We start from the raw sequence: 139,927 nt of genomic DNA, 5'->3' as shown, positions 1-139,927 counted from the left end.
TTAAATGAACCATCCTGTAGTCTCCAAAAATATTCCACAAAGCGTAGGAACCACCAACAAAAGATATTTTAGAGAGCGAAACGCACATATCGGACTTTTGAACGTTGGATATTCACGAACGGGGATAAGAATCGTGGTTGAGAAAGTGACTGACAGATTGTCTGAAGAGAAAAGTGGCAAATGTTACGTTAGATGCGGAAGAGGCACGTGCAAAGGCGAGATTAAACGACACGTTTCCAAATAACGAGGACATGTGATGGTCGGTAATTGAAGCAAACCATCATCTTCTACCGTAGAAACGTCCGATCAATTACACGGTTCGTTCTACTCGCGAGTGATTGCAGGTTCTACCTTCTCTCCTAATGCACCACCAATTACGCGCTCTCTCTCTCTCTCTCTCTCTCTGTCCGTCTCTCGTCTTACACCCCGTTGCCGCGGCACTGGAACGCGATCGAATTAACGATCGTGTAACATTTCCAACACGACGACCGCGGTTCTGCGTAGACACCGTGTAGAGGAATATCACCGCGTCGTTGGCTGCCCGAACAGATAAATGACGTCGATGGATTCGTAATTACCACATTCTGCAATCGTCTTTTAATTAAACCTCGTTTCGAAAGAGTGCTTGGCTAAATGGAAGAGTAATTAAGTAGCTCAAGCAGTACGCTACAAAGGAACACGCAGCCGCGAATAATTATGACACTGGCGACTTTGACACGTCGTTCAGCCAATCGTCGTCGTTCGTCTCTGCTTGATGCTTTATCTTAAAGATATTAATTTTTTACATTACCTTGCCTTACTTATTTTTTTTTTACTTTATCTTTACCTTAAAATCATACGATATATCGGAATATGTATCGTTTCGGTGTAGTTTACCCGCAGCAAGCGTCCAGTGTTTAACCACGTTGCGCTGGCAACTGGTTTGCGGACCATAACGAGTGACCGAATCGTACAGTAATTCGCCGCTTTCTTTTTCAACTCGTCGGCGTGGTATCACTGGATAGAAGTTATCGAGATGTAATAAATTTATTATTTGTTTTGCCCGAGTTATACTTATATATAATAATACTACATTTACATATAATTGTATATATTATATAATCATATATATTATAATATTATATACTAATATACTACACTTTAATATACTATATTACAATATAATATATTATATTATAATAATTACTGTATTATAATATTATATATTATATTATATTATAATATTATGTATCATATTGTAATATTATATATTATATTATATATTATGTATTATATTGTAATAATTACTATATTATAATATTATATATTATATTATATTATAATATTATGTATTATATTGTAATATTATATATTATATTATAATATTATATACTAATATATCATACTTTAATATACATAAAACTGAGAAAATGTTGCAAAAATTCTAGACGTGCGTGATACGTAATTCCAGCGCAAGAGCAAAGTTTGAACGTCGTTCAGCCAATCATTGCCCGCCTCTGATTTATTTAACAAAAGACGACGCCGTGCATTAACGTGAATTTCGTTATTCCCCGTTCACCTGGCAATGTGCAATACGAGTTGAAATATATCGTATCGGTGTAGTTCGATAGTTGTCGCTTTACGCGCAGTAAGCGTCTGACCAAACACCGTCGTCCTCTACTTGCCACTTAACCGCAGCCATCGAACGGCGGCCGTTCGTAATCGTCTTTTCCTTTTCCCCTTTCTTCCGTGCGTGGTCTGTCTCGAAACTTTCCGCCGGAACGTGTTCTAGCCAGACAAAGTCTATTTATTTGGAAAATTCAATGGGTGGCTCAACACGTGGTTCTCGACACTTGTTTCTCAAACCGACACGTTTGAAAATCCTCGTGCCTTTCTTCAGTTTTTTTTTCTTCGTTTGTCACTTTCCCGCCGGTTTATTTTATTTCCACAGCAATCGTCGATTCTATACTACGATTTAATCGTAAATCTCGTTATCGGTATCGAGTCCGAATCACCAACGAGCTTCGAAAGCTTTAAACGAGCATCGCCGGCGAATAAAAATGCGGGGAGCACAGGGTCGTGTATTCTGATTTCGGTAAAGTGGTAAAGGTTTGATGGGCCAGGCATATATACCGGATGGTATTCAATACACTTTTGGGAGGGGATTTAAGCAGTGATCGATGAAATCGTTGTGTTTCGCAGCGATACGCGTGCAGGCTTGCCCCAGCGGTTACGAACGGCCGCACGCGTCGCTCGTTCGAACACGCACGGGGCCGGAGCGAGACGCGAGCGAGAGCGTAGCCCCAATTAATTCGCGATCGATTATACGGCCGGCGTTTTAACGTCGCGTAACGAGCAATTCGTGCAAACCTGCCCCCGAGCCGATCCGTGTTTTGCGCGTTACGAATACACACCGGCGAGACGTTAAAGAAGGATATGAATTTAAACCGCGAATTGGCGAAACCAATCGCGAGGAAATCGCGTTGATACCGATAAATTCCAGCGTGTGTGTGTGTGTGTGTGTGTATTTCATATATAAAGCTTTCGAAGTGAATTAAACGCGACGGATGGTGAGGAAAAGATGGCGATTTTCGCTAGGTAAGCGGCGAGAAAAGAGTGGAATTGACCTCTTCAAGCTTTTGGCCACACACGTGGATAGTTAATTTACGTGCTGTGAAGAAGCTACTTTCACTCGTTACAGATTACTCCTAAATTTGCTAACCAAAAAATAACCAGTCAACTAGCGGAATTTAATTTTAAAAATCCCTCCACGGGATGCGTAATTAAAATCAAGCAACGACGAGTACACACGTCTTGTTATAAATTTAAAGGGAGTGATCAAACTTTTTTTTTTTTATAAAATACATAGCAGTTTTATTGGTAGTATAAAGGGAAACATACCGTCACTTGTCATTGAAATTTGGAATTTTTAAAGTAAATGCCAACCGAAACGAAGTTTCTACCACAGTTAACCGGATAAATCCCAATTGTTGTCACGACGCGAGTGAAAACAATGAAATGAAATTAAATTAAATTTCTTTGTCGTAACTGAAATTAAAAGTTTGTCCCTGAGAGGATGGATTAATTAGAATCCCATTAGCTGTAAAAACAGGAGTAGTGAAACGATCTCTGCTCATTGTTTACGTAGGAAACGTACGATCGTAAACGTGAGAATGAAGGTTAACGCAGGACGTGATGATTTCAGATGTCCTGACAGCGGGCCCCGGGCCACCAGGATGCCGACAGACGACGACTATGGCCGAAGAGAACGTCTCCTACTGCACCAGCATCCGATCCCTCAGTACGGGTCCTCGTCATCTCCAGTTCCAGGATCGAACGGCGGCGGGACGTCCGGAAGCGTCGGCTCCCAGTCGATCGGTTCGACCAGCACTGCTCCGGATTGTTACAAGCCGTCGGCGCAACAGCAGCAGCAAGCCGATCTACGAACGAACGGATCGAGCCACACCGTCGGCCAAGATCGTTACCAATCGTCGGATCAGTCGTCCCAAGGGAACGAGCACGCCGATTATGGAGGCCGTGAACGAATGTCAGGCATCGTCGAGAGGCACGACAAGTCGACGGACAAGCCAACGATCGACGATTTCCCAAAGTCGTCCTGCGGCGCGGAAACGCGCTCGATACAGTCGAGTTGCGAGCGATTCGGCCATTACCAGAACCAGGAGAGGTTCGGTCAGTCTTCGTTGCAGAGCCACCACCACCACCAGTTCACACCAGGCGGCAGAAGCAGCAGCAGCAGCAACAGCGGTGTCTCAACGTCTGGGCAAACGTTGTCCGGCACGGTTATTCTGGCCGATCGTTTTCCACGGTTCGCGGAGCTCACCGGCCTCCACGGCGAGCAGAGGCTGTCGCTGGCACCGAGCGAACGCTACCACCAGCCGGCCGGCAGCGCCGAGCTTCGATTCCATCATCCGCCTCCGAGCGAGCTGGTGTCAACCGGAAACGAGTACGCGAACGCGAACATATTGGTGTCGGGGTGCTCGGCGACCAGTCCATTCTCGTCGGAGACGTTCCCCTCGCCGCCGTCACCGGCACCAGCGAACGATCGTTTCGTACCACCACCGCCCCTGTCGCCCAGCCCGAGCGAGAAGTATGCCTCGACCCAGAGTCTGGCTGGTTATCCTGCTGCTGATAGGATTCTGGCCCCAGGTTCTCCAAGCGCCAGATACGGCGGTGGTACGGCACCAGCCTCACCGATGCCAGCTAAGGAACGATTCTCGTCGGCCGAGCGACTATTGGCCAATCAACAGCCGTCGGGTTCTGTGCACGAGCCCAGCAAGGATCAGCAACGATACGCTGGCGCCAGCGATCGCCTCCTGTCCGGATCGTCGCCGGTGCTTGGAAGCCTACAAGCTAGTCTACAGGGGGACAGGAGCGGTATATACGCCACGAGCAGCAAGGATTCCACCGGATCGAGATACGGCGCAATTTCCACCGACCGATTGCTCTCGTCCTCGTCGCCTATACACGCCCCGGTGCCGGAGAGGTTCGCCAGCAAGTCGACCGATCGGTATCTCGGCGAGTCGCCGGTACACGAACGATACCATCGGCAGGAAGCGACGTCATCGGCCATCCACCATCACGATCGTTACTCCACGATATCGTCCAGCGCCGAGAGATTCCTCTCCAACTCGCCTAATCCCGAGGCCTCTCATCAGCGTTACTCAGCGTCGGCGGAGCGGTCGGTGTCGCTGCAGGTGGCGTCCGGCGGCAACGACGGACAGAGACGTCTGTACACGACCGACCGAGGCGTCGAGACCGTTTGTCAGAAGTACACGGACAGATCCAGCGGATCGCCCGCGCCCACCGACTTCAACAGATACTCCTCCAGCTTTCAGGAGGTTGGAAACACACCGCAGTCCAGATACGTCAGCACCGCCGATCGTTTCAACGATCTGGCGATACAACGTTGCGGCCAGTCGCGAGCGAACGATCGATTCTGCGTGTCGACCGATCGTTACCTCGCTGGCTCGTCGCCGGGACACGACGGAAGAGGCCTGGCCAACACCGAGGCGGCGACCAGGTACGTCGGCTCCGGATCCTCCACCGAGCGACTACTCTCCGCGACCTCGTCTTCGTCCTCCTCCTCCACGGACACGGTCGCTCGATATCACTCGTCCTACACGAACGCGGCAGCCACGCAACAGCAGTCAACAGCGTCCAACGATCGTTTCACCTCCGTCTCTCCGACGCCTGAAACAGCCAGCGGCGATCGCAATCCACGCTCGGTGGGATCGGGAACTGGAACGAGCGGCGGCGTCGGCGGCGGTGGCAGCGGTGGTGTCGCGGCCAGTAATTCCGGCTATCAGGGTACGACGAAAAGCAGCGTCGACAAGTATCTTCAGGTGTCAAAGTCGGTGCAAAGCTACGTTGGGAACGATCGTTACGGGAGCAATCCGGCCGATCAGTTCGACAGGCTCAGCCAGGATCGTTACGACAGATTCGCCACCGGTTCAGTCGTCACCGGTGCCACCGATCGTTTCACACCTTCGTCCGGTACTCCTGATCGTTTTCATTCTGCCACTGATCGGTACTCGCCGGTGCGCGCCGCCGACAAGTATCTCTCCCTGCCGAAGCCCAAGGATCGTTACACCGGTCGCATAACGCCGATCTCGTCATGCGGCAACACGGTGGCGGTGGCAGCCGCGGCCACCGTCACCGATCGAACTTACGGATCGACCAGCGCCACCGGAAGCTACGTTCCGCCAACCGCGCACACGCCCGTCGAACGATACGTGCCTCAACCGCCTCCGGAGGTCCTCTACCCGGACAGATACGTCGACAGATACGTACCGCCATCCGCGCACACGCCTACCGATCGTTACGTGCCCACCAACGATCCCGCCGATCCGTACATGAGGCGAGACCTTGGATTCCATCATCATTATCGGCTACCGCCGCCTGCCGGCTACCCGTATCATCAGTCCCACTTTCGGCTACGCGGTTTCGCGTACGCGTCGCCGGGACGACTCGGCGGTAGCCCCGGTTCCAGCAGCTCGAGCAGCTCCGCGTCCAACCAGAGGGACGGCTTCTCCATGTCACCGTTGCTCAGGCCCAAGGTACGCGCTTCCGCGGTCGAGTTCCCGACAACGTCTGCCGGGGTTGTCGCGCGCCACGTCTGCAACAATCCGCCGTCTTGTTGCAACGAGGTGTCTGGCAACGGCAGGTCCTGCTGTCAGGCGATCCGCAGGTCTCTGCCACCGGGGGCGCTGCCATCCATACCCACGCAGTCTTCCTGGTGAGTCGTCATTTCTACTCTTTCGTCATTTTTTTTTTTTTTATTATACGATGAATTATTATTATTATTAATATTATTATTATTAATCCATTTGCATCCGTAAGCGGAATATTGCGCGATCGGCGATCTTCATTTGTATGTCAGTCGAATGCCGCTGACGTCTCAACGTAGTAGCATAGGTAGAGTCGTAATGCAAATGGGTTGAGTAGTGATTGTTTTTTTTATTATATTGATTAATAATTGTATATGACAATCGTGTTGTCAAGTTAATAGAGAAATGTTCTTCTTTTTTTTTAACGCGTAATTACGCACGTTTGGTGTAATTGTTATGTCAGACCAGTGATTGTTTTTATTATATTAATTAATCTTGTCAAATAATCGTCATACGATACAATTGTCTTCAAATTAACGAAGAGATGCTCTTCTTTTTACGCAAGTCAGGTGTAATTATTACGTAGTGATCGTTTTTTATTATAATAATTAATTTTGTTCAACAATTGTTACACGACAATTGCGTTGAAGCTGACAGAGGGATGATTTTTTTTTCTTCACGTAGGTGTAATTATCACGTGGCTAGGTGTAATTATTGCTTGTGCCAATTAATTTCGTCGAATAATTGTTACACGACAATCGTTGAGGTTAGCATCTTACAGCACGATGTTAGAATTTGACGATGCTTAATAAAAGTTAAACATCAAACATCAATTTCGAAAGGTGAAACTTGCAAATGAAAACATTCGTTTTTCACGGTTTAGAAATTACGTTTGTTGTGCTACGAGTGAATATTCCTGATCCTAGATGTTCTTTTCGAATTTCCATCGTCACGAGTTTGGAAAGGACAGAGAAAGAGAGAGTGAGAGAGAGAGAGAGAGAGAGAGAAGCGGCAGGGGTAGATAAATCTTCGTTAACGACGGAAGTTTTTGTATTAAATCTGAATAGATTTTTTCCAACGAGCAGTCCGAGCTACGGGAGGAGATCCCGCGTTTAATTCTCGTGGGCGAAGTTTGCCGCTGGAAAAAATTAATTGCCGCACAAATGGAAGTCAGCGCGCGGATAAAAGGAATTGCAAGCGGAGGCAAGCGGAGTTCGGAGCCGTGTAGCCAGGGGATTAAGGAATACAACGATCCGGATAATATACGTGTCCACTTCGTAATCATACGCCTTTATAATAAAGCTCACGAATTAGAATGGGCGAGCTTTAATTGCGAGATGAGTGTTATTTATAGCGGGAAGCGAATGGACCGAGCTCACGTTTGCGCGAGTATATATTTCGGAAATATTTCCGGGTACCTGGAGATACGAAATCGTCAGGCCAGATCAATACCTAATTGTCACATTTAGTACGTACCTGAGTGTCAATCATTCTGATGTGATTTTGCACAAGTGATGAATTCACACTTGGCGAAACTGTCGGAAAAATATAAAAAAATACCATCTTTTTGAAATACTGTTTGAACAAAATGGTGCTTTCGAAAAATCTATGCTGTTGAATTCGTCGTTGAGAAACGCTAATTACATCAATTTACGCAAAAACTGTTCATTCATTTAATCGTCCGAGGAAAAAAAGAGATACGTGTCAAATAGTTTTTCAGGAACTACATTTATACCAAACTTCATCAAAATCGATGACACTTGGGTATATTCTCTCGTAAGATCAAAAGATCTAACTCGTAATTTCAAACTTCCAAATTCAGGTGTTCTTCGAGTAACAAAACTTTTCTGCAAAATTCGACTAGTTTGCCATTGCTTTTCTTTTAATCGTGAAAAGTTTAACCATGATCAACAAAGAATAAAATTCGTCGTAGCGTGTGCAGTTCTGAACGGCAGTGTATAATCATCCCACTCTCTCTCTCTCTCTCTCTCTCTCTCTCTCTCTCTCTCTCTCTCTCTCGTGCACCCGTGACTTAGTTTCCAGTTTCTCCCCGATATTAAAGTTCCAGGCGAGATTGCGTTCGGTAACACACGGTTTAACTTCCAGTCAGCGCAGGCAAGTACGTTGTGCGTGAATTTATAGTGCTTCTAATATCCCGATACTGACCACGTGCTAAATGTTTGATCGTTAGCGTGGAAAGTTTGCGGCGTATTAGACGATAGACAGAATTGATTAAACCCGTTAGCTGGTTTTCCAATTGAAACGCACTGGCTTCAAACGTCTCAAGCGTTTTTCTATCCACGACAGAAAATAGGATGTATTGTTTTAGAAAAAGAATCCATTGGAGAACTTTTGGCAGCGTTCACCTCTTGCGAACGTCGAGAATATTTCGCCCAAAATCGCAATATCTTCTCAGTTTTAAGTATATCGAAATCTAATCCTAACAGGCGAAACAGATAATAAATTTATTACTTCTTAGTAATTTCTATCCAGTGATATGCCGTGATGTATTCGAAAAGAAGACGAAGAATTATTGTATACGGTTTGGTCACTCGTTATGGTCCGTGAACCAAGTTACCAACGCAAGAGGATTAAAGAGCATCTTCGAGGGAACTTTCAGCAATTTTTTAACCGTTTAACAATCATCCGTACAACGTCTATTCTCAATAACGTTTGGAACAAACAGTCTCGTCGTGTTTGGAATGATTTTCAAGAGCTTTTCTCAGCCGTGTCAACGCGCGGTCGAACTTTCAGTTTCTGTGCAACGTCGTGTCCGATCGGCGACTAAAGTTCTCGAGCCGGAAATGGAAACTGGGTTAGAAACACAGAATCGGCTTTTATCAAACCGGGACGATGATCCGCGAGGCGAGCGTGACTGGATATTAAAGGGCAAGGGGTTTAATGTCGTAGAAATAGGCAACGATCGATACCTCGCGCGCCGGTACAGGGACGACAAATCACGCTGTACATAGATCAGATCAGATCGGATCGGATCGTAGATCGGATCAGCCTGGCAACAAGAGTGGCGAAAACTCTGGCGAGACTTTGTTTCACGGTTGATAATCACTGTGTTTAAAACGTTATCTAAAAATGAACTGGAATGTAGGCCGTGTCCACATTTAGCAGTCGCGCGGAAGCCGCGAGCATAGAAAGGGTCGTTACTTTCGTGGCAGTAATCAGGTTAATGGAGTATCGTGGCCCATTTTATTTTTCTTTTTTCTTCTCCTTTCTTTCTTCCCCCCCTCCTTTTTTTTTTCATCGGCTCCAGCGCGTCTCTCCAACTTTCCCGTCTCCCTCTTCCTTTCTTTCTTCGTCATCTCAAAGTCAATGACGCATTACCGTCCGAAGATCTCGCCCCAACCCTCGGAAGATTCTTGGAGATTCTTTCTTTTTCTATTCTTTCTTCGGGAGCGTGCATTGTCTTCCACCATGCTTGGTCGCGTTTCGATAAAGAAATATATATATATATATTCAACCCTCCCCCTCCCTTAAAAAAAAAAAGAAGAGAAGAAAGAAATTAACGATGTAAAGAATTCTACGTATTCGAAACCAGATTACTTTCGCAGCTCTCGGTGCTTCAGAATTTAACTTCTCGAAATAAAATTCCCCTTTTCGAAGAACCAAAAAAAAAAAAAAAAAAAAAGAATTCACACTCGTCGCTTTGAAGCATTCGGAGCTGCCGCGTTATCGACTCTGTTCTTAAAGACGCAAGTGGAGGGGATCGTTAACGACGATTTCCTATTAAGCGGCAGCTGTTTAATTCGAGTTGGGAAAACGTCAGCGAATTTTCGCGCCCCTGCGCTATAGTCTTTGGCGGGGGAGGAAAGATGGCGAGACGCAGCGAGGGTTGGTCAGTCTCTGGCAGAGTGTACCGAAAGTCGAGAGGGTACAATGGTCAGACAGGGGCAGTTCCCTGAAAACTGAGCCAGAGGAGGAGGGGGGGCTGATTCCTTTCGGTTTGAAAGGGTAGGAAGAGATTACGTCGGCAGGCTCGTTCCGCTGAGTGTTCAGTTTGCTTTGGGATATCGGCTTTACCCCTCGCGAATTCTCCGCGCGAGTTTGCCGAAAGCTTTGTGCTGGTCAAGCCGATTGTGACATGCCTCCCTCCACCCAAACCCCCGCGGACCGACCAGGAAAACTCACCAGTTCGATGGAAATAGAGAGAAGTCTCGGCGATTCTCTCCCGACATTTGTGAAAGAATTTACGTCCGTTCTCTTTGCTTCTCTCTCTCTTCTCGCCGCTCACAGTGCTTACAGCATCGTTCTACATGTGTACTTAAAGAGACGCCACTGTCTTCGGGGCCTTTGAATCTCTTTCTCTTCCGTCTTCGATCGAATCTTATCGATAAGATGGACCGTCGAATTTATGCGATCTTAGCGCTCTCGCGAAATTTGTTTCGTCGTCGTTGATTTCTCAATTCGTATTCGGTCGTTTGACCAGACAGTTTCAAGTTTTCTTCTGTTCCCGTGTAATTTTCCTGTATAGCAGAGTCTTGTTACACGCGGACTTTTCTGCAAACTTATATTTTAAAACTATGTAAACAGGACTTGGGTAGAAGTTTGTCTCGTTAAGTTTGCAATATTGTTGATACTGTTTCGCAAAGTATTAGTTAATAAAACATACAAATACCTTGGATATTTTTTATAGGTCAAGTTTATAAGTTAGGTTTCGGTATCTGGAGTTTGTAGGTTAGGTTCGACATCTTAAATACTTTGTACAGGTTAGGTTTGGATCAGGTTTGGGTTGGATATTTTGTATAGGTCAAGTTTATAAGTTAGGTTTCGGTATCTGGAGTTTACAGGTTAGGTTCGATATCTTAAATACTTTGTACAGGTTAAGTTTACGTTAGATTTGTAGGTTAGGTTCGATTTTAGATCTTCTAACTAATTAATTGGGTTAGATTTGTAGGTTTAGATATCTGGAGTTTGTAGGTTAGGTTCGACATCTTAAATACTTTGTACAGGTTAAGTTTACGTTAGATTTGTAGATTAGGTTCGATTTTAGATCTCCTAACTAATTAATTCGGTTAGATTTGTAGGTTTCGATATCTGGAGTTTGTAGGTTAGGTTCGACATCTTAAATACTTTGTACAGGTTAGGTTTACGTTAGATTTGTAGATTAGGTTCAATTTCAGATCTTCTATCGTATCGTAAACTTGTTTCACCTATTAAGTACCTTGAATGTTTCGAATAGGTACACCTTTTTTACACTTATACTTTAATATTTTCTACAAATGCACTGTTATTACCATCCTATTGAGTTCCAACTAGGATCCACGTGATGACAAACTGATAGAAACAAGAGTTTGAAATATGTTAGAATCAAGAATATACGAACCGAAGAAGCAACGAAAAGAATTTCTGTTTCAAAGTTTCGATATATGAAAATCTCGTCGTATCATGAACTTGTTTCACTTATTAGATACCTTGGATATACACATTTCCAAGTGCGTTTAGATGCATTTCCTTACACTTAAACTTTTTTATATCTCCTGCAAATACACCATTATCACGATCTGAATTATTATTACAACCGTGTTCCAAGTAGAATTCGCATGATGCGGAGTGAAGCAAGAGAGAAAGAGGAGTTTGAAAAATGTTGGAGAGTAATTCAACAATACCGAAGAAACATCGGAAGAATTTTTGTTTCAAAGGTAGGATTCTTGGTTTTCGATGTCTGCAGGGTTTCACGGATCTCGCGTCGCGTCGTGAACTTTGTCTCCAATGCTCTGTTTGGCATGCCGCTTTCGCGGAAAACACGTCAACTTATTCCCGTGAATTATTTCTTGTTTACTTCGGCATCTGCTCGCGTTTCCTTAACGCCAGGCCTCGAGTGTTTCCGCGAGGAACGAGAAGCTGTTCCTTCGCGGTTTGCCGGGGCCAGTTTCCGCCTCCGCGAATCTTAAAACTCCGCGAACGGAATTTCAAACACACGCCCCGGCTGTGACGCGCACACTGGATTCTCGATTAACCGCCTGGATTTCTTACGGTCCCTCGGTTTCCCGAGTGTACGAAATAAAGTAAACCCGTGCCGACGTTTTCAACGTTGTTGTCGTTGTGCGCCTCGGGTATATCGTTTTACAAATTTTTGTGCAAGCGAAAAAGTCGAAGCAACTGCTCGCGCGGTGTCTCATTGAACGAAATATCTCGTCCACCATCCAGAAAATTTATAACAATCACGGCAGTTTGAACTCGATGTTTCTGGGTGTTCCGTGAATTGTTTGTTTGTAATCGAGGAAACGAAAGTATCTTAAGTATTTCTTCGTCAGCTCCTCGAGTACTTGAAGTAATCGGTACTCGAGGAGCTGATAGATGACGTTTGAATCAGAACTCGATCAGTTTCTGTTTTACATGCTGCAAAGCAGGAAAATCTCTCGAGGTACAAGCTGGGAAAACGAAGTTTTTACGATCATATTTCACGTCTACGATTTTCCATCGTCGTTTGTGAAACAAAAACGAAAAAAGAAAATCGAAGAGGAACGTTAAGGCCGGTGCGCTTTAAGCGGGCGATCGATCATGCAATAGGCTTGAATAAACTCCAAGGGACTTCATTATTATGTTTCATCTTTCATGCATGAGAATTTTCGTTCAGGCTTCAGCCTAGTTTCGTGGCAAATTTTGCCCTCTCTCCCTCTCTCTCTCTCTCTCTCTCTCTCTTTGTTAACAGCGTGAAAAACCAACACGTTGAAAGTTCGATCCGCGGGATTAACGAGTTGATTAAAACGATCTACGTGTTCGCGAAATTAGTAGAGTTAAACCTTATCATAAAGTGTGGCCGTGAAAAATTGCCGCTTATCGCCATCGATCTTTAATTTGTCGAATATCGTTCTGACGTGTTTCAAACTCGAAAGTAGAAAATACTTTTCGCAACGCGATCAACTGAATTTACAAGAGGAAAAAGATAACAAGGATGGAAAAATTTCTAGAGGATAGTCAGCTTCATTGGATTATAATAACTCAAGTCGAATTATCGACGCGTAAATCCAGAGGAAAAGAAAAGGAACTTTTTGTCTGGCGACGCTCTCTCTCTCTCTTTGAAAAATCTAAACTCTGATGCATGCAAGTTTCTATTCGGTGCAACGAAAATGAGAAAGAGAGAGAGAGAGAGAGAGAGAGAGACAGAAAAGGAAAGTACGAAAGCGGCGTGAAATGAAAAGTAAATTAAAAATTCTACGAATTAGAGCGAGCATTGTTTACGCGGAGTGTTTCGCACGGTTGCGGGAAAAAGGAAGTCAAAGGGGTTAATTTTCCAATGGGGAGCCACTTGGCAACTTTCAACCCGATGAGAACTTCTCTTTTTCTCTCTCTCTCTCATTCGAGGATTATTGAGTCGTTCAAACACTGGAATTCCAAATCAAATATTTATACGCTTCTTTCGGGCCCTCTGTTCGTTCCACGTGTAACCGTCATTTTAATACGTACGTCACTCTTCCCGCGTTCTGTCGCGTGTTGATTTCAACTTTGAAAACCTCTTCTTCCTTTCGCCTTTCGTTCAAATAAAAACCATCGATCCCAGTTTAGTATTTGACGGTTTCTCAAAGTTGATGGCGGTTCGTCGAAACGTTCTTTTTGACGGGACGCAAGCGAATTGTAAATCACGCGTTCGAAACCGTGCTTGGAAACTCCTTGAATTTTGTGGATGATTTATCAACGTCTGAAATGCAATTTCGTATCTCCATCTGTATACCTGTTCACCGTAATTTGAGGACGTACATTTATTATTCGAAAAAGAACCAAAGCTCCTTTGGTCGTCGATTTTCTGTATCCGCATGAAAGATCGTACTTCTTTACACGAACGATGAATTTATAAACTCGTGCTCGATTCTTGAAGCTTCCTTTCTCCTAATCTCAGCATTAAAGAAGAAGAATTATACGCACTAGAAAATTTTCAAAGTCTCTACCTAGAAAATTTTCAAAGTCTCTACCTATTCGAAGTTTTACTTGCCGTTGTCTGTAATCTGTCAATTAATTGGCGATAATTGTTAATTACACGTGTCGCCAATTAATTTAGTCATCGATCATAAACGGGTGATTAATAATTAACGGCAAGCGGCGGCGGCTAGATTCGGGGCGTTCGTATTTCATTTGGAATTACGCGAAGCACGCTAAACGCGCGTGTTGCGCGCTCTGTATTCGAACCAGGGAGTTTCATCAACGAATCAATTTTCCACCAAGGCACCGATGAAAGAAGACCAATCGATCGGTCCAAGATACAACGAGCACGGCAAACAGGGCTCTGTTTAATTAAACACCTCGTTGCCTTGCCGCGCGTTCAAAGCACCCGCACGACCACGCGAGCGCAAACATTCTCGAAACACACACACACATGCACACACAAAGAGAGAGAGAGAGAGAGAGAGAGAGGCTGTTACGTTTTCGCATCGATTTGTGGGAACCACACGCAAGAACCCTTTTACCAAATTATTCCGCAAGATTCTATCAGTTGGTGTGTTCGATCGCTAATAGATTTTATTAGAGAGCGTGTTAATGAAACGATATATTAATAGACCGGAATAGACGAGAAAGCGTAAGAAATAATATCAATTAATTGACATCGATTTCAAAAGTCACACTTGTTGCCCAGTCGAAACTTTCGTCGAATTTATTCACGATTCTCTCGTGATCGTCGAGCAACTCGATCTCGGCGTGACCAGATAATATTATCAATTGATATTTATTCATATTCGCTTTGAGCGTGTGTCATATTTGTTGCCCTCTTGTGATTCTCAACTTGTGGTTTTCAACTTTCAACCTCTCAGAATCGGCGCTTCCCCTCCGCTCGAATTCAATTGAAAAATGGTCAGAAGCAAGCCCTTCCCGTCATTGAATTTACAAAGCACGATCAACAGAATCGCTCTTAGCGAAGAATTCTACTCTCCTCAGGTAACAAATCAATTTTAACGGTTCGATTCGCAGACGTTAATTCCGAAATGCCTCTAGCTTCTAGAGATAACGATCATTTGCCGAGAGATCGGCAGACAGCTCGCTCGATAAATTCCAAAAATTAATCTAGACGATTGTGGGCCGTATTGTCTCTCGAAGGGGCAGTGAAAGCTGGCGGAAGTCATAAAAGGAACGAAGGACTGGCATTGTCTTCCCTGGGCCAAGACAGGGCAAGAAGGTTCCGCGTGCTGTTGGCAACTTGGGTAATTATGTCGTGTCCGCGACTCTAACCAGCCCCGTCACACCGAAATTGCAACCTGACACCGGTCGTTCTCTCGCTCCACTCCTGACAAACTCCAGTCTACACACACACATAGACTCATTGCTTTCAATTAAACCTTTTATTCTGCACCCTCGAAAATTGCTTGCTCGTGAGCCGCCTACGAATGCTCGATGTTTTCGAAAAACAGAACGATTATGGTTGTCATGACCCCCTGTTTTCACCCGGATGTTATTAAAAGAGGGTACATTTTTTTTTATTAATATTTTTATTATTATTTTAATAATATTTCTAGGTTTCATTTTATGCGAAACGATTTGTCGATTATTAAATTAGAACGAACGTCTCGACGAGGCAGATTATTGCTAACGACGAGTTACTTTGGTAAAAAACGCTCGTTTCGGTTTCCGTTCTTTGAAGTAATGCTGACATACTAGAAATTCTTATTATTTTTATTCTATATAGAGAATAAAAATATTCTCTGGAGTGATACCCGACTTAATCTAGATTTCCTACAAATTCGTTGCAATAAATATAAAAGCCGACGCAATAAAATTTTAATGCACGCTTAAACAAAAACTAAAATGAGATAATAAGAAATAATAATAAGAATAATAATAAGAAATAATAATAAATAAGATTAACATAAAAAATAATAATAAGACTATCATATACTACTATATAATTAGTATATTAGTATTATATAATACTAATATAGAAAATAATAATAAATAAGATTAACATAAAATACTTATTTAACACTGAAGGTATTTATTATTATTATTATTACTATTATTATTTTATTTATAATAAAGTTTAATTTTTGAGATCTTTTAAAATGTGGTACCTTTTCTAGCATGACACACGAGTTCCGTCAACAAATTTGTAATTGTATTGTCATCTCCTTAGCATGGCGTAGGGCGTTAAAAGCAAAGGGTTGAAATTAATTTTTCGAATCGTCCGGGAGAGGAATCACGCTCGAGACACGCGTGAGCGAGAAGGGCAGGAAGTAGGTCAAAGTGTAAATCGCGTTTTTGTACGTTTCTGCCTGCTTTTCTTTTTCCCCTCCCACTCTCTCTTCCCCTTTCTTTCTCGTCGCTCGAGTGAGTCTCGGGGCACATTCGATTCGTCGGGAAGGAGCAATCGAGTTAATCGCCGCTGGAATCCCGGACGTTCTAATTATGCGTTCCAGATGGCAGTCCGGACGGTGAGTTTAATTACTTCGGATAATCGAGTAGATCCTTCCTAACTTGCTTCTCAAAGGACCCGCCGAACAGATTGCCGTGACTCGAGGTGCCCGATTCCGGACACCGTGCCGGAAATCAGGGAATATAAATGAGAGAGACATCTTCGACGCGAGGGGATCGCTTGTTGGCGCCTTGCTTCCTGTTTCGGTGGATCCCGGCTTCCACCTTTCCAGCGTTTCGAGGGGTGAAGAATTATACGCTCGAATTAATCGGAACGACATTTGGCCGAGGCAAACTGTTTGTTTTTAACACTGTCCTCTCGACGGATCCTCTTGCTTTAGAAAATCTATGTTTCTTAATGTATTAGACCAGGTTCCGCGTTAATTGGAACATTTTCAAGTCCAACGTCACACCGTAAACTGTGTCTGAATGTATTTTCTTCGCGAGCTGCGTGATGGAATAGAGGAGAACTATGTACATGTTTCCTGTACGAAAAACTGCCAATAACATTGACACTGAGAAACATTGAAAAGTAGTTCTTTCGTCTCTTCATTACAAGTAACGTAAGATTTTCCGTACCGTCGCTAATAGAGAAGACATTTCAGGTGGCCTGGTCTTCGCGAAACACCCTGTATATTACCAACCATTCTTAGAAATCGTGTCGGGTACATTCTCGTGCTCGTTTATTTCTCCGAGAGGTCGAGTTCTGTGAACAACGAGGAAACAAGAAGATGAAAATATATCGAAGTCGCGACGATTAAGAGGGTGAATAATATATATATATATATAACATAAAACGGTGAAGGAGACTTGTGGCGCATGGCTGTTACGCAACGTGAGAAATTACACGCAACATCAAGCGATCGTCATGGCAACGTGGTGCTGGGCTTCTCTGTGGTCACTACATAAACTAAAGCGGGTGGTTTCTGGGGGAGTAAACTCTGACCAGGAAGGGAGGGGAGGTTGCTTTACTACTCCATAAATCGCAAGACATCGGGCCGGCCGTGTTTGTGACATTACCGAATTCACCGGTGTGTACGACCAGATATTTATTACGCGCGCAATAATTTACCACAGTCTCATGCACCGTAAATTTCTTATTAGAAAAAGTTCTTTTGTCCAGCGACGTCTCGGTTCCGGTGTGTGTGTAACTTGTCGCGCGCGCGCGCGCGCATACAGAGAAACAGAAATTTTCGTCCCTTTCCGGAAATTGAAGGTTGCAAAATTTATTAAGGAAGTCGAAACACACACCGCAGCGCCGTGTCATATTTCAGGGATTCACTTCAGAAACAGAAGGAGGTTGAAATGTATTTTGGAGCCGAGCGAACTGAATTTGTGAAATTTTCGATCAACGGAAGCACATTATTGTGCGACAATTTCATTGTCAGAATTTTAACTCTATTAAACTCTATTAAAATATTTAGCCGACGATTTCGATTCCAACGATGACTGAATCTTTATTTTTGAAGATTATTCTTCGTTGATAGAATGCAGTATCGTTCATATTTCAGAACGGGGGGGAATTTATTTCGGAACGGAAAGAGATTAAATATTTTTCAGGCGGAACAATATTTTGAATTCTTGATTGAATTCTCGGTTAAATATTATCGAGAACATTCTTTGTAGTACGAACGAAGATATTTTAGTTTGCTCGGATTAATTTCGTCGGGAAAATCTTATTGTCTGATCATTTTACTTGTTACAGTAAGAACAGTATGACAGTCTCATCTTATAGACTTAACTCTGTTAAACTTAAAACTCTTATTAGACGATTATTCTTCATTAACAAGACTGTTGGATTATTACAAATTACCACCAGGGGCCATTTAAAAGAAATTTTGTTTAATTTTTACGTATATTTTCAAACTTGTGCGCGCGCTGCGTCTCGTTTATTGCAAGAGAAACATGTCGCGAAATATTCGAATGGTTATACATACGGTTCATAAATTTAAATCAGCGAATGATCAAGTTAAATATTCTCCGGAATCATCCCTTATTGAATAACAACGTGGAAGGGATTGTTTAGAAATTCAAGGCATTCCCAAGGGATTTCGCGTGTCCTGTTTCCCGCAGTTCAGAGTCAACCATTCGCTCGTATAATGAATACTAATACGTCTCTTGCTATCGAGCTAAGTCTAGATAAAGGAGACTGACAATCCCTTGTTAGTTTGTCGTTGATTGAGCGGGGCACGCCGGAAGAGGCGAAACTTTTAATTAGTTACTGATCCTACGGACGATATAATTCCTTCCTGCGGGACGCCTGGCATGACGGGAATAAATTGAAATTGCCCGAGCCGATGGTTTAACATACTTCCGGCTTACCCCTTGGCTTAGGTCATTGAGAAAAATCGCTCTAATCGAAACTCGCCCGAAATCGCCCTCCTAAACGAATTACCCGGTTAAATCGATCTCGTGAGAGACCATTGAGGGCAACGCTCTATTTACCTCCCTTTCTGGGTAAATCTGGGTAAATCTCGCACGAAAAATTGCCAAGAAAATTGTCTCGATCTTCCATAAAATTTTCACGTTCCGCAGTTGTTAATATTTTTGGGGTGAGAAAATGCTCGTGTTGCCTCGTTTGTCTAGCCTAATCTCGATCTGAATGACGTGCCACGCACGTCGAGAATCTTTCGTCCCGAATTGCAACATTTTCTCAGTTTTCGGTATATTTAAATGTAACCCGGACGAAACAAATGATAAGTATCCAGTGATGTCACAGCGACGAGTCCAAAAGGAGAAGAAACCGACGATTTATTGTATACTCGTTCGGTCACTCGTTACGGTCCGCGCAACCAGCTGCCAGCGCCAAGTGGCTTTCAAGACGTAAAACAGAGGTGGCTAACTGGCGCTCCCCACTTTCCTGGCCGTTGACGCTACCCTCTCCACTGCATCGATCTCCCCACTCCCCAGCAGAATTCGCGGAAGTTAATACTCTCGCATTTCATTTATGTTAATTTATAAATATTTATTGTGATATAAAATTTTAGTATTATTTTAAATTAGGAGGAGGAAAGGAATAATTACTTGTTTAACTAATTACTTAATTTATTAATAAAAATATTTTTATATATACTATATATATATAATATTATAAATGAAATTTAATATTTCATACTTATAATAATATAATATATATATTTATAATCTATATATATATAATATTACAAATGAAATTTAATATTTCATAATTATAATAATATAATATATATATATATATTTATAATATATATAATATTATATTAATTTATTATATTTAATTTATTTCAAACAACTTTTGGCAGCCAGCTTCGTGGTGCACGCGAGACGACGAAGTATTCTTCGCGGAGAGAGCCAAGCGCGTCGTGCTTTCTGCCTTTATGCAGATGATGTGAACATTTATTAAATTTCCAGCCGTATCTTTCGTATCCTTCAATCTCAGCCTCTCCCCTCTCCCTACCTGAACCATTCGCGTAGGATTAGGTTAATTTCTACTCGCGGTAGCGTTTTCATCGGTGACTCTTATATAAGTTTTGTGAAATTTTGACCAGACTTGTGCATTGACAGCGAGTGAATTTAGTATTGATTTAGTCGTAACCGCGGAGTCTCGCCGGCGATATCAACTCAATTAACAATCGCCAACGATGGTCAATAGAATTATTAACGCCAGTTTGGTTACGCAGCAATTATTAATCGGGCATCAACTGAAATTCCGTTCAAACGGCAGAGACTGAGATTTAAAAATGTTACTGTTAACGATATTAAACTCGCGACTTGCGTCGATGATCGTGTGAACTTAAAAAATCATCGTGTTGTAAGCGTGAAATTGTTATTTATCTTATTAAACACAGACAGAGGAAGTTTGTGTGTGTGTGTGTGAGAGAGAGGTATCTACCTCTTGTTGCAAAGTTATTAACCGAAACCGGCGATTACAGTTAGGTGACAACGCGATCGTTAGAGTTCCTACGGACGGAAGTAACCAGGCGTCGCCAGTTCCTCGGCGAATTCCGACTGGCAACGACCGTTCCGGACACGTTTATGGACAGGTTAATGGCAGGATCGTCAAAGGGAAACGCCACGGAATAGGGATTCGCGTCCCGGCGAACGCGGATATTCCGTTATAACTGCGAGGAAACCCGCAGGATCCGGTTGCGGTGATCCTTGTATTATCACCGATGCATCTCCATCTCGATGCAAGACCTCGAGAGAGACAGCCCAGATCCTAGGATCGTTCCGTGTCCCGTAATCGTGAAACCGCGTATCAGATAGGCGTCGTGAACTGGTGATTTGCCGTTTCGCGAATCGTCTCGACGTTGGAGCCTTTACGTCGAGGCTTTCGAAACGATCGCCTCGGCAAGAGGTTTGCCGATTTCGCATTTCGGATCTTGGCTCTCTCTCTCTCTCTCTCTCTCTCTCTCTCTCGTCCGGGAGATTCGACGAACGGTGAATTTAATATTCAGACATTGATTATTGAAATCAGGGCTTGAATTTGACTGTCAACTTTTATAAATATAAGTTAATTAGTAAACTTTTAACTTGTAAATTATTTCTTTCTCTGTTTTAAATTAATTTTCACGTTAAAATTGTAATTCTGTCACAAAAGTTCAATGTTAACAACTGTAACAGTTGTTTTGTATTTGATTATGTAGGAAATGTAGTGAAAATATAACACAAACTTCTGTGTGGAAAAGAAACGAATGTCTTTATGTAATGAAATGTTAATAATCAAATAGTGTATGCGATACAAATGAGGTCACGCGGCAAGGACTGGCAAAAAACTAAACCTTCTGTCCGGCATGGTTCTGTCCGTAACTGTAGAAAATGCTGTGAGGAGGATAGAAAACAGATGTTAACCTTTGCCCCTCATAAAGCCATTTTCCAGCCTTACACTGCTGGTCGAGTCGTTGTATTCCAACAGATTGATAAAGGTTTTAATGGAACATTTATTTCTTAACAGATATTTTAAAGTGAAATACTAAAAGATTATACACTTTTTCACTTTATAATTAGCATTATTTTGAAAACAGGATAAATATAGATGAGTAAATAAGTTGGGATTTTTATGCAATTATATGATTCAAGGTTTCAATCTCAAACCTATGTAACACTTGGCAGAATAACTGTTTCAACTAGAACTTTTTCTCACTTGCGAGAAAAATAAAAATTTTCTATCTGCGTATGTATTATGTAATGTATTATTATTTTACTATATAAAACTGTTTCTCTACAACAGGAAACTTAAAAGTAAGGAAATATCTTAATATCAGAACTAATTGAAAATTTTGACAGTGTCATTCAAGCCCTGATTGAAACCGTTGTAATTTTGTAAAAAATGAAATTTCAGGATAAATCAGGATAACTTGGACTAAAATAACGATTCAATTGCACAAAGCTACTATCGATTTTGTTTGTTTCTGGTTATTAAGAATACCCATAAGTAATGTTTTTTGATACTGAAAATTTCTTTTTTAATTTCAGAGTTATAATAACAGCTTTAATCTATAATATAATTTATGAACAAATTTTATACTCTTGTGGTTCGTTATGATCCTTGAGATTACAGTTTGATAATGTCTTGGTGCGAGTGCGAGCAATTGTTTTCTTAAAACATTCATTTTTGATTCGTTGTTGTCAGCCCACAATCATTTCCACTCGTCGTTCCGGTTCCTTTTCATTTTCTGTGTCAAGCTGAGAGCTATAGATTTCAACTGTTTCCCGATTGTGTGTTCGCATTTTTGTTTGCGTTGTTGTCGCGTAATTTCGTTGGAAACGGATTGCTCGCCTTAGTTAATTCGCGTCGATGTCCCGCAATCGATGGTTGGCTCGCACGTACTCGTGGTGATAAAGTTTGATAAGCCATCCATCCATCACGCGATGAACAGCACGTGAGTCGTATTTCACGTTGTACGTGTTGTATCGGGTGGATATCGGTTCGGGTGTCCTCGCGTTTAAACAGTTGTCAGGACACGCGCGAGAATCCCTATAAATTATTCAAAATCGAAGCACTCGCTCGTGGAAAGTAGTTCAGGAGTCGGATCAGGCTTCGAATTTTTCGCATTTTGCCGTTGTTCCTCGAGCTTCGAAGAAATCGATCTGCCACGCCGTTTGACAGATCCCGCTTCCAACTGTCAACTCGCTTACAATTTAAACTCTATTTCCTTCTGCTGCTATGAAAAGTTCCGAAAAGAATCAGGGCTCGTGCGTATTTCGCTCAGAAATTCATAAAGTCTCTCTAGGGCACGAGTGTCCAACGATTTAGATCTTCTGGGCCTCGTTGGCCTAGAAAAGATTTGTCGAGCGCCGCACATAGTTTACATACTTTTATTTTATTTTTTTTATATTATTATATATATGTATTTTTATTTATTTTTCTTTTTTTACTAGTTTACTATATTATTTATGAGGATATTGAAAATAACTTTTATGGTGAAACGTATATATCGATTGAGAGAAATATGAAAATTTTCAATGAGAACGCTTTTTATAATAGATTCACCAGCAATAGCCTTTGCAAGCTGCTCGTCTAGAAATTTTCGTTCTTATTTTATTTTTCCGTAAAATAGGGGAAAAGGAATACAAATATAAATGTACCTCTCTGAAAGAGACATCGTGAAAATTCACGGTTGAAATTATTCAATTAATCAAATTCTTGCTCAATTTCACCCTTTCTGAAATTCTTTCCACCGAAGCGTCAATCTCAATCGACAAAGATAAAGATCAAGACACGGAACAGTTTGAAAGATCAATGCGACCGATTACGTTCCATCGGGAATCGATTTTTAGTGAACGAGCAACACCGATCGGCCAAAGTCGGAATATCCCGCGATTGTCACGGTATTTGCATGACGCTCATAATTGTCCAGGATTTTGAGCGGTCGATTGAACCGGAGCGTTCGCGAGAGAACGCGTCGAATGCCAATCACTGACGTCAGGCATGTGTACACACACTGCCCAATCCCCTAACAGTTGCCCGATGCACACACATATCAATTTGCATTCGGTATAAATAAGTTGGCGCGTGTGGGGCGTTGTGCCCTAAATGCGGCCATACGGATAGCTCGAATTTACCATTTGCGGGGCATAACGTGCAAATCAGCCGTCCGATAACAGCGACAGCCTCCACCTGAACAATAATATTGTCCGCAAAACAACTGTGCCTATGATTTACGTTTATCGTGCTCGGTTAATGGAAACAATGTGTTTTCACAGCCTTGAGGCTTCTTACCCAACAAAAACCGAAACCGCGCGCAATTCGCAATTCCGGCGGCTGAATATTGAAACTGTTTGGCAATTTTGCAAAAATCCGAAATAACGCGGCACGGTGATTAACTATCGTGAAATTAATTGCAAAGTATATGAAATCACTATTGCAGAGTATACGAAATTACAAACAACACAATGATATTAGAGATACTGAACTTATTTTAATATTCAAGCTTTTATTTTCAAAACGCGTTGCTCGTTCTATTTGTTTCTTTTTTTTTTTTTTTATTTGAAAAAGTTCTTCTCACGACTGACCTTCAAATCTGAAGATTTGAAACGACCCTTCAAAGTTTGCTGTACGATTTTTCTTTTCTTTCTTTCTCGCCAATTTATTCAATTTTGGATATCAAGAGGAGAATGTTGCAATTTCTTCAACTTTTCGTCGTCTGATCTTGATATTCTACGATTTTCTTTCGCAAAATATTCAATGCCCAAATTAAATGTAATGATTGTCAGTGGTTTAAATTAACGCCAGTTAAATAGTTATTATTCTTTCCTTTAACGTACGACATTAAAATTTGCTCGCCTTTTACGTACACCTCCGCTCAGAAATCTTAGGACAAGAACTATAATAAAAATGATACAATATGAATTATAAATTGTAAATGAATTTATATGAATTATAAATGCAATAAATGCGATATAATAAAACATACTTTATACAATAACGACTCTGTTAACACATTGCATTAATTGTATTATTAATATTTGTATTATTATATTGCAATACGTACACGCACACATAAAATTAAATTAAATATAAAATACATTTATTTACATATTAATTTTAAACCAAAATTAAACACAATATAATTAAATACAATAAATATAAAATGTATTTTATACAGTAAAGACTGTTATTATATTAAAATGCATATGTACATGTAAAATTAGATTAAAAACAAAATACATTTATTTACATTCGATTTTAAATTAAAATTAGATACAATATAATAAAAATACAATGTATGTAAAACATACTTTATGCAATAAAGACTCCATTGGTATATTAATATATTGTACTATATTATGAAATATATCTATAATAATAATATATAAAAATAATATAAAATATATAATAATAATATATCTATAATAATACTGAATATAATAATAATAATATATTATTATTATTAGTATTATTATTATTTTATAATACTGAATATTATATAATAGTAATAATACTGAATAATATATCTATAATAATACTGAATATTCATGATAAAAGTGTCCTAAGACTTCTGAGCATGAAAAGATAGAGAATTCGTCTGTCGAATTCGAAGATCAAAAATGTCGTTCTCGCTTCTTATCCGGTTTGTACATGCATTTTAGACTTCACGGCGATACATACGCACGGTGAATTCTTCGTAACAAGAACGCGTGCCCGTGTATCATTTCACATTATGCACGAAGGAATTTTTGAAGGAGCCGAAGCATCACGTCTCGCGCGTATATGACGTTTCGAGAGTTTGCTGCATGAATTTCTGGAGTGCGCGCTATTCCGGACGGAGTTTCGCGACGAAAATATTCGAGCTGCCGTGAAGTTAAAGACGCTTTTAAAATTTCAATTCCCCAGGGAAATCGCGTGCTCGATTTCGCCGAAGCTCTGTCAGACACGATTATTTCTCCTCCTCCTTTTTTTTTTTTTTTTTTTCTTTCTTTCCATCGAAACAACAAATCACATCTGTCTGTCAGTTTTCGACTAAACATTCTGTATCGAGCAATTACGTTTCTGACGTTGCAATATCGAATCTCGTATCGGTACGAAAGTGTTCACGATCGTGATTCATCACACACGGATAGATCTGCGTGATTTTTTCATGAGGCAGCCAGGACAAATTTCGACCACCTGTCGCGTCCAGGAGGCCTAATCGGTAACCAGAACTTAGCAGATCGTCGTGTCCACCTGTCGGATTTCCTCGTGAAATGTCCGGCGCATCGCTAATTAATTGTTCGCAGTTTCGATCAGTCCGGCGCGATTAAATTAGGTTACGTGCGCCGCCTCCGAAATTCGACGTTAATGCGTTTAACAATTTCGCGTGATTGCACGATGGACAGGCGAGGCTGGATTTCTCATTTCTCCGAATTTTTTACTCACCGACTCACCAAATTTCCAAATTTTATATATCAATTTCTCAACTCTGAGTTACCTTCTTTTTTGTACACGTTTGTTTACAAGTACAAAACCATAGAAACGAGTGAAAGTTGCTTCTCGATAGAAACGTCTCCTTTTCTTCCCTGTAAAATAAGAAATACTCGAACGTTCGAGTATTAAAATAAGACAAAAATCGCGGAGCTGATGTACCTACATTTATACATTTCCTTTTTCACAAGTGAAACGTTTTTTCCCTGCTTTCTCGTTTCTCCGTTTGCTACGGAGATTTTCAACGAAAGAGGAAAATGTTGAGAATATTGAAACATCGAGTGAAACATGGCGGTCGCACGAGCGAGCACAGGCCTGCGAGCCTTTCACCTGGACATTGATTTGAGTAAGTTTCGTCTCTCCACCTCTGTCTGACCAATGTTCGTTCCTCTTTATCGGGATCGTGGAATCCAGACGCGATCCGTCCTTGTCGCACTAGCAACCAGTGACTCTTTTCACTGTCCTCCGTGCCTCTCTACCTTCTTGTTTCTCTCTCCTTCTCTCTCTCTCTCTCTCTCGATGCCGGGACTATAGCGAAACGCGCAGTACAGTGCTGTCGAAGCAGTTAGAAACTGTGAACCGTTCACGATCTCGGTACGACTTTGTATCATTCTCGACCTTGGATCTTTCTCTCTGCTTCTTTCACTATAGTCACCACGTAAAAAAAAAAAAAAAAAATTGTAAGAGAATTTGTTCGTAAACGTAGTTGCAGAAATTAGTTAATCACTTGCGCTGATTGCGGACCATAACGAGTGACCAACACCGATTACGACAATTCGTCGCTTTCTTTTCGAACTCGTCGGTATATTACCGGATAGAAATTGAGAAGTGATAAATTTATTATTTGCTTTGCCTGGGTTATACAGAAAATATACCTAAAACTGAGAAAATATTGCAATTTTGGGACAAAAAGAGGTTAACCACTTGCGCTGGCAACTGATTGCGGACCGTAACGAGCGATCAAACCGTATTCGTCGCTTTCTTTTTGATTACCGGATAGAATTATTGAGAAGTAATAAATTTATTATTTGCTTTGCCTGGGTTATACCTAAATATACTTAAATAATTATTATTTAAGGATATTATGGTATATTATAAATATTAATATACTGAGAAAATATATTATATTATAAATATTATAAATATTATAAATATATAGTATATTATAAATACTATAAATATATAGTTATTAATTTAAATTATATAAATATTAATATACTGAGAAAATATATTATATTATAAATATATAGTATATTAAAATATATTATATTATATATTATAATATTATATATAGTATATTATATTATAAATATATAGTATATTATAAATGTTAATATACTGAAAAAATATTTTGGGACAAAAAATTCTCACCGTGCGTGGCACGTCATTCCAGCGCAAGAAAAGAAAATTGTCAAGAAAAACGAACCATCGAATATATATATGTAAACGAACCATCGTTATAAAAAAAAAAAAAAAAAAAAAAAAAACAACATCGAAACATGCAAATTCCTCCATTGTAAATTCGAAAGGAGCGAAGAGTCTCGAGAGACAGCGGGGCCAAGGTTGAGGATTACTAGTCGCTTAATTTAGAGTGACGGGAGCGTTGACCCTGTTTCGTCAATGACAGCGCGTATTGTTGGAAAAGGTTGTCTCGGGAGGCACACGAAGTCAGTATCAAACATCAACATCGCGAGGAACACGTGTGCTCGGCTTGCTGCGCATTTTGTTTCGCGCAGTTTGCTGTAGGCCATGGTCAGTGACACACACAGCTTGGCAGACGTCGGTATCGCGAGGTGAATTTTTCCAATTATTTTCAACGAACATATCCAGACGTAATCAGTGTGAAATACTGTTCCGCCGGCCGAAGTCCACGGAACGCGACATTTCCTCGATCGTACGTGGTCTCTATTAATAGCGAGTGGCGCTAGAGAAGACGTCTCGAGGTAGCAAAGTGTCGCAAAGCAAGGAAAAAGAGGCAGACAGCAGGTAAACACACAGAATGTGTGTCCCTTTGTGTAACTTTAAATTTAAGAAAATTACTTACTGCCCGTTGTAATAATGTTTCGAAGATAAATTTAATAGTCGTTGACTTATATTTTAATAATCTCATTTCCGTCATTTCGTATTAATTTCGGCGCGTGAAAATTGAATATAGTTCTCGCGGAGCAATGGCTGACTGACGGGAGCGGGGTTCATTTTCTAAATCGTTTCATCGATCGTCGATACCGTAGATCTCACTTCTAGCATCTATACCGTGGACTTCGGCAGAAACTGGAGTTATTACATTGTTAAAACATGGCAAAGATAAAAGTAACTTGCTGCTTCTTTATCTCTCGCAGAAATACACCTTGTTGGTAACTTATCGTAAGATAAGATAAAAGATAAAAGAGATACCGTGGCCACGAGATTAGCACGCTTGCCTTATTCGAGGTAATCGTGACTCACTCAGGCTTCAATCCGCGCTCTTCAGTCACCCAGCGTATAACGTTCATCGACAAACGCACACAGTACCCAATGTGTTTGAATAATATTTGGAACCTTCGTTTCGAAAAATATTTAATCTGACAGCAAATTATCATTTTACGGAACAACGAACTTGATAACATTGGATAAATATATTCTGGAATAAAATATTGTTTGGAACATTTTGAATTATTTGATATGTTACAGTGCATCGCGGTGGTTACATTTAGTACGGAGAAACGTTTAAATAGCTAGCTTTGTTTCCTTCGAGATGTAGAATAGTTACGTGCTTCGGAGTCAAGGCGTTCGAAAGCAATAATAACAGAGGCAAAGTTCGATGGGACAGTTCGCCATTGAACGTCGCGCGGTCGGGATATTTCTCTGGAATGTTATTTCTGAAATATTATTCTTCCATTTTTCACGCCGATCGAGGTTAAAGCGAATGAAAGTATTATCTTAGAGAATAGCGCGCGTTGTGCAATTACGCGTTACGGCCGGTTTAATTGCGGTTTAATTAACTGGATGTGTGTGTGTGTATGCATGATCTCAAGTGTATGAAAAATTTGTAACGTAGATATCCGACGAAACGCGATTCACGCGTTGCGAGTACACGATGAAGTGCAAGTGAAATGTCCGACGAGCGTTCCTCGAGCCGGTTTATCTCCGCTCCACTCGATGATGCGTTCTTCCTAGTTCCCCTCTCGCTTGCGCCGCCAACAAAATGTGAGTAGAAGAAACCAACGCAATACCATTTTACAATTTTATTACGTCGTGTTGCATCGCGTAACCGCGCGGGAATATTGCGCCCCGGTATGAAATACCGGCGGTACAATTTTTAATCTTTATCGCGTCACGTTTTTCTCGCTTTTCCGAACGAAAGTGGTGCATTCTTTCTTTCTTTCTTTCCTTCTTTTTTTTCTTTTTCTGACGGTATAATACGCGGGGATGTAAATATAATAGAAGAGTAATCGTACTTCACTCGTTTAGCGTGTAACGAAGAATTATTTTCATTTGGATTTCCTTTTAAACGACGATCGTTTGAGTTCTTAAAGATTAAGTAACAAGAACGAACGACATTGAATTTATCCTCGTGTCAAAATGATATATATATATATATATATATATATATATATATATATATATATTTGCCACGTTTTTATTTCTCATTAGAGTTATTAGAAATTATGATTATTTGAACGGTAGAACTGCCAGACGACCAAAGTGTAAAGTTTCCATCACAAAAGAGTTGAAGTAAAAGAAGCAGAAAATCTTTATAATGTATAACAGGGTACACGAGCTTTTATTTGTGTATTTTTTTTATTTTATTATGTATTGATTCTACGAAGAATCATTCAAGTCTGCAAAACTATACTGTCTTATATTTATAAAGTATCTAAAAAAAAAATATTCAAATGGTTATTTTAGTGTTGAGATCAATCTTTATCGTTGTATATTGTCCCAATCAATTGATCAATCTTATAGAATTTTCTCGGTTAATGCAACAGAATAACCAGCTATCCTCTTCGAATAGTATATATATTTCATCAAATCGTACAACACACTGTGGAAAATCGCAGAGTCATGTCATCGTGTCTGAAACAATCGAAACGTCATTATCCACGACAACGTTCACGCGAGTATTATATATTTTCTTGTAGAAATGACTGTAATTTGATATCTATTACACCGTAATCCTTCGCGTTGTTGGAGATCTCTCAGTGCTTAAAATTCGTCTTGTTCCAATCTATTTAGTGTCTTCGAATTTTCCAATTTCAATTCTTCAGTCTTTTAATTTCTCGATCGACTCTGAAATAATGACAATTTCAAACGATAAATGGAAAGTAACGTCGGTCGGCGTGTTTGTCGAGAAATATCCCGAACACGTAGCGACGAACATTGTCGAGCTCTCTTCAGAGCAATTATCTCAGAATCAATCTTTATCGTAGTATCGATAAAGTAACCGATTATATAGAATTTCCTTTTAACGCAATCAAATCGTTCATAGCAATTATTCTCAGTATATATAGTTTATCAATGTGAAAAATGTTAACGCATCTGGCAAAAGTTGGAGGACGTAATTTACGTATGAGTAGCTAGCGAAAATTGCAGTTATGCGATAAATCGTTGCATCTCCCAAAAGAAGAATTAAATCAATTAATTTATTCTATTTTTTTATAATTTTTATATCAATTAACATTTATTTAATTGAACCATCATCATTATTACTTTTATATATATATAATTCAATTATTATAATTAGAGGAATAATAATTTTATTTTCATACTTTATTTGTTTAATCGATTTACAAAAAATTTTATTATTTTACAATATATATATATTAATTTTTTTAATTATATTTTATTTTTTAAGATTAAATTTTTTTTATAATAAAAAGTTTTAACGGTTTTAATAAGAATAGGAAATAAAATTCTTCTGCGTCTGTTATCTCGTGTAAGAAGGTGAAAATTACCTTCGTCCCGACGATTACCTTAAAAGCAACAGCGACAAACTAATCCCGAAATTCCGATCGCGTGGTCCTCGAACAGCTTGACAAATCCATTCAGTACATGGCCGAGTGCCGGATGCTTGTACAATCTCGAGCAACTGTCGTACGAAGCGGCGAGCATCCGCGTCTGTGATCGTCCGGCACATCTGACGTTCACGACGATGATACATGCAGGTGTTGATCCCATTTCCGCCCGTGAGAGCGGTTAACGCTGGTCGCGAGTCACGTGCGCTTGATTTACTCTCGCTCTCGCTCCTCTCATTTGAATCTCTCTCTCTCGATATGTGTGTGTTTCTCGTGTGTTCCGTAGAATTCTGTTAAATCATGTTAGTTGCCTCCTTCGATTCGCCTCGTCCTCGTTGATGTGTCACGCCACTGTTCAATCACGTTATTTGCCATACGCGAACGGATCTCTCCGCGATTGTCCCAGAGTTTGATTTATCGATCACTAAAGAGTTATTTGTCTGGATCTTTTTTTTTTTTGTATTCTAGAGTAATACTATAATCTTGTCTCTGTGTTGTCGAAGCTTTGCTTCGTTGGCTCTGACCGATTGCCGTAGTATCATGTGTAAATCATCGGTAGAGCAACGTCTAGACAGCGTAGTACGCATACTCCTATGTAACTTGGAGAAAAACATCTGATTGACAGCAGTTAGTGACTTTTCGGAAGAAACTAAACCGTGTTCGGGCTCTCAATTAAAACTGAACTAAAACTACGGGTTCTTAACTCACTTTAAACGCGACTGTGTCATACAAGGTTGAACCAAAAGTGTTCGTTGGCATAAAACATCAAGATATAAGAAGAAATCAATTTTCTTAATTTTAAATTTTAAATCCAAGGGATATTTTTCATGTCTAAAAGAAAATCATCAGTTAAAATGATTGTTTCAGTTACACATTAAAAAAGTTACTGATTTATTTTTAACGAGTAATCTTTGGCTTATTCTCTATCATAATTATATAGTATCATAGTTACTATATAGTTATATAGTATAGTAGTAGCTACTATATAGTTATATAGTATAGTAGTAGCTACTATATAGTTATATAGTATAGTAGTAGCTACTATATAGTTATATAGTATAGTAGTAGCTACTATATAGTTATATAGTATAGTAGTAGCTACTATATAGTTATATAGTATAGTAGTAGCTACTATATAGTTATATAGTATAGTAGTAGCTACTATATAGTTATATAATATAGTAGTAGCTACTATATAGTTATATAGTATAGTAGTAGCTACTATATAGTTATATAGTATTAGTTGTACTATATTATAGTTTAATTCTGTGTTTAAGTTATAACACGAACACTATAGCAACTTATAGAACGCGACTCAACAGTCTCTTTTTTAAAGTTTAATCAGCAATCGTTCATTTCAAAGGATATTATGATGGTGCGATGAAATTATCGTTTACCCGATATTAAAATGAAATTTAATGAAATTAATTGACGTTGATGAATAGCTGGTTTCTCGAGACAAGTTAGCTTACAAGAGGCTGAAACGTTCTTGATATTCACGGGTCGGATGAAGACTTGACCGAGACGCAATTTGCCGAGTAATTTTTGGACCCTTGAAATTGGGACGGTGTGTTTAATAGCCTTCTTATGTCAGCCGGGAGAGTTAATTGGCGTGGGGGAGGGGTGAGGGGAGGGATTAAGCCGGCTGTGTAAGTAGCGTTCGCTGCAATTGCACCGCGAGGCTCGTTCAGAGAAGGAAATAGCTCAATTCTGAGTATATCCTTGCTCGCGGTGTTCTTATTGTCCGCCGTCGAGACGAAGCGAGCGTCCTCGAGCGTCTTCGAACCTTTCGAAGTTACGAGCCAGCGTAAAATTAGGAAATGAGACCCGATAAAATTGGACCTGTCGAGTCGTTAGGCGTCTCTCTTGGATCCCGGATCCTCCTCGCGAGTCTCTTCCAGCTGCGAATAGACGGGTATACTCGCGAAGAAATGGCAAGTTTTTGGTGCAACGACGAATTAAAGTACACTCGTCGAATTAAACTTTCACTTCGCTTGAATTAAACTTTTTTTCGTGGAGAATGAAATATATATTTGTCAATCTTGGACACTTTGAAACTCGAGTTGCCTTCCTTTTACAAATAATATCTAATATATTTCCTTGCTGTTAGTGTCAATTAAGTGAAACAATAAAATTGTTGATTTAAAAAGAAACTAGCGTTATTTCCTTGTAATAGTTCGACTCAACTTTACAGCAGCTGCGTGTACTCGGCGTTTGACGACGTTCTAGCAGATACACCAGCGTAGATACACACATTCAAAATTTGGAACGCGGGATATTCCACAATTTTCTACAAACAAACGTGTCACGATACATAAATTTTCTTTGCTCTTTCGAGCATGAAAATTCAAGAGTGCTCGGACTCTCTCTCTCTCTCGAACCGCGCGAGGCAACGTGACGGAAACTCTGCGCATCCTTATGCTCCTAGCATCTACCATAGCATGCGCAAACGTTTCGCAATTTTAAGCACGTCAGTTTGTCAAGCTTATCCCTCTCTCTTTCTCTTGAGTATCGTCGTAAGAGAGACAGAGAGTCAGCCGGGACCCAGAGGGATATATTCTCCGGCGGCAGAACTCTTCGAGCCAAGTTATTTCATACTGCACGGCTGAAACTGATTTTCGGAATTAAACGTACGGCGGGTAAGGTCGTTTGACGAAGTTGCGTCTCGCGAACGCGGAACGGATACGCGGTGTGAACGACTCGTCTGGGAATTAGGCGTACGGCCGCCAGCTGCCTCTTTTCAAACTGGCTGGATTGTTAACTTCGACGAGTTCGGTATTTGTTGTAGCCGTCTACTCGGCAACTCCAGGCGTCCATTGTTTTTTGATACAATTACAAACCGGCGGGAAGTGGATTTTCACCCCCTTTGCATCCCTCGTCCCGTTTCCTCGGCAAATCGTCGACGATCGTTGGAATATTTGATACTGCCTCCAACTTACGTTTCCCCCGGTATTTAACAGGGTGTTACTTTGCATTAGAGTAGATTATTCAGAGGAGATTACTTCGCTTCCCGGACTTTTGACGGGGACGACGCTACTCAGGCGTTGTTCCAGATTGTTGTTGCTCGCTGAGGTTAATATCGTATTAATCTCTTGTCTGATCTTCTTTGACAGACATCCTCGTAAATCGAGATGATTATTGATCGAAGGTTGATTTTACGATTCGAAACGAAATTACAGTAGTAGTCTTCATCATCAACTTGTGTGCAGGTTTTAAAATTCTTATTTTAAAAGGAATTTGTTTTATTGTATTATGTATCTTTCATATATATCTAATATATCTAATAATTATCTTATTAATTTGTAATATCTTTTATCTTATTAGAGTATATTATATATAGAGTATAATATATTCTGTATTTGATATACTTTTATCTTATTAGAGTATATTATATATAGAGTATAGTATATAGAGTATATTCTGTATTTGATATATTTTTGTCTTATTAGAGTATGCTATATATAGAATATAGTATACTCTGCATTTGATATACTTTTATCTTATTAGAGTTTGCTATATATATAGAGTATAGTATACTCTGTATTTGATATACTTTCACCTTATTAGAGTATGCTACATATATAGAGTATAATATACTCTGTATTTGATATACTTTTATCTTATTAGAGTATACTATATATAGAGTATAGTATACTCTGTATTTGATATACTTTTATCTTATTAGAGTATACTATATATAAAGTATACTCTATATTTGATATACTTTTATCTTATTAAAATATGCTATGTATATAGACTATAGTATACTCTGTATTTGATATACTTTTATCTTAGTAGAGTATGCTATATATAGAGTATAGTATACTCTGTATTTGATATATTTTTATCTTATTAGAGTATGCTATATATAGAGTATAGTATATTTTGTCTCTACTTAGTATATACTTTTATCTTATTAGAGTATACTATATATAGAATACAGTGTACTCTATATTTGGTATACTCTAAGTATTACTAAACTTTATACTGGATATTTTGCACGAGTAATTTTATACATTACACGCACCGTTGTATATATATTTCTACAACTCTAAATTTTTCACAAATGCACATTTGTAACTCTAGTAGCTATTCAAAGATCAATCGAGTAGTACGAAGTCATTAAGAATTTCCTCGAATTCTTGCCATGGAACGAAATTAAGCTTATTATATATTTGCTCCTCGATCTCCCGAATATATTACACGTCTATTGGAATTAGAAAATTAATCAGGAACGGAAGGAGTCGATCCTCCTGTTTGGATTAGATTTCCGTGAGACGAAAATGTCTCCGTGATATCGATTTCCGGGCCCGTTTGTCTCAACGAGATGCAAACGAGCTTGCAGAGTACACAGAGAAAAATATTCTTTCTGAGTTCGAGGTTTTTCTCGTCGCGCGATGTGTTATACATTTAGACGAGAGGGGTTGATGATTTCTTAACGGGGCAAGTTTTAATGGACGATCGATGCTTGGCGTATCGGCGCGGTCCCCTCCTCGTTATTTATTCTCCCGATTTGAATAAAGCGCTACCGGAAGTGTCTTCACGGCGCAAACAGTCGGCAGAACTCGAACGTCGTTGTATGTATAATGTCGCGGTCGGACACCCTCCCCCGTTCGTTCATACTTTCGCGTAATCCTCGCCGTCCCTCGAATTCGAAAACTTCGTCGTTACCGATTCCTTCTTCGGTTTCGATTCTTCCGTGTACGTGGCACGATCCGCCGACGCTCATTTCGAATTGAAATCGCGTGCATCGGCGGGCGAGAGGGATGTTTCTCGCAATTTCTAAATGTAGATGGGGGGGGGGGAATAAGAGCGTGGCTTAGCAGGAAAGTTTCTCTCGCGGCAGGGGGAGAGGGACGTACATAAAATTCCGGCACGATGGAAATTAAAACGTTTCATTTTATCTCCCGCCCCTGAAGACTTCGGGCTTTACGAGCGGAACTTTCGCGAAAGTCGTTCCGTTTCTTGATCAATTACCTAAGCCCCGTTTTTATTGGAGAGCAGTTGCAAAGAGACCAAAAGAGAAAAACGATCCATCAACGAGAATAGCCTTCGTAAAAATTGAGATTTAATGTAGAGAGGGGGGAGGGGGCTGGAGATGTTCGTAAAATGTTCTTCGATCATATTTATTCTTATCGAAATTTCATCGCAAAGCTGCAGAGAGGTGAAACTGTTTCGATTTTCGTGAAAATTCTTGGCTTAGCTAAAACTATCAACAATTGACGCATAAAATTTTCATCAGAGTAAAAAAAAAAAAAAAATACAAAATAATACAATGGAGTGTGCAATTTTTTTTATTCGTAAATTGTAATTCGAATCTCACACTGTAAACAAGACACGCCACAAAAATTTACAAGATTGTAACAAAAATCATAAAAATTATAACATCGCTCGTTTCGAGCCGCACGTTCTGGCGTCAGTCTGAACGACGCTCTTTCAAATTTCATTTCTCGAGCGAGTTGTCAACGTGTTGCCAACTTGGAAATTTCGAAAGAAACGACTCGAACAGCTACACCAAGCCGCCGTCGTTGCTCGTCGCGATCCTCCTCGGGAAATCCTCGGCGTCTCCGGCCGCCGCGGCAGATTGTTATCGCTGAAAGCTCCACGGGCCACGTTTTATACGTATTCACCATGCTAATTACACAGCGCGTCGCGGATCCGCGTTACGGCGCATGAAAGATACGCGGGAAGGAATGGCAAGGAAAAGTTAGCGTTACGGGGAGGGGGGGATTTGAAAGAGGATTTACATTATACTCCGTTAATTTCCATCGTGGAAAAAGAACGGTGTTCCTTTTTCCCCTATTCACCGTTTCTTGAACGGTTTCTCTCAGTCGGTGATTAACCGTGACGACGACGATGGCAGCGGAAACGGGCGGAGAAGGAAACAGAATTGAAATGGGGAGGTGGAGAGGAAAGAAAGAAGGCGGAGAAGCGTTGCTGCGTTTCTTCTGAGGAGGAAACGAGGGTTGCCGCGCCGAGAAGCAAACCGCGAAACTTACATGACGTACAACGCGCCAGCGAGCTTTTTCATTCGCGGCCTCTGTGCCTGTGTCGTACAAAAGGCGTCGTGACTCGAGCTCGTCGAGGAAAACGGAAGAGGGAATGTCAGAGGAGGGAGGAGGGGAGGAGAGGAAGAGTTCTCGATACACCGTGAGATACGCATGAAATATTCATGGACCCCCTGGTACCGTGGAGTTCACCCCTTTCGTTAGAGCCGAGTCGAAGGTGGCACGGCCGGTTTCAACCCTCTTTCACCCCCCATGGACGGAGTCTTGTTTCCACGAGCGGCGATGTAAATCGACGAACTCGAACGTCGATGCGTCGCGTCACGCTCCAAATCGAATTTCAGATAAATTCTTGGAAACCGGATCGTGCCCCGCTTTCGCGGAATAAGTCATGAAAACACGCCATCGGTGGAAATGAAAATCCCGCGACGCGTTCTTTTTTGTTTTTTTTTTTTTTTTTATTTCGAGACGTCTGCGCGTGACTCGCGGTTGTAATCGTTGTTGTAATTGGAGGTTTCACTTCGGTTGAAACGGGGCTGCGTATGTCGAAGTGTGGCGTGTTATGCGCGCGCGATTGGATATCGTTTGTGAAGAAAAAGTTCGAGATAATGTTCCCTGCGGTGGATTGATATCTCGTCCAGTCCCGAGGGGGCGAAATGTTTTGTAGTGATTATAATAATTTAAATTTATATCACAATACTACAAATAAATAATAACTCCGTAATTAATTTTAATTGTTTATATAAAAATATCAATATAACAAAATATATAATTACTAATAATTTAATGAAGATTAAGTAATGAAAGTTAAATAACGAATGAAGAATTTCTACTATTCCATGATGATAATAAAATTACTTACAATTTTTAAATATTCTGTTGTTTATATCAAATACACATCTCGACAGAACGATTTAATGAACATAGATATCGTTGATCTAAATAGTTCAAAGTAGAGGTCGCTACAGTTTCCCTCTCGAAGACAAAAGATCGTATGGGAATTTAACAATTCTTTTGGACTTCAAGACTTCCGTGTCCACCGAGTGATTGTACAATTTGCAGAATTTCAATCTGAATTCTTTATAGTTTGCTCCACGACAGTTTGTTCGTATAAACTTCGTTCAGAGATATCAAAATTTTAGAGATCCAAAGATGTTTGCCGTTCACCGCAATTATCGTCGATTCTTTTTTATCTTCCGTGTGACGATACGCACGGTGAAAATTTCGGCGGAGAAGCCGCGATAAACGTTTGCCGGTTCGTTCATGCGGCAGGGGCGTATGGCTTCTTTTTGAAGAACCTCTCATTGAAACGGTGGAAATATTGATGCCACGGGCAGAGAAGCCTCTGTGCATGGAAATTAAGACATGTTTGCATGTTCACGACAGACCGCACAAACATTTCTCGAGCAAACATGCTTGATACACGGCTTCTAAAGCCACCTGTGGGAGTCGGGGGACGCTTCTCCACGGATGATGAGTAAACTTCGTGTTTCACGTCGAGAAGAAATACACGGACGAATGAGAGAAAAAAAAAAAAAAGAAAAAAAGGATAGCTCGTCGACGTGGTGACGTCGCGTAATTCCACGGTTATTTCCGTACCGCGTGGAGATTAAAAGATTACGCAAGACGTCGCCAAGTTTGCTGGTTACGAGAACTTCGCGGTTTATTAATTTCCTCTTACTTCAAACAACAAATACGCGGGTTTTCGTATTTTTTGAACTTTACCCACTCGAACGTCACTCTTTTGCTTCAGCCCTTATTTTTTAACCTCTTTCAGAGGGGTTTCTCTTGACGTTTCATTTTCGATATTTTAAAATCTTATTCTTCAACGTTACAGGATTTATTTAACGATTCATTTTTCTTTTTTTTTTTGATCAGTAATGCATTAAAAATTATGCAAGACGTCCCCATGTTTGTTGGTTATGAGAATCTGGCGATTTATTAATTTCCTCTTACTTCAAACTACAAATACGCGCGTTTTCGTATTATTTGAACTTTACCCTTCTGAACGTCACTTTTGCTTCAGCCCTTGTTTTTCAACCTCTTTGAAAGGGGTTTCTCTTTCAGTTCATTAAGGACTGACGCGTGACGTTTCATTTTCGATATTTAGAAATTTTATTCTTCAACGTCACAGGATTTATTTAACGATTCTTTTTTTTTTAATCAGTAACGTATTAAAAATTATGCAAGACGTCCCCATGTTTGTTGGTTATGAGAATCTCGCGATTTATTAATTTCCTCTTACTTCAAACTACAAATACGCGCGTTTTCGTATTTTTTGAACTTTACCCTCCCGAACGTCACTTTTGCTTCAGCCCTTGTTTTTCAACCTCTTTGAAAGGGGTTTCTCTTTCAGTTCACTGAGGACTGACGGTTCATTTTCGTTATTTTAAAATTTTATTCTTCAACGTCACAGGATTTATTTAACGATTCTTTTTTTTTTTTTTTGGATCAGTAACGTATAAAATTATGCAAGACGTCCCCATGTTTTTTTTGGATACGAGAATCTCGCGGTTTATTAATTTCCTCTTACTTCTCTTTCCATTAGTCCATTTAAGAAGTAACGTGACGTATCCTTTTTGGATATTTTAAAATTTTACTTTCTCAACGTCACTCGCCGCGAAATCACAGGATGTTAACGATCGTTTTTTTTTTTTCAATCAATAACGTATTTCCCCATTTAGATTCTATCGCCGCGGTAACCCAGAAATTTTCCTAAAAAAGTTCCGCCCACCGTGAATTTCAAATCATCCCGGAGCACATAAATAGATAAAGTTATTCTCGACTCGTAAACGTCGAGCTCGCGAAAGCCAGAGGGAGGGAAGGAAGGTGATGTAAAGCCAACGAAATCTCTTCACCGTAGGAAAAATCTATTCGAGGCTGTGCATCGATATTCAACGAATCGTTTTGCGCGTATTCGATCCGGCGTCGATCGGAGAGACTGGCTCTGCCGCCTTTGCCCACCTTTCGAGTACAAAGCGAAACAAATTGCACGGTGATCGGTGGGTTTTGAATGGAAGGTTTTCCGCGTAGCTCCGAATTAATTACCGCCTCGTGTGGCCTGTTACCCGATGGAAAATACGCGTCCACGTGTTACATCCTCAGCCCCATAAGCGACGAAGGAGAAAGGAGCCAGAATGGCGGTGACCACGGTGACGACGAGCGTGTCTGTGACGGTAATCTCGGAGGAAATGAGTCTGGGATTTCTTGGCGGAGAGGAAAAAAATCCAGCTGCTTCGTTGCACGAAGTCCGCCGTCGCGCAGCTGACGCGTGTAATTACTCGTGCACAGCGATCGAAGCGCGCGTACAGAGAGAAACAGAGAGATGGAGGAATGGAAGGGGGTAGTTCCGCGCGCTAAACGTTCTCCACTGTTCGGCGAAACGGTCGCCGAGAGGAGGATTGCGATCGGGTAAGATTGAAATCCGCCGTGAGTGTGTTGGTCTGCGACTTTCGACGCGACGGCGGATCGAGGATCGAGACGCGACCCTCTTTCGTGTCTGGCTGATTCTTCGCCAGAGCGCTCGTTCCTTTCCGAGAAGCGCGACTTCGAATTGAGTTTCAACCCCTTTGTAGCGTTGGCGAAGTTTCGCTACTCGAGCGGTGCTGCCGATCTGACGCTCGCTTCTAATTGTAGTAAGTCAGGTATTCTCAACTTCTTTAACCCTTTCGTCACGAGTACCGGATATATACGGAATCTATTACGGAGTAATCATATTAATGTATAATAGCACGTCGATCATCGAAACGAACTTTTTCTACTGGAATGTCTGCACGATTATGATAAGAAAATCTTTCTTAATCTATGCAACTATTATGATAAGAAAATCTTTTTTAATCTATTGCAATTTGGGAAAGACTGGCTAATCTCTTAGAAATTTAAGGTTAGATGTTTGTTTAAAAGAAAAACTATTCTAGGCCCTTGTCAGAATGTTGTCAGAAGGTTCAAAAAAAGATTCGACTGTGGAATATTCATACGATGAGAAATTATTGATAAGAAAAAAATCTTTCTCCATCTATCGCAGTTCTAAAAGAAATCTCTCCTTGAACATTTGAGGTTAGATTTCTGCTTGAAAGATTAAAGTTTGTTCGAAAAAGAAAAACCATTCGCTTGTCAAAACGTTGGAAAATTCGAATAAAATTTCGACAGTGGAATGTCTCTATGATAAGAAGTTATTGTACAAAATAAAAAAATCTTTCTTAATCTATTGCAATTGGGGAAAGATCGGCTATAGATGTAACTGTTAACCTCTAAAAAATTTGAGGTTAGATTTTTGCTTGAAAGATTAAAGTTTGTTCGAAAAACCATTCGCTTGTCAAAACGTTAGAAAATTCAAACAAAATTTCGACAGTGAAATGTGTATATGATAAGAAGTTATTGTACAAAATGAAAAATCTTTCATAATCTATTGCAACTGGGGAAAGATCGGCTATAGATGTAACTGTTAACCTCTAAAAAATTTGAGGTTAGATTTTTGCTTGAACGATTGAAATTTGTTCAAAAAAAAAAAAAAAAAAAGAAAAGGAAAAACCATTCTAGACGCTTGTCAAAACGTTACCAAGAAATTCAAAAGAAATATTCTACTTCGAAACTAAGAGATTAACAGGCTCAGAAAATGATTCGATCAACGTGTCACGCGTTCAGTGATGGCGTAGAAGACTATCGTAGCGAAAGTGAATCGTCCTTGGCAATTCGTATTTTCGCGTTTCTAATATTTTTCGCCTCGAATTACCGTTCCTCGGAATTTCATTGTCGCCGCGACATTTACGACTCTTACAGATGGATTCTCCAAATTCTCGATCTCGTAACGCTCTCCTTCGCTCTTATTCACGCAACAATTCGCGAGCGCGGGCGAGGCAGTCACGCTCATCGCGTTCGAATTCTTCGTGTTGCGTTCGTCGGTACCTGAACACCACGAATCCCAGGAATTTCCTTTCTCCCCGTTCCTTTCCATTTCTGATTCTCTTTCCACGTGCCTGGCATCAACCATGAGTTCCCGCGCCATTCGGCCGTGAGTCCCGCTGAATCGGCCGCGGGTCTTTCGGGGTTAAATCGCATCCTCTCGTCGAATCCATCACATTTTCGAATTCCTTCGCGTAGGTAAACGCGGCGGCGGCGAAGCGAGAAAGAGAGAAAGAGAGAGAGAGAGAGAGAGAGAGTGAGAGGAGCATTTTGTCGCGTAGGAAATGTCGCGGCGAGGGTTGCACGGGAAGGGAGAGCGAGCCGGTTGTAGTAAATCGATAATGCAGCGTCGACGTGTGCCGGGCTCCTCTCTCGCATACCTGCATCCATTCTCCCAGTTTCTCAGTCACTTTCCACCTCGCAGTCCTGCCCGTCCTCTTCGAAAAGGCACTCCCGGCCCCCGTAAGCGGCGTATCCTCCGGATTCTATAGAACGTTGGGAACATTCCTCGCGGAGAATGGTCGCTGAAGTATTAAAACGAGAAAAAAGAGAAAGGGGGAACAGGCAACCTTTTCATAGGCTTCTTTGACTTTCCATTCGCTGTGCATCTCAAAGGATCCGAGCGATGGAAGGTTGGAGGGACGAAGAGAGGAGGAGAAACAGAGAGAGAGAGAGAGAGAGAGAGAGAGAGAGAGAGAGAGAGAGGTTTCTCTCAACGCCTAATCCGCTATTTTAGAAATTGGCCATTTTCTGCTCCGCTCGACCTATTTGTTTCTTTGGCCCTCCGGTTCTTTATCTTTGCCCCTCTCCTCTCTCTCTCTCTCTCGTATTTTTTAGCCGGTCGAGGCGAACAATTTCTCCTCTTCGTTCGTGAGATCGACTGATTGAAACAGCACGAAGAAATCGCGCTTGTTAACGCGTCGTTTCTATCGCTTCGCAGGACTTGGTAAGATTTTCTACTGTTACTCGAACAACGTCGAGGTAGCACGTCGTTTCCATTAAAATGATTGGCTGTTGCGACCTTTTCCTCCCCTTGAACATTTCGTATCCCCGTGTCCCCTTTAATGCAATAGCAATGTCTCTCTTCGCATTCATCTTTTTTTTCAATTTACATTAAACATGTTAATTCGAGGACAAACTGCGAACGTGGATGAGGGTAACCCATTATATTAACATTTAGTGCGCTTATTGTATTAAATTATATTGTAGATTAAAATTGTATTGACACTTACAATTAGATAAAATAAAATATACTTATAGATATGTAACAGCAAGTAAAGACGCACAGCTATAGAAAAATTATCCACTATGGTGAGAATCACCGATTTTGATGAAATTTGATGTAAATGTAGTTTTCAAAAAAATATTTGACCCATGTTTCTTTTTATCGTGAATCGTCGATAGTTGAAGAGGTCAACCTCAAAGTTAGGGGTGCGGAATATATTTTGTCGAATATCTCGAAAATTATTGAAGATACCGTTTTTTGTGTAAATTGATGAATGGTGCATACCATTTTCCAAAAAATACCATAATTTGTTCAAACGATATTTTTCAAATATAAAACCGTATTTTTCAAATATAAGCTTTCCCAAGTGAATTTTAATAAATTTTTTCGAACATAAATTACGGATAACGTGGAACTTTGATTTTTGCACTATAGAAAAAGTCCATTATTTTCAATTAAAAAGATTTCTCAGTTTTATGAATATCCGTTGTTAGTAACAGCGACAGAAACATATGTTGCTAATACGATGAAATAAGAATACAATATGAGTATTATAAGTCGAATCTGTAGTCGCCTATTATTTTTCTATTTTCTCTCGTCGCTTACATCACAATTGCCGTTTGAACTCTTTGATTCTTCGCGTGCGTTTCTCTCTCTCTCTCTCTCTCTCTCTCTCTTTTTTTCGTTCGATCGGATGGAAGATTCCATTTCGAAGCGAAACAATGAAACACGGACGCTGAATGCATCGTCACACGTCCGACGAAGAGTTTCGTGATTGCGGTTCGATCGATACGCTGCATTGTCTCGCGGCTGAATTATTTACTGCGAACCTTTCCGGCGGCCAGGCAACCGACACGTTTCGAGACTTTTCGGCCACTTTGTTTCAGAATATCCACAAGGAATCGGTGGTCCTCGTCATTTTTGATCAGCTCGAACACGCGGAACATTGAAACGTTTAATCGCTTTAATCGATATATATGTCGAGGATGTCGTCCGATTTGTTTCAAATCATTTAAAAAAAAACGCAATTGCGCATCGAGAGTTCCGAAAACGAGTGGCCAGCTAGAATTTTCGTCATCCCTTTCATTATTTTTTCATTTTTATTTTCGTGGCGGAAGATCCGTCTAATCCAAGCTCCTAAAAAATCTCGATCTCTTAACCTCTTAACCTTTTGCGCTGGAATGACGTTCTACGTCGAGAATCTTTTGTCCCGAAATTGCAATATTTTCTTAGTTTATAAGTAAGTATTTAAGTATATTTAGTTATAATTGCAATATTGCAATATTTTCTCAGTTTGCAATTGCAAAATTGCAATATTTTCTCAGTTTATAAGTATCTAAGTATATTTAGTTATAATTGCAATATTGCAATATTTTCTCAGTTTGCAATTGCAAAATTGCAATATTTTCTCAGTTTATAAGTATCTAAGTATATTTAGTTATAATTGCAATATTGCAATATTTTCTCAGTTTGCAATTGCAAAATTGCAATATTTTCTCAGTTTATAAGTAAGTACCTAAGTATATTGCAATATTTTCCCCTTTTTACAATTGCAAAATTGCAATATTTTCTCAGTTTATAAGTAAGCATCTAAGTATATTTAATTATAACCAAATATACAGGCAAAACAAATGATAAATTTATCACTTCTTAATAATTTCTGTCCGGTGACGATGTGTCCAAAAAAGAAAGCGACGAATTATTATATACGGTTTGGTCACTCGTTACGGTCCGCAATCGGTTGCCAGGGCAAGTGGTTAAGATCCGTTCAGACTCGTCGAGGCGGATTTTACGTATCAGGCTGGAACTTGTATCATTCCAACCGGGATTCTACCCGTTTCGAAAGTTTTCGCCATCGGAAACTTTCTATTATCTACCGGAATAGAAATCTTTTTCGTTGAACTGGCCGGAGCCAGAAACTTTAAAACACCGAACGACGCTCGTCGTTCGGGAAACGACACTTCGTCGAAGGGAAACTTACCGTTCGTTACCGGCGATGCAAAACCTAATAAAAGATTTACCCCACCGACTGTCCCTCGCGATAATTCATAAATCCATCCATCGAGTTCGTTTCTTATTTTCCCATCGGGGAACCGGTGCACGTTCGCGGAGGAAGAAAAGAGAGAGAGAGAAAAAAGAAAAGAGTGGTCGCATTTCGTCGGAAACCGAGCAACGAGACGACGAAAACTACGAAAGTGGGAAAACCCATCGCGAGAGTGGCGCATCGACGGTTAGCGTATCGATTGGCCTCTTCCTCGCGACGTTGCCTCGCAAATTCGGTCGAGAGGGGGGGGGGGGGGTTGAAAGAATCGCCGCCTCTGTTATTCATGCGGCGGTGCGTCATTATCTTGAGGCTATCTTGAGTGCTCGTTCTCACAGTCGACGCTTTATTGATTTTAGCTTTTAAAGTGCAGCCGCGTTACCTAGACTGGAGAAAAAGAGAGAGAGAGAGAGAGAGAGGGGCCTGAAAAAGAAGAGTAAGAGGGTGGGATGGTTGACGATGGCTCGAGAGAGGGAACGAGAGCGGAAAACGACGATGAGCTCTAATTGGATTAAAATTTCATCGACGACGGGGGACGGAGGGACTCGGGTAGCGCACAGTTTTGCCAGCACTCGAACTTTTCGTGAGTCGAAGCGCGGTTCGACCCTCGACTTTCACGTCGGATTACGAAATAATAGCCGGCAACTGGATGGTGGCAACTGTGTCACGCGAGTAACGTCCCCTAACGTTTTCTCGTACGCGCCCTCCCGCTGAAAAGTGGTGTTGCGGCAAGTTTCGAAAGTGGAGAAAATTAAACGATATTTTGTACGACAAAGAGTTTGCCGAGTGTTAATGCACGCTTGCAGTATATTTTTCTTTTTATTTACCCCCGTTCCGAGGTTTATTACAAGCTGTTAAGATTAAGCTGGGAAATAAGAATGTATTTATTATTATTTATACATTCAGGTGCTGTAGTACGTTTGATACACAGTTCATACACAGTGTTAGACGCAGAAAGTTATTTACAATTTTTATAATTTCGAAAGGATTTTCGTAAAGGCTTTGATCTCCAAGATCATGGCGGATTTGGTTGTGTAGTAAATTTTTTCACTGCATAATTTTTCCATCTTCGAAACCTGTCGATTTCTTTCGAATGAAACGGAGCTCAAAAATAAATCTAGATTGCGTGCGAATACACTTTCTGTATCCACTGTAACGTTAACGAATCTCTTCGAGTTGAAATTTTACGAGACAAATGAAACCCTTTCATCGAGAGTTTTTGTACAATATTCTCCAAAACCAAGTAGTTTTGAAATTCTTGAGCGACGATGTATTTCCCCGAGAAACGCAGAGAGAAATAATTAACGAACGGGGAGAGAGCGTATTCACCGCGTCTCTAATTTTTCGCTGAATTTGACAATCCGTTTAGGGCTTTTCTTTCCCGCCGGCGCGACGCTCGATCGACCGCGTAACGTAATGAGGTTGTACTCGAGTATCCGTGAAAACGCTTCGCTCGTTCGTGCGCGGGAACTCGGCTCGTTTCGAGCGTGCAAACCGTTCGACGAAATTGCCAGCCGCGCGAACGGCTTGGGAAATTTCTGTTTCGCAAATGATCCGGGTTACAACTGGTAGGTGGAGTCTAGAATCTCCCCCCTAGCCTGTTGATTATCGTTTCTTCCATGCTCTCCGCCTTTTCCTTCCTCCAATTCTAATTGGAATTTTTACGAAACGTAATATCGGTTATTTACGGCATTTCGACGATCGAACACAACCTCTGAAGCCGATCGGAGTATTTAATTTCCAGCTACTTCACTTGCCACAGTTTCTTCGCCCGACAGTCGACAGTTTCGTTCGGAAGAAACGTTTCCAAATTGCCGACGCAGCGCCAAAGAATGATCCCACCGTCTGTAGAGAGGTCATTGTAGATTCAAGGCATCAGAATTCCCGGATGGTCGTAAAGGGGAAATTCCTGGCGGAAGGTTGGCGAAGGATTCTTAAATTGCATCTGGACCACGTAAACCGTAGCCTTTCCACGGATCATGCTCGGACTTTTATCAGCCGTGGCACGTTCCTTGAGCCAGGCTATAGGCTCCTCCTAAAGACGTTTCCCGCTAACTTTACGCGGCTTTTTACCGCGATTCGCAACTCGAGCCCGCGGTGTTTCAGCCCGTGTTTTACGAGCAAAATAGAGCGAGGGTGTCGAGCGCCATTACGCTTTCATTGGTATCCTTCGTGGCTGTCGAACGGTTTTTCTTTTCTCTTTTTCTTTTTTCTTTTTTTTTTTTTTTTTTCCTTCATCCCAGAAAAACATTTATACGGACCCGAGAAGAATGATGTCCCTTTCTTCTTCTCTTCGCTCGATCCCCGCGGAATCGTCGGAACGAGATTTTATTACGGCGATATTTTTTCGACCTGCGTCACATCGTCCACGACGAACGACGGTTCGACGCTTCGTTCATCAACAGCGAGAATGGCTCGTCTAGCCTGTGTCTCGATTTGTAGCTTCTATTCTCTCATCCTCTGGAATTATTCCCTCCTTTCCTGTTAACGTCGTACCGTACAGCTCACTTTCCTCTAGAATTTTTGCGAAATGTTACGTCGAGCTTCGGCCATCGAGAAAAATTTCTCTCACTGGGTTTAATCGAGAAACTCCGAAATTTGTGAACAAAAATTCTACGCCCGAAGAGAAATACACTTTGTCTTGTTTCGCTTCGCGGAACAAAATTTAGCAACTGTAAAAATAATATAAATAGGGTTTTTTACCTACGTGGTTTGAAATAAATATGAATATATTTCAATATAAATATATTATATATGAATGTGAAAGTCTTATTTCTCTTCGTACAATAAAATTTAATAATTGTAGGTAAAAATAATAATACAAATAGGTTCTTTTTACCTACGTGGTTTAAAATATTAATAAAAAAAGATTACGAAAAAAGTATTAATCTCTCACTAGACTCTCACGCTATCATAACTCGGTATTCGCTATAATACTCTCTATATCTGCACTCTCTGACTTCTCAATGCTCTCTCCAGGTCTTCACTCACGACTTGATTCTCTCTCTTTGATTTCTTCGTGATATGCATTCTCGAAACCTTCGTCCTCACACACACATACCTTAATATTTAAGTATTATTATAATAGGGTTTTTTACCTACGTGGTTTGAAATAAATATGAATATATTTCAATATAAATATATTATATATGAATGTGGAAAGTCTTATTTCTCTTTGTACAATAAAATTTAATAATTGTAGGTAAAAATAATAATACAAATAATAATACAAATTACCTACGTGGTTTAAAATATTAATAAAAAAAGATTACGAAAAAAGTATTAATCTCTTACTAGACTCTCACGCTATCATAACTCGGTATTCGCTATAATACTCTCTATATCTGCACTCTCTGACTTCTCAATCCTCTCTCCAGGTCTTCACTCACTTGATTCTCTTTCTTTGATTTCTTCGTGATATGCATTCTCGAAACCTTCGTCCTCACACACACATACCCTATATAATATTTAAGTATTAAACCTGAGTCCCAGGCCTGGCTCTAGCTGTGACAATTGTCTCGAACGCAGGAAGAAGCAATTTCTTCATCCCACGCAATAGTAATCGCGGCTGAAGAACTACCAAATAATTGTTCTCATCGGGTGGATCAGCGAAATGAAAATATCGCCAACGATAAGAGAAACACGTCGGCCGCGCCTTTTAAATAAATTACGTCCGCCCGCGACGAAACGAAATTCCACCGCGCATAAATTACGATCCGCGTGTTCCGCCACGTTCGTCGCCGCTGCTCTCGAAGCAATTTCCTCTCCCCGGCACAAAAGAGAGAAATGGATGATTTCAATTTCGTAGTCGATAATGTATAGACAGGGGAACGGTATTACAGGCCATTTACTCTCTGTTCCTTCGAAAATCTCGGTACTCTGGCTCGCGAGCTGTACCGATCGGCAGCAACCCCTCTCTCGGGTCTGAGAATGTTCTTTTCATACTCTCTTTCCTTTCTTTCTTTCTTTCTTTCTTTCCTTCTTTTTTATTTCGTTTTACTTGCGCCGCCCATCACTTCGAACTCCATTCCAATGAATCGTCCGGGTGAATTGGAAGACTGTAGTTGGTTCAAGGATGATATACTCTTCCGGGGAACTGGAACTGGATCCAATGAAACTGGAGAAAAACGTGGAAAAAAAATGTGGAACGTTGGAACAATCGCTTCCGTTTACATTCGATACGCCATGAAAAACAGCGCTACGAATTGTCAAGTTTTTTCTATCAACAATACCGGCTAAACCTAGGGAATGGATTAATCTAGAGTTTGGTTGGTTGGAAGTCATTAATGTCTGAGTTAAAAATCCGTGTGGGACACGGAGGCGGAAAAGAAGGGTTTCTATTGGATTGAAAAATTTTTAAACTTCAAAGAGAAAGTTATCAGATTTGAAGGGTAAAGAGATTGAAATTTGGAGAAACGCGGCGATTGTTTGATTTGGATTCAAAATGTTGGAGATTTCGTGGATTCGAGGACGTAAGAATTTAACGTCGAAATATTCGGGAGTTTCAGAAAATTAAAAAGTTTAAATACTTAAATTTTGAGATTTAGCTTGGTTAATTTAAGAGTCCAAAACTCGGGAAATCTGCGAGGTTTTGGAAAATTTAAAACTCCAAATATTCCAAACACGAGCTTCGAAAAATTTTCACCCGAGACTTTAAAGTTCAGAAAATTAAAAAGTTTAAACATCCAAATTTTGAGACTTTGGTTAATTTAAAAAATTTACGAGTCGGGAAATTTACGAAGTTCGAAAATTTAAAATTCCAAACACGAGCTTTAAAAATTACTCACTCGAGACTTTAAAGTTCAGAAAATTAAAAAGTTTCAATTTTGGGACTCCGGTTATTAATTTAAAAATTCAAGAGTCCGAAGCTCAGGAAATCTACGAGGTTTTCGAAAATTTAAAACTCCAAAAATTCCAAAAAAATCGAGCCTCGAAAACTCCTCACCAGCCGAGAGTTTCAAGTTCAGAGAATTTAAATGTCTGAATTTCGAGGGGATTAATTTCGTCAACTCGGAAACTGAAGTGTCCAGAAAGCTCAGAACGTTTCCAACCTTCTGAAATTCAAAAATTCGAAGCTCCCGCGAAATTCGAAAACCGAGTTATCGGAATTTTCAGTTTTGGAACTGCGTCGTGTCCCGCAGCCTTTTAATCAACTTATCTTCTCGCTCCATTGTTCCAGCTAGGCGCGTGATTTCATTTAATCCTGGGAGAGAGTGTAAATTGCACGCGAATTTGGGGGGGGGGGGATTTGAAAGAAGAGAGAAAAAAAAAGGAGGAGCGCGATTTTTCTCGAACGAAAAGGTTCAATGAAACTCCCGAGACTGAGAGAGGGATTCGGGTTGGTAGTTAATGGCCGCATTTCCCGCGACTTGGCTATTTTTTTCTTTTTTCTTTTTGCGGATTTCAGCGAATTTGCATAAGCGTCGAATGGGGGGGCCGCCCAGTTCTTGTTTGCTCAGTGATCGGGCCTTAATTGAACAATCCGATCAATTAGGCCGGGCGACGTGATCTTTGCATCGCGAGTACACCTGGAACTTTCCCCGCGTGGATTAATTAACCCCTGCCCTCCCTCGGGAAAAGGAGGAGGGAGGAGGAGAGGGGGGGGGTAGCAACGATTTATAAAGAGAACTAATTAATATACGCCACTCATTGACGGTGCGCGCGAAAATTAATGCCTTCACGCCCTTTCGAGAGGTGAAAATAAACGAGAACTCGAGCTTTCGTTTCGGTAATTTCACTTCTCTCGGCAAACTTTCAATTTGGAAACGCGCTGACGCTTTTCCCTTTTTCTTTTTTTTTTTTTTCGATCGCGAAATGCTACTCAATTACACGCTCAATTGACCCTTTTCGGAACGCGTTTTGTTGTCTTTTGTTGTTTTCTTTTTTTTTTTTTTCTTTTTAATATGCTCGAACTTATAAAGAGAACTTTGTTCCTCGGTTGTCGGCGGAACGTAGTTATACGTTGCGTTTTCGATCGATCGAGACGAAGTTGGAAACAATCGTCGGTGGAAACGACGATGAGTTGATCGCGAGAGACGGCAAGGGAAGGTTTTTAAATTCTCGCGACGTAGGAAGCGTAGAATTCGCGAGGCGAATCCCGTGGTGTGTTCGAGAAGTTTTCGTTCGTTGTAACGTCGGACAGAAAGTCATCCTCGGCGTGTCGCTGCGAATTATCGTCGCAACCGTTTCCTTCGGGGGACTCGCTGCCAACGCGCGGCAGCTGTCCTCGAAATTTGGAAATCACGTACGCGTCGGTTGGAAAAATCCCCTCCTCGGCGTGGAATTTTTCTGACTCCGCTGAGATCACGAACGAGCACGAAACAAAATTGAGAAATAAGGGAATATAATTTACCAACTCCTCGATTCTCAGCTCTCTGTTTTTTTTTTATCCCGCGAACGCACGATTTACGTAACTTGTAAATTTGCTAGGTTGCGACCATGGTATGCTTTCGTTTCGCCATTTTTTATTCGCCTACGTGTTTCAAAAGAGAGAGAGAGAGAAAACGGGACAGGCGAGGATCGCAAAGATTCCCGCGGGAGAAGGTTAATCCTTCCGTACGAGCGATCTTTTGTATCTTACTCCCTATCTCGCAGACCTTAATGGATCGGCGTGGCTGGTTTCACGCTGCTGCGCCAAAGGGGTTGTTTCCCGTCGAGTTCTCTCTGCTTCCGGCCTTGTTCGCCCTCTCATTCTTTCCTCACCTAGCCACAAATTCCGTGGTTTTATGTGTCTGTCGGCTGCACTCGCCGAAATACACCGCGACCTATCCCGTTGATAAAACTCCCAACACGAGGTGTATGTTTCGATTTATCCAATCTTTCTTTTCTCAAAATTTTTGGACTTTGAACTTCTTTCTTTTTCTTTTTTTTGAACGCGTAAATGTTCAGTAATTCCGCCCTTTCACAGATCAAATTTATTTTCAGTAGCTTTGATTTATTTCTTTTTTTATTATTTATTTATTTTTATTTTATAGTATGCACAATCTGACTTTGAAAGTTTAATTTCCTACGTGAAACGTATCATTTTTTCCTAGAGACGAGAATAATTACAAGCTGCAGTTCTAAATGTAATTTAGATGATTGCAGCTTTAAAAATTCTCGAGCAGCGATACTCTAAAAGAAACTTGTTTTGCTCCAAAGTTTCATTAGATTTCTCGATTGGAACTATACGTAGATACAGGCGAGAAATCAGAATTATTACACGGCTAATATAAATCTGCAGAAATGGATCGGGAAGAATAATTTTTAGATAATCGAAGGAAGCGTGCGTGCCAGTAGAACGAATGAAACAGATCAGATACTGAACAGTCTCGAAAATTTCGAAATGGCAATATTAAAAAATAAAACTTGTTTTGAGATCTTAACACGATCCAAAGTATCATTAGATTTTTCGACGAGCTATAGATACAGTCATAATTATTACACGCATTTATGCAAATTTATACAAACCGAGAATATAATAATTTTTAGGTAATTGAAGAAAACGCGCGCTCTTCAGTAGAACGAGACAAACAGGTCAGACACTGGAAGAACTCGCCGAATAAAATTCTGACTCTTCCACGCTTGCGTGCGAATTCTTTCATGCGAATCTCGATCAGCCACGACCGGTGAAATGATGTCGGATCATTGGCTCTGTCACTCGATATTGATGATACGTTCTGAATTCGATGCGTGACCTATTTTCTAAGCAGCGTGGTAGTCTCGTCGCTGTTGAAATTTAAATCGTCGTCGGAACCAGAAATCCATTCCCAGTTCTCCCCCTTGATTTTCATCGATCGTTTTCTCAATGGGCAAGCAATCACTATATAATATACAGTATCGTCCTCTTTTGCGAGTCGCAAAAATTTGAAAATTTTGCAAACTACTTGCCCACTGATACTCTGCTTCTCATTTGGACTTTCTCGTCATTTGCAATTGAATCGGTGATTCTCAAAATGTTCAGTTCGAATTCTGTAGATATCACGCTCTTAAGCATGAAGGAAATCACTATTACGTAGAAATTACTCTATACTACCATGTAGAATTTACTAATGTAGTAAAAATATAAATATATAAGTATAAATCACTTTGCTACCATCTATCTGTATTATACAAGTCCTTTAGTATTATTTTCATACAGAATGCATACACACTCGTTACACACTTATATACTCTAGATAAACTCTTTATACTCTTTATAATCTTTATACTCTTTACACTCTTTACACGTGGCTGTTCTCTCTACTCACGTAACACTAACTGATACATCTCTTTTGACTACGTTCCTTTGTCTGCCGCTGACTAATATATGTATTCATAATACTAGTAGTTAATCTAATCAAACATAGTATACCCACCCGTGTCTTGTAGTTACTATATGATGGTAATTAATTTTAATCACAGTATTACAAATTTATATATAATAATAATTATAAATAATAACTCCATATTTAATTTTGATAATTTATATATAAAAATATTATAAAAAATATATATATATAAAATATAATTTATATAATATATTAAATATAATTTATATATAATAATTATAAATAATAACTCCATACTTAATTTTGATAATTTATATAAAAATATTATAAAAAATAATATATATATAAAATATAATTTATATAATATATTAAATATAATTTATATATAATAATAGTTATAAACAATAACTCCATATTTAATTTTGATAATTTATATAAAAATATTATCAGTGTAACAAAATATATATTAACTAAAAAAAATGAATAATAATGAATAGCAAATAATGAATGAATAATTTCTATGATGGTGTATATATATATATATATATATTTCTAAACATCTCCGTGGTAATAATAAAAAATGAAATAAATTTATGAGTTTCCTTAAAAGCGTTGTTAGTTTATCAGAAACGCATATCTGGGCGGAACGATTTAATAAAACATAAATGGCACTGATCTAAATTCTGCGGAGTTAGCAGTCTTACACACAGTGTACAAATGCTACATTATACTGAACAAATTCACACTGAAAATGAGAATCCTGGACAAAAAGTCCGCCGAAAGCCGTCGCCAATTATTAAAACTAAATCAATTGACAAGCGTAAGAGCTGGAAAAACCGACTTATCGAATCAACTTGTCGCGCGTAATCTTCGTGCATCGTTTGATAATCCTCCAACCTTTCGACGCGAATCCGTGCGACACGAGGCTTGCATGAGCCATCGATCAAAGAGAAAGTCAGCTTGCAACGAGCATGCAACGAGGAAACGTCACGGACGAAAGGACAACGAACGACGGAGAATCTGCATACCGGCGGAGGGGTTGGAGAATCCGATGGGGCGGTGGTTCGTTTCGATGGAAGGCCGGATCAGCAGGTATCGGGTTTTCAGAGCGAACGTCCGGTAGGGATTGTATCGGGGTGGAGACGGCGGTGGACAGGCTGTCGATACCATCGATCCTCTCTCTCTCTCTCTCTCTCTCTCTCTCTCTCTCTCTCTCGACTTGGTGGTTCCTTCCGCGCCGAAATGGGTGTACGGACTCTGTCGCGGAAATCCGGTTCGAGGATCCATTTTCTTCCGTGATAAACGTCAAACCCGGCCCTGGTTGTTCCCGACCGTACGCTGGAAATTTCGGTTTGTTGCGCCCGCCAACCGTCCCGGTTTGTTTATTTTAAACGGTAGGATTACGCGACCACACCGGCGATCAGGCTCCGGCCGTTTGTGTTTCGGATATGGCCCGAATCGGTATTGGCCCGGGAGCCTGTCGCGAGATAAAAGTCCCCCCCCCCCCCCCCCCCACTCTGACTTCGATGCCATCCATTTTCCACCTTCTGCCGTTTGTTTTGCCTTATCGTCAAAATAAATCGCGTCAACGTTTGGATTTCTCTCTCTCTCTCTCTTTTTTTAAATAATACGCAGAACGCAGTGGGAAGTCTAGGACATATATCGATCGCTCGATAGAGAGACAGGGAGATCGATTACTCCCTGTTTTTTTCTTTCTTTTTTTTTTCTCATACACTGTACATTGTCTGTACAGAGACGCGATGACTCCATTTTTTTTTAATGTTTTACTCCCATTTTCCGATGGCTGTCGACGAAATTGAAATTGATATTGAAAACTGTGTTCGAACTGTCTGTCTGAGTTTCGAAACTCTCGCTCGGGAGCAAGAGTCTTTTTGAAATCGCATCCAAAGGACGCAAGGATCCGCTGGAAAGTTTTTTTTTTTTTTCAAACGGAGCAACATTTCAGCTACCAGAAAGATTTTCGGTGTTGTTGGCGAAACACGTTGTTCGAGCGCTCGCGTTCGATCGAAAACTTTCCAGCAGTGGGAAAGCAGGGTTCACCTTAGCTCTATGTCCCTTTCTTTCGTTTCCGCGGCACGATATTAGACGCGGAGCGAGATTCACGCTATCTCTCGAACGCAAGTGGGACACCAAACTGTGGAAAACAACCGTGTGTGTAGTAGCGTGGCGAAGCTACTTCGTGTGCGCCTCGGTGTGCAAGCCGAAAACGGAGAGATAGGATTTTGCGTGCATCCCCGATTGGGGAATAGTTTGGAATACATTACCTTTAATCTCTGCCGTGTCATCGATTAAGGGCCCCCAAACGCCTCCCCGTTCGTTCGTTTTATTTTTCCTCGCGCCGTCTAAACAATCGCCGGTGGAATTCCAAAGCAATTTATCCTCCCTCTTCTTCTGGAGCGAGTTGGAATTCACTCGTTACAACGACGAAAACGAATATCTCCCCTCTCTTTTCAGTTTGATATTCAGGGTGTTCACTCACTTCGAGAGCTGATTGTACGCCTAGAAATAATGAAAAAAAGTCATACAAATATATGTCCTATCTGTCTTCGTTTATGAGATATAATAAAGTAAAGTTATACTTTTACAAAAGATGCTCGAAATGACCAGCTTGCACGCGTCTTGTCATTCATCTGGTTACTCTCTCTATCATTCCTGGTGTTTCTCGAATTTGTCGGAAGCCTTGCTCTATTCTATTTCGTAGTATTTCAGCACGTTCAATCGATGTTGCGTATACAATAGATTTTAATTGTCCCCGCAAATGAAAATCTAATGGATTCAAATCCGGAGAACGAGCAGGCCATGCAATAGAACCTCCACGACCAATCCATTTATTTGCANGTTTCCCATCAAGAGAAAAAGGTCCAATTAAAAATTTATCAATTATTCCTGCCCATACGTTTAAACTAAACTGGTGTCGATGTCTTGAATGCACAATAGCATGTAGGTTTTCTTCATCCCAGTTATGATTATTATGAAAACTGAATGTACCATCCCTGGTAAAACTAGCTTACTCGAGTTTGCTCTGTTCTTATGAAATTCATTATATCTCATAAACGAAGACTAGATTAAATGGGACATATATTTACATGACTTTTCTCCATTATTTTTGTACAATCAGCTCGCGAAGTGGGTACCAAAAGTTACGAAACACCGTGTTTAAACGCGTACAAACGTTCAAATAAGGGAAACGCGGCGGATTTCAAGTACACAGCCGGGCTTGGGTATAATAATTCTGAATTTCGGCCGGCAGGCAAGTTTCTTTGCGTGTCGTTAAGCCCCCCCGTCCGTGTGTCTGAAGCGTGTAACGATGCCATTTCGAGCGTAATCTTCCCTCTGTTTATTGCGCCCGTATTTTATCTCTGGTATTTCCTTAAGCACGCTTGTTGCTGAATTGCCCGCGCGATCGTTGAGCGTATAAATCGGAGAGGCGGGAATTAACGGAGGGAGGTTGGGAGTGAGATTCTCCCGGCGTGAATGACTCGCGAAATTCTTTCTTTTCGCGAGTATCGCGAGGATTCGGGATCTCCCGGTTCGTTGTTGATTGTTTTTCTTTGCGCGGTTGTGTTTGCCAATGTTTGAAGAGTTCAAGATCGACTCGTGACGAGTCGGTTTGCGATGGAAGGTATTAATACTTGAACTACGGACGGTCGAAATGGCCGATTTATAATTTCTCGTTTCGAAAAGAAATTTTTGCAGATGAAAGAGATTCAAATGTTTCTCGAAGCAAAACTGTACAAGTTGAAGCTCGTATATTCTATTGTATTATAATATTTCTCTACTTCTAATAAAGAAATTCTATGCTTTAATGGAAATTCTGTCTTTTAGTGGTTTCAATAGTTCTAGTGTTAACACTTTCGGACGTGAATAGTTGACTTTGGTTGACAAACAAAGATATTCATATAAATAGTCAAATGAAAATATCTATCAACACCAAAACCAATTGTATCAAACTATTCTACGTGTCATCGTTAATTTAAATTATGACAATAATTAAAATGATTCTATATAAGCAGAAATTGAAATTAATTGTGACAAGAATATCTTTATCTATCTTTCAAGCACCATTTCTTCTTGTAAAGAGCGAAACTCTGAAACCAGTTGTGTTGACAATATCCGATCGTTACGGTGTTGTAATGATAAAATTGTACGTTTATAAAACTCGTGACATGAACGATAGTTGTAACAAATGATACTTATTCCTCGGAAGTAACTGTGCGTCAATCACAACACGTCAGTCGCGTTATTTCACCGAAAAAAAAAACCTCGAAACGTTTACGAATCAGTCTGATTGCGACTAATTGTCAAAGTAAGACGCGATATTCACCACTCGTTCTCTCTTATCCAATTACGTTCCGAAGCTCGGGAAGACAGTGGCAATTTCGGCGGAATAGTGCGCTCGTTCGGCCACGATATCAGGTTTTCAGCTGGAAAAACACGTAGCAGCGAGGGGAATGTCCAGAAGCGGGATGACTTCACCCGGAAATACCGTGCACGCGAGAAACACGAGCAAAGAGTGTAGCCTGCACGGAAGCACCTGCGTTTCGTTTCCCCGTTTATGTGTCCTCGCCGGATGCTGGCTGGCCTCGCTGCTCCTAAAAATGTCTCTGTTTCGGTCACGTAAACGCCGAATGTAAAACTACGAGGGTGGAGTAGGGGAGAGGGGTTCATCGTACAGCGGGGACAGGTGGGGAATTTGCGGCGTGGCAGCTGCACCTGACGACTCGTGATCGGACGAGTCGTATATTCGACTGATCAAATTGCAGCCGTCCCTTTCTCCGCGCTGCTATGAATACGAATCAACAAAACACCAACAGAACTCCGATGACAGTTTTTTGCCGAAAGAGTTGCAAAGAGTTCTAAACAGACTGTCGCTCATTAAAAACAAATGAATGAAAATTTTGCTCGACATTTTAGAGGCGATTTTGGAAGAAATTTGTGAGACTGGAGGCTCGAATAGACAGCAAGGTGAATAACGCAGCAAGAAATCTTTTTACACGAAAAGAATTAATTAATTAATAATTATTAGATTATTATAGGTAGATATTGTACTATATTATAATATATTATACATTATATATACTATATTATATATATAGTATATATATATTATATAATTATACTGTATGTACTATACTATATCTAAAGATTACTATATTATAATATATTATATATTATACAAACTATATTATATGTATAGTATATATATAATTATACTATATATATTATATTATATTTTAAAGATTATATATTATATATATAGTGTATATATAATTATACTATATGTACTATACCATAATATATCTAAAGATTACTATATTATACATATAATATATAACTATATATATAGTGTATTATATACATATACTGTATTATAATATATTATATATATCTAAAGCTTACTATATTATAATATAATTTACCCTTTTACACAAAAGAATTACGCAATTTACGCGAAATACAGGAGAAAATCTCCGAAAGAAATGAAATTTAGAGAAAAAACATAAACGTCTCGTTGTAGAGAGACGTTGTGGACCCCTTTCGGATAAGAAAATCCGGGGGAACGGATGGGTAATTTTAACGGAGTGAACTGCTGGAGGAAATTTGGCTGGGAATTTGCCACGGATACGGCGATAAAAAGGAAATTGATGTTGATACGGTTTAGGGGTGGTGGTGGTAGAGATATTTGTATAATAAAGTTGCGAGTATAGTGAACCGATGGAGAACAAAGAGCTTTTGAGATCCGTGAGGAGAGTACGGTACGCTTCTGAATATTTTCGCGCCGAGGCTCTGCTCTTTATCACGCCGTCTCGTGTCCCTCGGCAAGTGCTAAATTTGAAACTTTATGAAATTTGCAAAAATTTCATAAAGTTTCGGTCCGCGAATGGATGGAAATTACTGGCAACCTTTCTCGAGGTTATGTCTCGAGGATATGACGTTCGTTCGTAAACAATTGTTAATTCAACAGTACAGTGACGGTAATACATTCGTTTGAAACGTCTCGCGTGATTATCTCCTAAAGTTATTCGTTACAGAAGGGAATCATCGTAAAAATTACTTGGTTTCTTTTCGTGATCGTAATTTTTTTGTCCAGGCGAACGTGCTTTCGAGATTTCTATTCATTTTATCTTCGTTTTTCTTTTTTTTTTAACGAATCTACTTATCATCAGATGAACATGTATCGAGATTGTTTCGTGACAAATTTATCGACGCGTCACGTGTGATCCATTGTGGGTCCAACATTCGGAGACGATACAATAAAATAAACCAAGAGGGAGAGAACTGCGTAATTGTTTGTTATCTGTATTGATAAACTTTGCAAAACGCTGAATTATTGCTGACAGCGAGTGAGATCTCGAAATTTGTATAAATTTGTCAGCGTGACGTACGAGTTTGGAAATAATTGACAATTATCTTCGAATTCTGTACTGCCAGTCGTCAAAATTATCGAAACTCAATCTACCAGATTACACTGCTAAATATACTATATGTCATAATTTTCGGGAAAATCGAAAACGCGTGGTAGGACAAGACACAAGGGTCATCCCCGAACAACGAGGATGAACGCGACGTTCGAAGAGAAGAGAAACTTCTCTCCGATAAAGAGTGTCTCTCAGCCGAAATCTGGGAAGCGATTTCAATAATATGGGAGCAGAGTGTGCGTGGAGGAGGCCGGAGAGTGTTGCGGCGAGAAAGGAGGCGAGGAAGGCAGACGGTTCTTAAAGATTCATCGTCCCTGCCATATTTAAGCTCGATCCAAGCCAGAGAAGACCCTCGAGACAGTCTTGCCGGGTAGAAACCGTCTTGGCAAATCCCTCTTTGGGACCCTATAGGACTCCGGTTCACAAAGCTCTCCCTTTGTCCATCGTTGGAGTTCTGAACTTTATAATTCACACTCACCAACGCCACCAACGTCACGCTTCTCTCTCTATCTCTTTTCCTCTCCTCGTTTGTATCCTCTGTTGGATTCTCTTCTCTTCGCTGTGAAGAAAAACGGGAAGCTCGCGCTTGCAAGAGAGAGAGAGAGAGAGAGAGAGAGAGAGAGTTCGAGTTCTCTTGAGAGAGAGTTTGAATAACGCGCGTTTTAAGGGATTCTCTCTCGCGCTCGCGCCGCATGAAGGGTAAGTGCAGGGCTTCGACGAAACGACGTGTTTTCTTCACTCTGCTCTTCGGAGCAGCGGCCACCGCGCTTTCCACCAGCATCGTTTCTCACGACGGAACCGTGAAAAGCGACCGAAGAACACGGGGAATATTAGCATTTAGGATATTAGCTACTTTCCTTTCGTCCATCTTTTCGGTCTATTGCTCGGTAAAATGAGATTCCTCCCTCCCCTGTGCTTTTCGCATCCCTCTCGAACGCTCGGCTTTCTTCCACCCCGGGATAGAATTCGGGGGGGGGGGAGAGTCCTGCGTCTTCTTTCGAAGGGAAATGCAAGTAACTTTGAAATAAATTTTAAAAGCAAAGCTCCAAGTTAAAGTTAATCCCCTTTGTGCGGTTCGCAGCTTTCGTCGTTTCAACTACAGGGTTAGGTCGAAGATGTTTGTTAATCAAGCATCAAAATGTGGAAGAAACGAATTGTTAAATTACACTCAGGTTTAATTAACTGGTGATTTTTCTTTTATTGTGTTTTGAAAGTTATTTCATCGAAATGCTGAGAGAAATATATACAAAATATATAAATATATACAATATATTTACAATATATATACAAATATATATAAATATATACAAAAAAGTAACGAAAAAAATTCTTTCAGTAGGAAGTGATTTTTTTGGCACGGTCGCTTGAGTTTGCGAAACACTATGTAACAAAATTAACACTATTAAATGATATAATTATTGTAAAATTCACGTTTAACATAATCACCGTCACCGCTGTTAAATTCATTGCCAATTAGTAAATCAAAATTTTGGATTCTTGCGAAAAAAATGGGACTCGCCGCGATTTCTTTCGAAAGCCACAACTCTTGTCTCATTTCTCTTAGTCTCGGCGGAAACAATTGACGTGCGTCGTCAACGTAGGACCGCAAACAGTCAAAGCGGCGAAATTTCAAAATGGTCGTCGAGCACCAAGATTGCATTTTCTTCTCTTAGAAAAACACGCGAGAGATGTCAAAATTCAAGTACGTGTTCTCGAGTGAGATTTGCCACGCGCCAGAGAGAAAGACAGAGAGAGAGAGAGAAAGTGAAAAATTTCCTCTATTTAAAAGGAGAATTCCCTGTTTCTAAGACGTTCATCCCGGGCGAAAATTGGAAATCTGGCGAATCGTTAATCTCTTCCGCTCGGAGGCCGTCTCGATCACGATTGGGAAAATTATTTTCTACTCGCCACTTGAGGAACCCTATCCTGTCCTTCCCCCCGCCTCTTCGAACAGCGTTAATCTATAACGGCATTATTCATCGCATTCGATAAGTGTAACCAGCACGCAAATGACTATTCCTGACTTATCGCCGATGCTAATGTCCCCGTGGCCCGATGCCGGGCGGTGAAGAAGCGATGGAATAAATGGAACCCGTGCACACGGGATCGCGGCGAGTGTCATCCATTTCCGAGGGAATATTAACCACGCTCCGCGCCTTCGCTCGTGCGAGCGAATGCTCGCTCGGCCGTGTAAAAGAACCGATGTGTATGTGTGTGTGTGGCGACGAGCCGGGCGAGGGAACGAAACGGAAGGAACGAAAAGCGGACAGAAAAAGAGGGAATGGAGGGCCAGAGAATGCTTTCGAGGCCATTTCTCAAACGTGTCAAACGAAATGAGCGAATCGCCCCGCGTCGCATCGTTCCTCTTCTTCTTCTTCTTCTTCTTCTTGTAAAATGGCTGCTGGTAATTATTTGTTGGTTCGTCCATTTTTTTCTTTTCTATCCTTTTCGTCGAGACGAGAAAACTCACAGGCGGCGAAGGTCGATCCCATTCCGACCGAATTGTATTACTTACTTTAATGTAGTTTGTACAATGGCTCTTGGAAAATGTTTGATTTATGCGCGAAGACGCCCGGGAGGGATGATATTTATAGCCACGGCGTATATCCTCTCCGCGCGCTAGCCTTCCCCTTCCGGTGAAGTATCGATGAAGCTTCCTCTCGAGGATTACTCGAGAACTCGGTTCACGAGTCACTGCCGCCCCCGATACATTTTCATTCAGAAACCATTTCGTTAATTGAACTTGCTTCTATGTGTTTTCACCCTTTTTTTCTTTTTTTTCTCCTTTCACGCGGGCGGGTAAATTGAATTTCTGAAACGTCTCTCGTCGATCGAATTTCGTATTTATCCATTGATATTTTTCAAATATCAATCTGCCGCGCTCGAGTTAGAAAGTCCACCGAACATTGTCTATAGACAAAATGCACACTGCTGAATATTATACGTCGTGTGTTACACTGCGTATCACGTGCATTATGCGCATCTCGTACGTCTCGTGGAAACTTTGCACAAACATCCGTAGACTTTGTACGTGGATACACGTGGGAGAGTGTGTCCGTAAGTCGGTTCGTAACTCGGCGTTGCTATTGGTTTAACTCTCTTGTTGCACTCGTGATAATAGACAGCCACGGCTAATTAGCCGAAATATCGTTGCTGGATGTGCCGCGTGGATGTTTGAAAAATTTAGATACTCACGTATTTTAAAAAAAACACGCCCTGTTCAAAGTAAACTACAATCGCGACACTACTCACGTTTATTAAATAAATAAAACAATAATAAATAATAAATAGATAAAATTACATTTAACAAATGATATGAAATAAGTAAAAGAAATAGGTTCGAAATGAACTAAAATCGCGACAGTGTTTACGTTTAGAGAGTAAAAGAAGTAGGTCTCAATTTTTAAATATGACAGCGCACGTGTCATTCTTAATCTTTTCACTGCGGCGCACTTCCGGAGCGAACCATCAGTATAGACGGCGCGATATATTCTATTGTTAAGCGTTGCGACTGGTTGTCCACTGACTACTGAACAAAACAGTATCTGGAGATTTGATACTATTCTTAGAGGAAGAATACATAATTGCAAATAAATTACAAATATCCAGTATTTGATCTATTTTAACTGGTTTTCTAAGCTATTTTTAATTTACTTAATTTGCACATTCCTTCAATAATAATTTGCGAAAAAAATGCAAAATTGATAATGAGGAACAAATTTATTTTGACAATTTTGACACAATGAGAACAAAGATAATATAAACGAATAAAGATAGTAGAAACAATTTAATAATTAATTTGTGTGTGATATATTCTGAAGCATGGATCAACGCATAAACCTACTTTGCATTCTTTGCATTGATATCTACTTTCTCGTCGGATTTTAGTATATACTTTCGCGCTTGATTTTTTCGTTTCGCAGCCGTATTAAAATATTTAATTGGAAAATGCCTTTCACTAAGGCGCAATGGATTATCATTATTCCTTTTCCCTTGATATATATTTGAAGTTTGTAGATATTTTTCAAATATTTGTTTGATTTGTGTACTATATTACTTAGAAACATATTGCGAATGGATAAAATTAAAAAAACTTATGACAAATTGTGATAAATAAACACTTACATGTGGATTAAAGGAACAGGTCAATGCCAGTCAATGCACGTACGAGAGCAGTGGAACTAAACTGCAGAATGTGAAAACAATTGACTGAACAATATTGAAACAAATGCCGGTGCTATGTTACATAGGTCGATAAATTCCATGTTGAAGCAATTGGTAAAACAGTTACAGTGTTACGGTAAGGAAAACGTAAAGAGCGTATATTTACGGCATTCGTATATATTGATAGACGCGTGAGAGCGTGTAGATACGCCTTTCGTGTATATGGACCGACTTGTGAGGGCGTATATATACGCCTTTAGCAGTGAAAGGGTTGATGAACTTGGACAGTCCTACCTTTGACTGGGAACGAAATTCAGTCTGTTTCAAAGTGGAAGCGGTTCGAAAATATTCAGGATACTGTCCGAGAGGCGCAAAGCTGGGGTGGGCAATAATTCATTGGCCGGTTGACCGGGAATCGATGCCCTTTCAGCCTCCTGTTCGTCCTCGAGACTAGCCTCTTGCCGAGAAAGAAATTACAGGCGAAAGAAGAAGGGAGAACTTACGGTACAACAGGGCGCAACGCCCTGGAAAAACCGACCTGCGCTACCGTGCGGTCGTAGTTTATAACCGGAAGTGGTCGTGGTCGGTAATAACCAGACAGCGCGCTTTTAGAGGGAACATTTACGAGCGTACATAGATACGTTACACACACGCCTACCTGCTCGCGTTCCTCTCTCTTGCCCAACCTCGCCTGCTCGTCTATATTTTACTTACCGTATCGTGCATCAACAACGCACAGCCGACTTTTGCTTTTCTGCGAACGTAGAGCATACGTAGGCTGAGACTTCATCCGCTAGATCGTAAATCTAGGCGAAGAACTTTTCGCCTGCACTGTCCACTCCGCTGCCAACAAGCGACCCGATGAATTATTCTAAGGATAATTATCTGTTTGGAAGAACGATGGGTAATAATTGATTGAAAAATGTTTTATGATTCTTATTTGTACAGGTGACTTGCAGAGGAAACTTTTGTTTTTGGTAAAACAATTTCTATATATTTCGCTTTTGTAATCTTCAATTGTGTTTATCTCGAAGATATACTCCTCGTTGAAAATGTGTGTTATATATCGAAATTGATCCATTGATCGATTATAAGGGTTTGTCAGAGGATAATTATAACTCTTTTGGAAGAATAATTGGGTAATTGATCAGTGTTCTTCTATAGATTTTGGTTTAGAGATTCAAATTTAGGAGTATTTTTGTTATAATTGGAAATTTCTGGCAAATCATTTTTCTTCTGTAATCTTCGGCTCATCTGCGTTTCTCTTAAAGATTCACAGCAACCGCTTGTCCGAAACCGCTGTATTTCAAGCAGATGAAAATTAAGATTGCCCCATTGTAAGGATTATAAATTGCACTCATCGTGCGGTAGGCTTAACAACTGATGAGAACTACAATTTTCCTAGCCCAGAAAACTTCTTTTAAAACACCAACATTCTATTCTTTACTCCCTCCCCAATTTTTACTTTATTTTTCAAGAGAAAAAATTTCCTCCGTTTTGCCTAAAAAAAAAAAAAGCATTTGCAACGATCGCACGACGTGGAAACATTTTTCCAGGAGGGGTCGTGTCGCGCAATTAGGAAAGGTGAATTTCCGTGTTTCCGGCTGGCCACGGTTTTTACGTGGTCGTTGTTTTTTTCCCCTCTTCTTTTTTTCATTTTTTTATTTCCTTTTTTTTTTTTTTTTTTTTTTTTTTTGTATTTATTTCAATATTTTACAGCAACATGTATATTGTCCACGAAAAGATTTTTGAAAATTCTAATTTACGTCGTCAAATTACTAGGTAACTATACATAATACCGACGTACATAAATGAGATAGATAAATTGATGAAACACGCGAGGAGAAACAAGAGAGAAATCAGAGAGAAAGACTGATCACTTTACCGATGGTTTTCAAAGTGGTGCATTCGCACTTACGCGGCGCCGTTTCGGTAATCAGGCCGATTGGACAAAATGGTAGGCGCTGTGGGGGTGCGCATCATGCTGAGCTTTCAACCTTTAACATCGCACATAGTACTTTTATTCCTGTAAGATCGATATCGAATTATCGAGTTAACTGACAACCGCGCCAGTAACATATTCCCAGTTAGATTGCTAATGAAAAGCTATTTTCGGAGAGTGGATCATGTTCATCATTATTGCTCGAATTTACACAAATGATCAAAATTTTCAATCGATGTCGTGTCTTCCTATTCACCCTCATCTTGATACCGAAAACCAAACAAAACCAAATCATTTGAGACTTAATTAACTTTCTTACAGATCGTTAAGATGTAATCCAGCAGAATAAGGATGAGTGCAAAAATCGCAAACGAACGTCACAATGACGATTACGAGAGAAAATATTTTCAAAGATAAGATTAATACCATCGTGGATCCGTAGGAACGATAGAGAAACGTTAACGTAGTATGCGTGCACCTATTGTATGTGCAATAAGAGATGTACGTTACGAGCAATCCATATTATCGCGTGCGAGCACAACGAACCGAGGACGTTTCATCAAAGCGCCATAAATGTGCTTACTCAAGAAGAGCCACATACGTATAGGAATAAGATAAAAAGGCTGTGTAGGCGTCGTATGTACCATGAAATACGGACTACACCGAGCTAGAGAGCATCCACTTCATTCATCAATTTATTAATTTACCGACTCGTTGAATCCTTCGACTCGACAACGTATCTCTCTCTTCATGTACACAGATACCCGATGATGGTGTAGGGGGAGGCGGGGGCGAACTGGCACAGCTTGCCGGTCAGTCGCAATTAAGTAGCCCGATGCCCTAATTGTACCTGTACGTTGACATGTGTAATTACTTTGTGGCTATATACGCATGTGAATCAAAGGACAAGATTTTCTAAATTAAAATATTTATTACCTTGATGCGTCAATAGTACAGTGTGATGATTGTCAAACGTATCGAAAGATCGAAGAAAACTTGGAAACTAAAATTATTTTGAAGTCATTTGAAAATGAACAATTTGAATGATGTTGTTCCTTTCGTAACGAAGGAATTGAAACACGAAAAAGCGAAAGAACGAGAAATTAAGAAATTTAGATAATATATATATATATTTCTCAGTAAATGTCTGTATCAAATCAAATTCAGGTGTTTATCTTTCGAGAATGAATTTGTTCAATTAAACGTGTGTAAATCGAACTGTTTGCCGCGATAACAGTTCTCCGTTCCTCGAACGCGTTTCGTGTACCCATTAGGGATAACGATATCTTTAGAACGAAATGTTATCGCTAAAAGTCAGGTGTGTACCGGTGCATCCAGTGCTCGATCAAAGCGAGTCTGCCGACGACAACTCAACACCGCTCTTTCTCTTTCTCTCCCATTATCGATCTCTGTTTCTTTCTTTGTCTTTCGAGAAGTACCTTTTTAGCAAACTACAGTCAAACTTATCGATCAATTTCTGGCCTCTCCGTTCTTTTTCATCTTTTTCACGACAGACACGTTCCATGTGAAATTATAACACCTTCGAAACGACAGTTGTGTCTTATAAATGTTTAATACTACGACAACCGTCATAGTGCAACACGAATTTTTATGCAATAGTGAAAAATTAAAAAACATACGACACGCAGAAATACAAAATATAGAATATCCGAAGGAACATATTCATTATAATATATTTAAAAAGGTCCTCTTTCTTGATCTTTACGAAAATGCAAATTTCTGATGATCGGAAAATTTTCGAAGGTTCTTTTTCGTAGACTTTGGAAGACCGTTTTACAAGCTTAGTCTTATGTATATTAGTTAGATGATCATAAAAGTGGAAACGATATTCCAATTTTTTTTTAAAGCAACAGGGGTACGTTGTTTGGTAGTTACGGTACTGGTATACTTAGTCCTTATTCAGAGATGCAATGGATGAAGGTGAGGCGCGAGGGCAGGCACCTATAACAAAGATTCATCGGAACCGGTTTCGTGTTCTGCCTTTTTTTTACATTCCCGAAAGAGGCCCCGCCGAGCCACGGGTGTGAAAACCGACACCCACCCCCACTTGTTATTTTGTCAAAACAAAGCCCTGCGAAAATTATAGGAATCACGCAGCATCATCAACTTGCTCTTCTCTCTTTTTCTCCCGCTGAACATTTACTCCTGTCAAATTATTCCCGACCGCACACGTTCTCGGTACATTTTCTAGCCCAGCCCTGATCAAACGTAATGCCAAACGAATTCCATCGTTCCACTTTCCATTCGATCGAAACCAAACGCCATTTTGCTAAGTAGATTTTAGCAAAATCTGAGAAGAAAGAGAGAGAGAGAGAGAAAGGAAAAAAGAAAGAAAGGAGAAGGGAAAGAGAAAGAAAATATAAAATTATTAACTTGCTAATAAAAGAAAATGTAAAAATAACTCTAGATACTGAACTATTTACTTTTTATATTATCATATTATTTTATATTATTGTTTTATAATTTTCTGAATAAAACACTTCTGAAGATTAAAAAATGTACTGTTTTATTATTTGAAACATAATTTTATCATTTATCAACTTCTGTATATAATTCACTTGAAAGCTAATGCAAGAATAAAGTACTTTCGCATATATTAAAGCCTATGCTATATATTAATCATTTTGTAATTCTTAAATAAAGTTCTTAAACAATATGTTTGATCCAAACGATATCTTGATTTTCTCAAGAGAGTCAATTACAAATGCGACAGTAATTTTAAAATAAAACCAATCAAAAAAATATTTTATACATTAACTTTACTGAATTTTACAGAAATATAATGATATCTCTTACAAATTTTAAATCAAACGCAGTTTGCAAAAAAATTAAACTATTGATTATAATTTGCAAATTTTTATACAAATCATAGTCACAAATCAATTGGAACATAAAAAGAAAGCTAAAGCTCTAATTATGGACGCAATTATAAAGATTAGTCACAAATTAATCAGCTTAATCAATTTTTTTCGCAATTAGTATGTAATGTCCAATTTTGAATGTGGTGGCGCCATCTGTCGGTAAACTGCATCTGCAAGTTATTTACAAAAATGTTTATTTGGGCATTTTACCGATTAAATTGGATATAGAAAGAAAGCTGAAGATCTAATTAAAAAGATACAATTACAAAAGTTTATGAATTAATCCTCTAAATTAGCTTTTTTTGCAAATGAAAATTTGATCAATTTACGGGCACTGAAACGCTAGCGCCGCGTAGCGATGAATCGGTGGAACTAAAGTCTATTGCTCTCCTTCTCGCACACTAGTGCGCTCCTTGTCTATCGATAGTGGCGCCATCTGAGGAGTTCTCAATTTCACCTGGAACTAAAAGGACAAAATGGAAAAATCCAACAGATGGCAGCACTTAACCTTCGTAGACAAAGAGCACAGTAGTGTGCGACAAGGACGGATATATGTCACGTGTCAGACAAGGAACGCAATTACGTACAACAAGGACGGAAATAACGATTAGTTCCATTATTTCACCGCTACGTGGTGCTAGTGTTTTAATGTCCATAAATTGAAGAAATTTTTATTTGTAAAAAAACTAGTTAAATGGATCAGTTCGTGATCTTTCACAACAACATTCGTGAAATTAAATCTTTAGCTTTCTTTTTAGTGTTTTATTTAATTTACGACATGCATGTACAAAGGTTTACCAATTCTACTCAATAGATTGAAACACTGGTTAGAACAATATTTTATTTTTCAGGGACTTTATTTGAAATTTATTTCAGAATTAGAAATTCGGCTATTATATTCACTACATATACACATACATTATATTTTACAGATTGTGCAAGTGAATAAACAGCTGACTGAAACGTCATACACATATGCACGAAAGAAAGCGTTACGTTTTCGATTTCACGTGTCATGATAAAATTTTCATTTTTACAATTGTATGAAATCTGATTACGCATTTGACACCTCAGTCAGTGACGATTGAAATTCTTAGTGGCTGAAACATGAATGAAAACGTCGAACATTCTCAGCACGATGTTAGAGAAAATGAAAAATTGTCGAGCATCTTCCCTTTGCAAGAGTCCGCACGATGTTACTCCAATAGAGAAGTAAGTCCAATTCGTCCACGTTGATGCTCCTTGATCAGATCATCGTAGATCAGTTTTACAGAATAAAGCGTCCCGTACAACGTCTGAGGAGCAAAATTACTTGAACGAGAGGAACATTTTCGATATATTCCATTTCCTCCTTTCGCACGTGATTGTCCATCAACCATCGAACCCTATCCAATACCTGCATAAATTGCTCGACGATTTGATATTGTTCAGGGCAGGACTCAAAGAGCCACGATTACTTTGGGCGGAAAGGTGTGTTACTTGGCAGTTAGTGTTTCAAAAAACTGTAATGCATATTTAATTTTCGTCTCATTTACTCAGGCATCTTAATGCAATGTTCGAGAATATCCTTTTCCACGATTCGGAATTTTTGCCATTGGACGGTTATAGAGCTGCTATGAAAATGATGGGTATACGTTCTTACGATCCCTGTCCCGTTCAATTGGTCGAGGGATACGTAGATCGGGAAACTTTTTGCACGGAAGCGTAAGTGATAACTTCTCGTTGCGTTATCTGCTAACCAAGCTAACGCAAATGCAAAAGTGAAGACGAATGAAACGGAGAATATTCGTCCTTTTCAGATTGAACTGCATGAAAAAGGAGCTGTTGCACATCACGAATGAAAGTGCTAAACGTACACCGGCATGAACAAGAATATTTTGCGCAATTTTCTTACGTATTTTAACGCGTGCATATATGAAATATTCGAAACAGTTTATAAAATGTTCACAGAAAATTTTTATATATTATACGAAACCTTTGGTTTGTTAGCTGCATAATGAAATCGGGCATTATCATGATTGGACACTATTGGCAGATTTTAAAACTTTAATAATCTACGTAAAAACTGAAAAATATTTTGTGGAGGTCATAAAAAATATTTTAAACAGTCAATATTATTTATAGTTCAAATTTAACTAAATTGTAATTATAATAGCTGTGTCTCATTGCAGTAATAAGGAGATTTTAAGCGACAAAGTATAATTTTCTAAACGAGCCACTGCGCTGTTAGACGGAAATAATATCTGCTGAAAAAATGAATTTCTTTTAGTAACAAATATGATCAGCAGTTCTTGTGTCACGTTGGAGGAAAGTATAGAAACGAAAGGAAGCGAAAACGAGACGAAACGAGAACAGAAACATGACAAAGCCACTCGATGAGGCAGGCAAGAGAGAGAGAGGAGAGAAGGGTGAGAGTCAACAGACGAAGCGAGTCGAGGTAAAACGAGTCGACTCGAGTCGAAGTGGACTCTAACGAGCATGGTAAAGAACGTCAGGCTAGAGAGAAAGTGAGCGAGCGTGCGTGCATGCGAGCAAGCGAGCGAGCGTGTGCAATGAAACGATACAGTTCGAAAATAGTTGTGTACCAAGTTGTGTAAACGGTATTGGCACGCATAGCTGATCAAACTGTTCGAGAGTCGCGTGTTGCTCAGTTGCTCACCGTGCTGTAACGTTGCCTTGTGATCGAACACCTCGATTTTCGACGCATTCGACGGCAGTAAGCATGATCCTTCGAATCTTCTCCACTTCGTTCCTCGTGCCTACATCATCGTACAGTCGTTCGACGAACAACACGCAGTGTAAGAACAAGAGCAAGTAGTTTACGCTAGTGAATGGAACCTAAGGAGAGGACATTTTCGATTTATCTGATATTTCCCCATCAAATGTGTTTCGTGCCTTTGAAACGCTAGGCCACCGCTGCCATCGTCGTTATGCCATTTGTATTTTCCTTAACAACGATACTTAATGTAAAATCCAAGCATCGCGCTTTCTCGTAACGGAGATGAAATTACGTTAGGAGAGTGAAATATCTACATTTCGAAGAAAGGAGAACTCTGCTGTCGACTCGACCACCTGTATACGCATTTGTGTTTAATCTTTTTCCCTAGCAGAACACTAGATCTTTCATCTAGCGTATTTAACGTACATATGTGCGAGGAAAACGTACGCATTTTATACATGCATTTTCTCTCAGTGAAGTTGTAAAAAAAAAAAAAAAAAAAAAAGAAAAAGAATAAACGGAGCCAACGATGTTGAGACCATACACTACCACGAATTAAATCAAGCCTGGAATCTTAACAAGTGTCGAACTGGAAGATCTTGCCTTTGCAGAGATGCAAATTCGACAAATTTAGTCGAGACGAAGTTAAGAAACCGGAAAAATGAGAACGCTCACGTTCATAGGTTGTTTGATGCTTTTGCTATTTTTACTGATGTTCATTAGCATCGTGTCATCGGCCCCTTCCTATGAGCATGTTGCCCTTCAAGCTGCTGACCAATGCGATTGGATTGGAAGGTTAGTTATTCTTTGTTCTGATTATATTTTTTGATTTCTATTGATTTATAAAAATTCTACGCATTTGATTTAATATATTACGAAAGGTTACATTTCTATTTGACATTCGCATATTCTTTCCAACGATTTACTCTGAAGTGACGAACTCGCGCAATTATTTTCCCTCCAATTTCGCAAAAAAAAAAAAAAAAAAAAAAAAAAAAAAGTCTACGAGTTCCACCTTCTCATTTACATTTATGTACTTGTACACTCATGTACATCTTTTTAAATTCTTCTTGATAACGGGGCACGAAAATGTGTATCTAATAAATATATATATATATATACACATACATACATATATATATATATACATATAAACTTTTATTCGCGAAACCAGTCGCCCGACTTACGGTGAAACCGGTTTTCCTCGTCCAACGAACAAACACAAGCAAACCTAAGAAAGATCGCATGAGACTAGAGCATTCGATTTATCATCTCTTTCTCCTCTATAAGGGAGAACGAGTGACTTACGTGCACTTATGTATGTGTATTTATACATCTCTATGTATGCATGCATGCACAAGTAGAAAGAAAAAGACAAACTAAAAAGAAAGAACGATTACGTGGCCAACTGCAATTGTCGATAATAACCATTATCATCGTGAAAAGCGAAAGACCCATTTCTATTGTTGTAATTCTATTTCAATTAGAAATTTAAAAGAGAAGAATTCAGATGAGATAAAGCTAAATTTTTCTTTGAAGTATATATACATAATAATATAAAGTACTAAAATATATAATACATGTGAGAGGATGTACATTTAATCAGAACGCAAATAATTCCATGCCTGATTACGTTACAGCGGAGGTGGAGGCCGTGGTGTTCGGCCAGTGTATCTGCGATGCTCCAGAGGAACAATACTTTGGCGGTATCCGCGCGGAGCTTTGCGCATTGTTCTCTCACCCCCCGTTTTGGCTGGACTCGTATCAAAAGTTAATTACGAGCTGAACCAAAGGAAAGACAACGTCTATACAAGAAACGACACACATTCGAGTGGTAACGATGGCCCTTTTCGATTATCTGGTTTTCGTACGTGTACCAAGATTTCAGGACCGATAAGGGTATATCTGGAAACTCGTGGCAAACTTCGGTCGATATATTCACCGAGAGACGGCAAGGATGTAGCTTCGCATAGATGTTTTCACGCGAAGAAACAGCCAGCAGCGCTTTACATAGAAGCGGAGGAGTTTGTGTCCGGTGAACATGATGCAAGATTGCAGTATGATTTAGAATTACGATACATTGACAGTCGGCAGGGATTGTCGCGACGATTTAACGATGAGGAAGAAGACTGTAGACCGTGTTCTATGGATGAACTGGCCAAGGCTTATTGTCAAAGCGACTTCATAGCCAGAGGTACAGTGAGCGCCGTCCAGAGACAACCGAATTTGGATGCTGCCGAACTCGTTCTTAGAGTAACAAAAATTTTACGTCGAATCGAAGAGAATGAGGTAACAGAGGTACATCCTTCTTGTATCTTTCTTTTTTTCAATTGCATACATAGGTAGATCATAATATTTTCATGTAATTATTATCGTATGATAGTAGCCTGTACGATTAAAATTATAAAATTCATTGAAAGAAATTGATAAGCTCATGTTTGTGAATTAATGTTCATTTTGATGGATTTTGAAACAGAGTAACAACGATGCAGATACTACTGATTCCCATGATCGCAGAAATGTTCGTGTAAGAGTGCCAACTGCCTGCGATGCACGTCATGGACAAGGCGAGTTTGTGATAATGGCTAAACGAAGACTTGGTGATCTTATTCTTGTTTGCGCACCGAGGATAGAAACTTGGGCGAAGGCAGTCCGCGAATTGGAAACTGCACCATGTGTTCTCCAGAGTTAGCGTTTCCAAGTTCTAACGAAATGCCTGTAAATAATTTATTTTCTTATTCTGTGCTGTAAGAATATCGATCTCCAAACTGTGATATTGTTCTGTGGAAATTTTATCGTGAAGAAATACACAATTTTTTAGCAATACAAGTAACAATTTCGATTTTGTCTCTTATTATAACTTTTCATCCCTAGTTTTTAAGCAACTTTGAAAAATAACAATTATCAAAAATGAGACGTGTACTTTAGATTTTAATCTAGTCTGTCGTAAAAGAATTAAAAATCTAGAAATTCAAACGACTATGAATACACACACACATACTTCTTTCTAGGTCTTGTTTCATATATTAGACTTATAATTGCATACAAGATTAAAATTTCAATTTGTATAAGTTCACTTGCATTAAATATTGATTTAACGGACACATCATTATATGTACACACACAAAATGTCAGTATATCGCAGTGTAGAAATAATTTACAATTATTATGCTATGTTTCTCAAAACGGATAAATATACGCGTTTAAATCATTCTATATTTTGTAATTTTGATTATGAAATGATCAATTTACAATCCTGCATCATAGTTAATGCTTATAAATAAAAAGCATTTTATTTTTACTGTCAAATTCATACCGAGTTCATATTACTTTTCAAACATCGATACCATTAATTCCAAAATAATCATTGATGTCGTTGAGACACTATTGTCACAAATAAAAAACAGCAGTTCGTGAATTTTCTTCTACATGTTAAGTCCTTTTTTATTTTGCACAATGCAAGTTTCACACATTGCCGCAACGAAGGAATAACGCGATGCATGGTCCCAAGAAAATGATCAAAAATTGATATATTGAAAATTTGTGTGAAATTTTAAAATTACGAATTGATATCTTTATTCGATGCTCAAGAAACAATGTTTAGGAAACAAAAATTAATTACCATTTAGTACAACTTCAGTCATTGTTAATTTGTTTTTAATTCTTCGTTGGAAGTACTCGATTTGTTCGTAATCCGTGTTCGTTGCTTTTGGAATAGTCACAAATGTTTCTTCATTTTTGTTCAATTTCAACATGGTGTGAAATTCATCATAATGCGCATACAAGAAGAATATATTGCGATAGCAATGCTATCCGAAAAGCGTACACACGCGAAATTTTGCAACGATAATATATTTGTCATTTGCTGGTCGAATCTACATTTCAATTACGAATCAAATGCGGATATACATGGTAGTTCATTTATCAATGGATTATGTACAATACGACACGATAATCAATACTTTTGGTTTATGTGACTACCGCATTGTTGTATAAGGATAATTAGGACACAACGGTAAAATGAGATCGTCCATATTTGGTAAAACAACCAGTTTTTCAAATTCCCTGAGTAACTTAGTTTCAATCCATTTTGTTATGTAAACGATATTAACTGTTCTCTCACCAACTGCGGGCTTTACGGTGAGACTTACTTTTGGTACCGGTTTAAAACCATACCATAAACGATCGGACGGTGCTGGTGGAATGTTTAATGATAAACAACCTTCAATACTTGAAACGGTGACCATCAATCGAATCTCCGTATTTGAAACACCTTCCATAGCTCTTCGAACGTAGGACAACTCGGTTGCCTGACAATTGAAAAAATACAAAAAAAATGTCAAGAGATATCGATCTGAATATTATTAATTATAAGAGAATGCATCAAAACATACATGTTGAAAATATTTATTTGCAGCTATTCTATCGACCATACTGAGAAACTTCCTTCCTGACGATTGCGTAGATCTGCAAGAAACAAACAATGTAAAAGAACTACTATATATTGATATTGCTATTGATACGTACGTTGTTTCTTTGGCCACATTGTACGATTGTGTTCTAGAATTATCACAATCATCCTCTGTAGATGTTTCTGGTGTATCTTCCACGTCGCTGTCAAAAATTGGTGATCTAGTAACCATTTCATTTGGTTTTTTTGTTGAAATAATCGTATCATCAGGAACCGATCCGGTTCTTGTTAATTTCATCAAATTCAATTTTGTTTCAACAGTCATGGTCAAAGAACCTTTGTATGTTATATCTAAATCGAGCCAGAGACCTCTTTCATTGATCACTGGTTTTGTTACACTATGAATAACAGGAGCTGCCTGTCCTATTGTTATCTCTGAAACCAAAAGGCACTCCATAAAATATGGTAGTTTTATATTGGATAACTTGCGTTGTATTTTATCCTGTATAAGATGTATAGTTTCAGGACACTTGCGTACGTCAAAAAGTATACGAGCTATTAAACAATTGATCCAAAGTGTACTTTCAGCAGACGTGGAAATTGCACCTTCTGACATCGGCGAGCAATTATTATCCATGTATTTTGCCATATAAGCATTATAAGTAAGCTCAGGTACAGTTTCATGTGAATTATTAGCTGAAAAAGAGCTTTTTGATTCTGCGCTGACGATTTTATGTTGTGTTGATGATTGAGAGCTAGATATATTGGACGATACATCGATCGTGAACAGTAACGAATCATTCTTTTTGACGGACCGAGATGCAGCTAAAACTAAACGTCTGTACCAATCTTCTTTTTCACGATCAGTTCTAGCAAAAATAAATATTTTTAATTTATTTTTTCCTTCAACATCGTTGCAATGCTCCTCATCCTCATCCTCCTCCCTCTCCCTCTCATCTTCCTCTTCCAACTCGTCTTCCTCTTCTTCTTCCTCCTCTTCTTCATTTTCCTCCTCGTTCTTTTTGTTTCTTTTTCGCTTTTTATGTACTCTATCATGACAATAATTGCCATAATTATCAGTTGCTGCCTCCCCATCTTCTCCTTCTAATTTTTCTAATTCTTGTTTTTCTTTCCGTCCACTTTTTTCCTTCTCCTCGTTATCCTTTTCTACATTTACCTTCATTGTTATTTTCTTTCCTTCCTCTTCCTCTTCATCTTCTGTTTCCTCTTCGTCTTCCTCCTCCTCTTCTTCCTCATCGTCTTCCCAGTCATCTTTTTTTTTATTCCATGTTGTTATGATTGATTTTCTAGTTTTTATTTCACTTGGTACATCTTTTCGTTTCCTCCTTTTTTTAACAGTACAAGTGTAACTTTTCTTCAAGTCTCCCTTTATTCTATCCTCCTCCTTCTGTTGCTCTTTATAATCCTTTTTCTTTTTCTTTAACTTCTCTTCTTCATATTTCTCTGTTTCTTTGCTATTTACAAAACAATCTTCATATTTTACACATTCGTTGTCAAAATAATCGCTAGCTGAATCATAATCGTAATTTTTATTATCGTCGTCGTCTTCATCTGTATCTTCCATTTCTACAAACTCGGAGATTTCTTGTCTTACAATCGGCTCCTCGTGTTCCATATTGACAAGTAAAATTTCATTTTCGTCTTGCGTGTCTCCATCTAATTTTTTTGTATATTTTTTATTGAATTTACATCCAACTTTCTCTTTTAGGTCCACCTTATAACTATTTATCGAACATTCATCATTGGTTGTACTCTTCAGGATCACATTACAAATTAGCGCTTTCTTTTCGAGGATTATACAAATTGGATATTTTTTACTCCATCTTCTTCTTTTGATAAGCCCACAGGGAAGAAGTTCTATCTTTGCTTCAGTTAAATTATAAACTCTTTTTTTAACGAATTTCAATTTATGTTTTGGCTCGTCCCAGACAGCTTTCTTTGGTACTTTCATCCTGGTTTCCATAATACGCAAAATATTTCCCTCCAATCTAAAGAAAACTGACTTTGTGCGTGCCACATGATAATTATTCGGTTCATACTTATAAGGCAATTCATTTAACCAACCTTGATATCTCTCAACCACAGCATGTTCCTCCACAGCTGGGATCTCTAAGATAGGTATTGGTGGACTAGGAAGACACCCCTCATCTGGCATGGTGGTTAAAATCTTTTTGAATTTTGTTACAATGTCATAGAACGTAATAGTCACGAAGACACCCATCATAAATCCCAGTAAATACTCTGCTAATGGAATAACATAATAAATGCAGAAAATGGCAATGAAAGCAGCAATAGATTTATACGTTGCTTGACAAATTAACTGTTTAATCAACTGTGAAAATACAGTCTTAAAGTCTGTTTTCTTTGAAAATGCCACCGAGTAAGTATAGCTCTGTTGTGGAAAAACGGTATAATTATTATTGTTGCAAGGTGGTTCCGTATTTGATGGGTCATTTGCCAAAGAGGTAACATCTTCACTGACATTTTGAGAAAATTCAGAAGCTTCGATGCCACTCTCCACAGACTCATCCTGCAAACTTTTATCTTTCAGGCCAGTTTTTACTTCGGAGAAACCTACATATCTGGTTGCATTGCCTCTCTTACGAATATCGTCTGTCTTTTCGTCACAGGGTGTAACGCATCCCTGATCCTCTAAATCACTGATGCTTGAACTTTCTGCCTTGGAATTACGTCGTTTCTTCTTATCGCTTTTTATTTCAGACAGTTTCTCCTCGAACGTCTTGGTGATTTTCCCTTTAATATCGGAGAACACTTTCCATGGGTCCAGAGACGGCGGCGTACCTTCCAGCAGAATGTTCTCCGCACTGACGGATCGCGTTTCCGAGTTATTCTCAGAAATGTCCGACTCATGGATGCACCTCGACGGACTAGAGGTGACTTTAGACGAAATCTTTTCGCACTCGGGTGTTAATCGCTTCTCCTCGTCTGTGCTAGGATATATCTCTTCCAATTCGTCGTCGCTAGCATGGTAATGAATTACAGGAACTGAAGTTGCAATAGGTTTACCTTGCCGAAAGAGAAACAAACGATCGATCAAGTACCTTTTGTCATATCGCTATTTATGTTAACTCTGTAAAATAGATACTTATTTATCGGGTCTTACCTACTTATCTAAATTAGTCTCACCTTTTATCATGGCTAATGTTATTTTCCTCGGGCTGTGTTTAGCGCTCATGGTTGAAACGAACTGGTTCGATAATCAGTTGATTCGTAAACATCCTTTAACATGCATCACCACAAATAACGATCACATTTGCGATGACGATCATGTTACAATTTCCTCACGATATCGTGTTAACGTTTCAATCTTTCTTTATGCCAGACATAATCGAGGAAACATCTACGCGTTTATTCTCAATGTCTCAACTTTCGTTCTTATCTAGATATATGTTGAGTGCGCGCACATACGCACCTATAGATATCGCACTTACACCGATAGTAACGTATTAATATCGTTGAAGTGTATTTTCTTTTGTGTACACGCCTTGAATTTAATACCTTAGAATCATTCATACTTCCATCATTATTTATTCGCTTCATTTTACAAAATCTAGATATATTTATTAGATGTGTTTACGCGCAATATTTACCAACGTTATGACAGCTTCGTAAATAGAGACATAAATGTCAAAATTAACTAGAAACTGAAATTGTCGCGTTTGCGTTGTAATTACATACAATTGGAAATTACAGAATATTCAATTGTAAATTAATAAGCAAATGTTTCATACTTATTGTTAGACGTACAATTACCACATTATGCGCGTTGATATTACCGTGCATTATCTTACGCGATGCACGTGAGCCACGTGTCCATGACGTTGTCTATACGTTAGATGTATGCGCGATATCGTTGAGCCTGCTGCGTCTAATTATTCGATGTTCTGTGTTTTTTTTCCTCACTCTTGAAATTGATCGCGATGGGTTGTAAAATTGTTTAAGTCCATTCATAATCACTTTTAAGACAAACGGTGTATAACGAGAAATATACATTATTTTTTGTTTGAAATATTTATATGTCACGTGACATTTTAGTTTACGATTATCGTTCAAACTATACTTATGTACACGAATAGCAATGTTAAATAGTGGACACAGACTCCTGTTGCTTTTTGAAGAAAACATTGTTAAGTTTACACAATACTCAAACATGTGTATAACCTTAATCACGTATATTTTGTAATGATATATTTCCCGTATCATTAAATCTGATGGAGGGCGTCTAAAAGAGATTCCTGAAAATTATCAAAACACTTGGACGAGATGACGAAAAAAATCATCGTTTGCTATAGGGAACGATGTAAAAGTAGAATATCTTATCATTTTATACATACAGCCTATTGGTTCTAAAACGTTTATTCATTTGAATTAGTATATAAGCTATTAATTACTATATAAAATACTTTACAAATCATGCAATTTGAGCTGGTACTAATCTTTTTGGCCATTGGACTTTTCACTGGGAATGTCTGTGATCAAACTGAAAGATCACAACAATCGGATTATATTAAACCTCCTGAGAAACAAGTATATTGATTTCTTTAGTTCTTCTAATGTGTATACTTAAAGAGTTTCTTCTATAAATTTAAAATTAATGTGTTGCAGTACAAACAAAAGAGAGATACAGAATTAATACCAGAGCAAGATGATCCTCTCTTAATATTTTCCACACTAGATGGTTCCTTGGTTGGTATAAAACAACGTTCTGGAAATGTGCTCTGGCGGCAAAGCGATGGTATTATTAATAGGTATAATTCATAGGATAAAAGTTTTGTCAAACCAGTATAACCATTTTTAAGCATTTGTTGCAGAACCAATTGTCAAGGTACCAGTTGATCTTGGTAAAACTTCCATGTAAGTACAGTAGAATTTTCTTTATTATAATATTGTAGATATTTTATGTACTATTAAGCTCTGACTTTTTTTCAGGCCCATGTTTTTACCAGATCCAAAGGATGGCTCTTTGTATGTATTTGGAGCAGAAACTGAAGCTCTAAAGAAACTACCATTCACTATACCACAACTTGTGACAAATAGTCCATGTCGCAGCAGTGATGGAATATTATATACTGGTAGAAAAATCGACACTTGGTTTGGCATCGATCCTAGAACTGGACAAAGAGAACAGCTTCTAGGATTTGATAAAGTAAAAAATACTTGTCCTGTAGAAATGCAAAATGCTGTTTTTATGGGACGTACGGAATATAACATCATGATGGTGGATAGTAAGCAGAAGAATCGAAAATGGAATGTTACGTTTTATGATTATACTGCTACAAAAATGGAACCTGAAGGAATAGAAAATTATGGTTCGACCAATATATAACTCTTTTGTTGTTATAATATATAATATATTAACACAATTGTAACAGCATCTTTATGTTCTAGACCTGGTTCATTTTGCGACGAGTTCGACTGGACGGATTGTCACCGTAGATAGAAAATTAGGAATTATTCTGTGGGAGCTGGATGTACAGAGCCCAGTGATAGCAGTGTACATCGTAAGAGAAGATGGCTTGTTAACAGTTCCTTTTACTAGTGTCGCAGATCAAACTTTAAATCTTCTTCTAGAACGTTTCGTCAACAAACCGAGCGACATTCAGTTATTGTTAGTAATTGTAATATTTTTATAGTTTTTGTCGATATTACTTCATGCGAAATTATGATGTCTGTTTATTTTTGCAGTCCAACATTGTATATTGGTCAACACAGACACGGATTATATGCTTTACCATCTCTCGTAGATTCAACAACAGCTACAATATCGAGTAACATTGGTAGATTGTTGCTTGAAGGTCCATTATCAGTACCACAATTAGAAAAAAATAACAATGGGAATGTTCCTCTGTCTAATTCATATTTTGACAATACTGATTTTATTACTGGAAGTGGCTATCAGGCAATCATAACGTTAGGTAATGATAATGATTAAAAAATATGTATTGTGTTAACATAGATTAAATACTTACTAATCAAGTTCTGTTAATTTATTTGGAAAACAGGTCACTACGAAATACCCGCTGAATATAAATTACAAGATCAACAACCTCTTCAAATTACTGGCCGGTCCGATCCTGTCATTGAAACATTACCTCTTCAATACTTGAATTCTACAAAACAATCATTGTTCAACTTACAAAATGACGATAAATCTAACGATAATGCAAATAATGAGTCATGGCGCGAGTTTATGCAGAATACTTACATAATGGGCAAAAATTGGTTCAGTCAACAGGAAAACAAAGGATTAAAGTTTACATTAATCGCATTGATTGGATGTATAGTAGGAATGTTTTGGTACTTACATGCACAATTTAAGGAGTTTCAACAGTTTTCTCAGGTTCATTTTTTGAATTTTTTTTTCATTGGAGAATATAAACAGCAGTTAGTCATTGGAATTTCTATTATAGGGTTCCCGAGAAAATAGTAGTACCAATGATTATTATGGAGCGCGATCAAACACACTCGTAGTTCCGGAGGATGTAGGTGAGGGAGTGGTTAAAGTTGGAAAAATAACTTTTGATACCGGACAAGTTCTGGGCAAGGGATGCGAGGGAACTTTTGTATACAAGTAATATAAGACGAAGATACTGTGATTTTTCATTGATTAAGATGCACAAAATATGTGGCATTGAAATTTTATATATATTTTTAGAGGCAGTTTCGATGGACGTTCTGTAGCTGTAAAGCGTTTGTTACCGGATTGTTTTACATTTGCTGACCGAGAAGTAGCATTGCTCAGAGAATCAGACGCGCATGCAAATGTTGTACGATATTTCTGCACCGAACAAGATAGGATGTTCAGATATATTGCATTAGAACTAGCCGAAGCGACTTTACAGGATTATGTAGCAGGAAAGTACGATAAACAAAAAATATCTGCCAAAAGTATACTACGACAAGCTACATCAGGATTAGCCCATCTGCATCTTCTTGACATCGGTAAATTTTTGTCTTCTTGTAATTGCTAGAAGAATAAGTATATCTATATTATACAGTAGTATACAGTATATTATGCAGTATATCGATATTTTATTTTAATAATATTTTATTTTTATTTCCGAACGATAGTGCATAGAGACATCAAACCTCATAATGTGTTACTATCAGCCCCGGGACCACGCGGAGAAATAAGAGCCATGATATCGGATTTTGGTTTGTGCAAGAAGCTTCAACTAGGTCGCGTGTCTTTTTCACGCAGATCAGGTATAACAGGTACTGATGGTTGGATTGCTCCGGAAATGTTAAATGGGAACAGAACTACTTGTGCTGTGGATATCTTTTCTCTTGGTTGCGTTTTTTATTACGTTCTTTCTGATGGAAAACATCCATTCGGAGATCCATTACGGCGGCAAGCCAACATTCTTTGTAAGAATACACATAATATTTTACTTGCTTCTAATTTTTGTTTATCTTGTTGAATGCAAATAACATTACTCAATTTCTCATAATATATCATAGGCGGTGAAAGTGATTTGTCGGCCCTTCATGATGGAATTTCTCACAATGACAAAGAACTAGCGTTAATACTTATAAAAGCAATGATCGCAAGTAACCCATCGGAAAGACCACCTGTAATGGCGGTTCATGATCACCCAATATTCTGGGAACCTGCTACAATTCTTGCATTTTTTCAGGTATTCTATTTATATTATTTCGTACTTTCTCTCTATATTTGGATTGTTATGATCGTTATACTGAGATTTGTGAAATAGGATGTGAGCGATCGGGTGGAAAAGGAACAAATCGACAGTCCAGCCTTGATTGCATTAGAGTCTGATAGCAAGCAAGTATTACAAGGAGATTGGAGATTACTTATTGACGTGGAAGTTGCAATTGATCTGCGAAAGTATAGAAGTTACCGGGGTGAAAGCGTTCGAGATTTATTAAGGGCATTACGAAACAAGGTTTGAATATAGAAATTAATTAAAAGGATCGAAATTGTTTAAATTTCGCTTTTTACTATTAATATCCATGGTTTGTTACAGAAACATCACTATAGAGAATTGAGTCCACAAGCTCAAGAAAACCTTGGATATATTCCTGATAAGTTTACTGATTACTGGCTCTCTAGGTTTCCCCGTTTGCTCTCGCACGTATGGTGTGCTATGCAAGCTTTCCGTGAAGAATCAACATTAAAGGGCTATTATCACGTGAATTACATATTTACAAATATTTGTGAAACGGAATCTTTACAGATTCAAAATACGCGATCTACAGATTACACGATGGCATCGAATACCTGGAATGTCCAAGATAATGTCGATTGGAGCCCGAATAGAGTAAGATGCAGAGGTCAACGAAGAAAACACGAGAAGAAAAAAGTAGACATACCAGATGCTTGGACGTTACCTTCGAATTAGAGAACCATCTACCACTAATATGCGATTTTATCATTGTAATGTATATACTTTATACATTATACATTAGCAAAGAGATTTATACATTATACATTGGACAAACGTACTTTTCGAAATGTATGTACAATGCGCTCAAGTACCAACATTGCAATCATCAGTAGGTTTTTTTAAAAAAAAAATCACTAAAATGAAAATACTTGTAAATAATGCGATACTTGTAAAAAATGTTTGTAAAAAAGAGAAAAATAAATTGAAAAAAACCAAAAAGAACCGGTTGTGTTATATATGTGTTACGTTTAAACATAAAGTTAGAGATATTTTATATTTGCTCATTATTGCTTATAAGGACAAGTCAAAGTTTGTTACTTTTACAAAACATATCATCTTGTTGATATAAAACGTTCAGGTTCATTTTTTATTTATGTCACATCATTGTTGTATTAATGACATGTGTAATATGTGATAAGATCTTCCAAATCATGATCCTGAATATTAAGTATGAGTAATCAAAAAATATATTTTTGCTGCAACAAAAAGGCAAATTTGTTAGACGAATTATATATATAAATGTATACGCACGTGTTTTATTTTAAACGTTTATATGTATAATTTTTCATTTTCTTATCTGTTTCAAAAACAATCATTAGCGATATTTGCACCTATTTTAACACGCGTAGTTACAATATTTTTCAGGTACACTGAATCTCGTTAGTCGCGAGAACACGTCGATGTAACGTAATAACTGAATGTTTTTCATTCTCGCTCATTAACGTGTGTTAAACATGTCTGATATAAATGTATCTACACAGTTGTTCGATTTATCATTCGTTTCGAACTTAGACTAAATGGAAGAAAAAAAAAAACAGAAAAAATATCAACTACTAAAAAATTTAAAGCAATATTGGAGCCACTCAATTCGTTCGCATACCATATTTTGTTTTGTTTCTCTTCAATTCAAAAATATGCAGAAATTATTATATCATACTCAACATTGCATAACTGTCATACTCAATATTTATAAAGAGTGATAAAAGAAATTAATAAAAAATGTCAATTTATAAAAAGAAACGGATTATGTTGTACTGAGGGCTCTAATATGCATTCCATAAAAATTCCAGTAAATGGAATAATTTTTCTATATTAACATAAAATCTAGCGAGTATAATAAGATAGTCATGAATATCAACGCGGACATATTTCTTACGTTTGAAGTTTAACGGATCACTTGTGTAATGCACAAAACTTACATATTTAATATGTATTTCATGTATATTCTGTCCAAATTAAAAAGAATCAAAGCACGTGATTGTCACGCGAAATTATGAAAAATTTATCATACTCAACTTATAACCATATTAAGGTGATATTTTAGGTTTATCATTTTTTTCTGCTTTTTTATTTGCAATCTTCAACCGCCTCTCTTCCCTGTCTCTTCTAACAAATTCAGGATCATTCCAATACTCGACTTCTCCACTTGCACACAATATAAATATCAGATTGGTCACGACGAAAACAATAAAAACAATCCAAAATACGAGTCTCCATTGAGAAAGTGTTTGATCCGGAGTCAATTCGCTAACGATATACGGTGTCAAAATACCGGTAAAAGCGCCTATTCCATTCACCAGAGCCATTAAGGTACCAGAATAGTTTGGACTTAGATCTAAGGCATTCACTTTCATTCCTGGATAAAATGTTCCTAGAATAAAAAAGAAAAAAAAAGGACGAATAGAGTTTGTAATCGAATCGGAGCAGAACTCGTCGAGTTAAATCAAAAGAAATAAGCGCTTGAAGAGCTTATAACGACTCTAATTTCTGATCAATATATTTCAATTTTTGTTAATAAAATATTCATCGTATTTCTCAATTATCGTAAAAGAACTATGTACATAAAATTGATTTTTATAATTCAATTCTACCATGTTGTGACTTTCAGTTTTGAAAATTAAAATGTGTTGTTATTTAAAAAATTGAAAATGACAAGACATTTTTGTGATAAGCCCCTCGATTATCCATGTATTATCTATATATACATACCCATTAATGTCGTGCCAACGGTAAACATGATGATAACAGTTGTTCTATCACATTTGGCATAAGATGCGCCTATAATAAAGGCTCCTGGCCCGAGCGAAGCAATGGTGGTACCCAATTTGCGTACGTTAGTACGCGACATTATACCACTCGTGATCATCCAATCGGCTAAAAAGGATGTCACCAGACTACAAATCCACATGGTTAAATAGGGCAAAGAAGAAAGGAATCCGTTGCTTTTGATCGAATACTTAAGCACGCTGCTCATATATTTCGGAAGATCGGTGAGCAAGGTGAAGAAACCCCAATCATGACCAACTTGCGCCGCTACTAACGCCCAAAGCGGTACAGATTTAAGAATGTGTCTCCATGGCACCGAAGGTGGTTTCTTATGCGTGTGAGCGTCCATTCTTTCGTGCAGAAACTTTCGTTCTCTTTCAGATATAAATGGATGTGTGTCTGGATTGTTGTAACACGTTACCAGCCATATCAAAAACCAAAGAATCCCGATAGCACCAAATACATAGAACACAGCCGGCCATCCCATTGTCGAATAGTGAAGAATAACACCGGACAAAGAGTTGGCAACCACCGTGCCAAGTTGCGCACCGGCGAATACCAATGAACCGATTTTCGATCTTTCCTCCGGTGGTGTCCATTGTGCGAGCATTGCGTTCAACGCTGGAAACGTTGTCCCTTCGCAGAGGCCCATTAATACACGCGTGACAATTAAACCTACTGCTTCTCCGTATTCCACGACCAATGGTGTAATCAGCGTGAAAACCGCGGTCGCCAATATGCCCAAACCAAGGGAATATTTTCCACCGAATTTTTCCGACAACATCCCGCCGGGTAAATGTGTTACCACGTAGCCTATGTAAAACGACGACAAGATAATACCCTATTGGAGAAAGATCACAGATGCATATTACAATTACACATGTATATGTATAACAAATGTATGTAAAACATTGTACAACGCATTTACGTTTTATCGCAAGGGCAATTGGAATTAATTGTATCATTTTTCGATAATCATTGTCAGTAATGTGTTTCGATAATCAATATCAGTTTTGGAATAATCAATTCAGTATTTGGAAAATTTCAGCATATTTTACACTACGCTTAATACTTTTATATCGTGAAGTACATATGACGCGAAAAAAAAAAAAAAAAAAAAAAAAAGATTTATAATGAAACAGCTATAAGACAGAAGTAGTGAGAAACTTAAATTCAATTTATATTAAATATCAACAGTTAATATTTATACTCGGCATTGTACACATACATATGTACACATGTATGTACGCGCGTATATCTTTACCTGCATCGTCTCGCTCCACTCATACTTCTTCGCGTTCGATGGACTCATATCTTCACCCTCCTGGCGATCGTCATCCGTAATCGGGCAAGTGTTTTCAACGACGTGTGTCACATTTTTATGCATTGGGACTACCATCTCGGTAATCGTGATTGATAAGCAGACTCTCATCGCGTAAGCATTGAACAGCGCCAAAAATCCCATTATTGCGAATACCCATCGTTGCGGTATTCTTCCACCTGTGTGCACATAAACACATCTATTACCGGTAATAGCATCAATAAATAAACTCACGGTGTCATGTCGTAAAGAAGAAAGCCCGAGGTTAACAGCGCGGAAGGAATGACGATTAGTAGCGGAGCCTTTCCCCTATTGGCAGCTGTCTAACGAACCGTACAAACTTATCTAGGTAAAGGTCAGATTCCTTGCACGTATCACTGACTTCGGTATAGCGCATAATTTTGATTTCGACTTGTGCCTATTAAAAAGGTAAACCGCAGACGTTGAACCAACAAATTGTAGGAGGGAGGAATTGAAGAAGAAAGAACGAGCGAGAAAGAACGAGAGAGAGAAATTCGAAAACGAACATATCCTTGAAACAAAAGGTCATACTCCGGCGTTTAACGATTCCGGTAACGATAATTCGTGATCTGTTTTTAATTTTGTACGTAATTATGATCGGTAGGGACTGAAGTTACGAAACGACACGTTTCGCAAATAGAGAATTGAAATTTCATTCGCGGTCACCAGCGATTAGCATATCCTGTGTCAAAATAAAAATATCGGCTATTAGAAAAGAAAAGAAAAGAAGGAGGAGGGGGGAACGCAACTAGGAAAAAATATGTGGGAGGATTCTATCAGTCAGGTCAGATTAGAACTCTAATCAAAACGGTTTAAAAAAAGTCGTCGAGTGACAAGACGATGATAAAAAATATTTGTATGTTGTGACAATATATCGATGCTCGTGAAAAGAGTGCTACTTATATAATTAAATACTATCTGTATTACCTTTCTTGCTTGCAATCTACCGCTTTATCATTCTTCACGATATATTTGAAATATATCTTTGGAATTTTCGAAATATTTGAAATTCTTTGTGTTTTTAAATGAAATTATTTATACGACCCGACCTAAATATTTCCAATCGAACAAAGAGAAACAAGGAAAATAGTAATAGGCGATACAAGGAAAATGGTAATACCTTTCCTTTAATTTTAAAATAATACTATCTACTAGATGGGATTTATTTTAATTGATAGTATATCTATATGTGTACACGTGTCTAACAAATTGTATTCTGTCCATAACAGGATATTTAATGAATTTTTCCTTATTCATTGGCACGTTTTACATAAGTGTTTGCAGTTTCTCGTTCGCATGTTAAGTGGAAATTCATACGAAAGAGACCATTAGGTGAATAACATTAAATCAAAAGAGAAAAGAGTATTTTTTTCGAGGTGATAACTGGATAAATTGGAGGAAATTAGGAAAAGTGAAAATAAGAAGCAAAAATGTAAAAACATGCATGCATAATGCATGATGTTCTCTCGTGTCATTAATGAGCATTTCTTATTAATCGAAATAACGCACAAAAATTTTTGTCTCTCTATAACAATTCTTTGTTTAAATACCAGCAGGCACAGCATCATCAAGTTTATCTTATCTAACATGATAGACGGAAAATCCAAACATAAAAGCCAAAAACTACCAATAATGATTATATCGGCAGACAGAATCGTTGATTCGCCGTAAAGATAACGAGAAAGCGATTGCTGGCTTATTTCGCTCTTCGTAGATCCAAATGGTCTTAATTGCTATAATCTTGTCTTATATGCGAAGCCAGTTATTTTCCTTATATCAGTCAACCTTCTCTGACTACTGTTTCACATAAAACCAATCAATGTTACATAGAATCTCCCTTCAACTAGATTCTTTGGCCTTTATTTTTACTTCACATTCAACAATTTTATTCGCGAATTTTTCGTTCTATCATTCGATATTTTATACGTTGCATGATTTTGCTTAGTTTCTCTTTCAAGAGCAACGCAATTGGTTTTTTCTGCGTTCCTTTTTTTTTTTTTTGCAACATGCGCGAAGGAATTCAAGGAATTCATGATAAAAATTCAAATATATCGCCTAGATTATAGATTACCTAAGATAAAGGCAAATCATTATTTCTGATCTCATCGCTCATCTAACACAGATCACGGAACTTCTCGTAACTTTTTTGAAATAACATTGACATTTTTCTGTGTAAAAAATTATTTGGTTAAGCAATATCTATTGTAAATGTAAGAAATTTGCATCGATAGACATGCAATGATATGCTAACGCGATAACATGGTTTATATATATTTCTCTACTTGTCATTTATTTATTAAAAACAACTCTAAGAAAGAAATTTATTAACAACATTAACTTGAAATAATTAATTCTTTTTTTTATCCTATTTGCAACACTTAATTTTTATCTCATGGAATGAATAATTATCGAATAGGTAAATTGATATCCTGTTCGAGGCATGGATTACCGAAATCTATTCTTTGTAGGAGATAAATTTCATTCAAGCTACAATTTAAAAAATTTATATGTTTAGTAGCAATAAAAAATATTTCGATTTTGACTAAATCAAGGAAATCAATTTGAAATCAAGGAAATCAATCAAGAATGTAAATGGTACTTACAACACGTTTTACAGGCAGACAGCATCGTCTGAACGAAAATATATTCTCTGATAATTGATTTATTTTAATGAAAGACACAAAAAATTGCACGTTTGAAAGTCGAACATAAATTATCTAAACGATCCGAAAAATCGAATGAAATATAAAACGGCCAAGTTTTTGTTTTAGTCTATATACTTAGCACGTATGATACAGCGGAAAGATAAATCTTGCAAATGAAAATCACGAAAATTTATGAACAGGAACGGTAACAGGTATATTATGCCTAACTCAACCACATGTTACGATTGACTGAACCGATGCTCTCCGTGCGAATTCATTTTATACTCGTACACGTGCTCCTCACTAAACGCAAAAAGGGAAAGGAAACGTGGATAAGACGCTGAGCGTGTTAGTAAAAGTTGACACCAAAAAGGTATGCCCAATGTTGGAGGGGGATGATAACGCGCAACGTGTTGTATATCTATTTTTGATATTCTCTACTTGGTTAATATCTTTGTATTAAGTACCTTGATTTCATAGAGGAATCATAGAAGGTAAGAGGCATCAACAGATAGATTGATTGTATTTTTCTGATTAAAGAAGACACTCATTTATGAACATAAGGCTGGCAGGGAAGAAGAGAAAGACAAAGAGAAAAAGAGTATAAATATCATTTGTCGACGTCATATCTTAATAATACTTGTTTTTGTTAACAAAATGTATTAAATGAGTACTTTACAATTTTTCGTAGGATTTAATTGATACTCCATGACGTATACATTCTCGAATTTATATTACTAATAAGTCTACTTAGATTTAAAAATAGAATAGTGATACCAGGTATTAGTGATCGTAATACTCGTTCGGATATATGGATGTTCCGTTTATCTCACAAAATGAAAATATCTCATAAAGGATTGAAGTTATAAAAAACAATGTTGCTACAAAAGTTGTTTGGTACAAAATGGCAGTTTATGTGATATTTTTATGGGTGGAGTGATGGAGGAGATTTTCAAGATCAAGTTGATTTTTTAAAATGGGATTATATCGCATTCTGAATGCGGTAATCGATTTATCTGATCATTCTCTGTAAAAAAATATTAACTTATTTATATCTACATATATTTAAAAACTATTGATTTGGGAGATATTGTTTATGAATATCTTGGAATCTCCTCCAATATTCCACTCACAAAAATACGAGTACATGATATGAACATTTTTTTAATAATTTCAATGCTTTACATATTTCAATTTTACGAGATAAACAGAACACTTTGTATAATAAATACCTGTTACAGTTCACTCACCGTCGTGTTACTATCTTTTTCATGAAACTTAAGCACCAATTTTATAAAAAAATAATTGCATCTCTTTTCACGAGTCTTCCAAAATGTCGATGTTTCCACGGATTAATCTAAACATCGTCAAAATATGATTCATCGATTTTTGTAATTGTTTTGTATCAACTATGTCTCATGATGTCTCAAATTATTATTGAGACTGTAATGTTTATAAAATATACGAAATAACAGTTACTATAAGAAATGATGTCTTTTTCTTTCTCGTTATCATCGTGAGATCACTGATAAAAAATTGCTCTTACCTTTAATATCGGGAGATTAATATGTCACTGATAAAATCAAATAAGTTTGACAAGAATGAACACTGCAAATTACTTTTACACAATACATTTGTAACTTCTCCCACACTGCAGTTTATTGCTCTTGCTAATCTTAGATCTTTATCAAATGAATTATCTCTTCCTTCTTCGAGTATACAACACAGTATAATTGTATAATATGCAATGGAAAACAAAAATAAAAGAAAACAAGAAAGAAAGAGATGAAAGTTATGATTTTATCGAGTGGAAGCCACATTATTTCTTCCAGTAAAAAATGTTTATTAAAAAACGGAAAAATTAAATCATAACTATAATGAAACATAAGTAAGGAATAGAACAAGTCTTTACTTTACCAAAGCTATCTTAACTTTGATTTGTAGTATTCTTTCTTAATTCCATATATATGTGAGGTATTTGCTCCACTAGTCTTACGCTTTCTTCTTTTGCTGTAGCTATAGCTTTGTTTAATTCATGTGTCTATAAAATTTATATAGGTTTCATTATATTTATAAAATAATCATTACATTTATAAAATAACTCACCAACTTTATAAAACGATACTCACACATTCTTTCACTGTATATTTTTTGAAGAGATTAAATAATTCAGATATAGTCCATAAAGTCTCGTCAGGTTTTCCTAAATTAATAAATGGGCAATTTGACTGATGTTTAATGTGTTCCTTCCTGAAAGTAATTGTGACTAAGTAATTTAATCAGTATTAATATTAAATTGATAAAACAATAATATAAAGTGCTTAAGAATTATTTATACCATGGATCATCATCAGGATCCCAACCATCAAGTTGTTTGGAGCAGATAAAACATTCAACTAAATCAGGCTCTTCTTTACCACCTACAGCAAAAAAACCAGCAGCAGCCATTTTCTCGGGATTGCATGAATTATCAGAAGATTGAAAAGGCCAATCTTCGAATGTTTTTAATCTGCCAGTTTTCCAAAAGGTTGAACCATGTTCTCTAAACGGAAGAGCATTTAGGTTACATTGCATTTATTCCTCGTACATAGAAATAAGTAATGCAGATTATTCAATACTGTAATATCAATATTGCAAAATTGTCATTAAAAGTAGAAAACACAGTAATATAAAATGCTGCTTACGGTAATAAATCCATAATCATGAAACACTTGATAACTTTTATTTTTACACGAGATACGTTACGTTAAAATCCACCGCGTCTCATATAAACACAATACAAGTGCTGCGATCTGTGCCTCCTCAGTAAATATTCTATATAGACGAAGACCACACAGACGAAAGCAGAACAAACCTGACCTCTTACGGGCCTTCGTGATACTTGTTCTGAAATACTCACATTTCAGAAATATGTAATAAATATTTTGTATTTTATCCGTAAGATTATTTTTTCCTCCGTCAATAATATCAAACCTCAAATGGGCTTCGTATATTATTGAATTTGTAACATTTTTTTATAACATAATCAGGAATGGCTCGTGCATAGGCACTGCTACTTCATAAATTTGAAAAGTTTAAACTGACTTTAAGAATAAATTTCTCGATATTACTGATTTTTATCAACTTTATTGATAAAGACGCCATCAAATTGTAAAATGTAATTACGACTGTAACAATGACGAGATTTGAAAAGACAGAAATTCACTACTTTATAAACATGTTTTCTCGTGTTTATAGTTTAAATTTCATCGTTAATTCTTTTCAATTTTGCCCCTTATCTTTTATTTATTTCACTCTAATTAGTTGTTAGGTGTGTACTTCGATATTCGTTATTACACTTACACCTGTCGTTACTATGACAACATAATTCTTATCCTGTTAGAAAGAGTTCGCGTATATTTACAAGTTCATCAGTTGATTATAATAAAAGTATTATCTTTCATTATGAACATAGAAGAACTTGAAATATTTGGAATAATAGCATTTGACGGTTAGTAGTTATAATTTTTTCATAATAATAAGAATTCGTTAAATTTTTAATATAAAAGAACTTGGAAGAACATAAAACCATTAATATTATTCATTTGTCATGAAAGATCAAGTAATTATTTTGCAGGTGTAATAAGAAATGGCTTACGATTACATCCTGATGAAGAACACTTTGTGTATCCAATGGGCAACAAAATTACTATTAAACATATAAAAACGAGTGAACAATTCTTTCTTACTGGCCATAAGAATTTCGTTTCCGCTTTATGCATTTCACCTTCTGGCCAACTAATAGCTTCTGGACAAATAAACCATCATGGTTTCAAGGTGATTCACTTACAATGCACTAAATATTGCGGATATTTCTGCAAACTATTTTTATGAGTATAATAAAAAAAAATATATATATAAAAATTTAGGTCTTGATGAATGTTATAACAGATATTACGCCACTATGCATTCTTTATACGTTTATAACTTTAGCATTTTTATAATCGCATAAAAAATTCGCTGTTCATTCATTTCATTAATTTTGAAATTAATTGAAAACGATCGAATAATTTTTTCAAGGCAATGGTTATAATATGGGATTATAAAAATCGTAAGATGAAATATAGCTATGAAATGCACAAAGTTAGAGTTGAAGACGTATGTTTCACAGAAAGTGAACAATATCTTATTAGTCTTGGAGGCAGAGATGATGGTCGCATCATAATATGGGATATTGAAAATGGAACTCCACTTTGTGGTAGGCCTCAATCTTTTTCTTTAATAACTTTTTTCATCAGTTTTGTGAGTATCATTTGTATTATACAGGTGCTCTTGCTGGAAGTGAAACATCTGGAAATATTATAATAATCGCACCAACTAACACTTGCAAAACAAGTTTTATCACAGGAGGAGACAATAATCTGAAATTATGGCGTATCAGCTCAAAAGATCGAAAGCTATATGGAACAGATGTAAAAGTCGGAAAGATTAAACGTTCGATTAATTGTTTAGTTATAGATGAGAACGATGAAAATGTTTACTGCGGAACAACATCTGGCGATATCATAAAAGCAAGGTTGTTAGTTTCACAATGCTAAAACAATTGCCTAATAATTACAAGGAAAAATTCATACTTCTAGAATATGGAAAGAATTAATTATCTTTCTTTGTAAAATGACAGAGAACTTTTGTTTCTTTCGTATAGATTAAACATAGATGAATCAGAGGAAGGGAGTAAATATCCGGTAATGATCGGATGTTATTCAAAGATACCAACGCGTAGGAGAACGCGTGTAGCAAAAACAAATGGACCTAATGTAGAAGTGTATGCAGGTGGTGTGAAAAATTTGTTGCTTTTAGAAAAAGATAAATTAATCGTAGGTACTGGCGATGGTACAGTCGAATTAATTGAAATAACAAAAGACGCGAGACTTAATGTAAATAAGATGAACAAATCGTTAACAATACCCGCAATAATAACAGTATGTATGATTTCTCACAGACATATACATTATATTTTCCTATGCACATGGATATTTAAATTGCATCAGTTTCAATATTTAAACTGTATTTATATTTGAAATTTTTATCTACTGAATAGTTAGCATTTTTAACTTATTCTTATAAAAAATTATATCTTGACTCAAGAATGAGCACAATAGTTTAAAAAATAATATTCTTTATTGCACAGTACCGTACAGCGAATGTATGTGCCATGGTAACATCACTGATCCGGTATAAAAATAATTTTATATTAGTAGCGACTGCTCTATGTGAGATTTATGAAATTGAATTATCAAGCTTTCAAATGCGTTTAATCGTCACTTGTCACACAAATTCAATATACGATTTAGCATTTCCACGGTAAATCACTTGTTTCCACGTTTAATAAATCACTTTTATTTGAGGTATCTAGAATCAAGGAGATGCAAGTGATATTTTGTTGCATTTATTACTAATGCAAGTTACTAAGATAGTTTTTAAATATATATTAAGTTTATTTTTATGTATCTCGATAAAATATAAAAATTATATTTACTTATTATTTTATTTTTAATAATTTCATTAATCATCTCTTTGATTTTAAATGTTTCATTTGTCTTTTTTAAAATAAACGAAGGGAAAATAAGATGTATAAAAATGTTATTATTTCTGTAGGAATAGTTCAGAAATATTTGCAACGGCTAGTAAAAATGATATACGAATATGGAAACTGGCAAATCAAAAAGAATTGCTTCGAATTACCGTACCTAATTTTGCTTGTTCCAGCATATGTTTTGATAGTAATGGTGGTTCTATAATATCTAGTAAGTTTATATCGTAATGATTATTATACTTTATGTATCGCACATTATTTAAAAATTTAATTTATTGGAGGAAGCTTGGAACGATGGTACGATAAAAGGATTTGCTTTGAATGGTGGAAAACTATTATTCGAGATTAATTCAGCTCATACAAAATGTGTGTCAACAGTTACCATTACAAATGACGATGATAAATTGATTAGTGGTGGTTGTGATGGACAAGTATAGAAAATTTAATTTATTAAATTAGAATGTTTATCCTTTATTAAAACCCAGGGTCTAATTTCAATTTATTAAAGCACATAATTTCACTTAGGTGCGAATATGGAATGCAAAATCTGAATTACGACATTTACTGCAAGTTCTGAAAGAACATAGGGGCCCAATAACATCATTACATGTTTCACCAGATAATAAAAGTTTGATTAGTTCTAGTACAGATGGTACATGCATACTATGGAATTTAAGGTAACAATCTGCTAATTATGCAAAATTTGAATCTAAATTACCGTGCAAAAGTATTTGGATACCAGATGCAATCTGATTAAAAAATAAATATTTTTATTATATTTTTAATATTATATCTATTTTATTCAAAATATTCAAAATATTAACTATTATATCGATTTTATCTATTTTTTTCTTTAGAAATTTCACGAGAAAATTCATGTTAAGTGGAAACACAATGTATATGGCAACGTGTTTCACTCCTAGCGGTATTCAAATTTTAACATGTGGCACAGATGGCAAAATAGCTTATTGGGAAACATTGGATGGTTCGTTGGTTCGGGAAATTGAAGGTTCAATTACTGGAACCTTAAATACCATTAATATTAGTCATGATGGACAACATTTTCTCACTGGATCAGATGATTCTATTGTAAAATTATGGGAATATCGTACCGCTACTACTATTCGTTTAGGCCTCGCACATGCGGCTGCCATTACTCGTTGTGTCTTTGCTCCAGATGATAAATTTATTGCCACGGCAAGTGCAGATGGTTCTATAATGCTTTGGAAATATCCTTTTTTGAAAAAAACATCGATCACAGATGATAACAAACAACACACATTGATCACAGACGATAACAAACAACACACACTACAATCATTATCTACAGTATCTGTAACAAATAATGTGTCTAAAGTAAATTACAAATAATTATTACATAAACTGTATTACACTTTTACTAACTATTCACAAGCATCAAATATCTCACAATATCTAAATAACTAATTGTTTCATTTTACATAAAAAACTCACATAATCAAGTACAAGTATTTTGTATACTGTTCATATAAAACTTATATTATTATTTATTTTTGTAGTACAAAACGATTTAATGATAAATTTCATTTACAATAAATTATTTACTATAATATAATAATTATTTATATTAAATTATTTATAAGTATTTTTTTCTTTTTTGAGTAATATCGTTTGCTTTTTAACAAAAAAAGGTGAGAAGAAAGAAACAAAAAGAATTAACAATAAAAATAGATTATTTCCTATGATTATAAGGAAATAAACAATAAAAATAGATTATTTCCTATGATTATAATAAGAATATTTTGCAGTATCTCTTATTTCACAACGGTCTATGAAATTTATTGTAATAAATTTATTACATTATCTATAATTAAATTTGGAATATTCATTAAATACTTATTGAAAGTATTAAAATACACATAATATATTTATGTGATGATCTATAAGATTATTGTTTTACTTTTACTTCAAGGTATATGGTTAACCCCAAGCTTGACTTTTACAATAATGAAGTATTAATTTTCCATCTGCACCATAACAGTCATATAAGTTTTTTACTATCTGATCTGGTGCAGGTGCAAATGTTTGATTTACATAAAGGAACTAGCAAAGAAAAGAATATATTCATTTATATGAAAACTTCATGAATTCTAGAATAGATACTTTACACTTACCAATTTTTCATTAGAATCTAATTTAAGATATCTTCTGATAAAATCAGAAATACGGCCAATGCAATAATCTTGACTGACAGCCCATTTTTTTTGTTTCATTATCGGTGCATTTCCAGTTGCTTTCAATAAGATATCAACTGCAACATTGGTTAAATATTAATAAAATAATTATTTTACAGCGGAATGAATTTGTTAAATTTAAATTTAATATTATATCTTTTCTGCAAATAGCAAGTCTTACTTTTTACTTTATCCTTTGAAGCAACTTGAACTCCATTTCGAGCTGGTGTTTCTGATGGAATTGTTTCAAGACTAGCAGGTGCATCTTCATTTGTTAAATTCTCACCCATATCCTCAGATTTTTCAGTCACAGTTACATCATTTCCTTCTTTTTCAGACATTTTGTATTTAATTCCAATTTTAAATGTTTGTTGAGAAAAAAAGGTTGTGTCATTGAAATATAACCAAATAGTCCAGAATTAAAGCAAAACTAAATGACAAATTAAATATTAATGTTTCACTGAGTTAAACGTAAATATATTAACAGAATAGACGTTATTATTTAATAAATTTAATAATTTTTAATAGGATTTGTAAATATTTACTTTGGCATATCAAATGAACTTCTAATTCATGATATATTAATTCTCTATCAAAATTAACAGGAGCAGTAAACATTCGACACACAAACTTAAGTTGTTTTATACTGACATTCTTAATATTAATTTTATTGAATTAAAACATCACTATTGAAAACCAATCTCAAATTTTGCCACAAGTATACATACACTTATTATGATTTATATTAATGACGGAATAAAAAGTGCGCGAAACTTTAAAATAATCTTACACTTTAAGGAGAAACAAGAAATTATTTTTAGTTCGAATCAAGTATAACATCAATATCAAACTATTTTTATTATCATTATTTTTCTTATACGTTTAATTGTTACAGAAAAATAAATAAATTTTCACGATAAATAAAAAAGAATGAAATATTTCTCCATTTTCACGTAGCGCCATATTCACTAGCAGCGTGAGGTTTTGAGACCATAAGATTAAGCCAGTAGCCCTCTATAGGAATATATCTCTACAAGTCTATGAGTTTGACTTCGTTCAAGTTCAACCATTTGTTAGTTACAAATGGTGGATGACAATCAGTTTTGAGTCATGTGGAGTAACACAAATATTATATCTATGTGAATTATACATATAAAAACATACATAAAGAAAATATTTCTAAATTTCCCTATATTTAAACCAAAAGGAAAGAGGATAAACAGAAAAACAAATAAAACTTCAGATAAAGAGCGATTACTTGCCAGAATTGGCCGTGTCGGTTTCGTTGTAATAGTATATTCACAATTTGTTATTATTTTAGTCAAGGTAAGATTAATATTTTTATATTTCTAGTATATTTGCACTTTTACTGTTAAATTATTTAATTGATAATTTTTGAATAAAGGTCAAGATAATTGAATTGTAATAAAATTGTGAAAATGGAGGTGGATTATAGCAGCAACTGCGATACAAAAATTCCAGATTGTAAAAAACTAGCACGTGAAGGAAAGCTACATGATGCTTTGGATCAATTATTGACATTGGAAAAATTAACACGAACAGTTAAGCTTTTGAACATATGCTATATGTAATTAGCTAACCATCTGTTAAAGTATGCAAATAATGAAAATAATGTTGAATATTTTTTAGAGTGCAGATATGAAATCCACATCAAGAATCCTTGTGGCTATTGTTCAAATTTGTTTAGAAGCAAAGAACTGGGCACTTCTAAATGAACATATAGTTCTGTTATCCAAAAGACGTTCTCAGTTAAAACGAGCTGTTACAAAAATGGTTCAAGAATGTTGCACCTATGTAGATAAAATGCCTGATAAAGAGACTAAAATTAAATTAATAGAAACATTGCGTGCTGTAACTGAGGGAAAGGTAAAGGGTTTAAGCCTTGTGATTGTTTTAAGTTGTAATTTTAAACATTGTGAAAAGTCAATATAGTTCTGTTGTTGAAGATATATGTAGAAGTTGAAAGAGCAAGGCTTACTCATCGCTTGGCAAAGATCAAAGAAGAAGATGGAGACATCTCGGGTGCAGCAGCTGTTATGCTGGAATTACAGGTATGAATCTTTCAGAAATATATTATATAATTAAATTGAAACAATAATATTATGATATACTACCTGTTCTAGGTTGAAACATATGGTAGTATGTCACGTTTGGAGAAAGCATCTCTTATCCTAGAGCAAATGCGATTATGTTTAGCAAAAAAAGATTTTATGCGTACTCAAATAATCGCAAAAAAAATTAATGTTAAATTCTTTAGTGATGAAAATGATGAAGAAACGCAGACTCTTAAATTGAAATATTATGAGTAAGCATATTATTATCAAATTATCTAAAGGAATACAAAACTATGAAATTTATTGTTATAAATAATTAAAATTCTTTTATTTCAGTCTAATGATGGAATTGGCCCGACATGAAGGTTGGCATTTAGAATTATGTAGACATAATAGAGCGGTGTTGGAAACTCCAGCTGTCAGAGATGATCCTGAAAAAAGACATGCCGCTCTTTCACGTGCTGTTCTTTATCTTGTACTTGCACCACATGAACCAGAACAAGCCGATTTGACCCACAGGCTGCTTACTGATAAACTTCTAGACGAAATACCAACATACAAGTATTATTTGTTTTCTTTTGACAAAAATATTTGTCAATCAGTTTTTATTTACTTATTTTATCTTTTAGAGAACTACTGCGTCTTTTTGTAAATCCAGAACTAATAAAATGGTCCGGATTGTGTGAAATTTATGAAAGAGACCTTGAAACGACAGAAGTTTTTAGTATATGGACTGAAGAAGGTCGTAAACGATGGGCTGATCTCCGAAATCGCGTTGTTGAACATGTGAGTTTAAAATCTCAGAATTGTTTCGTTTCATTTCTTCTCATACTCGCAGAATTATAATGATCGTCTTCCCTGATTTTTATAGAATATTAGAATTATGGCAAAATATTATACAAAAATTACACTAACTCGCATGGCAGAATTATTGGATTTACCGATTGAAGAAACGGAAGCATGTCTATGCAGTTTAGTAGAGACTGGCGTGATAAGTGCTCGCACAGATCGCCCAGCCGGGGTAGTTCGTTTCACAGGAACCCAAGAACCAGCCGCTCTTTTGGATGCCTGGGCTGCATCTTTATCAAAACTAATGAGTCTTGTCAATCACACAACTCATCTTATTCACCAAGAAGAAATGTTGGCTGTAGCTCAATCCTGAAAGATAAATTTCTTCTTTCTCTTTTTCCTTTATCTTCTATCTTTTTTGTCTCCTCTCTTTATACTATAATCTCTTTTTTTCAAATTTCGTCTTTACTAAATCCTTTTACAAAAATAATTATAGTTATTAAACTATTTTGAAAATACTGCACATAACTAATTATATACTTTGTATGCGCAACGTAAAGAAAACATTTAGCGATCTCTCTCTGATCTGTTTTTAACGCGTATACTAGATCATAAAATAAACATTATGCGAAATATGAAACGTCTTTTTTTATTCGCTTTATCATTAAGTAATACATTGTAAATGTACAAATAGCTCTCATAAATTTTATTAACAATAAAATTCAATATCGTTTTCTCTTTCTATTATTTATAACCATTTTTTACATAAAAATACGCGTTTTTTGTATTTTCAAATAAATAAATAATTAAGAATAAAAAATTCCCATATGGGAATATTTTATTATTGTCCAGTCATTAAATGTTTAATACTTATTGGCCGTGTGAGACATTCTATTTTTAATATTGTATGAATGTATTTTTACAAACAAGATCTGTCACACTATTGTAACTTTTTTCTAATTTGTAAGTTATTCATAAGATTCGTTTTCTTATACATAAAAGATACAATATGAAAATTTATATACGTAATTCGTATTACATTAACAAAAAATTTGTGTAATTGAAGAAAATTGACTACAGTCACTTACTGAATTAAATTTCTACATGTAACAACTCGAATATTTCACTTATTGAAATATCCTTTTATCAATTGAATCGATACTATTGTGCGAATTTTATTTTATTCATCAAACAATTATCGTTTTACCAGCATCAACATTGTAATAAAATCGAGTATCTACATCATCCTTTATTCCGCTTTATCTCTTAACGGATAGGATGAGCGACGATATTCTTTTTGTAATAGAAAAAAATGACGTTCAATATAATAAAATGAACAATAGTTCATTAATGAAAAATATAAGTTTTATAACTTTTGTATTGTAATCGATCTTTCGATTGAAAAAGAAAATATATTGTTTCAAGGTTTACACCTGATGTTTTGGTCAATAGCGACACTATCACAAGAAACAGTTGCGCTATTTGATTTGGTATCTAAAGTGTAAAAGAAAAACAAAAATGCTATAGTGTTAATATTAAATTTTTGTAACAGAACGAAAGATTCTTACTGCTCCCAATAGTCTTGCGTACAAGCGCTACCGCTTCTGCATAAGAAGGCGGAGGTAATTCATTATAAGTTTCTTGAGCGATTACTTCGTAAGATGGTGGATCTGGAGTTTGTATATCAATACGTTCAATACCACGAGTACTGCTTAATTCCTGTAAATGTATTCGACGATTACATCATCTCGAACTATTCATTAATGAAATTTATTTTTATTGAATTTAGTCGATCTTAACAATTCAAATGTATTTAATATTTGGTTGATCACTATTTTCTTATACATTTAAAAGTATTAACATACATAATGTACTTTTCGAAAGTTGATTATTTTTTTTAATAATTTCTATATGACACAGTTAATAATATATGATATGCATGTACATTTTATACAAAAAAAAAAAAAAAAGAAAAACAAGGATTCATAAAATTAATTGAAAAGTTATTCGAATATCGAAGAGATGGTAGTAAATGATTACTTACTCTGAATAATTGTGGTTGATGAAAGATTATTTGTATAACAGACTTTCGCCGAAGGTAAAGCATGCATTTGACAGCCACCATTAACCCAGAACAAATGAATATTGGACCGATAAGCCACATGTGACCAAGTTTAAAAAATATGTGTTCGCCTACGATGTCATCCAAAGAAAAAATAGTGATAGCTGTCCCAATCACGAACAAAATGACGCTTAAAACAAGATAGCTATAGCTAGTGCAGTCACATTTGCCAAAAGTGTTTATCGATTCTTCATATCGTTCCATACGATGTGCTCTATTTGATAAGAACGAACTTTCGAAAACTGTAGCCATATTCCATTAATAATCAAATGCAAGATTGAATTTCTATCAGTGGGGAACAAACCAGAACGAACTAACCTACCTATGTTACACTTAAATTCCTTACTTGAAAATATCGCTTTCTCCTTCGAAAATCTTCTTCGAAACTTTACTTTTAACGAAAATCAAATTTTAAGTACATAACAAGGAAAATAAAACAAATGTCATTTTAGTACTTAAAGTAAAATAGAGTAGATATTAAATGTCGATAGTTAAGAACATGTTCTGTTCCTTATGTCGGTGATACCGGGTATATAAGAATAATAAGAATAATTAAATGGTAGTACGCTATATGTTTCTCGTATGTTTTATTAAAAAGGTCACATCCGTTTAATTAAAAATTTTTTTGATAATATATATCGAAATCTAATGATCTGATTTAAATGTTGAGGAATAGCTGCCTTTATTACGAAATACACGATCGTGTTTGTAAAATAAAATTCAGTAAATATGCATAGAGTTTTTATTAAACGGACATTAATTACAAGTCAAATTTTAAAGAAAACAAGCGAAGAATTAGTTGATACTACGAAAAAATGCACAGAAGTTACATCAAAAAAGCAATCCAAATATACAAATACTATTTTACTTCCACAAACTAAATTTCCTGCACAACTTAATGGGAAAGCACGAATAGACACAGATAAACATTTGACTGAAGTAAGTCGGTATATATTTTTTTTTATCTATTAATTGGTTTATTATTCTTTCATTTATTTAGACATTTGTTTCTTTGATTCCATTGTTATAGAAGTGTGGCTTTTCTGAATTGTACGAATGGCAAAGAAAAAATCTGTCAGGGCCAGAGTTTGTTTTACATGATGGACCTCCTTATGCAAATGGAATACCTCATATGGGACATGCCATTAATAAAGTATTATGTTTTGCAACAAAATATTTTTCTAGGTTATACATTTCTAATAGCTATTTTTATGACTTTTTATAGATTCTGAAGGATATAACATTAAGATATAAGATTATGAATGGGAATCGAGTTCATTATGTACCAGGTTGGGATTGTCATGGACTACCAATTGAATTGAAGGCCATTAAAGATTATAAAAGTACAGATAATCCTTTAGTGATTAGGCAGAAAGGTATAATTCATATGAATAATTTATTAGTTCATATAATATTTGATATTACACATTTTTATTTCCTTTTTTTTTCTTTTCATATACATTTAGCTCGTAAATGTGCTGAAGAAGCTATTGTTAAACAGAAACAAGCTTTCCAATCATGGGGCATTACAGCCAATTGGAATGAATCTGGATGTTACTTTACTAATCATGCATCATATATAAAAAATCAATTTCACCAATTTCTAAAATTGTATGAGAAGGATATTATATTTAGGGATTTTATGCCAGTCTATTGGTCTCCTTCTTCAAGGTAAAGTAACCAAGATTGAATAATTTAATTTCAGATTTATAAAAACAATTAATTCTGTCTTATATTGTAGAACAGCATTAGCTGAATCTGAATTGGAATATAACGAGCAACATCAAAGTAAAACTGTGACTGTTCGTCTACGTGTTAATGACATACCAGAAAGATTAAATTCATTTAAAAATCGTGCTATATATGCATTAATATGGACCACTACACCGTGGACTTTAGTAGCTAATCAAGCTGTATCTTTCTGTACAGATATTACATATTGTCTTGCTGAAGACCATAAAAAAGACTTATATGTTGTTGCTGAAGAATTATTAAAATCTACTGAATCAAAGATTGGACCTTTGAAATCAGTAATATCATTCAAAGGTAAATTCGATTATTAAATATTTTTTATTTTAAATTCATTATTGATTAAAAATAGATATGTTTTATTAGGCAGAGAATTGGAGGATTGTACATATTTTCATCCCTTTATGGAACAAAAATGTCCTTTTTTAGCTGCAAATCATGTTACAATAGATAAAGGAACAGGTTTAGTTCATACTGCTCCTGCACATGGTCCAGAAGATTTTCTGGTCGCGCTTAAAAATAAAATTAGTATTGTAAGCTAAGTTGAATTATTATATTTTTTTAAACGAGTAATATCTATTATAATACCATTGTTAGATTATTATAAACTAAATATCAATAACATTGTGATATATTGTAGTTATCTGTGGTAGACTCCGAAGGTCGATATACTGAAGCAGCTGGTCCAGAATTTCACGGATTAGAAGTATTAACAGAGGGAGTTGATAAAGTGATGAGTCTTCTAGCTCAAGATATACTACATATGGAAGCATTAACACACAGTTATCCATATGATTGGCGAACAAAACAACCAGTTCTTATTCGTGCTAGTCATCAATGGTTTATTAATATAAATTCTATCAGGGAAAAAATTATTGTAAATTTATATTTTGTGAAGTTTTTCTATGTGTACATTACCATAAAATTTCGCTGAAACAAATATTTTATTATTGTAGAATAGCACTAAAGATGTGAATATATATCCTGAATGTAATCGTAAATCTTTTATGAATGCTTTGCTTGCTGGAATAAGGAATCGACCGTATTGGTGCATTTCACGACAACGTTCTTGGGGAACACCTATACCTGTGGTATATAGCAAAACAACAGGCAAACCATTTACGAATAAGTAAGTTTATATTTATATATATTGTAATTTATAATATATTGATTTTGTAATATACATTTCTACTTATTATTATTCTATTTATATTTTCTCATTTTAGAGAATTAATTGATTGTTTATGCGATTCGATAGATCGATATGGTCCCGATTGTTGGTGGCAATATTCTGTGAAAGATTTAATAGGATTAGATATAATTAAAAAATTAAATATTGATGCAGATGATATAGTAAAAGGAAATGTAAATTTCAGTCAATTTATAAGTGAAAAAAATAAAGGTTGAATATTTATTGACAAATATTTATTAGGATATCATGGATATTTGGTTCGACAGCGGAATTTCATGGTCAATGGTTTTGCCAGAAGAAAAAGCAAATCTTTATTTAGAAGGATATGATCAATTCAATGGTTGGTTCCAGTCATCCTTAATAACATCTATAGCTTTACAGGGATGTTCACCTTATAGGTAAAAAAAAAAATATTTTTAAAATAACAGTATCAGTGTAAGTGTCATTCTTATTTTTTAGTGATTTATTTGTACATGGATTTGCAGTCGATGAAAATGGTTTAAAAATGTCAAAATCAATAGGAAATGTAATAAATCCAGAACAAATTTTGCTAGGTGGATCTAATTTAAAGAAAAATCCAGCATATGGTGTCGACATTTTAAGGTATTAAAACTTAATTTTGTAATACAATTGTAATATATCAAAATTATCATTCTAGATGGTGGGTAGCTAATCATAGTTGTCAGAATAAACAAGCGCTAGTTTCAAAAAATTTACTCGATGATTGTAAGCAATGCGTCAATAAACTTCGTTTAATACTGCGCTTTCTCCTGGGTGCTTTACATCATTATCCTGATATGAATTGTAAGCCTGAATATCGGATTATTGACAAATATATGCTGTACTTATTATATTCCTATAATAAACAGGTAATTTCTTTTTAATTTAGTTAAAAAAATAAATATATTAATATATTATTTATATATCATTAGATGCAAAAATATTACAACAATTATGAGTATCATCATGCGGGGAAAAAGATTATAGATTTTATATCACATGATGTATCAGCTCTTTATTGTACTATAATTAAAGATAGACTTTATTGTGATGAGATAACGTCTCCGACACGCATTGCAGCCGTGCAAGTTATAAAAGAAATTCTAAATGTTCTTGTAAGATCCATCGTACCAATTCTGCCTCATTTGGCAGAAGAAGTATGGCTATATCATTCCCAAAATTTCGGTATGTTAAAATTCTTTTTCACAACAAATAAGAAAATCACTTTCTTATTAATTAATTAAACTTAATTATATAAAATATAGCATCGATACCATTACATTATACGCAATATAAAATATCGGAGTCATGGAATGATCCAGGAATCGAACAACACATAAGTGTAGCACTTCGATTGAGAAATAATGTTTTAAAAATCATTAATAAAACTTCATGGAAATTGTATGGTGTTGTAGAAGCTACAAAAGAAGATTTCACCTTACTTTCTGTAAGTATTATTTAAAAGAAACTAAAGTTATTATGTATCCATAAATATTATATTGGTTTATACACACATACTTTATGCAGCTTCTTCACGACAAAGAACAACCATCAATGTCTGAATTATGTGAGATACTACAACTCTCTTCAGTTACATTACATGAGAATCATACGATCAACGAAACAGAAATCCAACTACATGACATTCAGGAGGAGTTGTGCGAACGTTGTAGAAGATATCCTGAACCTCAAAAAGATAATCTATGTTCACGTTGTGTTGATGTACTTGCTAAAAATAAACAAATGGTTGCAGCTGTGTAATAATTTTTTTTTTTATCGAAGGTGCTGTTTCCTGCGATTTATTCTTGTCCTTTCCGATTTTAACAAAAAAATTTTTAAATATACTTGAAAAAAGTATAAAAAAACTTTTTGATGAAAAATATCCAACGAAATGTACAAATGAAAAAACTTTTTGATGAAAAATATCCAACGAAATGTACAACAGCATTGAGAAAAATCAAAGAACACTACTGATGATAGTGATACAGTAAAGTTTTAAAATTGAAATAAAAAGAAAAATAAGACGTAATAACATATTAAAGCTCTGGAGGGCTCATAGAACTACATTTTTTAACAGTTAAATCATATAGTGGATTTATATTCAGGGCATTTAGGAAATGCATTAGATGCGGCTGGTATCCACTAGTGGCTAATTTAAACGCAACGTGTGACATATATGCTCGCAATTCGAAAAATGCTTGATACATTTGTTCCAATTTTTTAAAATTAGGATGTACATATCCTGTAGATTTCATTATCCAATTTTGAGATCTTATTCTATTATGGAATTTCAAAATGACTTTAAATATATTGGTCAAACACACGCGTACTTTTTCTCCACGACTATTCAGCATACATCTACAAAGAATAAAACAATCTTTACCTAATGCAGAGGGCATAACTATACGATATACAATATAATTGTTTACCTTGAAAGTATTCGTTTTATATAATTTACATGTGACACATAAATTTGATCCACAGTTAAAGATTGTTCCAGATCTTTTTCAAATTCAGCCCAACTTGCGTGTAATACACTACATGTTAAATAATTATGCAATGCATTCATAAATTGAGTCATTGAATGTCTATATAATTGCAGCTAAAATAAATTAAAATTAACAATTGTATTAAATTAAAAAAAAAAGTTGAGATCATAACATATGATGATACCTTATGATATTGTTCCGATGTAATTGCTTTTCGTTCTCTTTTCATAATATTAAAGTCTTCTTGTAATACCCATGAAACTCTACCGCTTGTTATTAAAAATTTAAATACTTTCCGGTATTGTTGCATGACTGTCTCATCAAATATAATATTAAGTGGCCAGTTTATTTTATAGTTGAGAGTAAGACAATCCAATGCAGCTGGATCTGATATCTGTAAAGGTTTTACAAGAAACAAAGGGTAAAATTAAGAAAATAAGTAGGTAAAGACGTGAAATAAAAAATTTACATGTAATTGAACTGGTGTATCCGTTGCTGAGAGACTGAGGAGCTCCGAATTAATATAAACATTGTTAAATGAATGAACGAGTGCTCGTTCTAGAACATTAGTCAAAGTAGCGGAATTGAACAGTTCGATAGGTATTGAGATTTCATATAGGCGAGCATATAGAGAATCTGTTAAACTCTTTGAAAATTCTCCGTTCAGCAGAAAGAAATAACTACGTAAACTATGCAAATGTGATAGCAAATTGTTTTCTATTAAAAAATATTTTCTTATAGCATCGTTAACGAGACGGCTCTGCACGTTGAGAGGAATACGAACTGACTTTTCTAAATAGGCCTGAAGAGAAATGTGATCAATTATCTCAACATCGGTAATACTCAAAGGAGTTACTATTGGTGATATATTATTGCTTTTCTCATCACGAGCCAATTCAAATAAATCTGAAAATGTTGAATCTTCTTTCATGGCAAGAGGTGATTTCGTAATTAAGTTACTCGAATTCGATGGCATTACGGTAGATGAAATTTCCGAAGGAGATGAGTCTTCCAAATTATATGTTATCGAAACAGGACTTTGTACTGATGAAGTAGTAAAATTATCCGTTGTACATGACATCGGTGTTTCTAAGTCATTTTCTTTATTTGTGACGACTATATTTTCGATACAACGAATATTTGTTTCATTTGTTTCTTGCGTAACAGAAGTAAATTCAATTTGATGTATGTCAAGTTCGTTGTTATTGGGCGTCATTTTATAATCTAATGATCGCATACACATACCACCAATTTGAGATGATACTGTAATATTATCGATTTTCGTAACATTCAAACGAGTGGGTCTTTCTGTTACTGATGAACGATTTGTGGTGCAATGAACTGATAGATGTTCTAAAATCTCATTCATTTGTTTATTTGTTGTATTTCTATTTGATGAAACTTCTGAAGTCGTTTCTGTATTTAGTGTTTCCAATCGTTCGAAATTGTGAAATTCCTGTTTTTCATTATTGTTGCTTATTGTTTTTTTATCTGCGTAATTTACAAGTGAAGAACTTTGCGTTGAATCTTCTTGATCAATTTCAGTACACGCTATTGACATTACATTTGATGTTCGAAAAGATGTATCTGTATAATTTTTATTTTCATCTTCAAGTGAGATTGGAGTTTCGACTAAAACACCTGGAGTTATTACGCAATTATGTTCTTCAGTTTTTTTCAAAAACTCATTTCTTGATTCTTGATTGACTTTGCTTAAAGCATCTACTCTCTCATTATACAATTTCATTCTTTTTGTTCGCCATTGTGAACGAATACATCGTTTATTAATATCATTGGCTAAGCTTTCATAATAATTCCAAATAATTGTCCTGTAAGTATTTAAAATTAAAATTTTATAGTTCTGATTCGAATATTAAATATAGCTAATTATTAATTTATAATACCGTTCTAAGGATCTCGATGTCGCTTTTATCGTACTTTCTTCTTTATCATTTTCGATTTTTAATTGTACTTTGTTCGATAAGTCAGGTTTTTTCGCCTTTTCTTCTTCTAAGTTATTTGTACGTACTTCTGTTTGCGGATTTGTTAAAACATTTGCTTGTGTTAATGTTTTTAATCTATTTCCTTCTCTTTCTTTGTCTTCTGATGATTTTGTAATAATAAAAGAAAAGATACATCATTAACATTTTTATTTATATTCGATCCACAACTATATGACCACTTACAAATAAAAAATACACTTACCACGAATTTTTATTAACGTATCACGTTCTGTAGATATAGTTATCTTTGACATTTCTTTTTCTAATCGTTTCTGATTTAAAATAGCTGTGGAAAGAGAAATTACTGACCCAAGTGCAGTTCTACCTATTTTTTCATATTCCCGATATCTTGATGACTGCTCGCGTAACGAGATTATACTTAAGCAAACTTTTATTCCTGGTTGTTCGGTTACGCAGACACGACATACTGGATTCTAAATTCTCACCATGCAGAGATCAGTATAATATACTGTTTACAGTAGAAATAACTAGAATATAATATATTACATGTGCTTACTTTAGAGTCGCAAGTTCTTAGGAGTCTTACTGTTTTCCCACACTGAAGTATCGATTCAGCTAGATCATTCAAAAAACCTGGCACCTCATCATTGCAAATGCTGAAACTTTTTGTCCAAAACTTATGGCTTCTATTACGTAAATATTGTGGTCGTGTTTTGATCATAAATTCTCCATATATATCGTCGCATATACCCTCAAACATCCATTTCTGTAAGAAACTGTTACAGTGAATTTAATTACATTATTCAACATTCCAAACATTGAATAAAAAAAAATACTTGGTATCCGGGTTATGCATTTATTACATTGTATGATACTTACTGAAAATAAACTTCGCAACAAGATTTTAATAATGAATAGAATACTAAAGCAATTTTGGTATCAGTTATTTTAATTGCTTCATTATAAATCCTAGTAAGAATGTTGCTTCCTTCTCGAGGCATGTACTGACTTTTTTTGTAAGGTTCACAAACTTTAGCAACTTTAGTGATTAATGCAGCCAGAGAACGTACTTTTTGAAATATTTTCAATAGCCCCTCTGATTCATTTTCATATGTAAAAATTCTTAATAATGCTGCTTGATAATAAAGCAATAATTCTTTGATATTTATACACATGGCCTATAAAATAATGGTATATATGTACAATTACATTCTTTTTTAAATTTTTTATCTAATTTTACAAACCTTAAATATTAGTCCTTCTTGTGGTGATTTATCACTTTGTGATTTAGGTGTAACTAGATTCCATAAAAACTTGAAACAATTACCCCAATTAAAGGCTTCTTCACATATCTTCCTTATTGATTCTGAACATATACTATATACACTGATATTTCTTCGTAACTGAAATCCTGTCTAACAAATTGTTTAAAAATAATTTAAAAGCAGATTTATACATTTTATTCTTCAATTATTTTTTTATTAAGATTAATTGAAATACATACAGCACATTTATACTCAAAAGAATTTGACTCTACTCCCATTAACATTGATTTCAAATCATGTAGAAATTCTTTGGCTGAAACTTGTTCCAAGAAAAGCAAAGAGTTCACTAACTATATTAAACAAACAGAGATAAATAGTAAAGTATTAGTAAACTATTAATTATATTTATACTACATTTAATACTTATGTTTTGTGCAAACAACTTACTTTTTCTGGAATTAAAGACAAATTATTCATTTGCTTAATTTTTTCCAGATGTACTGCTGCAATTAGAGTATCTGTTATGAACATCAATTCTTTGATAGATTGTATCTCTCCAAAATATTCCCATGTTTGATGTTCTGCAGCTGATAAAGCAGCAGCAACATCAATTTGATTCCATATATGATTACAAATGTTTACACTACTGTTTGATTCATTGCTAACACTTTGATCCAAAATATTCCATGTATCTATACATACATTTTTGTTTTCTTCTGTATTTGTTTGCATAAAAGGAAGATATAAATAATTTGTCGAATTCCCTCTTTCCGAGGGAAAGCTGCATATATTTTCATACTTGTTTCTAAACTGTAAAAAAAATTTTAATTAAATTCAAAAGATTGCTTTTCATTATTACTGTTTTGCTCAAACATAGCTCAAACTATTGCTTAATAAATATTTGATAAAAATGTTAAAAATAATGCCTTACCACATTATTTTGTAAAATATACATATTAAATTCTGAATTTATTGTAAATTGCTCGTTTGGACAGAACAATGTATGTGATGATATTCTATCAAACATGTGACTGGACATAAAATCACATGCAACAGATATGCTGAAAAAAGGAATGTATATATATATATATATATATATATATATATATATATATATAAATTTACTTGAAAAAAAGAGATAATTTATGTACAACTTACTCAGCAGACTCAATCCCAACTATAGCTTTGGATTTTATTGAATCATCCAAGAAACTTAATTCATTTATAAAGTTTGAGGGTGCAGTTCTTTTAATCGGATATTTTTCTAATGTCGCTTCAAATTTTTCTGATAATATGAAACATTCCATAGGGTACATTTGGAATGGTGGTATGTTATTGTTGTTATATATGATTTCAGGAAAAGCAGGATTTGTTTTGTTGAAATAAAATATATTCTAGATATTGTAATAGTATGTATTAATATACTTATGAAATTGAGACAAATCTACTTTATAATTGTAAAAGATTAAATCTTACTGTTAATGGTTCTGGATTAACATCAGAATTCTTCAACTGCATTAATAATTGTAAAACAGAAGATACTGGTAGTTCATTGCATGGGAATTCTTCAAGCTTTTCTGACAAATGTTCCAACATCTTAGCCTCATACGAATGGTTTAATCTCAGTTTCAATGCAAAAGCATGTTTTTGTATCTCTAAAAATGGATCTGCATTTTGATATTCGCAATCTGTGGATACAAATAACAAGATAAAGAAAAGATAAATAATTAAAAGTTAGATACATGTAACGTGGTCAGATATTAATATCACCTTGATTTGTGATCCATGGTATGCTTTTCTTCAATAATATTTCAAAAGCTTTAATGCGAAGATGTTTAATTACTTTAACATCACGATCATGAAAGAGTTGCACGTTTCGATGAGAAGACCGATATGTTTGCAATATGTGTTTACTTAATTTAGTTACGAGACCATAAACGTCGTCATTACAACGGTCATTGTTTTTGTCATTTACATAAACGTATTCTTGAATATTCATGATTGTACGTTGTGGTCGTATAACAAGGAAACAAAATTAATAAATAGAATTGTGTCACATAATACGACGATAATAAACATTCATAGTTTTTCATGTATATCGTACTTATTCATTCTTAGTTATTGTTAAACGTCTGAATAAGCACATAAAGGTATGTTACACTTGGCATGTTTATCAGTACATATGCATTAGTTAAATTCAAATTGGGATCAATAAAAATGTTGTTTATGTCATGATTGATATTTTTGAACTTATTACAATAATATTCGTAGATATGTCCTAATTTTTATTAAAGTAGATTCGAATTGTATGTCATTAACCTCAACAATCATATTGAAGACCTTAGTTCATCCTGACGTTACTTCATGTTCAAATCGAAAAATACAACGCGCGTCTGCATCACGTGATATTTTTGAATTGAGAATAACTAAAAAACGTAATACTTTTAGAAGAGGAATTACGTTCACACTTAAGTGTAAACTAGCTAGTGAATGCAAGTGTAAAAATATAAATTAAAACTAGCAAGAAAATTTAAAGGAACAGGTGAAATGAAAAGGACGTAAAAGGAATATAATGATATATGTTTGTGTGTGTGTGTGTGTGTGTGTGTGTTAACTAATTTCTAGATGTAAAAAGACTTTTATTTTTAATTTTATTGTTTTGTAGATTAATTAGACAAAGCATTAGGGCAATATCACCTAAGTAAGTAGACTTTTGATTTTATATATTATTATATATAGATTTACGTATATTCATGTATAAATGTCATTTTTTTCTTTATGAAAAATTGTAACTTTCTCTAGTTATTGAGTTTGCATGTTTATTTACTAATCTGCTTAATTGATATTAGATATTGTTTGTTTATAACACAGTTGCATTAAAATCAATTGGTCGATTATTTAGTCGACTGGCCGATTGATTAATCAAATCGGTCCGCCAGTCGATCAGTTAACCAGTCGATTAATCAATCGATTGTTCGATTAGTTGTTCGTCGAATTTATAAGAGAATTGATTATTTCAATAAATTGAATTTCACTCGATGTTTTATACGTGCTATTGTTAATACTAATTGACGTAGTCTTTTAATCAGTTTGTTCGTTCTCCAAATCCTGGATATCCATAGTTTACAAAGTAGTGCACATACAAGATAATTCCAGGATCGTTCCTTTCTTTCGCGGTAATTTATCACTTTTTGTCTGTATTTATATATCTAATTATCTGATCGGTTATCTATTCGTTTATCTATCCATCTATCTGACCCGTTATCTACATGTCCATCTATCTATCTATATCTGTCTACTTCTCCTTTTTCTCTCTCTCTCATTCTATCCCAAAGGAGGGTTCGCTTACTCGGTGCTATGTCTACTACGTACTCCCGTACTCAGGAGAGCGACGCGTGGGCCCTTCTGGCACTGAAGTCGGCACCGGCCAGCCCGACGAAGATGCAGTGGAACCCGGAAGCAAAAGGTGCACCGATTGCACGGTTAGAAGGTCGCGAGTTTGAGTACATGGTTAGACAGCGACGTATCACTATCGGACGTAACAGCAGCAAGGGTGAGGTCGACGTCAACATGGGCCACTCCAGCTTTATCTCACGACGACACCTTGAAATCTTCTATGATCATCCGTTTTTCTTTATGATTTGCAATGGTAAAAATGGTGTTTTTGTTGATGGAGTTTTTCAACGAAAGGGTGCGCCTGCCTTCCAATTACCAAAGACGTAAGATATCTTTCCAACTTTTATCGAGCCGACTTAACCTTTCTTGCACGTTTCTCGCATGCCACTAGCAAACATGTTACACGATTCTGACACGGTCTCATTTCGTTCGTAATTTACGATAGTCTCGTTATATTGCGACATTGCCGATAACGATCATGAAAAACTATCTTATAACTATCTTATGATAACAATAAGAATCTTATGGTATTTCATGCAAACAATTTCAAGTAAAGAACTACTGTAAGAGTTCCACTCGTTCTTTTGCATTTTCCTTATTCTCATTTGTCAGCTGCTTGTTTCTTCTGTTTTAGATGCACATTCAGATTTCCAAGTACAAATATAAGACTCGTATTTCAATCGTTAGTGGATGAACAAGAACAAAGTAATATACGCGTTCCTTCACCTCCAAAGCATAGAGCGCCATTACCACCTTTACGTATTAATATTCCGGATGCTGGCTATAGTAGTCCATTTCCTTCTCCTACTGGAACAATTAGTGCTGCTAATTCGTGTCCTGCCAGCCCACGTGCAGGACAAGGAAGGAGAAACATATCAGCAGATCTACAGATGGTAGCTGTATATGCAGCCGCTGTTGCAAATGATTCACAAAACTCTAACATGGAAAGACACGAGGGTGGACAAAGTTCTAATAGACAAATAAGTCCTGAGCTTGGTGTTGAGTCAAGATACAGAGGTGGCAACAGTAGCGGTCCAAACGGTACTACAGCACATTGTAGTCCACCGAAAGATGACTCTAAACCTCCATATTCATATGCACAGTTAATTGTACAAGCAATAGCATCTGCTGCAGATAAACAGCTCACATTGTCTGGCATTTATTCTTACATTACCAAGAATTATCCATACTATAGAACTGCGGATAAAGGATGGCAAAATTCAATAAGGCATAATCTTTCATTAAATCGTTATTTTATCAAAGTACCAAGAAGTCAAGAAGAACCAGGGAAAGGATCATTTTGGCGGATAGATCCACAATCAGAAGCAAAGCTTATAGAGCAGGCATTTAGACAAAGAAGGCAACGTGGAGTTCCATGTTTTCGAGCTCCATTTGGACTTTCATCTAGGTGGATAGATTTTATAAGTACCATTGTTTTTCAATTTCATGTATACTAATTTGTAAAAATTTTAATCTAATGTTTATAATATTTGAAATCATATAGAAGTGCACCGGCTTCTCCATCTCATGTTGGTATTAGTGGCTTGATGACGCCGGAATGTCTTAGCAGAGAAACTTCGCCAGGACCAGAATCTTATCCTGACAGCACTGTATCCTCTCCGGCTGGTCAGTTGACTAGTCAATCCGCGCCAGGATCACCTGGTCATCCCTATGCATCGTCGAGTCAGTCGTCTCATAAAGGTCGCCTAATGCAACAGATTACTGTTGTCACGAACGGTGTTAGTGGTGATTCGACTAGAGAAGGTAATAATGTTTTTATTGTGTTCCTACGTTTCCTATCCTACAGAAAGGATAAATAAGGTCCTTTGCGGATTCTACAAGTTGTATACTCTTCTATCGTTTGTCTTTTATGTTTTTATTTTTCTCATAAAAATATCTTTTAAATATACTTTGATATTTTTTTCAGATAAATACGTCGTATCTGGAAATGCTACAGAAGAGCATTCTCTTTCCCCGGCTGGTCAATATAGTCCGGCCCCTGTTATTGTACAAACCACGTATAATTATAGGTAAGTTCGTATTTAATATCTTCTTTGCTGTATTTTTTTTATCAATTCATCAAAACTATTTGTTATTTTTTCTGTGATCACAATCAGTGGAAGCTTTATTGGTCCCGACGCAGGCGTCGGAATTGCGAAGCGTTCACACGAAGAATCGGATAGTTCTCCTGGTTCACCGGCACCGCTTGCCATTGTTGAAAGTCCTGAACCACCTGAACATCAACAACCAGCGACAAAACGTCAACGTGTTCATGATATGGACGACCACTGAACCATCGTTGTCCTAGACTATCGTTACGTAGGACATTTTTTTGTTACATCGCGCTACTCGCCCATTGTCAAATATATCTGCACGCGCGTGTACCTCACACTTGTTCGTGTGTGCGTCCGTAAACACGTGCACGCTTAATGTTCAGGATTTCGAATCGTTGCCCATATCCATACCACGTTTAAATCTCTCCATACATTTTCATCTATGATGCGCGCGCGCCGACAAATACATACATGTACACACTCGGTTCTGTACTGTTTTTCATTTAACCACATTGTGGTTACTTTAGTTTCTGCATATGATAAATACTCGATACCGTTTATTGTTGCAACAAGTGGAATATTCGTAAGAAAAGCGAGAGCAGACAAAGTTATTCCCTCGTCTCATATTTTCATAGCTTGTTTCGGTGTTCTACCTTTCTTTTTCAACTTCCGGAGTTGAATCAACTGCTGACATAGCAACATAGTTATCAAGTCGTCATGATCATTAGTAAGCACATACACATGTTTCGTTGAATAAATTTTTTATGTTTCTTTTTTTTTTTTCTTGACGATATACAGGTACAAGGAGACGACGAGAGCTTTTACGTATTTGTAAGAGGGAATAAATATTTGTAACATTCTTGGAGAAATATTACATGTAAGAAGCATCTTGGATGAAACCATATCGTAATATATTCATAAAGATGTTGAATCTCAATAGAAGGAAATATTATGTTAAAACAGCTCACGTTGTTCGCCTTAGTGCTTCGCAAAAGAAAAAGATCACCTATTCTAGAACGTTGCTGATACTGGTAAATAAAGATACTTGAGGAATTTGTTAAAAACTATACATCGTATAAGTTTGAGCTGTAGAGTTTCCCTTTATGAGCTACATTGACTACGTATTTTACGTAAATACGTGTTGTGTATATTTGAATATTTTCTCAATCTTTGTTTTTGTGTAATGTCCAGTTACTATTAGAAAGAAAAAAGAAAGAAAGATGTCTATTGATCCTTTCCGGTTCTTCAACTTCAACGATTGTTCACATTATACAAAATCGATCATTGAAATCGATTATGACGCAATTCGCGTAGATTAAGATGCTCGCGAATCGTAGACACAAACTTTAGATTATAGTTCTACGTATGATTTTACAAAGTTTCTATTTAAAAAGAAAGAAGAAGGGAAAAGAAAAAAAAAAACAACAAGCAATAATCTTATGCTGAATACGTCGATCGAAATTTCTTTCTGACGTGCCTGTTTATCTAACGAAGATATTAACGTACTATAATCATACAGGAAGAGGTGATAGTATTTTTGTTGCCACTTGTAAATAAACTCTTAAACGAATATTCATTGCTTCGAACTGTTTCTTTCTGCGTTGAATAAGGTCGAGAAATGTCTGCTTGCTCTCGTGGTACGACATAGGAAAACCATAGATATGACAATTTGATCATGATCATGATCAAGCGTAGAATTCAAAATTGTGTCATAATTGACTCAAATCGTTCCTCACAGCGCTCGAATTTCGAATAATTATAATATATATTATAATAATTATAATATATATCCGGTCTTTTCCTTTCTCTTTTTCGGTTTCCAACTTTTTACCAATCTTCGGTCGCGCACTCTAAACAACATACATGAAAAAGAAAAGAGTTGTATTCAGTTTTCACTGTCGATAATTATTGTACTGCAAAATCAAATTAAATAAATGTTATTCTGTTTTTCATCGAGCAAGTAATATACCAGCGAGATATCGGGATCGTTTCACGAGAAGAGCAGTGATGTAAAACGACGATACGACGGATCAGCCATTCAATTATAATTTGTACATCGATCATTCGTATCGATTACTTTCCTATTTTTAAAAAAAATTTTTTTTGTCAAGTTCATAAGTTTTCTATCGCGTATAGATTAAACAAAACTATTTGTACTCTCATGAAATGGCAAACTTGAGAGAAACGAAAAATCTCACAAAGTCCATAAAAGTTCTGTATCTTTTATTCTCAGATATGCACATTTGTTTCTCTTTTTTTCCTTTTTGTTTGTTTTTTCAATCATATTAGCTATATACTAGCTATCCGTAAATATTGTCTTTTGTCGCTAACGCTTTTTTGTTTTACTAAATCCTTTGACCACTGTTTTCTAACATTCATTCAATTACTCATTTATGTACCTTGTCGTCAGGTGAATTTTGAATAAAAAAAAGCGAAAACCGTGCAAATTATTTTATCCACCGTTGAAAAAANAAAAAAAAAAAAAAAAAGAAAAAAAGGGAAGGAAAAGTTGAAGCATGGATATGAACAACGACGCCCGTTTCACGAGAGGATTAAAATAAATATTTTTCTAGTTTTTTTGTCTGCACGCTGCATTGCACGATGTGGAAGAAGTGGACGTAATAAAACAGAGAGATGCAGTATAATGAGTTAAAAGGTACATAGCTAAATATTTGCGAGAGACATGGTGGGACGTAAAGTGTGCTTGTAAAGGAAAAAGCAAGTATATATGGGAAAGGAGATTACAAGAGAAAGGGAAATAGAGAAAGGAAACGAGAAGGAAGAAAAGGGAAGTGAGAGAGGGCAAGAGGAAAAGCGAAGAAGAAAGAGGGTGTAGAGAGTTTGCGCGACGTTCGACCCGAATCTCTCATCGGACGTTAAGCCAGCCAGCCAGCCAGCCAGCCAGCCAGCCAGCCAGCCAGCCAGCCAGCCAGCTAGCTATCCAGTCATCTAGCTATCTATCCAGTCAGCCAGCCAGTCAGTCAGCCAGTCAGCCAGGAAGCCAACCAGCCCTTCGTACAGTCAACATTCTGAAGTTTTGAGTCAACTACTGATGGGAGCCCGATATCACAATTGGTACAGTACCGATTTGATTTAACTTTTTTATTGTTTCATACTCGTTTCACATTTTCATTTCCTCTGAATGAAAGCCTCTGCTCCCGGTGTTTCTGCATCTACTTTCGTCCTTCTTTCGTTCGTTTCCTTTCTTACCTTTTGTCGTATCTCGCGTCGATTTCTATTTTTTTCTATTTTTTCCCCTCTCGGGTTGCTGTTACCTTTGACCCTCATTGCGACTGCGAAATTTAGCCCTCTTCGTTCTTCCTCTGTATTCCTACACGCCAGTCGTGGCGATTGCACGTTTCAGCGAATTTACTTTCATACAATAATTTTCCTTTTCATCGTTTCCTTTTCCATGTACATTCGATCGTCGTTTCGTGCTCGTAGCATGTACGCGACCTAAGTAATAATTGATCAAGCTACGAGTTAAGTCGAACATGTGCTGATAGAGGCTGAGGGAAATATACGAGGGTATAATGATCGGTGGTTGAAGAATAAGAGAGAGAGAGAGAGAGAGAGAGAGAGAAAGAGAGATTTCCCGGGAGAAAAAGAGCAGCTTTTGCTAATGATCTTTCGATAATGCAGTGTTCTGGTATCCATTACCTAGTGAAAACCTTGTCTGCGCTCGCGCAGTATTTACCGCGTATTCGGTTTATCAGTGCGATTACGTGAAAGAGACTTTGGAAGAAAATAATTCATTTTATATATCGTGTGATCATTTGATAGTGTCGGCGTCGGTTATTTTCGAATAGTGGGCAATACCTTAGTAAAGTTTCGTTTCGAAATCGCGACAATCGCGAGTGGTGTTTTCTCTAATTTCATCGACAAGAAAAATTTTGTGGCCAATCGTACAAATTACGCACGTTCCAATAAGATTTCGTTGTATCGTTTAATTCACGACCAGATGAAAATCTTCGATTGTGTCTTACTATTTTCAATGCACGCCACTTTCTCGCGTTCTACAGGTAGTAGATGTGCCTCATTATTGTGACAAATATAACGTTCGACCTCGTTCTGAAGATACCTCAACTAAGTAAGTAATTTGTTGTTTGCTCATTCATTGTAAGAAAAAGTGTAGTACGACTTGAAAAGCCACGTGTTCGTGTTACGTTGCAGACGTTATGGTTAAACAGACGATACAGCAACGAGACTGAAATATGTATATACAGTGTCTGGTAATTCGCGTAGAACGGATGTTATTTTCATTAACGCTGACGTTCTTTCGTTTTACACTTTTACGCGAATATGTTTCTCCGTTTCTGTACAATTTGTATGTTTAAACCATTCGGTACGAGTCGTCTGATATTTACGAATCCGGTTACGCTTACTTTCTGCCTTCTTCCATTGCAACAATTTATCCCTTTACTTATCGACGTAGGTGTTTCGTTATCTCTCCGGGAAAACTTCGAAATTGCCCCTTTAAAGAAAGGAAGGAAGCCAAAAAAAAAAAAAAAAAGAAAAAGAAAAAGAAAAATAAAAAAAAAGGATTAGGGGAAAACGAAGCTGAAAGAGTGAAAGTTGCGTTAGTCGCGCGTACAGAAAAGGGGGAGTCGGAGAATATACGTAATTCGCTCGGTCCTGAACTGTCAACAAGAGGAGAGTTAACACGGATTGAATCAATTATAGCCCCGTTTTGGAGTGAACGAGCAAACGACGGAACGAGCAATTTCCGGACTTGGTTAATCCACATAACGAGTAAATGAATTTTTGTTAAGAAATTGTCTCTGACCATAGGCTGCGAATTATATTCGCATAGTAGACGTCAAGATGACGGGGAATGCGATGGGGTATCAAGAGTAAGAATCCGTTTCGCACTTTTCCTAACTCATTTCGTACCGTTGTGTCGACAAGTGTTTGTTCCATTCACATTGAAATTTAATTATGCACACACACACACACACACGTACATGCATGTACGTATTTATACGATAAATGGAAACAACATAGCACGGTTGTAAATTAAGGGACTCCCCCTCCTCCCTTTCCTCCGTTGACGTTGCATTCAGATGCGTACGCGTTTCGTAGAGGCAGTTTAACCCTTGTAACTAGAGTTACATTTCCAGTTAATCGTTCCCTCGAAACGCAAGTGCTATATCGTTTCCACTTCAGTGCATTAAAAGATATCGTGTTACATTGCAGGATGTGCTCACGTACGTGCATTTGAATTTGTAGATATTGCGATATAAAAGGGGGCAAGCGATGCTAGGAAGCGAAAGCCTGAAATTAGATTGACAGTATAAGGAGATCGTGGAACGGTGTGCATAACTTGGAATGCTTATACCGGTGGTGTCGGGCACTTGGGGCTGGGGATTCTTCGCTCTTTTCTTGTTCGTCTTTGCCACCCCCAGTCCAGCTGCTATCCGCAGAGGTAATTCTCCTTTTTATCTGTTTTTATCTGTATTTGCTGATGTTTATACGTTCGTAAGAAACTCCAAGATTCAACGGTAGAGTTGTCCATTTGCTTGTACGAAAATCTTAGTTAATTCCCCGGTTTATTAAACGAACTCTCTACCTGTTGAATCTACTCTTATGAACGTGAACTCTTGAATAAGGCATATATAAATAAAAAAAATTTACACGTAGTAGGAACTATAATTGTACAAAGTATTTTTACGACAAGTTCGTATAAATAGAGGCCTGTTGTAACACCGCATGCTGCCACAGGATTATTTCCGTCATTTTCATACTTTTTCTTGTTCAGACTAAAATATATTCTCCCGTCCCTTCGTTTGTGTAACATCAAAGTGTAACAACGTCTCGCAACATGTTGTTCCGTGCAAGATTGAATTTCGAAAGACGTTGAAGTCTAACCGATTGAAACAATCCTACTCTCACTTTATATTCAAATATTCGCGTCACTTGAATTGAAATCAGCTTACTGGATTCAAGTAACTTGATCGTGAACGAGTTTTGTCAAACGGATCGAAACTGCGAGTCCCTTTTCATTTTCTTCGTCCTGAAAGTTGGAAATGTCACTCGAAAGGGGAAATGAAAATGGATATGTAACTGTCTTTCTTTTTTTCTTTTTTCGTCTTCCTCCTTCTCTCCCTTTCCATTCCTTCTCGCTCTGTTTCCCTCCTGTCTCTCTAGCGGATCGAGACCATTGCAACAAGACGGTGGATTTATACGAAGATGTATCGAGTCCAGCTGTGACTTCCGCAAATTGGGGAAAGCCATTATCCTGCTGGTATCGTTTCCGATCGTTTCGCGGAACACCGCGAGATTGGATCCTGCGAGTTCGTTTCAAGAAATTTAAGGTTGGCGTATTAGAAAATGCTACCACCTGTTCCGGAGGTTATTTGCAGGTACGTTTGTCTCGTCGCACCATCCGTTTTGACGCCTGTGCAAATTTGGTCGCAAGTCGCCAATTTGTCCACGTGATTTTTTTTATTTTATATAAAAAAATACTAAGAATATATATAAGGTAGGATAAACGCCATTTCACTGACGTAGATGCTCTCCTTCGCAGATCGTCGACGGAAACACGAAAACAGAAGTGAGCAATCGGAAAGATCCAGGGGTTTATTGCGGCGAGTCGGAGCAACCGCAAACATTTATTTCCGAGACGAGTTTCGTCCGTGTGATATTCCACGCGGATAACTTCACCGATCAAACATACTTCAGTTTCGACTCGCGCGCCGAGCAACAGTTCGAGGTATATTTAAGATACGGCCAACACCCGGAACTCTATCCAAATCGAAGGGGCGAGATTGTACCCGGTAGCTATTGCGAACGAGTCTTCAAGGATTGCAGGCTACAAACGTGTTACGTGCAGAGCCCCGCTTACCCGGGCATTTATCCGCGTGCGTTACACTGCAAATACCGACTGAACACACGGCTGCCTTTTATAAAGCTGTACATCGAGAACGAGGAGTTCAATATCGACGGGCAAAGATGCGAGAACATAATGACCTGCCCAATGAGGCCGATAAGCTCTGGCACGGAGCATTGCCCGTACGACTACATACGCGTTTACGACGGCAAAGATGAGAGCAGCCCGGCGATCGGCACATTCTGCGGCATGGGAAAATTCCCGTACAGCATCATCGGCACCAGCGAGGATCTCTACGTGGAGTTCGTCTCGTCGCCGGCGGGGCCACTCTTAAACACCGGTTTTCATTTTAACGTTGGCAACTGGCCAGGTCACGTAGAAACAGCCGGCGTTCGAAACGGTAGCTGCGACTGGCTGTTGAACAGCGAATCGTTGCACAGCGGCAACGAAGGGATATTCCTGTCGGTCGCCCATTGGTATCCACCGTATACCAGTTGCACCTATCTTCTGAAAGGACGACCGGGCGAAATCGCCAGGCTCTATTTCCCGAGTTTTCGCGTTAATCGCATCGAGTCGCCGATACAACCGTACGACGGCGACTGCGGCGAGAGTTTAACGCTGTACGACGCTGACTGGCCGGACGACGCGAAGATCATCAAAACGTTCTGCGACACGTTCAGCAAGCCGATGGAGAAGCACGATTTCGTTTCCAGCTCGAACGCTTTGTTCGTGAAATTCGAGAGCAAGACGGGTAGTTACTCCGGTAGCTCGTTGTATTATTGGGCGCATTACGACTTCTTCAACGCGACGAGGTTCGGCGTGCCTGTGCCTGGAACCGAGTGCGACGAAACGTTCGCCTCGTGGAAAGAACGCTCCGGTAAATTCCGATCGCCGTTGAATACTCTTGTTTACAAGCGGCCGGGCGATCCACCGGCTGATCTTTCATGCACGTACACCTTCATCACGGACAAACGATTGTACGCACGAGTGATTCTCGTTGTGGAGTCGGTCTCTTTCAAGGAGCACCCGTACGCGCAGTGCGGCCATTGTTGGGATAGTCGAGTGGATCGATTGATCGTCAGAGAACCACCTGTCGCCGACGTTAATAACGACCAGTATTCGCAACAGCAGCAGCAACATCAACCGTATCAGCAACAGCAACACCAATACCAACACCAACACCAACACCAACACCAACACCAGCAGCAGCAGCAGCAGCAGCAATCGCGTCAACAACAAAACAGCAGCATCGGCAGGGGCCATTGTATCTGTCGATCGACGGTAGTGAATGGACCGAACAGCGATAGGCAACCGGTGCTTCGCGTGATCTCGCGAGGTGAGAGACTCGAGTTGAAGCTTCTGGTGGATGGCGCACACGCCGCGGCGAGCTATTTCAAACAATCGGCACCGTTGTTCGAGGCAAGGTACGAGTTCGCTCACAGTCCATTGTGCGGGCCAGCGATTCTGCCAGCGACGACCGACGGCGAGATCGAATTCCCTCACTACGAGGCACTCGGATACGTAGCACCGCCCCGATCGATCAAATGCATCTGGGAATTACGAGTGAACCGGGACAGGGACGTTTGGCTGCATTTCGACAAGATCAAGTTCGCCTCGAGATCATGCGAGGACGGCAAGTTGGAGATCTTTTTGCCTGGCACTGCCGAGCCGTTTCTCAGCATATGCGGCGAGAACGTCAGTTACGTGCGCGAAATGCCGATCATATCGGCGGCGCAGATCGCTCCGAATGTTCGTACGACCGGCGACCACGACACGCCCGGACACTTTAACGTAGATCCTCTGCAGACGCATTTGCAGCAGCCGGTATCGCCGCCGACGTCGCAATCGTCACAGCCAACCGATCAACAGCAAGAGGAGTACGAATGGCCGACCGTGATCGTTCAGTTCACCGGCACGATGGCTCCAGCGAGAGCCGCGTTTAAAATCGCCTGGACCGAGTTGTATCATCTACCACGCGACGCTTCCGGCGTTCTGAACACGCAGAAGCTCGAGGAGTATTGCGGATTTCAATGCCCGGGCGATGCCGGTTGCATCCCCGCGAGGCTCGTGTGCAACGGTGTCGTTAACTGCCCGATGCCAGAGCCTCGATCGATCTTCAAGAGTACGCACAACGGTACCGGTTTCCTGGGAACGATCGAGGAACCGAACGACGAGTCTATCGAAACCTGCGGGACTGACGTTGTCGGTGAACGCGGCAACATCGCCGGATCCGGAAACGGTGTCGGGGGATTGGCCAGCGTCGTTGGCTCCGCCGGATGGGCCGGAGCTGGCCTAGGCGCTGCCCTTGCCATTCTCCTCGGTCTCATCTGTTTGATCACCGTTTGCAAAATTTGCAGGCAACGAGCCACATCCAGGGACATTCACGTACCCTATTGACACCGGCGCGAACACGGACAATTACGCAAATGCAATGTAAAACGCGACCGCGAACAGGCGAGTACAGACGCGCGATTCCCTCTTCTCGTTCTCGTTTCGTTTCCCACGTTATTAGGTTAATTGCATTCTCTACGATTTCCCGATGCGAACGCGACTGCCTGGAGATTGAAGGACAACGTTACGTTCGCACGCCCGTTACGTTGCAAGCCGTAAACTTGTAAAAGGAATTTTATCGCTCCACTCGTTTTATTCACGCCAGTGAACAAGAAGCAAGGAACAGCGGCAAATTAGGTGGATGACTGATTAAATAGGTAAATAAGATAGGCAAATATTTTAGGTGTATACACGCATCTACATACCTGTGTAATAATACATGTATCCGTGCACGCGCTCGCGTCAACGCGCGTACGCGCAGAGTGAATCGTACAACTAAGCTGCGGATTTTTATGCAAGATTTACGGGAGATTTAAGGGGATAAGCGTACATAGAGAATGCACGTAAGATGCAAAAATATATAAAACACACGGTATTTGTTGTACTATGATATTTAGTAGACGAAAGAAATCTTTGCTCATCTTTCACTTCTTTAGCTGTATTCGTAAAAATGTAAATCTGCACGAATATCCGTCAGCCTGTAGAGGTGTACGAGCGAATATTTTTCAAATCATTCGAATCGAGAAGGATTTGTTAATTAATTTCGAATACTTACTATTGCAATGCTTTGACAGATATTTGCTCGTTGCAAACGTGTGTGATTTATTCTGCTTGCATGGCTGGCGTGCGCGTGTGCTCATACATAGTGAGCAAGGGAGGAAGGGAGGTGGAGAGGGAGAAGAACAGAAGAGAATAATTTCAATCACGAGATGAATTTTGTTTTTTCTGACGTGTTGAATAAGTGAATAATTGAAGGAAGTATTGAGAATGAAGGTCTCGTAATAAAAACGATCATTGTCGCTTTTAGATAAGAATTAAGCATTTAATTAATCAGAAGCTACAATACATTCGCAATATTTTATCAAAATGTACAAATGATTGATGAGTTAATAATTAGAGGTAATAACGAGATAATACTTACTAGCATAAGAACATTAGGTTGTAATTTTTTTATGAGATCCACAACGTCACGGATCTAGATCTAGATTTCTCACTTATAGAAATTGCGTAGTACGACGAGTGTTTTGTTTAAGAAAGATTGAAATAACTATATCGGGCTGGTAAATTAAAAATACAGGAAAAGGAAAAAGAGAGACAAGAGTCGTTTTTCTTATAAGCCTTTCAAGTGAAACATAAATTTTTTTGCAGTCATACATAATTACATAATTACGTGATACACTGATGTACACGTAAGTAGGCTCAAACTGTTTAATTCGTGTTCAGTTCATTATATTCTTGTAATTTTTGCACAATGTACTCGCGTTATACATATTAATAAGAGTGCCTGCGAATGTTTGCACGTGTGCGTTACAAGTCTGTTGAAAATGACACGCACGCGTGTTATTCCTCGAGGATATGCCGAAAAAAAGGAGAAAAAAAAAGGAAAAAGAAAAATTGTATATATCTTATGAGGATAGAAAGTTTTTAGCGTACGAGCGCACCTCGAGCGAATAACTCTTAAACCAAACATCGATAAAATTGCTATTACATACATTATCCGACGTGAAATTACGTTCTTTTGTACATAGTTCGAATTCTCTAATTAGACCACATTTAATATCGTAATAACTTAGAATTATTAGCGGAATATCGATACGAGATTTTGAACGATACTTCACCAGATCTCAGACGTGAAGTAGCGTGCGCGTTATATGTATAGCAAACGAGTGTGCGCTTGCCTCGTTCATACACATAAACACATACATACTTACGTACATTGTCGGAAATCATGTGGTAATTATACGCACATAGTATGGCGCATCTCGCGGATTTCAAATGATCTTGAGAAACATTCACGTCGTCGAGGTGAATATTCTGGGAATAATTGTCGAGCATTCACCTATGTTTAAATGTGTCTCTGAAATTGAGGTCGAATTGATTCGAATTCAAAATGTTGGCTTTATTAATTTATTTCAAGATTGTTCGGAGTTAGCGAGACGCGCCGTGTCCGATATAATTATCAACGACGTTTATGAAGATCGTGAAACGTGTAAGAAGACAAACGGGAGAAACGACGTATTGCACTTATCGAGATCTATTTGTCTTTTCGGTTGAATTGAACAGAAATCGATCAGGTTTATTATTATTACTGAACCGCTGTGAGTTAATTGTTCAGTTTCGCGCAAACTTGATCAATATGGTCGTCTTGAACGACAATGAAGACACGCGAGAAGCACCGAATTCTTCGAGACAATCGAAATTCACCACGAATTTCTCCCGCTCCCTACTTTATCTAGATTAAATATCATATATTCGTTGCCAATTTATCGGACTATACAATCTTTTTTTATTAATATTCTTTTTATATTGTTATTACTATGTTATCATTTAAAAAGAACATGGCTCGCATTAGTGTCAAAATACTGACACGTTTTCGTCATTATATATATATATATATATATATATATATATATACACATACACACATATATATATATATTATACATGTTATATTGTTGCATTCATTTATCGTGTTTATCATTATATTTAAGATAAATGATAATTACCATTGCGATAATATGAAACATCATTGTTGTATAATCGTTACTGTTACTGTACCGTTTCTCGTCGTTGTCAGCACCACTACCATCGTTGAAAATATCGCTACTGCCAGCAGCGTCAGCATTATATTATTATATTTTTTACAAATAAAAAGTATCCTCGGTGATGGGATAAAAAAAAAAAAAAAAGGATTGGACTGGACTCATTCATCATCGGATTGCGTCGTGGGATGCTTCTTTTTATATATTCCCTTCGAGCAAATGTAAATACAAGTTACACTTCGTAGTTTGTGAACATGTCGTTTCCTTATCGCTAGTCTGTCTATTTTTAAATTATCTTTGACATGTGTTTTCAGCGAGTTCAGCTGTGAATGAAAATTTCTTACATGGAATAAGAAAATTCCAATTTTTGTTTGTTTGTTTCGATTTGACGATAATCCGCAACCATTCGAAATTACAAAATTTTCACTGGTGTAACAAGAAAAGTCTCCTCTGTCATTTGGAATTATACGTAAACGCGGAAACGGAGGATGGAAATAGAACGGAAGCATTGAAGAAGCAGAAAGAAAGAAATTATTATCCACGTTTACGACATATTTGCCGTGAAGTATTATTCGGATGTATTTTTCTCTTTATACTTCCTCTCAGTATTTTCAACAATTAAAATATATCATTTTTTATTTCAATAAGAAGAAATATATTATTGATCAGCGAGTAGATTAGTCTTCCGCCAGCCATATGTCCGATGTACAGTCACCTCCCGGATAACTGAAAGGAGAAAATCATAATTATCATCTCGAAGTTTTATCAGAACACAGGAGATACGACAATACAAACCGCATTTCATGCGCAAGTAAAATGTCATTTTTGTCTGCGCCGAAATCCACCAAGAATTGTTGGTCAAGTTTCATGCCCCCATTTTGAACATCAATGTCTAACTTGACCATGGTTGAACCATTTCTAGAATCGTACAAACATACATTACATGACGTAGAAAACATGCAACGACTCGTGAAAGCATTCGAAGCTGATCAGAAACAATTGAAAGAGGCGAAACGAAAGCGCGTACTTGACATGTTCGGGATAGAACTGTTGATCCCACGGTTTAAAGATGGAAGTGGTCACGTATAAACGTTTTCCATCGAGACTCAATTGAAGCATCTGCGGAGATCCATGAAGTCTTCGGCCTTTGACATGAACTGGATCCGGTTGGCTGCTCAGTTCCTCATCTCGAGTTACACGAACGTTCGAGTCACTTAAAATCGAGCCACCGAGAAATACTTGACCGATTAACTTTGGATTATCCGTGTCGGAAATATCATATTGTCTAATATCACCATGAAGCCAGTTTGATAGATAGAGATACTTGTCGTCGAGGCTGATCAATATGTCCGTTATCATTCCTACGCACGAAAGTAACGGATTGTAGGTAAAATATTAAATTTCATTTCTTCAATCGTTTAGTATAAATTCTTTTTTTTTTTAAACAAAAATTGTTCAACTGCAGTTTAATTATAAATAACTGTAACAATTAATAAATGTACCTGCCATCTGTGGGGCGATCCACCCTTCCACTTCCTTCGGAGGAACTTGAATCACTTTCTTTACAGCCCAATCGCCGTTCGACGTTTTGTAAAATTTATACACATTTGAAGTAACCGCGCATCCAACGAATCCGACGCTGGCCTTTGGATCATGAAGAAATCGCACTTCGAGTGGCGCGATCCCGTCGTCGCCCAGGTTCACAACTTGCTTCAATTTTCTTTCGTTCCACGAATAAAAATTCAGGCTCCTGCCATAAAGCACTGTGGAAGAGAAAGATATCGATTATCTCAAAGTGTTCGAGACGACGATGTTGATCGAATTTGTGCAAAACTGAAATAGTTAAACTGAGCCGATCTGATCGATTTCTAGTCGATTCCATTTATCAGTTATCTACAAAATATTGAAAATAGAAGTAGTAATAGCTTGAAAATCAACAGAAAAGTTGTTCGACGTGAAAACGAGAAAAGAAAAAGCGTGCAAAATAGCAGCTAACCAGGATCGGTGCTGTCAGTGGCAGTGTAGCCTCGTTTAAAAATCCTAGGTACACTCCATTCGGTCGCGACAAGCGTATCGTGATATGGTTGATACCAAAAATCGTATCCAAACGCTGCTTTCCTTTCTCCTACGGTCCATGTGCCTTTCGCTTCGAGCGTCTCGGAATCGACACGAAGAAATTCACCAAGGGCGTCTCCGTTTGGTTTACCCATGGAAGAAATTAAAATTTCTCCGGTTGGCGCGCAATGACTTGTGTGCAACGTCGATACCCCGTGTCGATGTACATCTGCTGGGCTCAGTACCTTGTCAAGAAGAAGAGCACAGATAATATCTATCGGTATTTCAAAACTATAATATCTAAAGGTATTTCAGAACTCAAAATAATTCAGTCAAAATGTTTCAAAAGAACGTGGAAACGCGGAAAGACTTTTGCTTTCAACGCTTTGAGAGACAGAAATTTTATGAATTACAAAGATAATTTTCTACCTTTTTGATTGATGGAGCCCGTTCGTTGGATGTATCGATGAAGTAGACACGATCAGACATGAGACAAGGAAGCACCAGAGTGTCTCGTTTTCGTGGTACATTGTGGCAACTACTACAGATATTCCAACCAGAATGGTGCAATTCGTCGCCGATATGGGGCATTCGCAATTTGTGAATGATCTACGAAACATAAGTATTTGGTGTGAACGAGATTTAGTTCTATAAGAATTCTGTGTTTTTTTTTTTTTTTTTGGAAAGATTGAAAAAAAGAAAAATATACGTATGATGATCTTTTGCACGTTGAAAGATTATAATGTTTTGCAAAAGTTTGGCGAGATATCCTTTTAACATTGTTGTGATACTAGTAAAGAATTATCATGACTCATTTTTAGCAAGCCACAACATGATAACTATGACATAATAAATATATAATAGATACATAGGCGGCTAACACGAGATATGGTAGAACTTTTTAACGACATTTACGACACAGGTTATAAATTAAAAAGGAAAGTTATGTAATTATAGATTATTATTATACAGTCCCCAAAACACAAGTCCTAAAGCTTTTCTAAATTTATCTATTTTATCATGATTACATTGAGCAACAGTGTTTGAAATTGATATAGATAAATTTAAGAAAGTGATATAGATCAGATAAATTTAAGAAAGTGATATGAATCATGATCTATTTCTTAATATAATGTCACTATTTAAACAATTTTATTGATTTCATGATATATTCTGCAAGTTAAATCTACGTTTTTCTGTATTCTATTTTATTTTGTTATCTAATTAAATCTTTATCGAAACGAGGTTTCGAAATTAGTGAACAATTTTGTCATCTTATAATATTTTCACACACAAAAAAAAGAAATTGAAATATAAAGCTGTCATTTATATATTTCAAAAAAATTGTAACTTTTCATTTAACGATTATCCATGAAAAAGGTTTGCAAACATTATCTGATTTTGGACAACTTGAGGTGATCCACTTTCTTAAATTTATCTTTTAACTTCATCATACAATAATATACGATATTATTATTTATATTTTAATTATATTATTTAAATATCGGTACAAATTGACTAAAGTGCCTAGATATATTTGTAATATATTCGCGGTATGAAACTATTATGGATAGTTTCACTATAATGAAACTCTATATAATAAAATGTATTGTACCTTACAATAGTCGGTACTATCCGGATCTACGTCGACAGTACACAGGACGTCGGATTTATTTTCATTCGTATGAATAGAGACGACATACATGAGTTTCTCACGTGGACCCTCGAGTATCGCTGCTTTTGGTGATTTATAGCCAGGTCCACTGCAACTTGTGTAACCTAAATAACACAATATTGTTCGCTAAATTGATGCTAGTGTATTATAATTAGAATTGTACGTTTCAAGAAATATTGCAAAATATTTTTTAAAAATTACTCTTTGAACTTGTTTGAAAAACAATCTATTTTGTAAAACAGTGCAGTTTCACGCGATATTTTATGCGAAGGTCAAATAAATTTACTTGAAATTAAATGATTTATTAGTTACGATTTTAAATATAATCTCTGTTTTTTTGTGATATATTTTTTAAATATATTTTCTCTTATACAAATTTGTATTGGAAATCAATCTGGAAGTGCATAGAAGATATAAGATATTTATTGTAAATATTTACTTCACGTAATGCTGACATTATCCATTATATTAATAAACTTAATAATAATAATATTTATAATTATTTAAACGTACTAATTGTACGTTCAAGACAGTAGATATTCATGCAAAAAATATTTTGCAATTTTTATATGTATTTTCAGATTGGTTCCAAATTGCAATATAATTGCAATTCTGTCTCACTAGTGTTAATAAAGTTTAAAAAAAAATCCATTTACACAATATATATTCATAAAATTTCCCTACGTACTTTCTTACATACGTTCCAAACACCACGACACCTATTAAACAGAATAATTCCACAACTGTACCTTTATTTTTCAGCATTTTCTTGGCAGTTTGATTTCGTCCGACGATTGATGTTGAACGTAAAATGTTTTTGATCCCGTCGACTGTCAAAAATAAAAACAACGAGACTAAAAGATAGAAAGAAACAACCAGAACAATAGAGGAGACAAGAAAAGAACACTGGTTACAAAGATGGAAATTTTTGTTTTACTAGTAAGTAGGAAAGAAACGTGAGTGAGCAGTTATGAATTAGAAATGAATGACGCGTTAACAGTGTACAGGCTATTAATATAAACTGCGTGAATGTTTGTGGCTTGATCTCAAACAAGGTCGCTGTTGAAGAGTGATTCGAGAACATTTATCGTCGAGTACATGATAACGGTACTCGAGAGCTGGAAGAGGGGATTCCTCTATATAATGGGACTTGCAGTTCTACAAATGGAAACTTGTCGGCAGCAAATACACATGTATGCACTTACAGTGAGCTCGGAAAATTAACAAGACGTTGAGGTTTGCATGTTTCAAAGCTTCGACAATACCAAAACAATAATTTGAGAGATAATATGGTGTAGCGGGAAGGTACATCGTATTAGAATATTAGATCTGTTTATATAGATCTAAACATATTGGAGAACAGATTTATTATATAATTGACTGTTTAGGTAATATCTTTGAATAAAATAAAGTCAAGATTGTTAAAGTGGAGACTTTTTCAATCAAAGTTCATCAATCAAGTTAATTGTGCTATAATTTTTTTTCATGAAATTATAGCAGTTTAAAATATTGATAATTTTTCATCTAGTGTATGAATATGTTCGTTCTTTTTTAAGAATTTCTCATAAATTTTGTATATTTGATTTAGATCAGAGTTTTTTATTTTTTATTCCAAGTCAATATTTCTTACGAAATGTGCGCGTATTGGGTTTAAATTAGTTAAAGATTACAGCGCCAATGTGCGGCGAAATACGGAATACACTTCCTACGATTCTCGAAATAATCGATATGTCTCATGATCGATCTTTAACTAGAAAGTGGCGCTTAAAAATGGCGGAGAGAGTAGCACACCTCACCTGTAAAGAAGGAAGTACTGTCCAGAAAAATCATCCTGAAAGTGTCACCCAGAAGTTCTTAGGTAAAAATTTAAATTAATACTTGTTAAATTTGTATTTATGTTATTAATTTTTAATATAAAACGTGCATTTGTGGCTTTAATTCAAGGTAAGATTTAACTAAATAATTATTACACATCAACAATTAAAGAAATAATAGCATATAAACATTTGAACAGAACATACTACGATAAAAGTTATTTATAATTTTATATTAAAATTTAATGTCAATTCTAATTAGCAAATATTGTGATCTCGTATTATGATAAACTTTTTATTATATACATATATTATATACATATATATGATATGCTTTTATTTCTATTGTAACATTTTCTATTCATTTGTTGATTCTTTAACCTCATATTGCGTAATTCTTAACAATTCCAATAATAAATTCAATAATTTAGTAAGGATGTACTTATTTATTAACCTAAATAACCTATTTATCAACCTAAATAATAGTTCTATTGTAATATAATAAAATTTCTCATGTCCCAGTTTAAAGTATTGACAATTTTTCATCAGGTGTGTGAATATTCTCGTTTATTTTAAAATATTTCATTTCTTAAGTATTTCTTAAGTATTTAGATCAGAGTTTTTTATTTTTTATTTCAAGTTATCATTTCGTGTGAAACAAGCGATTACAACGCCCCAACGGTGAAGTACGCAATATACTTCCTATGATTCTCGAAATAATCGATATGTCTCACGATCGATCTCCAACTGGAAATTGGCGGTTAAAAATGGCGGAGAGAGTAGCACACCTCACCTGTAAAGAAGGAAGTATTGTCCAGAAAAATCATCCTGAAAGTGTCACCCAGAAGTTCTTAATTAAAAATTTAAATCAATAGTTGTTAGATCTGTGTGTCTGTTATCAATTGTTAATATAATATGTGCATTTTTGCATTTTTACCTTCAATTCAAGGTAAGCTTTAACCAATGATTATTACATATAATTTTCAACAGTTAAAGAAATAATAGCATATAAACATTTAAACAGAATATATCATGTTAAAATTATTTATAATTTTATATTAAAATTTAATTTCAATTCTAATCAGTACAAATATTCTCACCTTGTAATTGACTAACTTACTGTTATATATGTACACACACACACACACACACACACATATTTTATTATATGCTTTTACACACACACTTCCATTTTCTATTTATTTGCTGATTCTTTAACTTTATTCTTTAGTTCAACATAAACACAACGTTTGTGTGTGTATAAGGTTCTTCATGTGCACCTGTTTCTTTGGCATAACCAATAAACACTTTCGACTGAACATGACTTGTCGCAAAAAGTAAACACAATGTATATATTCGTCTTAATATCGTGCCTGTTTAGATAGGATCGCCCCATCCCCTACTATTTTCCCAACTGCGAGACGAGACGTGTCGCGGTCATTCGGTCGTCGAATTTCGTGACAACAATACGTGTTACGTCGCATTAGGCTCGTAATATTTCTAACCTATCGGTAGCGTCTCTTTGATGGCGTCGCTTTCTCGACACTCTTTTGCTTTCATTTATACCTCATTAATAACATCATTTAATTAATACGTGTGTGTTTAACGATTCGGTGAGCATTACGATAACGAAATCGTGTAATGCTTTGAAACTTTATGTGCAGATTGTGTTTTCACTTCAGTCGTCGATTTCATTCGTACGGTTACCGGTAGCTTGTCTCGTATGTTTCTTTAATAGAATTTGAAGTTGATTATCGTTTCATTTTTATATCTGCTTTCGTTTAGCACATTTCGTTCTGACTTTCAGTTTCTTTTGTAGGGTATTTCGTGATTCCAGAAAAAGGATAGAACACACAGACGCCATGTGATTATTAATGGACAATCTGATGAATTTTGATGGAAAGTTGGCAACATTTTATTCATTTGGATAACATTTGGTATACAATTTATATATATAAATATATATATTTGATATAAAATTGACAATATGTAATTTCGTAATTATTTGGGATACAAGAATGAAAATAGAAAAGATTAAATCAGTTAATATTTTGTTTCGAACAGAGTAATTTAATGCTATACTTTGAAGTTTACTATACTATACTTTACTTGATTTGAAGCAAGACTTCACGCGTTTTTCGTAATATTCTTTTTTTGCCCAAACATTTTCGAATATTTATATGCGATGTGATATATTATTAATGTGCATACTTTCTCGTCTAATAACGAATATTCAGAATACAATTTCTGCAAATAGTTGTCTTTCATTTACAGTATTCAGTATTGAGAAATACTTTATAATTTACAATATCTTTAATATATATCCAACTTTCTTTATTATCATTTTTTAGAAAAATAGCAGTATTTTCTAAATAAACGTACTCCCCCCCTCTCTCTCTCCCTACTAATCAACTTTATTTTCAGAAAATTTTTGTGACCGCGCGCAATGCGGTTGGTAGAGTCAATGTTTGTTACGAAATGTTTTTATACTTTTCTGAGCAAAATTGCTCTTGTTAAATTTAATCATTAATTCATTTAAATTATAATTCGCGAAGTTAGAGTCAGTGAGTCCGCCAATTGATAGTCTTTTATTTATCTTTTTTTATGTTTTTTTTTATTCAACATTCGTTTTCGGTACATTAGAGTCAGTGCTCAAGAGGATAAGGCCTCTCCAGAAAATCAAGATCGTAAGTAGTTTTATATATCTCAATTTATTTAATTTTTCAAATTTAACAATAAAGTTACATATAATGTTTTATGTTTTGTTACAGACGCATCAGCATTAATTCTTTTGGGGAATATCCAACGGTGGCTCTAAAGCCAAGAATGTAAGAATCTTTCATTATCTCCAACTAATTTTGCTTTACTTTTAAATACAAATTCTGATGTTTAATGTTTTGTTACAGATCTTTTACAGTCTCCACTTCCCCTAATCCTTCAAAAATCTTATGATGCATCAAAAGCTAAGAATGTAAGTACTTTAGCATATTGTACTTGAAATAATTCTATTTTCTCTCTATAGTTCTCTTTCTATTAAAGTCGAATGTAAAATTATAACTATAAAATAAAAATACTTCAAATTATTGTGCCAATTTTTATCATTATTAAAATTTAAATTTTCACAAATAACACTGTGTCTTTAGAAATAATATGTTTTATTTTTTTAAAGAAATTTTTCACGGCGTTCACTTCCACCATAGGATTCTCAGTGGTATCTACTTGATGAGGATCTTCACGATAACTTTTCTTGGTCCAGTGCAGCATCGATGATGATGTTCTTCACATCTATCGTGTGAGTCGCATGCATTTATGTTCCTCTGGTCACTCAATCATGTCGTAGGACGAAAGGTCCGAATCGGCACGGGTGACTGGTTGTATACGTAGAATTTTTGATGAGCATAGTGACCGCGGGTATTTTTTGTACCCGTGAGTAGGAACATATTTTTCAGGTTCTTTATGTATTAGATCAGGATAGGGCTTCTTGCATATCGCGATTTTAACAATTAAAATAATGTAGTAATTACTTATAAAATCAAAATATCTTCAATATAAATATTTGCAAAGATAAAATATGTAATTTATCTATTCATATAGATAAATTATAAATACTTATAAATAATCATTATTAAAATTATTCCATTTAAGCATTCCATAGTAGAGAAGACGGATATCCTCCGATGCAGTTATTACTTATATTGGTGATATATTTTGTTATAATAATTAATAATTGATAATTTTCAATTTCATTTTCCCTTTTATAATAGTATTATATATAATTATATATAGTTATGAACTTCTGTAGAATTTAAAATATAATAGATTAAAATTTTTTTCGCAAAAAAATGTATGAAATTTTAGTGCAAGAAGATATTTCGCGACAGGTAGATTTTTGAATCAAAGCAACAAGTTTGACTGCTTTCGCATTTTTAAAAATGTGCTTTGATGAAGAAGTCGCCTGAGATTATTTCTATTTTTATATTTAATATATAATTTGGAATCAATTGTTTTAGTCAATTATTAAACTGTTCGTAATTCTTTTTTAACAAATTCAAGTCTTGTTCATTGTCTTTATTCTCTTGCAATTTTAATAATGTCTAAAAGAGTAGAGTTATTACAGTTTGAAACAAAATAATGCAATAGTCCGTTAGATACAAATTGCATAAACTAATCATTTTTTTAGTTCAGGATTTTCAGGTTTAACCCCTTCCGTGTTCATTGTCAGAATCTTACTCACGTGCCCAGGTGCTACTTGGGTAGGTGAAAGACATTGGGCACGATGACTATAGTTTGTAATTTTATAAATAATTTCTCAGCGACTGACAGTGTGTTAGCGTATCGTGCACGATGTATTTTCCGCATGTATGTGTGTGGTTAGGATGTGGAATTGCGTCGTTTCTATTGTTGCATTCATTATAAGTTGAAATATTTAAAATATTTATGCACTAATTTAAAAAATTATGAAATTATCATAATACCTGATAAATATAATTACATTATGAAATAAAAAATTATGAAAAATTATGAAATTATTATCATAATGCCTGATAAATATAATCACATTATTATTACTATAACTATACTATCAATTATAATAATGATTCCAAGTCAACTTGCACGTGTAATTTCTAAAGAAATTATATGTATTTTTTCTCAGTTATTAATATTAGTTGTAAATATAAACGTGTTTAAATCAAGTCTTACGCAATGGTCGCTAGCTATTGTCAGTCGATTTCAGGAAAATGGTACGTAAACTAGAGTGTGNAAAGTTGTGTGTTAAGCTCGGGTGTCGGAGGCGTCCCGGGACGTCCTCTCTAGTTTAGGTCTCTGCGCCCGAGTGGTATGTGAGAGAACCGTGGAGTGAGTGTGTTGGTGTGCCTGTTCTTTTGTCATCTTTTAAATATAGGGCCCCTGAATAGGATAGGTAGCATACTTTCTGGTATGAATGTGTTTAATTATAAGTAGGTAGGGCCGGGCAGGTTGGCACAGTCTCTGGTCGCGTGTCCCTTTTTCGCGTGTCCAACCTGTTTCAGGAAATCTAATTTGAAAAATCGACAGTGAAATTGATACAAATTGAGCATGCCATTTGTTTCTGGTTTTACTCTTCGATTTTTCGAATTTAGAGTCGCGGTCGCGGTCGTGGGTAGGTCGCGAGTAGGTCTCGAAACGAACGTTTATATAGGTATTGCTCGAGCACGCACGTGCGAACGGACAACGATCACTATGATCGATGGTCGTCCATGTGTATTGGGGTCAGCTTCCGCGGTTTATCTTTTCATTTCACC

The 139,927-nt window shown here is 36.9% G+C and overlaps 16 protein-coding genes and 2 long non-coding RNA genes across 34 annotated transcripts in view; 11 read left to right on the top strand and 7 right to left on the bottom strand.

The window, feature by feature from the left end:
- Nucleotides 1-29,020, top strand: part of LOC122536584 — a 127,647-nt gene extending 98,627 nt beyond the window's left edge. For 2 of the 3 annotated variants that reach the window (XM_043669053.1, XM_043669054.1), the window contains exon 2: nt 3,185-6,239. In XM_043669053.1, the coding sequence (XP_043524988.1) occupies nt 3,216-6,239 (3,024 nt within the window). In that variant the 5' untranslated portion in view covers nt 3,185-3,215. Of the gene's footprint in view, nt 1-3,184; nt 6,240-28,876 lie in introns of those variants that run through there. The other variant, XM_043669055.1, reaches the window with a different exon arrangement.
- Nucleotides 29,021-69,275: 40,255 nt separating this feature from the next.
- LOC122536580 lies at nt 69,276-70,765 on the top strand. 2 transcript variants are annotated; one of them, XM_043669049.1, is made up of 5 exons: nt 69,276-69,509; nt 69,616-69,895; nt 69,944-70,153; nt 70,223-70,387; nt 70,483-70,765. In XM_043669049.1, exons 2-5 carry the CDS (start codon nt 69,795-69,797, stop codon nt 70,547-70,549), a joined length of 543 nt encoding a protein of 180 aa, XP_043524984.1. In that variant the 5' UTR covers nt 69,276-69,509; nt 69,616-69,794; the 3' UTR covers nt 70,550-70,765. The 2 variants fall into 2 exon arrangements, with proteins under 2 accessions (XP_043524984.1, XP_043524985.1); XM_043669050.1 differs by having other exon boundaries at nt 69,281-69,509; nt 69,957-70,153; nt 70,483-70,763.
- A 136-nt stretch (nt 70,766-70,901) lies between these two features.
- Nucleotides 70,902-74,235, top strand: LOC122536578 (meteorin-like protein). 2 transcript variants are annotated; one of them, XM_043669045.1, is made up of 3 exons: nt 70,902-72,197; nt 73,043-73,700; nt 73,879-74,235. In XM_043669045.1, exons 1-3 carry the CDS (start codon nt 72,064-72,066, stop codon nt 74,092-74,094), a joined length of 1,008 nt encoding a protein of 335 aa, XP_043524980.1. In that variant the 5' UTR covers nt 70,902-72,063; the 3' UTR covers nt 74,095-74,235. The 2 variants fall into 2 exon arrangements, with proteins under 2 accessions (XP_043524980.1, XP_043524981.1); XM_043669046.1 differs by having other exon boundaries at nt 70,908-72,197; nt 73,043-73,691.
- A 1,000-nt stretch (nt 74,236-75,235) lies between these two features.
- Nucleotides 75,236-79,240, bottom strand: LOC122536570 (testis-expressed protein 2). The gene is made up of 4 exons (XM_043669031.1): nt 78,982-79,240; nt 75,930-78,861; nt 75,797-75,869; nt 75,236-75,712 (listed from the first exon to the last, which is right to left on the bottom strand). The coding sequence occupies exons 1-4, from the start codon at nt 79,028-79,030 to the stop codon at nt 75,380-75,382; spliced, it is 3,387 nt and encodes a 1,128-aa protein (XP_043524966.1). The 5' UTR covers nt 79,031-79,240; the 3' UTR covers nt 75,236-75,379.
- A 466-nt stretch (nt 79,241-79,706) lies between these two features.
- LOC122536571 (serine/threonine-protein kinase/endoribonuclease IRE1) lies at nt 79,707-84,466 on the top strand. 2 transcript variants are annotated; one of them, XM_043669032.1, is made up of 13 exons: nt 79,707-80,382; nt 80,461-80,590; nt 80,667-80,709; nt 80,785-81,164; nt 81,244-81,463; nt 81,541-81,770; nt 81,858-82,195; nt 82,266-82,426; nt 82,511-82,797; nt 82,927-83,223; nt 83,317-83,492; nt 83,571-83,762; nt 83,844-84,466. In XM_043669032.1, exons 1-13 carry the CDS (start codon nt 80,269-80,271, stop codon nt 84,216-84,218), a joined length of 2,943 nt encoding a protein of 980 aa, XP_043524967.1. In that variant the 5' UTR covers nt 79,707-80,268; the 3' UTR covers nt 84,219-84,466. The 2 variants fall into 2 exon arrangements, with proteins under 2 accessions (XP_043524967.1, XP_043524968.1); XM_043669033.1 differs by having other exon boundaries at nt 80,236-80,382; nt 80,461-80,603.
- A 304-nt stretch (nt 84,467-84,770) lies between these two features.
- On the bottom strand, nt 84,771-92,337 carry LOC122536574 (putative inorganic phosphate cotransporter). 4 transcript variants are annotated; one of them, XM_043669042.1, is made up of 4 exons: nt 92,214-92,337; nt 87,574-87,809; nt 86,253-87,150; nt 84,771-85,914 (listed from the first exon to the last, which is right to left on the bottom strand). In XM_043669042.1, exons 2-4 carry the CDS (start codon nt 87,772-87,774, stop codon nt 85,571-85,573), a joined length of 1,443 nt encoding a protein of 480 aa, XP_043524977.1. In that variant the 5' UTR covers nt 87,775-87,809; nt 92,214-92,337; the 3' UTR covers nt 84,771-85,570. The 4 variants fall into 4 exon arrangements, with proteins under 4 accessions (XP_043524977.1, XP_043524976.1, XP_043524974.1 ...); XM_043669041.1 differs by lacking the exon at nt 92,214-92,337 and adding an exon at nt 91,843-92,039; XM_043669039.1 differs by lacking the exon at nt 92,214-92,337 and adding an exon at nt 90,255-90,562.
- On the bottom strand, nt 92,116-93,194 carry LOC122536581 (baculoviral IAP repeat-containing protein 5). Its single transcript, XM_043669051.1, has 4 exons — nt 92,981-93,194; nt 92,635-92,838; nt 92,426-92,546; nt 92,116-92,337 (listed from the first exon to the last, which is right to left on the bottom strand). The coding sequence occupies exons 1-4, from the start codon at nt 92,998-93,000 to the stop codon at nt 92,224-92,226; spliced, it is 459 nt and encodes a 152-aa protein (XP_043524986.1). The 5' UTR covers nt 93,001-93,194; the 3' UTR covers nt 92,116-92,223.
- A 173-nt stretch (nt 93,195-93,367) lies between these two features.
- LOC122536573 (cilia- and flagella-associated protein 52) lies at nt 93,368-97,519 on the top strand. Its single transcript, XM_043669037.1, has 10 exons — nt 93,368-93,786; nt 93,913-94,112; nt 94,356-94,533; nt 94,602-94,851; nt 94,981-95,257; nt 95,467-95,639; nt 95,934-96,082; nt 96,157-96,302; nt 96,397-96,548; nt 96,729-97,519. The coding sequence occupies exons 1-10, from the start codon at nt 93,741-93,743 to the stop codon at nt 97,240-97,242; spliced, it is 2,085 nt and encodes a 694-aa protein (XP_043524972.1). The 5' UTR covers nt 93,368-93,740; the 3' UTR covers nt 97,243-97,519.
- A 230-nt stretch (nt 97,520-97,749) lies between these two features.
- On the bottom strand, nt 97,750-98,836 carry LOC122536583 (autophagy protein 12-like). Its single transcript, XM_043669052.1, has 4 exons — nt 98,630-98,836; nt 98,266-98,514; nt 98,025-98,161; nt 97,750-97,953 (listed from the first exon to the last, which is right to left on the bottom strand). Exons 2-4 carry the CDS (start codon nt 98,423-98,425, stop codon nt 97,831-97,833), a joined length of 420 nt encoding a protein of 139 aa, XP_043524987.1. The 5' UTR covers nt 98,426-98,514; nt 98,630-98,836; the 3' UTR covers nt 97,750-97,830.
- Nucleotides 98,837-99,127: 291 nt separating this feature from the next.
- Nucleotides 99,128-101,588, top strand: LOC122536576 (26S proteasome non-ATPase regulatory subunit 12). 2 transcript variants are annotated; one of them, XM_043669044.1, is made up of 8 exons: nt 99,128-99,410; nt 99,477-99,646; nt 99,735-99,971; nt 100,052-100,156; nt 100,229-100,410; nt 100,496-100,720; nt 100,789-100,945; nt 101,031-101,588. In XM_043669044.1, exons 2-8 carry the CDS (start codon nt 99,524-99,526, stop codon nt 101,319-101,321), a joined length of 1,320 nt encoding a protein of 439 aa, XP_043524979.1. In that variant the 5' UTR covers nt 99,128-99,410; nt 99,477-99,523; the 3' UTR covers nt 101,322-101,588. The 2 variants fall into 2 exon arrangements, with proteins under 2 accessions (XP_043524979.1, XP_043524978.1); XM_043669043.1 differs by having other exon boundaries at nt 99,129-99,410; nt 99,490-99,646.
- On the bottom strand, nt 101,582-103,439 carry LOC122536579. Of its 2 annotated transcripts, none has more exons than XM_043669048.1 (3): nt 102,993-103,439; nt 102,517-102,667; nt 101,582-102,442 (listed from the first exon to the last, which is right to left on the bottom strand). In XM_043669048.1, the coding sequence occupies exons 1-3, from the start codon at nt 103,320-103,322 to the stop codon at nt 102,369-102,371; spliced, it is 555 nt and encodes a 184-aa protein (XP_043524983.1). In that variant the 5' UTR covers nt 103,323-103,439; the 3' UTR covers nt 101,582-102,368. The 2 variants fall into 2 exon arrangements, with proteins under 2 accessions (XP_043524983.1, XP_043524982.1); XM_043669047.1 differs by having other exon boundaries at nt 102,517-102,677; nt 102,994-103,439.
- A 41-nt stretch (nt 103,440-103,480) lies between these two features.
- Nucleotides 103,481-107,781, top strand: LOC122536572 (isoleucine--tRNA ligase, mitochondrial). Of its 2 annotated transcripts, XM_043669036.1 has the most exons (16): nt 103,481-103,599; nt 103,851-104,009; nt 104,101-104,223; nt 104,296-104,446; nt 104,537-104,741; nt 104,812-105,116; nt 105,186-105,352; nt 105,460-105,696; nt 105,776-105,948; nt 106,046-106,184; nt 106,252-106,409; nt 106,471-106,614; nt 106,670-106,880; nt 106,944-107,196; nt 107,277-107,458; nt 107,539-107,781. In XM_043669036.1, exons 3-16 carry the CDS (start codon nt 104,203-104,205, stop codon nt 107,770-107,772), a joined length of 2,580 nt encoding a protein of 859 aa, XP_043524971.1. In that variant the 5' UTR covers nt 103,481-103,599; nt 103,851-104,009; nt 104,101-104,202; the 3' UTR covers nt 107,773-107,781. The 2 variants fall into 2 exon arrangements, with proteins under 2 accessions (XP_043524971.1, XP_043524970.1); XM_043669035.1 differs by lacking the exon at nt 103,481-103,599 and having other exon boundaries at nt 103,771-104,009.
- Nucleotides 107,782-108,030: 249 nt separating this feature from the next.
- Nucleotides 108,031-114,241, bottom strand: LOC122536569 (gamma-tubulin complex component 6). Of its 2 annotated transcripts, none has more exons than XM_043669029.1 (15): nt 113,500-114,241; nt 113,206-113,417; nt 112,888-113,123; nt 112,661-112,790; nt 112,177-112,539; nt 111,969-112,079; nt 111,709-111,879; nt 111,344-111,642; nt 111,021-111,240; nt 110,706-110,937; nt 110,405-110,603; nt 108,970-110,329; nt 108,685-108,894; nt 108,441-108,613; nt 108,031-108,369 (listed from the first exon to the last, which is right to left on the bottom strand). In XM_043669029.1, the coding sequence occupies exons 1-15, from the start codon at nt 113,726-113,728 to the stop codon at nt 108,048-108,050; spliced, it is 4,467 nt and encodes a 1,488-aa protein (XP_043524964.1). In that variant the 5' UTR covers nt 113,729-114,241; the 3' UTR covers nt 108,031-108,047. The 2 variants fall into 2 exon arrangements, with proteins under 2 accessions (XP_043524964.1, XP_043524965.1); XM_043669030.1 differs by having other exon boundaries at nt 110,405-110,600.
- Nucleotides 114,242-115,027: 786 nt separating this feature from the next.
- On the top strand, nt 115,028-118,749 carry LOC122536586 (forkhead box protein K1). 2 transcript variants are annotated; one of them, XM_043669059.1, is made up of 6 exons: nt 115,029-115,448; nt 115,760-116,533; nt 116,630-116,889; nt 117,053-117,155; nt 117,243-117,444; nt 117,978-118,749. In XM_043669059.1, exons 1-5 carry the CDS (start codon nt 115,087-115,089, stop codon nt 117,415-117,417), a joined length of 1,674 nt encoding a protein of 557 aa, XP_043524994.1. In that variant the 5' UTR covers nt 115,029-115,086; the 3' UTR covers nt 117,418-117,444; nt 117,978-118,749. The 2 variants fall into 2 exon arrangements, with proteins under 2 accessions (XP_043524995.1, XP_043524994.1); XM_043669060.1 differs by having other exon boundaries at nt 115,028-115,448; nt 117,243-118,749.
- Nucleotides 118,750-118,965: 216 nt separating this feature from the next.
- LOC122536585 lies at nt 118,966-127,987 on the top strand. 4 transcript variants are annotated; one of them, XR_006308426.1, is made up of 5 exons: nt 118,966-120,254; nt 122,409-122,604; nt 123,327-123,541; nt 123,706-127,578; nt 127,643-127,987. XR_006308426.1 is itself a non-coding variant. In XM_043669057.1 (5 exons), the coding sequence occupies exons 3-5, from the start codon at nt 122,508-122,510 to the stop codon at nt 126,403-126,405; spliced, it is 3,012 nt and encodes a 1,003-aa protein (XP_043524992.1). In that variant the 5' UTR covers nt 118,966-120,254; nt 121,202-121,269; nt 122,409-122,507; the 3' UTR covers nt 126,406-127,987. The 4 variants fall into 4 exon arrangements, 3 of the variants coding, with proteins under 3 accessions (XP_043524992.1, XP_043524991.1, XP_043524993.1); XM_043669057.1 differs by adding an exon at nt 121,202-121,269 and having other exon boundaries at nt 123,706-127,987; XM_043669056.1 differs by having other exon boundaries at nt 123,706-127,987.
- Nucleotides 127,988-129,719: 1,732 nt separating this feature from the next.
- Nucleotides 129,720-133,895, bottom strand: LOC122536588 (methanethiol oxidase). The gene is made up of 8 exons (XM_043669061.1): nt 133,581-133,895; nt 132,772-132,935; nt 131,586-131,765; nt 131,098-131,401; nt 130,604-130,864; nt 130,129-130,462; nt 129,897-130,019; nt 129,720-129,827 (listed from the first exon to the last, which is right to left on the bottom strand). Exons 1-8 carry the CDS (start codon nt 133,594-133,596, stop codon nt 129,779-129,781), a joined length of 1,431 nt encoding a protein of 476 aa, XP_043524996.1. The 5' UTR covers nt 133,597-133,895; the 3' UTR covers nt 129,720-129,778.
- Nucleotides 133,896-136,315: 2,420 nt separating this feature from the next.
- The window catches only part of LOC122536590, an 84,255-nt gene continuing 80,643 nt past the window's right edge, over nt 136,316-139,927 (top strand). Inside the window, exons 1-2 of the long non-coding RNA XR_006308428.1 lie at nt 136,316-136,366; nt 136,465-136,582. This is a non-coding gene — a long non-coding RNA (uncharacterized LOC122536590). The remainder of the gene's footprint in view (nt 136,367-136,464; nt 136,583-139,927) is intronic.
- On the top strand, nt 137,418-138,202 carry LOC122536589. The gene is made up of 3 exons (XR_006308427.1): nt 137,418-137,473; nt 137,552-137,616; nt 137,815-138,202. It is a non-coding gene; the product is annotated as an uncharacterized LOC122536589 (long non-coding RNA).

Source organism: Frieseomelitta varia, unplaced genomic scaffold (assembly GCF_011392965.1).
Source record: "Frieseomelitta varia isolate USP_RPSP 00005682 unplaced genomic scaffold, Fvar_1.2 scaffold_851, whole genome shotgun sequence".
NCBI lineage: Eukaryota > Metazoa > Arthropoda > Insecta > Hymenoptera > Apidae > Frieseomelitta > Frieseomelitta varia.
The sequence above is the reverse complement of the archived record's forward strand: the minus strand, read 5'-3'. Positions and strand labels throughout refer to the sequence as shown.

Excerpts from the sequence above, each read along its gene's own strand:
- LOC122536583 (XM_043669052.1), bottom strand. The coding sequence starts at position 98,425 with ATGTCTGAAAAAGAAGGAAATGATGTAACTGTGACTGAAAAATCTGAG. Across the intron at positions 98,162-98,265 it reads TTCAAAGGATAAAGTAAAAA|TTGATATCTTATTGAAAGCA; the intron begins GTAAGACTTGCT and ends CCAATGTTGCAG. Across the intron at positions 97,954-98,024 it reads TAGATTCTAATGAAAAATTG|TTCCTTTATGTAAATCAAAC; the intron begins GTAAGTGTAAAG and ends TTTCTTTGCTAG.
- LOC122536585 (XM_043669056.1), top strand. The coding sequence starts at position 122,508 with ATGCTTATACCGGTGGTGTCGGGCACTTGGGGCTGGGGATTCTTCGCT. Across the intron at positions 122,605-123,326 it reads TCCAGCTGCTATCCGCAGAG|CGGATCGAGACCATTGCAAC; the intron begins GTAATTCTCCTT and ends CTGTCTCTCTAG. Across the intron at positions 123,542-123,705 it reads GTTCCGGAGGTTATTTGCAG|ATCGTCGACGGAAACACGAA; the intron begins GTACGTTTGTCT and ends TCTCCTTCGCAG.
- LOC122536586 (XM_043669060.1), top strand. The coding sequence starts at position 115,087 with ATGTCTACTACGTACTCCCGTACTCAGGAGAGCGACGCGTGGGCCCTT. Across the intron at positions 115,449-115,759 it reads GCCTTCCAATTACCAAAGAC|ATGCACATTCAGATTTCCAA; the intron begins GTAAGATATCTT and ends CTTCTGTTTTAG. Across the intron at positions 116,890-117,052 it reads TGGTGATTCGACTAGAGAAG|ATAAATACGTCGTATCTGGA; the intron begins GTAATAATGTTT and ends TATTTTTTTCAG.
- LOC122536579 (XM_043669047.1), bottom strand. The coding sequence starts at position 103,322 with ATGGCTACAGTTTTCGAAAGTTCGTTCTTATCAAATAGAGCACATCGT. Across the intron at positions 102,678-102,993 it reads CATCAACCACAATTATTCAG|ACATTTACAGGAATTAAGCA; the intron begins AGTAAGTAATCA and ends TAATCGTCGAAT. Across the intron at positions 102,443-102,516 it reads ACGCAAGACTATTGGGAGCA|ATACCAAATCAAATAGCGCA; the intron begins GTAAGAATCTTT and ends TTTACACTTTAG.
- LOC122536578 (XM_043669045.1), top strand. The coding sequence starts at position 72,064 with ATGAGAACGCTCACGTTCATAGGTTGTTTGATGCTTTTGCTATTTTTA. Across the intron at positions 72,198-73,042 it reads CAATGCGATTGGATTGGAAG|CGGAGGTGGAGGCCGTGGTG; the intron begins GTTAGTTATTCT and ends ATTACGTTACAG. Across the intron at positions 73,701-73,878 it reads AAGAGAATGAGGTAACAGAG|AGTAACAACGATGCAGATAC; the intron begins GTACATCCTTCT and ends ATTTTGAAACAG.
- LOC122536570 (XM_043669031.1), bottom strand. The coding sequence starts at position 79,030 with ATGAGCGCTAAACACAGCCCGAGGAAAATAACATTAGCCATGATAAAA. Across the intron at positions 78,862-78,981 it reads AACATTAGCCATGATAAAAG|GTAAACCTATTGCAACTTCA; the intron begins GTGAGACTAATT and ends TCTTTCGGCAAG. Across the intron at positions 75,870-75,929 it reads AATGTGGCCAAAGAAACAAC|ATCTACGCAATCGTCAGGAA; the intron begins GTACGTATCAAT and ends TGTTTCTTGCAG.
- LOC122536569 (XM_043669029.1), bottom strand. The coding sequence starts at position 113,728 with ATGAATATTCAAGAATACGTTTATGTAAATGACAAAAACAATGACCGT. Across the intron at positions 113,418-113,499 it reads ACCATGGATCACAAATCAAG|ATTGCGAATATCAAAATGCA; the intron begins GTGATATTAATA and ends TTGTATCCACAG. Across the intron at positions 108,370-108,440 it reads ATAAAACGAATACTTTCAAG|ATGTATGCTGAATAGTCGTG; the intron begins GTAAACAATTAT and ends TATTCTTTGTAG.
- LOC122536580 (XM_043669049.1), top strand. The coding sequence starts at position 69,795 with ATGAAAACGTCGAACATTCTCAGCACGATGTTAGAGAAAATGAAAAAT. Across the intron at positions 69,896-69,943 it reads GATGTTACTCCAATAGAGAA|ATCAGTTTTACAGAATAAAG; the intron begins GTAAGTCCAATT and ends AGATCATCGTAG. Across the intron at positions 70,154-70,222 it reads CGATTACTTTGGGCGGAAAG|GCATCTTAATGCAATGTTCG; the intron begins GTGTGTTACTTG and ends TCATTTACTCAG.
- LOC122536576 (XM_043669044.1), top strand. The coding sequence starts at position 99,524 with ATGGAGGTGGATTATAGCAGCAACTGCGATACAAAAATTCCAGATTGT. Across the intron at positions 99,972-100,051 it reads GTGCTGTAACTGAGGGAAAG|ATATATGTAGAAGTTGAAAG; the intron begins GTAAAGGGTTTA and ends CTGTTGTTGAAG. Across the intron at positions 100,157-100,228 it reads CTGTTATGCTGGAATTACAG|GTTGAAACATATGGTAGTAT; the intron begins GTATGAATCTTT and ends TACCTGTTCTAG.
- LOC122536588 (XM_043669061.1), bottom strand. Across the intron at positions 131,766-132,771 it reads ATAGTACCGACTATTGTAAG|ATCATTCACAAATTGCGAAT; the intron begins GTACAATACATT and ends TATGTTTCGTAG. Across the intron at positions 130,020-130,128 it reads TTCTATCCCGAACATGTCAA|AAATGGTTCAACCATGGTCA; the intron begins GTACGCGCTTTC and ends GTACGATTCTAG.
- LOC122536571 (XM_043669032.1), top strand. The coding sequence starts at position 80,269 with ATGCAATTTGAGCTGGTACTAATCTTTTTGGCCATTGGACTTTTCACT. Across the intron at positions 80,383-80,460 it reads TTAAACCTCCTGAGAAACAA|TACAAACAAAAGAGAGATAC; the intron begins GTATATTGATTT and ends AATGTGTTGCAG. Across the intron at positions 81,771-81,857 it reads TCAGGCAATCATAACGTTAG|GTCACTACGAAATACCCGCT; the intron begins GTAATGATAATG and ends TTTGGAAAACAG.
- LOC122536581 (XM_043669051.1), bottom strand. The coding sequence starts at position 93,000 with ATGATTATGGATTTATTACC. Across the intron at positions 92,839-92,980 it reads ATGATTATGGATTTATTACC|AGAACATGGTTCAACCTTTT; the intron begins GTAAGCAGCATT and ends TCTTCCGTTTAG. Across the intron at positions 92,547-92,634 it reads GATCCTGATGATGATCCATG|GAAGGAACACATTAAACATC; the intron begins GTATAAATAATT and ends AATTACTTTCAG.
- LOC122536574 (XM_043669039.1), bottom strand. The coding sequence starts at position 90,279 with ATGCTGTCTGCCTGTAAAACGTGTT. Across the intron at positions 87,151-87,573 it reads AGTGGAGCGAGACGATGCAG|GGTATTATCTTGTCGTCGTT; the intron begins GTAAAGATATAC and ends TTTCTCCAATAG. Across the intron at positions 85,915-86,252 it reads CGTTGGCACGACATTAATGG|GAACATTTTATCCAGGAATG; the intron begins GTATGTATATAT and ends TTTTTATTCTAG.
- LOC122536572 (XM_043669035.1), top strand. The coding sequence starts at position 103,800 with ATGCATAGAGTTTTTATTAAACGGACATTAATTACAAGTCAAATTTTA. Across the intron at positions 105,697-105,775 it reads CTATCAGGGAAAAAATTATT|AATAGCACTAAAGATGTGAA; the intron begins GTAAATTTATAT and ends TTATTATTGTAG. Across the intron at positions 106,410-106,470 it reads CAGGGATGTTCACCTTATAG|TGATTTATTTGTACATGGAT; the intron begins GTAAAAAAAAAA and ends CTTATTTTTTAG.
- LOC122536573 (XM_043669037.1), top strand. The coding sequence starts at position 93,741 with ATGAACATAGAAGAACTTGAAATATTTGGAATAATAGCATTTGACG. Across the intron at positions 95,640-95,933 it reads TACGATTTAGCATTTCCACG|GAATAGTTCAGAAATATTTG; the intron begins GTAAATCACTTG and ends TTATTTCTGTAG. Across the intron at positions 96,549-96,728 it reads TGCATACTATGGAATTTAAG|AAATTTCACGAGAAAATTCA; the intron begins GTAACAATCTGC and ends TTTTTTCTTTAG.